The sequence below is a fragment of the Malania oleifera genome, chromosome 8, assembly GCF_029873635.1.
Source record: "Malania oleifera isolate guangnan ecotype guangnan chromosome 8, ASM2987363v1, whole genome shotgun sequence".
In the NCBI taxonomy this organism is placed as follows: Eukaryota; Viridiplantae; Streptophyta; class Magnoliopsida; order Santalales; family Ximeniaceae; genus Malania; species Malania oleifera.
Genome location: NC_080424.1, coordinates 2,297,300 through 2,441,478, shown reverse-complemented (window position 1 = coordinate 2,441,478; position 144,179 = coordinate 2,297,300). Strand labels below are relative to the sequence as shown.

Sequence of the window (144,179 nt, the reverse complement as noted above, 5' to 3'; positions counted from 1 at the left end):
AGAATCAACGATAATGTGGCATTGTAAACTTGGCCACATGTCTAAACGTGATCTAAAAATTCTTTCAGAACGTGATCTTCTTCCCGAACTCAAATCAGTAAGTCTACCGTCCTGTGTGCATTGTGTTACAAGTAAGCAACATAGATTAAAATTTGAAATATCTACTACTAGAAGCTAACACATTCTAGACTTGATTCATTTTGATGTGTGAGAACCACCAGTTCCATCCTTAAAAGGAGCGCATTTTTTTGTATCATTTATTAATGACTACTCCAGAAGATTATGGGTGTAGCCAATCAAGAGGAAGTTAGATGTGTTTCTAGTGTTCAAAGAATTCAAAGCGCAGGTGGAACTATAGTGACCTGAAAAATAATAGTATTTTAATAATAAAAAGGGAGAAAAATGGAAACAGGAACAGAAGGAGGCAGTAGACTTCGTCAACAAACGCGGATCGAACTTTGGGAAAAATACCCCAATAAATTTACCGGGGCCTCGTCGACGAATACAAGGGATTCGTCAACGAGGGTACAACAGGACCTCATCAACGAGGGTGAGCTTCGTTGACAATAAAATACCGAGAGAATAATTTGGGCTACTCTAAATTTCGTCGACGGTTCGTTGACGAATTTACTTAAGAACTCGTCAACGAGGTGACGTGTCTCGTCGATGAATCTAACCCTATAAATAGTACAAACTCGGATTTTTATTCAATTTCAGTGCTTCTCTCTCTCTCCTCTCTCTCTCTCCTACGGTCCCTCTCGCTTCTCTCTTCGATTTTGGCCCCGCTAGTCGCTGGATTGACAATCTAAAGACACCACGACGTTCCTAGCAAAGTTCTTTTCAAGTTTGCTGGGGTGGATCGTCGGTGGGATCGAGTTAGATTTCATCCCAAATTCAGGGTAAGACCTTTTAGTCAATTTTTGGCCTTCTCACAGTTATAGGAAATGATGTAGGCAAAGAAATATTGATATTCTGTTCTGACAAATGTTGTTTTCAGGGTGTTGTGTAGGAGGCCCTGCGAGTGTTAGGCCAGTATACTATAAGGGTTTTTCAGTAATCAAGTAAGGGAAATATGCTATGTTAGGTAATTCTAAAATGATTTTCAGTACCAAATGTATACTTTTACCAGGTTATTATTCACAGTAGGACTTTATACAACTTATTAATTATAATATTATATATTAAATTACTGTGTGGCTTAAGAATATGGGTATAGTAAAGAAAAATGTTTTACAGTATTTTCAAGATATGATTTACAAAATATACAGCCAGTGGTTATGTTTTATAGTAATTACAGTACCATGATTATACAGTTTACAATATCATGATTATACAGTTTTAAGTACCATGACTTACAGATTACAATTCAATTCAGAGATACATGTCGCGACGTCCCGGGAGCGTGTGTGCCCCGGGCGGCGAAATAAAAATCATATTTTAATGTTCGAGGGAAATATGGAATGTCGGAGTCGCCACTAACCTTTAGTGCGGTTAGAACACGTGATTACTATCCCGTTAGGGGTAGAATCGGTCTATGTTACCAGAATTAGGTTCGGGAGTTCGGTTACGCGATGGGAAGGTACAAGCACCCCTTACGCGCCCGTTCTTACGAACGGCACTTAATTAATTTGAAATTATCCCTAAATTAATCTAATAAGTCTTTAAATTACTCCTTTTATGAATTTATAAATATATATGAAAAATAAATAAATAAATATAATATATACATATATATTCCATCAGAGCTTAGGGTACGTGATGCCCGAAGGCTCATACCCCCGCAATAAAATCATAGAGAATAAAATCAAAAGTATTTAAGAAAATATGCTCCCAAAAATTGTAAATAAAATTTTTATAGGAAAATACTAGTATGGGAGGTTTTAATATATGGTAATAAAGTAATAAGCAACTCACACTTACTAAAATATCATGAATGTCAAAATAAGTAATTAGATACCATATTACTATATATATATATATATATATATATATTAATATACTAAGGATACTATAATAAATCTCATCACATGTAAACATAATAGCAATACTATAATACTATCCCTATATATATCAAAATACTAAAAAAAATACCATATATGCTTAAATCCTAAAAATTCTAAAAATACCATAAACAATATGAATTAATCAAAACCCTAAGATATATACGCAATTATCATAGCAATAGGGAAGAACCCAAGGTATACGGTAGTAATGCAACAATGCTAATAATCCAAAAGATACCATATTAACAAAATCATAATGATAGTTCAAAACATACCATATTAACATGAAGTAACCGAAGCCCTAATATATTATAATAATAATACACTACTTGTAACAATAATACTACTATAATAATAACACAACCAATATGTATATATGTATATATATCATAGCACATGATTACCAATGATAAATGCTACTAGAATAATAAGGTGTATACATCTTAATATTAATAACAATATAAGTCCTATACAACTTTAATATGATCATAAACAATAATATCCAACAATAGGGAAGTAGTTAAACCCTAAAAAGAAATCAAAGTGTAACAATATGGAAACAATAAATACACATATATGGTAAAATCTTACAATATAAACCTTACCTCAATAAATACAACGAATAACGAACACACCCTAAAAATACATATTAAACATTAAATTATATGCCCCGTCAATATAACCCTTACCATGCAAATATTAACATTTTAATAAATACAACCATAGATTTGAATGCTAGATATACAACTCGAATATTATGTACTTAAATACACACAATAAATATTACCATACTTAGATACAAGGCGATAGAATATTTACCAGGGCAAAGAAACCCTTCAACAATAGAAACAAATCAATTAATATTTACAATATAAAAAAAAAATGAAACAAGGTGATAATAACGATATAAAACTAAATAAATAAATGAGTAAATAAACAAACAAACAAACAAAAAGACATCTTTACATATATGTGCTGGTGTGTGTTTCGGTGTGTGTGTGTGTGAGTGTAAGTGTGTGCATGTGGCCGATATGCAAATAAATTCATCGGAGGGGCGAGAGACTCACAGAGATGGGAGTACCACCGGAGTTGGGTGCCGGTGTAGCGATGGCTGGCAGGGAGTTGTGAGGATTTGCTGGAGGTTCTGCTGTAGGCTGGAGGATGGTGGCCGTGGAGTTGTGACGGTGGCAGCGGGGGGTTCTGCTGCAGGCTGGAGGACCTGCTGGGCGCTGCTGGTACTCGGGTTGGCTGGTGGTCTGTCGATGTTGCTGTTGTTTGCTGGATTGGAGCAGAGGAGGCCTGCTAGTGCTGGGAGTTCTCGGGTGCTGCTGTGCTGAGAGGCAGAGGAGGCCCTCAGGTGGTTTACAGAAGCCGGAGATGATGCTGTCGGGCTGTGGAACGGAGAGGCAGTCGGAGTGGTTGCTGATGAAGTTGGGGGAGCAGATGGTTGGGGCTCTGCGTGCTGCTGTGCGCTCGGGTTGTTGTGAGGGAAGAGCGAAGGAGATGATGGTGGGGTAGAGGCTATGGAGATCAAGGGAATGATGAGGATGATGGTGGGGTGATGCCGTGAGGCTGTGCGTGTGAACTAGAGTTTTTTTTTTTTTTTTCTGTGCTTTGCGCCTGTGCCCCCGGCTCCTCTCTATGCAGCGTGTGCCCCCTGCCTATAGGCGAAACGGGAGGATGAGAGGGCTAGGGTTTCCGCCCCCAGCCTCTCGCCCTCTTCTCCTTTTTTATCTTTTTATTTTTATGTTTCCCTTTTTTTTTTTGTATACCTTTATGGTAATAATATAGATAAGTATAATACTAATAGGGTATGAATGATATACTAATAATAATAATAATAATAGTAAAATAATAATTATAATAATACTACAAATAATAATGAATAATAAAAAATAATTATAGCAAGGTAAAAATAATAGCAATAATGAAAAAAAATACTAAAAGTAATAATGATAATGAAATAATAATAATAATAAAAAGTATATATATAGAAATAATAATAATAATAATAATAATAATAATAATAATAATAATAATAATAATAATAATAAAGTAAGATAATAAAAATAATTATAATAATAGTAAAAATAATAATAAAGATAATAGAAATAATAATAATAACACTAATAAAATAATAATGATAATAATAAAAATACTAAAAATAATAATGATAACAAAATAATAATAATAATAATAGTAATAACAAAAATAAATAATAATAATAAATAAAAATACTAATAATAATAATAATAATAATAATAATAATAATAATAAATAACAAAGGTGAAAATAAAAATAATAATGGTGATATAATAATAATGATATTGGGTTTGGGTAAAAATGGGGTGTCTACAGTTGCCCCTCTTTGTAGACTTGTTGTTTCAAAATAAAAGTAGGAACTCTTCTACGTTATTTATAGCAACAAGCCTGCAAAGCTAAAAGACGCCGATTTTAGACCGGGCCGGATGTAACAAAAGAGACCAAAATGATTCGTGAAAACCAATTTGCATTGAGCTTGAGAGCACATGAGGATAACTTGCACCGAATGTAGGAACCCGTGCTATAGTTCATAAGAGGTGACTCGCACCGGGTGTAGGAACCCGAGCTATGGTTCACAAAGGTGACTCGCACTGGGTGTAGGAACTCGAGCTATAGTTCATGAGAGGTGACTCGCACCAGGTGTAGGAACCCGAGCTATAGTTCACAAAGGATGACTTGCACCGGGTGTAGGAACCCGAGCTATAGCTCATGAAAAGAGATTCGCATCGGGTGTAGGAACCCGCGCTATAGTGCAAGGAGGGTGACTTGCATCAGGTGTAGGAACTTGAGCTATAGTTCACAAAGGGTGACTCGCACCGGGTGTAGGAACCCGAGTTATAGTTCATGAGAGGTGACTCGCACTGGGTGTAGGAACCCGAGCCATAGTTCACAAAGGGTGACTCGCACTGGGTGTAGGAACCCGTGCTATAGTTCACGGAAGATGACTCGCACCGGGTGTAGGAACCCGAGCTATAGTTCAAGGAAAGTGACTCGCACCGGGTGTAGGAACCCGAGCTATAGTTCATGGAAAGAGACTCACATCAGGTGTAGGAACCCGAGCTATAGTGCACGGAGGGTGACTCGCACTGGGTGTAGCAACCCGAGCTATAGTTCATAGAGGGTGACTCGCACCGGGTGTAGGAACCCGAGCTATAGTTCATGAAGGGTCAATAAGGTGGGACCGTGAATGGTCAATAAGGTGGGACTGCGAATGGTCAATAAGAGTGGGACTGCAAAGGGTCAATAAAATGGGATTGTGAAGGGTTAATAAGAGTTGGACCACGAAGGGTCAATAAGGTGGGACCGTGAAGGGTCAATAAGAGTGGGACCGCAAAGGGTTAGTAAGGTGGGACCTCGATGGGTCAACAAGATGGGACTGAGAAGGGTCAATAAGATGGGACCGTGATGGGTCAATAAGGTGGGACCATAAAGGGTCAATAAAGTGGGACTGTGAAGGATCAATAAGAGTTGGACCGCGAATGGTCAATAAGGTGGGACCGCGAAGGGTAAATAAAAGTGGGACCGCAAAAGGATTAATAAGGTGGGACCGCGATGGGTCAATAAGGTGGGAGCGCGATGGGTCAATAAGATGGGACCGCGAAGGGTCAATAAGATGGGACCGCGATGGGTCAATAAGGCAGGACCGCGATGGGTCAATAAGATGGGACCTAGAAGGGTCAATAAGATGGGACCGCGATGGGTCAATAAGGTGGGACCGCGAAGGGTCAATAAGAATGAGACCGCAATGGGTCAATAAGGTGACACCGCGATGGGTCAATAAAAGTGGGACCGTGAAGGGTCAATAAGATGATCAAAACAAATTGGATGAAACTACTCGCATGAATGAGATAATCAAGAAAACTTTGAGGTGATCCAACACCTCGGTTTCATCGTGAACAACACCAATTTTGGATGTGAGGGTCAATGCCCTAATTTTAAGGTAGATGACTTAATTCGAACTAGGGAAATGGCTACTTTGTATGGGGGATGATGAATCAGGTACGAAGTCTTAAGATTTTTTTGGAAAGTGTCCTCAAGCATAAGGCTCTAAGTCCTAAAAATTTGCTCCACTGAGGATGATCAATCGAGTGCAAGATCCCAAGACTCTTTGAAGAATAAGCTCATATGGGTTTTAAGTCCTAAAAAATTGCTTCACTAGGGATGATCAATTAGGTGCCAGGTCTCGAGATCTTTTGGACGGTCAGTTTTTTGGAAAATGGTTACCCTAGTGAGGGTGATCAATCGGGTGCGAGACCACAAGATTCTTCTAGAAAATGTCCTCAAGTGTAGGGTTCAGAATTATTCTACTGAGGATTATTGATCGGGAACAAAAACCCGAGGTTCTTTGGCTGTCCATAGATCACCCTCTTTAAGACTCAACAACCAATGCATCAATTGCTTCCTGGGGTCAACTGCCACAGTTTCAAAGTATGTCAATCTGTGCATGGGGGCCAGCTGCCCCAGTTTCAAAATATGTCTAGACAAGAATGGCTCAGTCAATGAGGCAAAAGAATTATTTAGAAGTTTATTCAACCAGGCAAGCATGATTGAATGGTGCTCTATTTCTATATGTATGCATGTTGCTACCTAAGATGCTAGAATGCAGTGAAATGTTGCTATGTGTGCATAGTGATGCGTGAATGCAAAGATGTATGCATGTTGCATGAGATGCCCTTCATATTTCCTTTCTTATGCAATGCAGGGATGTATGGTAATGCATGAATCTTTTCTCCTTCCAACGTGCTTGTAATCAACAACCCAATCTCTGATCTTGGGTGTGCCTGCTGATTCTGGCCATGTTTCAAATTCCAAAAGGCACTCAAAATCTGCCCTAGTGTTTACATGCCACTGGTTATGACCCTGTTTTTGACTTTGATTCTGTCCTGAAAGCTCTTGAATTTGCTCCAATGAATTAAAAAATTGCCTAGTTTCGATCCTCATCCACTGATCTTGGCTATGTTTTCATCATACACTCTGATATGACGACATCGAAATTAGTCCAAACAAAACTCAACCCAAAATCTGCCCCATTTACCATCGTTTGTTACTGATATTGGCTTCAAATTTGACTTTGACACGAAGGCACCCCAAATCAGCGTCACTAGAACTCAACACGGAGTTTGGATCATTTAAGTGCATCTGTAACTATTCTTGACCATTTTACCTATCTTTCACAAGGATCCTCTTTTGGCGAATGTGTCAGTGATTAAGCCATTTTGACCATCCGTCATCCTTTTAGTGCTTTTGAAGAATGGATTTTTTTTTTTTTTGGATCGAGGAATGAATGATGAATGATCATTTATTTAGAACACCAACTTGCTAAATCAAAAGGTTATATGCACAAAATAGATGTTTTATTGAGTTCACCTGCTATTTCAATGGAAAAAATTCATACCAGTATTCGAGAGCCCTAATGATGATGGTGCTAACTTTTCGAACTGAATAATTGATTTTCTTCTTTAACCAATTGCCCCAGTTTTATTGGGGGACTATTCTTCTACCTTGTTCTGCCATGAAACCATTGAGAACCTCTTGTTTAATGGTTGGCCCTAGTTCAGCCAAGTCTGACCAATGTTTTGATCTCAAGATGGTCTTTAAGACTCGGGACGAAACGTAGGCTGAGGGATACAGGTTTTCATAATAAAAGAGAAACTGAGGCTCAAAAATCCTATCCCATAATGATGTTTTATGCTCCCAATTTGAATTGAGGCACTTGCAAGATATTGACCGAACTTGTCATTTGGACAAGTTGTCTACGTACCCTTTCAGGATCAGGTCATTACGTAGTTCAGACAAAATATTGCGTCTGACAAATCATTTGATATAACAATGTATACCAATCTGGTCAGGACTTTCATTTGGACTGTAATGCAGGCTAGGGTTTGGGTTAAAGAAGAAAAGAGTTAAATAAGGCTCAAAATCGTTGATTTTATCAAGGGTAATTTGGTCAAAGATCACATGTGTAGTATGTCCCTTATTTTTCTTTCTTCTTCCTTTTCTTCTTCCTTCTCTTTTATCGCAACTTTTGCTTTTCCTTTTATGAAGGAATCATAACTTCATTTTCATTTGAATTCCATTTGGGACTGATCATTTTCTTAAAACTGCCCCAGTGTGGGGTGTGATCCTTTGACGAGTTAAGAATTGAATTTTTCAGGCTTAAAAAGGGCTTTGCAAGGGGTTTCTCCTTTGCCTTTCTTTTGGATAGTAGAAAAAATAGCCTACCATCCTTTTGGTAATGATTATTGTCTCAAATGACTTGTCAAATGCTAAGGCACCCAAACCCGAGTTAAATTTCTGGTGAACTGACTTTTAAGAAAAATTAGTTTAACAATCAAGCTCAAGTGGGTTAACAAATAGTAAATCAATATTGGGTTCTTTTTAGGGATAACTGATCGGCCAAAGATGGTCATCTATCATTCGATCAAAACTTGATTAGCGGACTGACATGAGATTCATGGAACCAACACATATTTTACTGAGGCTTTCAGAACTTCTTCGCAGTATTTGAACTCATTGTTTCATCTTCCTTTATTTTCGTCTCGTAGCTTGAATTTTTCATAACTAACACCTGCTTTTGGTTCATGAATACTAGTATTTTATTTTCCTTATCTTAGCAAGAAACACGAGTAAACAAAATTTTGGACATTGAACTCTCGATGCAAGTGATATACAAAAATGCATAATTTCATTTCTTTGATAGAAAAGGAAACTTCGGAGACAAAACCTTTAATAAATTGCAACAAAAGAAAGAAGAAAACAAAAGTAAATAAAAGCATCCCTGAAGGGGGCGAACAATCAAAAGCTTGCCACTTGTATTTCTCTGTTTTCAAGGTCAAAAAGTAAACCCATTTATTCATACTATATGCGGAATATCTCTGGTTCAAAACTTGTTGTACTTCTCTGACTAATCTGATCTTCAAAATATTCTTTTAATGTTGCTCAACAGGCTCCTCCACGTCAATTGCCAATAGACCCAAATCTCTTAAGGTTTGTACTTTATGCTTGAAATGCCAACATTTCTCGATTGAATGACCTATTGCCATAGAATGATACTCGCATCGAGCATTTGGGTCGTACCACCTTGGGAAAGGGGATTGTAGCAACAATCCTGGTATTGGTGCAACTATTTGAATTTTCACCAATTGCAGGAACAATTCTGCATAAGTCATCGGAATAGGTTGAACTTCTTTTTTCTTTCTTTCCATTAGGGGGCTCCCTCCCGTGTCTTGAACATTCAGCTGCCTTGAAATAGGCTTAGGTCCGAAGGAAACTGCTTGGGGTTGCGCACCTGAATGCACTATCTGATGGAATGTGGGCTTGTAAGCAAAATTCTTATTTGTCCACCAGGTTTTACCCTCTTGGTAATGATGCCCCTGAATCATCTGTGCTTCCTCGTCTTTCTTCCTCTTACTCGGGTCAGTTTCTGCATCATCACTTTTGGTTCTTCCAACTTTGATAGCCGTTTCAATTCTCTCTCCAGTAGAAACAATATCCATAAAGTCATGTGGCGTTGCCCCTAGGAGATGTCCGAAGTAGGGATCTTTCAATGCATTCACGAATAGGGAGATAACCTCCCTATGTTCCACTGGAGGGCCCACTTGGATGGACATGTCCCTCCATCTATATGCATATTCTCTGAATATTTCGTTAGGTTTTATTTGGATGCTTTGTAGGATCATGCGATCGGGTGCCATTTCTATCACGTGGCGGTACTGAGCTATGAAGGTATTTGCCAGATCTTTCCAAGTACGGATTCGAGCTCGATCCTACTAAATGTACCATCTGATAGCAGCTCTAGTCAAACTATCTTGAAAGCAATGCATCATCAACCTCTCATCATCGATATGTGTAGCCATTTTTTGGCAATACAGGTGCAGGTGGGTCCGAGGACAGTGAGTCCCATTGAATTTTTCAAAATCCGGCAACTTGAATTTTGGCGGCAGAGTGACCTTTGGCACTAGGTAAAGGTCATTAGGGTCAAAGGAGTCAAATGTATTATACCCTTCAATTGCTTTCAAGCGCTCCTCCAATATGTCACAACGACGCTCGGACTCAGATCTATTTATCCCCATATCAGGAGTTGCTAGGGGGGGGAGTCCCTGCCACTGGAAACCCCTGTGCTGGCACAGTTGGGATAAATGGAGGCATATTTGGCATTGGATCCCCCATGACGTCCGGTGGTGGGGCTGATGTTTGTCCATGATTTAGGGTGAACCCTGGAGGATGAATAGGGTCTATATCTGTTTCAGAATCATTTTGTACCGCTTTTCCTTTGTTCATCAACAATTCCATAATTTTGCTCATTTTTTCAATCAATTCTTCCTATCCTTGTTCTATGTCCAGGACCCTATTTTCTAACTGTTCGCTCATTTCTTTTGCCTTTCTTCGGGTATTGTACTGATGTGTAGTGGTCTCAATTATTGCTTTTTGCTATTCAAACAACTTCTTTCCTTGAGAGAGTTGTGGACCAAAACTTCCTTTTTAGAACTGAATGCATGATTATGTAATGCATGAATGTGTGAGTTATTTAATGCATGACCATGGGATGCAATAAATGTTTGTACATGGATGTAACTAGTGCAATTACACATACAAATAGAGATATGAACATGCATGTGACTTATCGTGCATGATTATGTGTGAAACTATGCATGAATGCTTGAATGCAATGTAACCTAAATAACTACTTTACCAGAATTCTAAAAACATCCCGCTAATGAAATATTTCAAGATTAACATGACCATGGATGGGCTACGATTTCAATTCAAATTTTCCCTTAACCATTCCTTTCCTAATTAACGGTCCATGTACCTCAGGTTCTATGAAGGGTCAAATTATGATCTGAGGTTGGGGTTGACCCAGGTTAGTCAACTCGTTGGATTCATTCAATGTGGACTTGTGGACTTTAGTGTGCACTTGGGCCTCAAGTATATTAAAATATGGGCTTCAATATATTTCATGATGGGATCAGACCCTAATTTTAAAAGGACTTGGGCTTGGATTGCTTAGAAAAATGTTGGCCTATATTTTTAGACAATAAGGCCAAAGCCCACTTTTGAAATCTGGGTTTTACCCTTTTTGAAGATCAGGCCTGGGCTGAATCTTTGCTTAGGAAGAGGTCAGGCCAATGTTGGTTTTTTCTTTAAAAAATTGGGACCGAGTTATTTGAAGAGGGTTGGGCTGACCCATATTTTAAAATGCTTTGGTCAAGTGTTTCATTTTTTGAAAGGATGGGCCATGGTCTCATTATTGGGCTTTTCCATAATACTGGCTAAGTAGTATGTAAATCTAAAATGGATGCAAAATGCACGGTATAATACAAGGTATCTCACAACATATATACAACATACTATATAGGAAGAAGGATGTCCCGACCCAGGGTATATATATATATAGGGTTTTTCATGGGTCTATCCTAGTTAAGGGAAAATTATGTACAAACATGTGTGGGTAGGCTCTAACCCTATTGATAAAAGGTCCCCAGTTTGGAATTTCATCCTCCCCCATTGGGGTCCGGATAAAACCCGCACTGAGCGGAGTGGTTCGCGGGTCCCATCAAGCTCTACCACGAAGGGACTGACGCTATTACACTCCTATTTAATCCTAACAAGGAAAGCTCGGGTATAGAGCGTGAAAGTGTGTGAATTCAATCTTAACCTAATCCCGTTACCCCCACATTTATTTACATGCTATTTAAAAATATGGAAACAAGATATCTACAATCAATATTTATTCAAAAGGTATGGAGACACAATATTCGCAATTAACATGTTTATTCAAAAAATTTGGAAACAAAAAATAAGGAAACAAAATATTTACGATTAGTATACAAAATATCTATAATTAATATGCTTATTTAGAATATTTGGAAACGGAATATCTACAATTAATATTCAAAAAATTAGGAAACAAAATATTTTTAATTAAGGTTTATTTACAAATTATGGAAGTAAAATATCTACAATTAATCAAAGTTATTTACAAATTACAATATTCACAAAATAAGGAGTAATTAAAAGATTTATTAAATTTGAACTTGGGATAATTTCTAATTAATTATTAGCTTGACTCTCTACGTGTCCCCAGCGGAGTCGCCAAGCTGTCGCAACGTCCCAGGAGCGCGTGTGCCTCGAGCGGCGAAATAAAAATCATATTTTAATGTTCAAGGGAAATATAGAATGTCAGAGTCACCACTAACCTTTAGTGCGGTTAGAACACGTGATTACTACCTTGTTAGGGGTAGAATCGGTCTATGTTACCAGAGTTAGGCTCGGGAGTTCGGTTACGTGAGGGGAAGGTACAAGCACCCCCTACGCGCCCGTTCTTACGAACGGTACCTAATTAATTTGAAATTATCCCTAAGTTAATCTAATAAGTCTTTAAATTACTCCTTTTTATGAATTTATAAATATACATGAAAAATAAATAAATAAATATAATATATACATATATATTCCCTCAGAGCTTAGGGTACGTGATACCCGAAGGCTAACACCCCCACAATAAAATCATAGGGAATAAAATCAAAAGTATTTAAGGAAATACGCTCCCCAAAATTGTAAATAAAATTTTTATAGGAAAATACTAGTATGGGAGGTTTTAATATATGGTAATAGAGTAATAAGCAACTCACACTTACTAAAATATCATGAATGTCAAAATAAGTAATTAGATACCATATTACTATATATATATATATATATATATTAATATACTAAGGATACTATAATAAATCTTATCACATGTAAACATAATAGCAATACTATAATACTATCCCTATATATATCAAAATACTAAAAAAAATACCATATATGCTTAAATCCTAAAAATTCTAAAAATACCATAAACAATATGAATTAATCAAAACCCTAAGATATATACACAATTATCATAGCAATAGGGAAGAACCCAAGGTATACGGTAGTAATGCAACAATGCTAATAATCCAAAAGATACCATATTAACAAAATCATAATAAAAGTTCAAAACATACCATATTAACATGAAGTAACCGAAGCCCTAATATATTATAATAATAATACACTACTTGTAACAATAATACTACTATAATAATAACACAACCAATATGTATATATGTATATATATCATAGCACATGATTACCAATGATAAATGCTACTAGAATAATAAGGTGTATACATCTTAATATTAATAACAATATAAGTACTATACAACTTTAATATGATCATAAACAATAATATCCAACAATAGGGAAGTAGTCAAACCCTAAAAAGAAATCAAAGTGTAACAATATGGAAACAATAAATACACATATATGGTAAAATCTTACAATATAAACCTTACCTCAATAAATACAACGAATAACGAACACACCCTAAAAATACATATTAAACATTAAATTATATGCCCCGTCAATATAACCCTTACCATGCAAATATTAACATTTTAATAAATACAACCATAGATTTGAATGCTAGATATACAACTCGAATATTATGTACTTAAATACACACAATAAATATTACCATACTTAGATACAAGGCGATAGAATATTTACCAAGGCAAAGAAACCCTTCAACAATAGAAACAAATCAATTAATATTTACAATATAAAAAAAAAAAAATGAAACAAGGTGATAATAACGATATAAAACTAAATAAATAAATGAGTAAATAAACATACATATATGTGCTGGTGTGTGTTTCGGTGTGTGTGTGTGTGAGTGTAAGTGTGTGCATGTGGCCGGTATGCAGATAAATTCATCGGAGGGGCGGGAGACTCACAGAGATGGGAGTACCACCGGAGTTGGGTGCCGGTGTAGCGATGGCTGGCAGGGAGTTGTGAGGATTTGCTGGAGGTTCTGCTGTAGGCTGGAGGATGGTGGCCGTGGAGTTGTGACGGTGGCAGCGGGGGGTTCTGCTGCAGGCTGGAGGACCTGCTGGGCGCTGCTGGTACTCGGGTTGGCTGGTGGTCTGTCGATGTTGCTGTTGTTTGCTAGATTGGAGCAGAGGAGGCCTGCTAGTGCTGGGAGTTCTCGGGCGCTGCTGTGCTGAGAGGTAGAGGAGGGCCTCAGGTGGTTTACAGAAGCCGGAGATGATGCTGTCGGGCTGTGAAACGGAGAGGCAGTCGGAGTGGTTGCTGATGAAGTTGGGGGAGCAGATGGTCGAGGCTCTGCGTGCTGCTGTGCGCTCGGGTTGCTGTGAGGGAAGAGCGAAGGAGATGATGGTGGGGGAGAGGCTATGGAGATCAAGGGAATGGTGAGGATGATGGTGGGGTGATGCCGTGAGGCTGTGCGTGTGAACTAGAGTTTTTTTTTTTTTTTTTTTCTGTGCTCTGCACCTGTGCCCCCGGCTCCTCTTTATGCAGCGTGTGCCCCCTGCCTATAGGCGAAACGGGAGGATGAGAGGGCTAGGGTTTCCGCCCCCAGCCTCTCGCCCTCTTCTCTTTTTTTATCTTTTTATTTTTATGTTTCCCCTTTTTTTTTTTTATTATACCTTTATGGTAATAATATAGATAAGTATAATACTAATAGGGTATGAATGATATACTACTAATAATAATAATAATAATAGTAAAATAATAATTATAATAATACTACAAATAATAATGAATAATAAAAAATAATTATAGCAAGGTAAAAATAATAGCAATAATGAAAAAAATACTAAAAGTAAAAATGATATTGAAATAATAATAATAAAAAGTATATATATAGAAATAATAATAATAATAATAATAATAATAATAATAATAAAGTAAGATAATAAAAATAATTAAAATAATAGTAAAAATAATAATAAAGATAATAGAAATAATAATAATAATAATAATAATAATAATAACACTAATAAAATAATAATGATAATAATAAAAATACTAAAAATAATAATGATAACAAAATAATAATAATAATGGTAATAATAATAAATAAATAAATAAATAAAAATACTAAGAAAAAAAAAATAATAATAAATAACAAAGGTGAAAATAAAAATAATAATGGTGATATAATAATAATGATATTGGGCTTGGGTAAAAATGGGGTGTTTACAATACAGATAATACAGTTACAGTTTATTTCATTGTCATGGTTTATACAGTTACTTTAGAATCATGGTAAACAACTAGTTGTATATAGAAATCTATTACATAGTATCAGACCCTGTTGGACAATACAGTTACAGAGCACGGTACCGTAGCTATATACAGTTTACAGAGTGCAACCACCTATTTAGATAATACGTGGTAGTAGGTCGATCATATAATGCCCTAGACGTGGATAGAGTCCCCATCAGATATGGGTTGAGGAGGGCAGATCAGACCGAGGGAGTATAACGATTTACCCTAGTCGGCTAGCCAGTGTAGATCCCACCTACGGGCCACACAACCCTGTCATGAGGGGTTAAATCATGACACACAGTTATCCATTAGGAAAGTTTTCAATTACTATTACATATATACATGTTTACAGAAACAGAGAATATACTTATGTACATTAGAAGTATTTTAAATGGTAACCTACAATACTGTTATGTTAAGCAACATGGAAAGGGTGGTGGTTTTTATTACTTGTACTGTATTTACATATCCAGTTATACATGATTATATAGAAACAGATTTTCATAATATTGTAGCTCATTTGTCACATACTAATAATAGCATATTTTATCTTACTGAGCGTTGGCTCATCCCAGTGTTAAATCATTTTTCAGGTAATCCAGGTAGGCGAGCATGCCAAGCTCGCAGATAGAGGGCCACAGTATTGCCCTGTCAGTAGATAGTGAGTATGTTTTGGAGTATTTTGTATAGCCCTAGCTTAGTTGAGGGTATTTTGGGGAACAATTGTACATATATATTTTGGGAAACCTGTTAGCACTCTAATATTGTATATAATTATATATGGTTATGTTTACTTGATTTCTTCTTCTCGCTGCTTAGGTTAATGATTGGGGTATGATATTAGAGCATGTTAAATATCATAATATAAAAAATAAAATAAAAAAACCATTTAAATAGGAGGTCGTTACAGGAACTTGAATCTGGAAAAAAGAATCAAGTGCTTAAGGACAGATAATGGAGGAGAATATAAAGATGGCAATTTTATTTCATATTGCAAGGAAGAGGGTATTCAAAGGCAGTTCACTGTTGTGCATACATCTCAGCAAAATGGCGTAATAGAGCGGATGAACATAATCATATTGGAAAGGACCAGAGCAATGTTGAAGACTGTAGATCTAGCCAAGTCATTCTGGGCTGAAGCAGTCAGAACCGCTTGTTATGTAATAAATCGGTCACCGTCAACTGCAATTGGTTTGAAGACACCGGTGAAGATATGGATTGGTAAGCCAACCCAATATTCTTCTCTTCACATATTTGGATGTCCTTCATATGTAATGTATAATGCCAGGAAAGAACTAAACTAAACTCAAAGTCTAGGAAAAGCATATTCTTGGGTTATGCTGACGGAGTCAAAGGGTATTGTCTGTGGGATCCCACTGCCCACAAGGTTGTAGTCAGTTGGGATGTGATATTTGCAGAAAATGAAATGCAAAATAAAGAAAACAACAGCACTTCAGAAACGACTACTATTTAGATAGAAGAAAATAAAGATCCTTTTGAAGCCGCACCAGAGCATGAGAAACAAGAATCAAATGAGGCCAATGATATAGAAGTTCGACATTTAGTACATTAAGCAAAGAAACCATCATGGCACTTAGATTATGTTATGGCAAACAATACTGCATATTATCTTCTAACAGAAGATGGAGAGTCATCAACTTTCCATGAGGCTATTAGTAGCATTGATGTTTCTTTGTGGATGACAACAATGCAAGAAGAAATTGAAGTCTTGTATATAAATAATACATGGGAGCTTGTTCCATTACCACATGGACGTAAAGCCATTGGAAATAAATGGGTCTACAAGATCAAACGAGATGGTAACAATCAGGTGGAACGATATCGTGCAAGACTGCTAGTGAAAGGGTATGCTAAAAAAGAATGTATTGATTTTAATGAGATATTTTCTTCAGTTGTTAGACTTACTACTATCAGAACTGCATTGACTATGTGTGCTGTGTTTGATTTATATCTAAAGCAGTTAGATGTGAAAACTGCTTTTCTTCATGGAGAACTTGAAGAAGAAATTTACATGCTCCAACCAAAAGGTTTTAAAGAAAAAGGAAAATAAAACTTGGTTTGCAGGTTAACCAAATCTTTGTACGACTTAAAGCAGGAGCCAAGATGTTGGTACAAGAGATTTAATTCCTTTATAATTAGTCTCAAATACAACAGACTCAATGCAGACCATTGTACATACTACAAGAGGTTTTGTAATAATGATTTCATTATTTTATTGTTGTATGTGGATGATATGTTAGTTGTAGGACCCACCAAAGAAAGAGTCCAAAAATTGAAGGCACAATTAACTAAGGAGTTTGATATGAAGGATTTGGGACTAGAAAACAAGATTTTAGGGATGCAAATTAACCGAGACAGAAAAGACAAGAAGATTTGGCTTTCTCAAAAGAATTATTTGAAGAAAGTCTTGCGACGCTTCAACATGCAAGATTGTAAGTCAATTCCTACTCCATTTCCTGTCAATTATAAATTATCCTTAAGTATATGTCCTAGCAATGAAGCAGAGAGGATGAAATTGTCTCGAGTGTTAGATGCATCAGCAGTGGGAAGCCTAATGTACACTATGATTTGTACAAGACCAAATATTGCTCAAGTAGTTGGTACGGTCAATCGGTTCGTGGCGAATCCTGATAGAAAGCATTGGAATGTTGTGAAGAGGGTCCTAAGATACATCAAAGGGACCTCAGATGCTGCATTATGTTACGAAGGATAAGAAATTATTTTCAAGGGATATGTTGATTCAGATTTTGTAGGTGATCTTGACAAAAGAAAATTCACTACAGGTTATGTGTTTACTCTTAGGAGGAGCAGTAAACTGGGTATCAAAGTTGCAGACTGTTGTGGCATTGTCTACGACTGAAGCTGAATATATGGCAGCTACACAGGCTTGTAAGGAGGCAATATGGATTAAAATACTATTGGAAGAACTCGGGTACAATCAAGAGAAAATTTCTCTATATTGTGACAATCAGAGTGCCTTACATATTGCAAGGAATTCGGCTTTTCATTCCAGGACAAAACACATCAGAGTACAGTATCACTTCATTCGAAAAGTTGTGGAAAAAGGAAGTGTGAACACGCAAAAGATTCACACCAAAGACAACCTAGCAGATGTTATGACAAAACCAATCAACACTGACAAGTTCATATAGTGTAGATCCTTTTATGGCCTAACAGAAACGTAAGTGGCATGGATTTGGCAAAACTAGAAAGGATGAAAGAAAAAAAAAGGAGAAAAAAAGGGGGGGTTGAAAATGACTTTAAGTGGGAGAATGTTGAATTGTAAAGTCATTTCTAACATTCAAAGTCCAACATAGGGGTTATACTATTCATATGGTGGCTGTACTATTTTTATGGTGGCTGCACTATTCATTTGGTGGCTGTACAAATCTACAAAAGTGGCTACACTATTCATTTGGTGGTTGCACAAGTCTACAAAGGTGGCTACACTATTCATTTGATGGCTTTGAAAATGAGGCTTATAAACCCCTATAAATAGGGAAGTGGTGGTGAAGGAAGATATCATCCCAAACATCTCCAACTCCACCTTTAGAGAGAGAAATCAAGTACTCTCCTGCAAAGTGTCTCTGTTGTAGCCTATGCTTCTAGTTTCTCCTAATTTGAGAGAAGTTGTATCATTATTTTTCATAGTAGATTCCTTCTACTCTTGCCTGTGGTTTTTCTCTCGATTTGTTTGGGGGTTTTCCACGTAAATCTTGGTGTCAATTCCTATTTTCTCATTTCTCATTTTAGTTGTGCGATACTGTTCCTACCCATTTAACTTCCTAAAAATCTTGTCTTGGTTGTAATACATCATTCTGGTTTTGACCTATGCTATGGATCCCATTTAAGCATTTTAGCATCTATGGTTTGTCCTCATTTTCCAAGTTATTTGTGACAGCTGTCATGATTTGGAACTGACTCCCCACCATATAGTCTACTTTTGTGTAAATGACTTATGTGTCAGGGAGTCGTATTTTATTCTTCTTTCTTTTAGAATTCATTCTTTTCAATCTATGACAACAATGAACACATGCAAAAGTGATTTTAATTTTTTACCCTACTATCTTTTCCTTTTATTTTTGGTAACAGCAAAAGTTTTTGCAGATCACTGGAAATTTGCTCATCTCATCCTTTTGCTACCAACACAAGTCTTCTGGCCTGTTCTACAGAGTGGAAGCTTGCTGTGATATTTGAGTTCTCTTAGGTCAATTCTCTACATTAAATTTTCACCACTAGGCTTGTAATTTTATTGATGGATTCTATGAGGATTGCAGGAACCTCTTCCTCCTCTTCTACCCCACGATGGACTTATGATGTCTTCTTGAGTTTTAGAGGTGAAGATACTCGCAACAACTTTGTTAGTCATCTCCACATTGGTCTACAGTAGAAAAAAATTTACACCTACAAAGATGATGAAAAACTTGAACGAGGAAAGGAAATTTCTCCATAGCTCCTGAAGGCTATTGAAAGTTCAAGGTTCTCAATCCTTGTTTTCTCAAAAAACTATGCTTCTTCAACGTGGTGCTTGGATGAACTTGTGAAGGTCCATGAATGCAAGAGGGTTATGGGACAAAGGGTTCTGCCAATATTCCACAAATGTTAACCCAACAAAAGTACAGAAACAGGGGGGGTGTTTTGGGAAAGCCTTTGCGAAACATGAAAATTTACACGGAAAAATAGAGAAGGTCCAGAGATGGAGAAAAACTCTAATGGAAATTGCTAATTTATTCGGATGGGACACACAAGCTAGGTAAATTGGAATTGCCCTTCTCTTGTTTTACTTTTGAGGTTGTCCTTAATCTCACACACCACCTCCCACACCCCCCTCGTGGGACCTGCCGCCCACGACGACCTCTATTTTTTTTAAATCATAGAAGAGTAGTTTTGATCGTGCTCCACATTGTAATTAATCAAAACCTAAGGTATAGTTGTTTCTTTGCCTCTTGTTATTTAAAAGTTAATTGTTTTTGTTAAGATTTGGTTAAAATGAATGACCTAACTTGAAGATAGATCTCTCCCTCTATTTATAATATAAATTAAACTCCTTCTATTGACAATAATACCATTACTAACTCTCACAAATTAACATACTAAACACACTTAATAATAGTAATGCTAAAAGACATATATAACCTCTAACACTCCCCCTCAAGAACAACAACAAAACCAAACCTTAAGTCCCACTACGTGGAGTCGGTTATATGAATCATTTTCAGCCAATTTATGCAATCATGGACCATTTCTTTTGATAGATTCATAGATATTAAATCCTCACTCACCATCTCTCTCCAAGTTATTTTAGGTCTACCCCTACCTCTTTTATTGCCTCCATAGTAACTAACTCACTCTTCCTCACTGGCAAGTTATGTGGACTACACTGTAAGTGTCCATACCATTTGAGTCATCCCTCCCCTATCTTATTTTTTATAGGAGCTAAACCCAATTTATCGTGAATGTGTTTATTCCTTAATTTATCTTTCAGTGTAATACCACTCATTTATTTAAGCATTCTTATCTCGGCAACTTTTACTTTTTGGATATTCTGTTTCTTTGTTACCCCACATTTTGATCCATATAACACAGCTAGTCTTATAGATGTTTTATAAAACTTCCATTTTAATTTTAAGGGTATTTTACGATTACAAAGTACAATTGAAGCACTTCTCCATTGTACCCAACCTACTTTAACTCTATGCATTACATCATCTTCAATTTCTCCTTCGACTTGCATAATAGATCCAAGGTATCAAAATCTACGAGTGCTATTTATTTTTTCATTATCAAGCTTAAGTTTGTCTCCAATATTCCTCCTACCATTACTGAAATTACATTTCATAAGCTCCTAGCTTGTTACAAATATATTTAACGTGAGCACCTCCCAACGCTTTGGTAAACAAATCAACCAGCTGCATGTATGACTTCACGTAAGCTATTGTAATGAGCTTTTGCTCAAGTTTCTTCCGAACAAAGGGCAATCAACTTCAATCTGCTTCATCTGCTCATGAAAGACCGAGTTGAAGGTAATATGAAGAGTAGCTTGATTATCACACATCACACTTCATAGGTAGTGTGAGCCGTAGCTATATATTCTAATTCAGCACTTGACCTTGCTACCACATTTGTTTCTTTCTTTTGCATGAAACCAAATTACCACCAACCAAGATTAGGAACACAGTGGCAGATCTCCAATCGGAAAGTGATCCAGCCCAATTTGCATCTATATATCCATCGTTATGAGTGCGACCTTGCCATAATATTAAAATACCTCTCTCAGGTGCACCTATCATAACATGCGATTTACTGCGTCCCAATGACTTTTGCATGGAGAATCTAGAAATTGATTCACAACATTTGTTGCAAAAGATATATTCAGCTGAGTAACTGTGAGATAATTCAAATTTCCAAGAAGTCTTCGGTATTGTCCAATATTAGGTAGAAAATCACCCATATTCGACATTAACTTGCTATAGGATCCATGGGTGTATCAACCAGTTTAGATCCCAACAAGCCAATTTTATCCAACATATCAAGAATATACTTCCTCTGTAACACAATAGTTCTGATACAAGATCTAAATACTTCTATACCCAAGAAGTATTTAAACAGTCCCAAATCTTTGGTTTGAAATTTAGTTTGTAGAAAAATTTTGAAAACTTTATCATCATCACTTGTAATGATAATATCATCCACATAGACAAAAAAAAGGATCCTATCCGATGAAGTATGATGATAAAACATAGAATGATCCATAGCACACCGTCGAAGTCCAAATTCTAGTACTACAACATTGAAACAACCAAACCATGCTCTAGGAGACTATTTTAAACAATATAAAGCTTTCTTAAGCCGAGACACTAAGCCTTACTCTCCCTGAGCAACAAACCCAGGTGGTTGCTCCATATAAACCTCCTCCTCAAGGTCACCATGCAAGAAGACATTTTTCACATCTAGCTGATTTAAAGGCTAGTGACAAGTAGTAGCCAAGGAGATGCACAAATGTATTGATGTAAGTTTGGAAGCTAGAGAAAAAGTATCCGAATAATCTAGACCATACACTTGAGTGTATCCCTTAGCAACAAGAAGAACATTTAGACGAGCCACAGGACCATTAGGGTTGACTTTCAGAGTGTAAACCTACGGACGACTAACCACAAACTTGTTAGGAGAAAGAGGTACCAAGTTCCAAGTACCATTATCTTGTAGAGCATTCATCTCTTCCACCATGGCATCCCTTTACCCCGAATGGGCTAAGGCTTCCAAAACAGATTTAGAGAGGTTAGTAGATGATAAAGCAGTGACAAAACAATAATAGGAGGGTGATAATGAGTCATGAAAAAAGAAAAAGGCGAGGGAAGCCCGATGAACAAAGCTCCCGTTTATGCGGGGTCCATGGAAGGAGGCAGATCACAATGGTCTATAGTACGCAGCCTTACCTTGAATTTTTACAAAAGACTTTTTCCACGCCTCAAAACATGTGACCTCCGGGTCAACAAACAACCTTACTGTTGCCTCTAAGCTCCCTTTCATAAGGATTCATAAGAAAAGTAGTTGGAAATGGGGTGTTGAGTATATGTGCGTGTACCTTTCTGAACAACAATAAGAGGATCAACATAATGGGAAGTATGATCACTAGACAAGGAAACCAAAGGCATGGTAGTAGATGCTAGAGGGGACTCTCTTCCTTAGAATCACTGTCGTGAATACACCTGCAAATTAGGATGATCAAGGCCATGAAAAGGACTTGAACTATATGGAGACTCAAATGGTTGGTTGGGCAAGGAAAATAGCGTAGAATCTAAAAGATTAGGCAAAGGAAGAGACTCATTGAGCTTAGAAGCACTTAGTGACTAGGTGTAGAAAGGTGTAGGCTCAAAGAAGGTAATATCAATAGAAACCAAGAAGCGATGCAACACATGATTGTAGCAACGATATCCTTTTTGAGTGCATAAGTAGCTCAAATAGACACATGTTATTGCACGCGGATCCAGCTTATCCTCCCTAGGAGTTAGTTGATGAACAAAGGACACACACCCAAATATATGTGGGGGAAGAGAAAATAAAGGTGAATTAGGAAGGAGAATGAAGTAGGGAATTTTACCACTGAGAATAGAGGATGGCATTCTGTTGACCAAATATCAAGCAGTAAGTACAGCATCACCCCAAAACACTTAAGGTACATGTATTTGATAAAGTAAAGTGCGAGTGATTTCAAAAATATGTCTATTTTTTTTGCTTTGCAACCCCATTTTGTTGATGAGTGTAGGCATAAGATGATTGATGAACAATACCACACTGAATCATATTAGTAGTGAATTGTGCACTGAAAAAATCTTTAGCATTATCACTTTGAAGTATTTGAACTAGAAAACCAAATTAAGTCTTTATTTTAGAACAAAAGGTGCAAAATACATGAAATAACTTAGAATGATGTTTTATTAAATATAACCAAGTCATTCTTGAATAATTATCTACAAAGTTTATGAAGTACGGGAAACCCAAATTTGACACAACCCTACTAGGAACCCAAGCATTTGAATGAACTAACATAAAAGGACTTGCAACCCGTTTATTGTCCCGGGAAGCGAAAGAAACACGATGGTGCTTTTCGAACTGACAAGACTCACAATTGAGACTTGAAACAAATTTCCAAGTAGGAACAAAACATTTTAACTTTTCCAATGAAGGATAACTGAGGCGACAATGAATTCTGAAAGGTGTGGCAGTAATAGTGCATGCAGAAGGAGATTGCGACTCAAAGTGATAGAGTCCACTAGCTTCACGCCCTTTGCCAATCTTCTTCCTTGTCTTCAAATCAGGGAAGAATGTCACTAAACAATTCATGGATTTAGTAATTTTTCTAGTTCACATAAAATTGAAAGGAAATTTGAGAATATATAAAACCAAAGGAAGAGAAATAGAACAAGTGGGATTTACAGTCCCAATTCCCTTGATTGCAGCAGTGGATCAATCTGCAAGAGTAGCAAAAGTGGTGAAAAAGCTACGTATACCTGTGATATGATCACAAGTAGGGGTCCAGCCCACGATTTTGGAAAATCTAAGTATACCATGATTTTGGAAAATTTAAGTAGGGGTCCAGCCCACGCCCCCTTCACCATTCTCTCCTTTTTCTTTAGCTTGCCTCATCCATCATTGTCCATTTTCTTTTTTTTCTTTTTTCTTTTCATGGCTGCCGTTGCAGGTGTAACCACAAGGTCCAACATCCTCAATTCAATATCGTAACCTATCCTTCAAAAAATTAAGATTCCATTAGACTTAAAAATAATAAATTTTCTTTTGTCTTCTATTTTTTCTCCATCAAACATTGAAAGGATAGTTTGATGCATAAAACTTCTGAGGAGGAATAGATCACGATGGATATATAATATATATATTTTAATATAATTAAATATTAAGAAAAATAAAATATTAATAATGTGAACACTAAAATTTTTGCATTAAAAAGAAAGTTTTATAAGATGACTATATGACCAAATAATGTAATAACCTCAAAAAGGGATATAGAAGATTAGTGGAATGATTTTCAAAAAATAATTAATTAATTAATCAGAATTATAAAAAAAAGAGAAAAAGAAAAATAATAATAATTAAAATTTATATTTATATTTATTAATAAAATATATTATTATTAATATTAATTTTATATATATATATATATATATATATATATATATATTAAAGAAGGGCAGCACTTCCATTTATTTATTGATGACCCCTCACTTTTGGCGGAGGAATACCGTGGTTACAAGACAATCAATGGGAGATAACGAAAGACAAACGTTAAAAATCTCCTAAAGAACAACACCAACATCCAGCCAAAACCTGGTTATAAGTCCAAACAAAACGAAACCAATCAGGACCTACAAAACAAACCTCACACAACAAAAACAAAAGATAAACAGAAAAAAGCATAAGCAAAAACCAAAAGAAAATCAGCTAAACATACCTTATATAAGTCGTACCCATCTTCTCCAATTTATACAAACCATTACTAACTCTAGGGAGTTGACTAATATTTGTAAGCAAACTATTCCTCCCCATAGCACCTTGTCGAGCCAAGGCATCCGCCACTTTGTTCCCTTCTCTATACGAATGATTTATCGAAAAATCCACTCCTTCCAATAAACCAATAAGCTGCTCCCAAAAATCCCACAAATATCACAATGAGCACTTCCTAGCTCTAATCCAATTAAATACAATATTTGAGTCACATTCAATATCGATATAGGTATGACCCAAATGTTTGCAAATTTTTATTCCCTCCAACACAGCTCTCAATTCGGCTTCATTATTTGAATAAGAACCAAAATATTTTGAAAAACCAAACACAAAAGAACCTGTATGGTCCCTAAGGATGCCACCACCACCCGCCAGCCCTGGGTTCCCCAGGCTGCTCCCATCCAAATTTAGTTTCAACCTCCCTTGCCTTGATTTTAGCCATCTTACACTTTGCATAGTTTTAATTCTTCTATTCACAATTTGCACTTCCAGATTCTGCAATACCCGAAAATCAGCATCCTTTAACTAAACCATTTCTGTCATGTTCCTACTCAAAACCCCCACCCAATACTTAATGGAAAGCTACACATCAGTACTACTCTCTAATTTTCCTTCCATTCTAGTCACACATCTCCTTCTCCACAGCCTCCAAACTACTAAACAAGGAATCAAACCCATCAATGAACCCAGTTGAGAGAACCTAGAAGCCCAATTAAACCACATTTTGACTCTTTCTTTCCAACTTTGTTGCTTAAGGAAAGGAACACCTACCTCTACCAAAACCTTCCTCCAAACCTCAGAAGTAAGGTCTCTCTTATTTAACACATGCTCCAAATCTTCTGATTGCCTCATCTCATAGCAATTACACGCCGAAACCAGAGAAACCCCCACCCTTCTCACCTTTTCATCAACACTCAGGCACTCAAAGGCAGTCTTCCACATACAAATAGAAATTTTATTTGGTAACCATTTGTTCCAAACGCACTTAGCCCAATCAAATTTTGGAGCTCTAACTCTGATAACAACCTATGCGGATTTTGTATTAAAGCAACCAACCTTTTTCGGGAGCCATAACAGAATGTCTGAAGAATTTATAAGATTTCCCACCTTTTCCATCACTTCATCCGCTTTATTATTATTATTATTATTATTATTATTATTATCTATCCTCTTGAACCTTCAGGAGGATACCAAAAAAAAAAAAAAAGAGATAGAGATGCATAAAGGCATCTTTGCTCAGTCCCCCATTGGTTTACTCTCTTTCTCTCTCTTTCTCTCTCTCTCTCTCTCTCTCTCTCTCTCTCTCTCTCTCTCTCTCTCTCTCTCTCTCTCCTCTATTTCTCTCCCTCTCTCCTTAGTTACATGGCGGATTTTCGTCCGATCGAAAATCAGAAGATACCGTTGTATTTCATTCTCTGCTGCCGTCATTTTTATTGGGACGGATCAGTGGTAGGAGTGGCGTAAACGTATCTCCTGGGATAAGCCAATTTCCTCTTTTTTTTTTCTTTAATTTCATGCAAATTATAAGCGTGATTGACAAACGGACACTACCACGAGAATCTAGGGATGATTCTCTGCAAGTCTAGTGAAATGGAATTCTCGTGGGGTCGTCGTGGGTAAAACCCTAAATTTGGGGTACGGGCGTTATTAAAGGGCTTATTTTTAATTAATTAGGATTTATTTAAAAATGCTAAAATGTTGAGCATCTGGACTTGAAGTAGAATTTTTCAGAATTTAGGGCCTGAGTGAGTGCTGCGGGTGTAATTTTGGAACCCGCAGACATAATTCAGAAAATTAAGTGGGGGTGTTAAATATTAGTTTAAATGTTAATTTGAGGTACATGGGGCCTACAAAAGGCTAGATGGGTAGTATTTTGGAAAAATTAATTAATTAATCTAGGGAAAATGCAAATGACATGAGTTGAATTTCGAGTGCTAAGGGCGTAGGATTTGGGTCCTAACGAGATTCTTAGTAAGTTAGGTAAGTGGAATAGATTATAACAGTATTTTTAGAATTACCGTTTGAATTAATATATGAAAATGAGTATATTGTATTTTGCCTGAAAATTATTATGATGTGGCATTTGAGTAATATTAATTTGTGATGTTTTGGAGTCTAAAATAATATATTATGAATATTAGATGAAACTGTACGGCACATGACATGTGTTGAAAAATGTGAAATATAACGATAGATATTTTTGAGAAAATATTGAAATAAGAATGATTGATGTGATTAGTAGAAAATAATGAAATGTGGTATTTATATGTGAGTGGAAATTATTTGCATAAGAAATGAGTTTGTACAAACTATTGATATGAGTATTTTGGAAAAATGTAAAAAATACGTGAAATATGGTATATGTTATTACAAGATGATGAAATGTGGACAGAAAATGATGAGAATATTTATATTGAGCTGAATTGTGATATACTAGAATATGATTGATGAAATGCCAATACCGCATAAGGATTGCGAGTATGTGGTAGTGAACCCTAATAGATGGTTTTGATATTGAGCACGGTACCGTTGCTAGTGGTGTTAGTGCAACCACACGGACTCTTGGAGCGTGTGGCGTGACAGTCGATTATGTCATTTTGTAGGGTTGTTGGGCCCCCTGAGTCCGGATCAGGGCTATAGACCGGACAGTCGTATTATATACGTGATATGTGATATGATATTTGATCTAACCGCGTCGGCCAATCGCGGTTAGATCCAGCCTTCGGGCCGCACAACCTTGACCATGGGGGAAAGCATGGCGTGGATAGAAAGATCCTTAGGGTGGCCATGAGTTACTGACGTGATGTTGGTATTTGATACTAAGGATACTCATGAGCTGGAAAGTAAAATGGAAACGAAAAATGAAAGAACGATTCAAATGAGGAATAGCTTCCCAAGAGGGGGGTGAATTGGATTCTTTTTAAATTTTAATGATTTTTAAAACTTTCTGATTTTAATAACTTAGAAAACATAATATATAATAACAGTAACCACACTTAAGAAAACTGAAATTTAAAATTATAATTCAATTAATGGAATCAATCAATCAAAAATTATTTAGGCTTTTGTTGCTTTCCCTGTAGCCTTTTATCATACACTTTACTTGATTAAGATTTCCGCAGATTAATCAACGTACTCCCCGTTTGGGTTTCCGTAAACAATTAATCAAAACGTACTTTTTATTTATCAAGTACCTCCGTAACCTTCTCAATTTAGATCCTGCAACCTGCACTTAAAAATCGTATAACAATAGCAAGTAAAGTATGTAAAATAAAAACAGAGAGAAAGAGACAAGAATTTTTACGAGGTTTGGTTTCAACACAGCTTACATCCTTGCCTTTGGAAAAAATACCAAAGGATTCTACTATATCAATTCCGTTACCCGGTGGAACAATACCAATTTACAACACACTCCTTCGATTAGGCTAGAGCCCGCCTCTCCAAATAATAACCTCTTATTCGACTCAACGATTCAACAACTCTGAATCGCTTAGAAAAGATAATAAGGAAATTTGTGTACAAAAGAGAACTCTCACAATAGAGTAAATTAGTACAACGATCAGCTCACTTTATACCTCAAAGTAATTCAAATATAAGAAATTTCAAGCTCAATACTTAGTATGAATTACCAATAATTTTCCAAAGAAAAAGAAAGATTCTGATTGTTGGAAAAACTTAGCTTCAAAATGTAAATCAATTTTAGATCAGAGATTTATCCTTGAAAGAATTTTAGATCCTTTGAAAACAAAATTTTGAATACTTGAAGATTGGTCGATCTTTTTTGAAAACTTACTTTGATCTAAAAGCCTTTGAACATTTATGGATCAGAAAATTTGTTGAAAATCACTAGATGTGGAAACTTTAGAAGATTGCTCAATTTTAAAACTATTTTCGATATCTCATCAATGTTCTCTCTACACTTTCTTCTTATTTTAAAATTTTGAGATTAAGACTATTTATAGAGGCTTTAGAAATCATCCATTACTCTCAAAGATTTCTAAAATTTATTTCCAAATATTTTGAAATAAATATATTCAAAAAATCTTCTCGTTAAAAAATTTATTGCCAACATTCGAGTGGCAGTCACTTGCCACAACTTGGCAGTCGCCTGTCACAAAACAACTCTCAACACATAATGCAGGCAGTCGCCTGCCAGAACCAAGGCAGACGCCTAGTTTGTTCACATAGGCCCCTGTCAGTTTAGGCAGTCGCCTGTCTAACTACTGACTTTTTAAAAACCTTCTATTTAATTTAGCAGTCGCCTGCCTCATCATGGAAGTCGCCTAGCCCTTCATTATTTCAAAAAATTTTCTTTTTCTTAAACCCTTTCTTTTTATTGATTTGAAAATTATTCTTTAGGGTATATGTATAAAAACATATTTTTGACTTTTTATGAGCTTCAAATCACCTTATACTTGAGATTTACTTTGAAGTACTTACATTTTAGAATAACCTTAAAAGTATAATTCGTTTAGTCTTCAAACTTGTTCTTCCATCATCTTTGTAGTTGCAATCTTTCTTTTGTGCTTTTCACAATATAACTTTATTCTTCATGCTCTTTGTAATCCATTGAACTTTCTTATGCACTTGAGCTTTGTTATTTTCCTGAAACTTTTACTTGAAACATATTAAACATATCATTTGATTTGTTATCATCAAAATAAGAATTGTAAGCCTTATTAAGCCAACAACGATAGGCTAAAATGAGAAATGAAAAGAATACTGGAAATTGAGAAATAAAGAATGATAAAATTGAGAAATAGAACCGTGTGAGTTAAGAATATAAATATTTGAGGCGAAGTGAAACTCTCTTCCTGAGGGTTTACTGAGTAAGGTGAGTGCCCTGATAGGTATCAGATGTGGTCATACGTGGCTGCATAACGTGTTAGGGTAGAGGGAAGCTACCTCTATAGGCGGGTAATCTTCCCTATTTTCAAGAACTTCACGATAAATATGTGTTGGAAATTATTAAATTTAAGAAATGGTTTTAAAGCTTATGAAAGCTTGTGTTGTATATCTATATGATTATGAGAATGTATATATCAGTGTATTTTCTTAGATGAAACGATGGTTTGAAAAGTAAAGTGTATTATAACTGAACTTATATGGCCACATATTGTAAATAATTTATTCTTTCTTACTGAAATGTGTCTCACCCAAATTATCTAAATTTTAAAGGGAACAGGAATAGGCCTGGTGATAGAGTTCCGTGATCATTGGAAGCTAGAATCCTGACACATAGGGTGTCACACCCCAAACCGAGAAATGGGACCTAGGGGTGAATTTAAATAACCTAACCTGTCTCTGTATCAATTTAAACATACATGATACAACATAAAAGAAGGGTCCGACCCCGTGGGGTACACGGATGCCCTATATACATACATACAAACATCCATACTCATCGACATACGCAGCGGAATATAGTCTTTTATACATAACCAGTATCTTATCAGAGTCTACACAAGCTAGGATATACATTCCCATAATACAAATATACCCCAGGTATCTACAAAAACCATCCCGACAATCCGGATACCAAAACTCATACCTAAAAGGTACTAGCAGTAGCTACGACACCCCTTCTCCCAAACGCTAGGATGCTACTTACCACTACCTGAAGGCCCTAAAAAATATTGTACGTACATTCAGGGTGAGACACCTCTCAGTAAGGAAGAAAACAATTTATATTAATGTGTAACATACCAGTATCATTTTACATACTTCATAACACTATACATACGATACAGTTTGAAACAATTTGTACAGTTTCATACAAATACATACAGTTCCAGTATTTTCATAAAATCATTCCAGTTCATACGATACCCAACATACATACATACATACATACATACATACATACATACATACATACGGTCAGTGTCGTCACACTAGTTCGCAATTACACCAGGTCACCTCATCTCGCAGCGATTACATTGCTACATACGTAACTACGCTGCGACAATCAAGGCCCAATGGTGAATCCATTGCTTCATACGCAACTAGACAAAGGTCACCTAGTCTCACAGCGATTACATTGTCATATGCAACTACGAAGATCTACGACTCAGGCCCAATAGTGAATCCATTGCTACATATGCAACTACACAAGGTCGCCTAGTGTCACCACGATTACATTGCCATATACACAACTATGCTGCGACGACCTAGGCCCAATAGTGAATCCATTGCAACATACGATGTAGCATATAGCTAACACCACTTCGGTGACCAACCAGAATTAGACTGGTGATATTTCATACCCTCGGATATAGAGCCGGTCACTTTCGGTGTAGGGTAATTATCCGCCCCTAGTCGATTTCACAAAACTTGGAATTACTTTGAAACTCACGTCCCTATACATTTCAGCATACGGTAATTAGCCGCCACATAGCTGTTTTACAAATATCTGAAACAAGTATATACATTCATACATACCACACTTATTTGGTTTATGGCAAATCATATCAATTACAATTTCAAGTATACAATTTTTACAAATATGGATTACGATCACCTCAATAATACAATTTAAACACAACCAAAAGTTTTCCAAACAAAATAGAGATGATACCCGAAATCCCCAATTTTCCCAAAAAAATGTAACCCGAAAATCTCGTAGTTTTACCTGATAGATTTCCCCAAATAAGTAACCAAAACATATATATGATCGTAGCCTACAGACTTACCGATCCTAACTTCAAAAATGGACTGATATAAATAGAATATCCTTACCTTAACCCGAAATCCAACTACGAACTCTACGGTCCTCAAAACTACGAACCGAGACTCCGAAATCTACAAACCACGGTACAAAATATACTTACAATCCGTACTACTATACATATACTGAATCAGAAATGAAAACCGAGCCTAACCTCGATTTTGGCCCGAAACCCAAAATCTTTCGAAACAAGATTCCGATCAAGTAGAAACGTAGAGAATCCTTCACTGATCCTCGCAGTAACTTTGGATTTGTGAATCCGGCGACAAACGGTGAAGGAATCAAAGAGAGAGAGAGAGAGAGAGAGAGAGAGAGTTTTCCAAACTTAGCCATGAAGTACCCCTAAAAGATCTTTTATAAGCCTTTGACCCGGAGGATTTCGTCGACGAAGTGGTGTCCTCGTCGACGAGGTCTTTAGAGATTTCGTCGATGAGGTAGCAATTTTGTCAATGAACCCTGATATTTAAATTTTCCTGAACCCTTCAGCTTTTTCTCGTCGACGAGAATAACAAAGTCATCGTTGACGAAATTCGGCTTCGTCGACAAACCTGCTCCTTTACCAAAATTCCCCTCTCTTTATATATATATTAACCCATTATCACAGTTCAGGTTCTTACAATCTCCTCTCCTTACAAAAATTTCGTCCTCAAAATTTGCAATCTCTCTTTACAATCACATTCATACTACTACATACATACCTACTCTGAGGTGAAATGGTGACTATCCACACGCAGTCCCTCTACGATACATACATACTCACTCTAGAGGATACGACGGTCATTTGTATGCAGTCTCGTTACGATACATACATACATGCTCTAGAGAATACGAAGGCCATTTATACACAGCCCCATCACAATACATACACCGTCTCGGGAGCTCACAATACTATAGGACTCTCTCTGAGACTAACCATTAAATACAATACGATAACAGAGGATTGCATATACATACTTATACCACCCTGCTATCCGAATACTACTCAAACAACTGTGGATACTTCCGGCGTATTTCCGCCTCTAGTTCCCAAGAAGCTTCCTCAATCTCGTGGTTCCACCACAATACCTTCACTAACGGTATCTCTTTGATACGAAGCTTCTGAACTTTATGGTCCAGAACCTGAATAGGTATCTCCTCATACACTAAAGTATCCTCAAGTCTCAAGGACTCATAACTGATAACATGCGATGGATCCAACACGTATCTCCTCAACATGGATACATGAAATACATCGTGAACCCTCGAGAGTGCTGGGGGTAATGCAACTCTGTAGGCTACTGGACCCATTCGCTCAAGTACTTCGAATGGTCTGATATACCTCGGGCTCAACTTGCCCTTCCTTCTGAATCTCATCACTCCCTTCATCGGAGCGATTCTAAGGAATACGTTACCCCCCACCTCGAACTCCAACTCACGGTGGCGAACATCCACATAACTCTTCTTCCGACTGTGAGTCGATCTAATCCTCTCCCTGATCAAACCTAACTTCTCATACGCCTGTTGCACGAGTTCAGGTCCTAAAACCTAACGTTCACCAACTTCATCCCAATACAAAGGAGATCGAAACCTCCGACCATACAAAGCCTCGAACGGTGCCATCCCTATACTAGCCTAGGAGCTATTGTTATAGGCAAACTCCAATAGTGGCAGAAACCGAATCCAACTACCACCGAAGTTCAATACTCAAGGCCATAACATATTATCCAAGACTTGTATTGTTCTCTCCAACTGTCCATCAGTCTGGGGGTGGAATGTTGTACTAAAAGTAAGCTTCATCCCCAATGCTTCCTGTAAGCTCTTCCAAAATCGAGAAGTAAACCTCGGATCCCGATATGAAATAATGGACACCGGTACTCCGTGCATTCGCAAAATCTCATGCACGTACATATCAGCTAGTCTACTTAGAGGGTAGCTAACCTTCATTGGTACAAAGTGAGCAGATTTCGTCAACCTATCCACAATTACCCAAATAGCATTCTGCCCGTGAAGCGCTGTCGGTAATCCAGTAACAAAGTCCATGGAAATGTGTTCACATTTCCACACCGGAATAGGCAAAGGCTGCAATGGCCCTACCAGCCTCTGATGTTCAGCTTTCACCTACTAACACGTCAGACACTGCTCCACAAACCGGACAATATCTCTCTTCATACCACTCCACCAGAAGGACTCGCGCAAATCTCGATATATCTTTGTACCACCCGGATGTACCATATACAAAGAACGGTGTGCTTCCTCCAGAATCATCCTTCTGATCTCCTTGTCCTTTGAAACACATAGTCTGGTCCCCAATCTCAACACACCTCTCTTAGAGATGTTAAAACCCAAAACTAAACCCTACTGCACTTTCTCCACAATCTCCGCTAACTCTGCATCATTAGCATGCACGACTTTGATACGTTCAAATAAGGTTGGTTGGATCACCAAGCTAGCAATGAAAGCTTGATGATCACCAGACACCAACTCTATATCAAGGCTTTCCAGATCTTGTCTGACATGATGCTGAGCTACAACTACAGATACTGTTGCATGTTCTAACTTCCGAGTCAACGCATCTGCTACCACATTAGCCTTTCTTGGGTGATAAATGATCATGCAATCATAGTACTTAATCAACTCTAGCCACCACCTTTGCCTCATATTCAACTCCTTCTACATGAAAAAGTACCTGAGGCTTTTGTGGTCAGTGAAAATCTCACATTGAACACCATACAGGTAGTGTCGCTAGATCTTTAGAGCATATACTACAGCAGCCAATTCCAGATCATGCGTAGGGTAATTCTTCTCATACTCTTTCAGTTGTTGAGAAGCATAAGCTACCACTTTACCCTGTTGCATAAGTACACATCCCAAGCCCTTCAAGGACGCATCGCTATAAATCACAAAACTATCATCCCCTGAAGGAATGGTCAATATTGGAGCAGTAACCAGTCGGTGTTTCAACTCAAGAAAACATTGCTCGCAATCACCAGTCCAATCAAACTTCACCCCTTTCTTAGTCAATCGTGTCAAAGGTCCAGATAATTTAGAGAAGCCCACTACGAACCGACGATAGTAACCCGCAAGTCCCAGAAAACTCCAAACCTCCTACACATTCTTCGGTCTAGCCCAGTCGACCACAACTTTGATCTTGCTAGGATCAACAGAGATACCGCCCTCAGACACCACATAGCCGAAGAACGCAACCTGATTCAACCAGAACTCACATTTCTTCAGGTTAGCATGCAGTTTCTTCTCCCGCAAAATCTGTAACACTAACCTCAAATGTTCCACATGCTCTTCCGTACTCCTCGAGTATACCAAAATATCATCAATAAATACCACTACAAATCGATCTAAGTACTCATGGAAAACCCTGTTCCTCAAATCCATGAACACTGCTGACACATTGGTCAGCCCAAACGGCATAACCAAGAATTCTTAGTGGCCGTATCTGGTTCGAAAAGCAGTCTTCGCTACATCCTCAGATCTAACCTTCACCTGATGATACCCCGACCATAGGTCAATCTTTGAAAAGACCTGAGTTCCCTGCAGCTGGTAAAATAGATCATCTATACGAGGCAAAGGGTACGGTTCTTCACCGTCACTTTATTGATCTCATGGTAGTCTATGCACATACACATCGACCCATCGTTCTTCTTCACAAATAATACTGGAGCTCCCTAGGGTGAAACACTTAGTCAAATAAAACCTTGGTCCAGTAATTCCTGCAATTGCTCCTTCAACTCTCGAAGTTCTGCTGGAGCCATCCTGTACGGAGCTTTAGAGATTGGTGCCTTGCCAGGCAGCAACTCTATCACAAACTCTACCTCATGATCCATAGGTAAACTGGGTAATTCATCAGGAAACACATCCGAAAAATCGTTGACCACCCGAATATCCTCGAGTCTCAACTCATCCCGTGGCGGTTCCTTCACACAAGGTAGGTACACCTAACAACCATCCAAGAGTAACCTCCTCGCATGTAAAGCTAATAGAATTTGTGGCATAGAATGCACACACGATCTAGAAAACTCAAACTCCTGCTTCCCAGGAGGTCTGAACACTACCACCTTCTTCCGACAATCAATCACCGCATAGCTAAAAAACAACCAATCCATTCCCCGTATGACATCAAAACCTGACATGTCGTATACTACAAGATTTTCTGGTAACAGTCTCTCTTGAATCACAACCGGGTAGTTTCCTAACATCTTACTACAAATCGTTATACTCCCAATCGACGTAGTTACAACCAAACATTCCTCCAAAAGTTGGGTTTCAATCCCACACAATTTCACAAATCTAGCAGATATGAACGAATGGGTTGCCCTCGAATCAAATAACACAACAGCTTTATTCGAAAGAAATAACATGGTACCTGTCACCACGTTCCTAGCGTGTTCCGCATCTGCTGGAGTAAGTGAATATACTCTCGCCAGAACTGTGGTTGCCTAGTAATTCACCCAAGGCACCAGGTTACTTCCACTGCTCTGACTCAGTGCAAGCATAATCCTCCTCGGTTCCTGACAACTCTTCGCCATGTGACCTGACTTGCCACAGTTGAAGCAAATACCCTAGAATGGCTAACACTCACCCTCATGCCATTTACGACACTTAGCACACGATGCTGAGGATGGATCCCCCTGAAAGTTCAGCCGCTCGATGTTCTGCCGATAACTAAAGTCGTAGTTCTTCTTCTCCTTCTTCTTCCATGGACCCTACCGAGGACCACTTTAAGGACTAGAAGGTAGTGGACTCTTCCCTTGAACCTGCACTACCTCATCTCCCCGAAGGTCGGTCTCAACTATGGTGGCTTTATCCACTAGGACAAAGAACTCACGGATCTGCAGCATCCCAACAAAACAGCGGATGTCTTTCCTCAGACCCCGCTCGAACTTTCGAGCCTTCTCGTGCTCATTTGGAACCAAGTACGGTGCGAATTGAGACAACTCGATAAATCTAGCAGCATACTTCTGCACCGTCAAAGTACCCTGTGTCAGGCCTGAAAACTCATTGGCCTTTGCATCCTGAGTGGAAACCGGAAAGTATTTCTCAAAAAATACCTCCTTGAAACGGCCCCACATCATACTAGATGGACCAACTCTCTGCTGCTCTAGCAGGCTCACTGCCATCCACCATCGCCCTATCTCCTCAGTCAACTGGAAGGTAACGTACAAGACCTTCTGCTTCTCAGTGCAGTGGAGGACTTCCAAAATCCTCTCGGTCTTCTCAACCTAATCCTCCGTCACTATCGGATCAGATCCTCCCGTGAATGTCGGAGGGCGCATGTGTGTGGACCTCTCAATGGTACACCCCGCATTAGTAGGAGAGCTCTCACGTCTCCTAACACTCCGCCTAATCTCTTGGATCACTTGTCTTGCTAAACCACGAGATACAAAAGGAGACTCGTCGCTCGCCGTCTCCTCGGAGCCACTCTCCAAGTTATTATCCTTGGGCTCCATATTGAAAACAGAATAGGAATCGGTTAGAATTCCTATATCGGACACAGTTAACATAATCATAGACCTAATCATGTCAACTATTACTCTCAAAAGTCTAAGCCTGTTCCGTCACACTGACACAAAAGTCGTCAATGATTTACCCTGCCTTTACTAGAATCGTCATTCCAAGAAAAACACAGAATACCGCCGACACATCCTGATCTAGCAACAGAACAACCCTCGACCAACACTACCCATTTCCTACATCCTAGACTCTGGTATGTACACATCAATACTCCTAACCAAGTCTACAAGACCTAAGAACCTGGTCAACTCTGATACCAAGTTGTCACGCCCCAAATCTAGAAATAGGACCCAGGGGTGAATTTAAATAACCTAACCTGTCTCTGTATTAATTTAAACATACATGATACAACATAAAACGAGGGTCCGACCCCGTGGGATACACGGATGCCCTATATACATAGATACAAACATCCATACTCATCGACATACGCAGCGAAATACAGTCTTTTATACATAACCAGTAACATACCAGAATCTACACAAGCTAGGATATACATTCCCATAATACAAATATACCCCAGGTATCTACAAAAACCATCTCGATAACCCGGATACCAAAACTCGTACCTAAAAGGTACTAGTAGTAGCTACGACACCCCTTCTCCCAGACGCTAGGATGCTACTCACCACTACCTGAAGGCCCTGAAAAATATTGTATGTTTATTCGGGGTGAGACACCTCTTAGTAAGGAAGAAAATAGTTTATATTAGTGTGTAGCATATCAGTGTCATTTTACATACTTCATAACACTATATATGCGATACAGTTTGAAACAATTCGTACAGTTTCATACAAATACATACAGTTCCAGTATTTTTAGAAAACCATTCCAGTTCATACGATACCCAACATACATACATACATACATACATACATACATACGGTCAGCGTCGTCACACTAGTTCGCAACTACACCAGGTCACCTGGTCTCATAGCGATTACATTGCTACATACGCAACTACACTGCGACAATCAAGGCCCAATGGTGAATCCATTGCTTCATACGCAACTACACATAGGTCACCTAATCTCACAGCGATTACATTGTCATATGTAACTACAAAGATCTACCACTCAAGCCCAATAGTGAATCCATTACTACATACGCAACTACACAAGGTCACCTAGTCTCACCACGATTACATTGCCATATACACAACTACGCTGTGACGACCTAGGCCCAATAGTGAATCCATAGCAACATACGATGTATCATATAGCTCACACCACTTCGGTGACTAACCGAAATTAGACTAGTGATATTTCACACCCTCGGATATAGAGCCAGTCATTCTCGGCGTATAGTAATTAGCCGCCCCTAGCCGATTTCATAAAACCTGGAATCACTTTGGAACTCATGTCCCTATACATTTCAGTGTACGGTAATTAGCCGCCACATAACTGTTTTACAAATATCTGAAACAAATACATACATTCATACATACCATACTTATTTGGTTTATGGCAAATCATATCAATTACAATTTCAAGTATACAGTTTTTGCAAATATGGATTATGGTCACCTCAATAATACAATTTAAACACAACCAGTAGTTTTCCAAACAAAATAGAGATGATACTCGAAATCCCTAATTTTCTCGAAAAACTGTAACCCAAAAATCCCATAGTTTAACCTGATATATTTTCCTAAATAAGTAGCCAAAACATACATACGATCGTAGCCTACAAGCTTATCGATCCTGATTTCAAAAATGGATTGATATAAACAGAATCCCTTTACCTTAACCCAAAATCCAACTACGAACTCTACGGTCCTCAAAACTACGAATATAGACTCTAAAATCTACAAACCACAGTACAAAGCATACTTACAATCTGTACTACTATGCATATACAAAATCAGAAATGAAAACCGAGTCTTACCTCGATTTTGGCCCGAAACCCAAAATCCTTCGAAACGAGATTCCGATCCAGTAGAAACGTAGAGAATCTTTCATTGATCCTCGCAGTAACTTTGGATTTGTGAATCCGATGACAAATGGTGAAGGAATCAAAGAGAGAGAGAGAGAGAGAGAGAGAGAGAGAGAGAGAGAGCTTCGAATCTTAGAGAGAGAGAGAGAGAGAGAGAGAGAGAGAGAGAGAGAGAGAGACAAAGAGAATTTTCCAAACTTAGCCAAGAAGTAACCCCCAAAAGATCTTTTATAAGCCTTTGACCAGGATGATTTCGTCGACGAAGTGGTGTTCTCGTCGACGAGGCAACAATTTCGTCGACGAACCTTGATATTTAAATTTTCTTGAACCCTTCAACTTTTTCTCATCGACGAGGCTCTGAATTTCGTCGACAAGAATAACAAAGGTCTCATCAATGAAATTCGGCTTCGTTGACGAACCTGCTCTTTTACCAAAATTTCCCTCTCTTTATATATATTAACCCATTATCACAGTTCAGGTTCTTACACAGGGTGACTTTCTGGACTAGGGGAGGTGTAATTCCCCTAGAGTTGAGTTGTTTTTGAGTCTATTATGTTGATGTATATAGATGTATGTTGATACTCTGGGTATTGTATTTTGACTGTTATGTATATACTGCCTTTCGTTGCTAGGTTTTATAAATGGAATAACTTTTTACCTAGTACCAAATGTGGGTTGGGTCATATGAATGGTAATAGGGTTGTTGATGTGGCCGATTTATGGATGTTATTGATGACGAATGAATAGTTTTTTATTACTGATTTAAAAAAAATTGGTACAAAAATCAAGGCGTCACAAATATGTTATAAGGATCTGAATATTGGGTGATGAAGAAATATAATATCTAAAAAGTAAAAGTTGTCAGCATGAGAATGTTTAGATGGATGAGTCGTATACTACTGAAAGATATATTAAGGAATAAACATATTTGTGGTAAGTAAGGTGTAACTTCCATAAAAGATAAGATAAGTGAGGGATGACTCAGATGGTTTGAACCTTTGCAGCATACATCACATAGTGCGCTAGCAAGTAAGAGTGAGTTAATTACTATGGGAGACAATAGAAGGGATAAGGTAAATTTAAAATAACTTAGAATGAGATAACGAATAAGGATTTAATAGTCCTAAATTTGTAAAAAAAAAAAATGATTCATGATTGCATAAATTGGCAAAACATAATTCATATAACTGACTTACCTAGTGAACTTAAGATTTGGTTTTATTGTTGTTGTCGTTGTTGTTACATTGAAATTTTTGCATATTAATTTTTTACATATTTATTTTTTTCTCATTTTTTTTTTTTAAAAAAAAGTAAAAGCCTTTATATATTTTTTATTTTTAAAATATTTTGAAATTCCAAGTAACCTCTTAAGAGTTACATCACTTTTGAAATTTTTTATTTTAATTTTATATTTTCATAGATTATAACAATTCTACTTCATTTTCTAATTTTTAAATACTTATATAAAAGCTAAAAAAAATAACTTTATTATACAAATGGTAGAAAGTGAAAAACAAGGAAAGTAATATTTTAGTATTAGAAGCATTTAATTCAAGGATGTGCCAAATGGACATGTAATATTTCAAATCATATGCTTCTATAACCTTTGCATTAGCTTTCACTGCATCATCATGCGTTCTAATTTTGCAAATATATTTAATTTTTTCTATTTGTCTAAGATATGTCTAACTTTTGTTTGGGAGCACTAAAAAAAAAAAAAAGTGTTTATGAGACTTTATCTTTTAAAACAAGCACTTACAAGAATAAGTGTTGTTTGGCTTGAAAAAAGTAAGTACTTACTTTTTGAAATCATTATTTTTTTTAAAGTAAGTTTAGAGAAGTCATTTATGATAACTTTTGGACTATTTCTACCATAAAAGGAGGAAAAAGTTAAGAACATAGATTGATACTTATAATTCTCTTTTCGTCTCAAAAGTCTTTCATATCTTTTTTAATTTTCTAGACTCATTCACTATCATAGTCATTAGAGAGATTCATCAGAGGCCTTAACATGTCAAGAGCCTATTTTTACCTTGCTGAGCTTAGAGATGGTGATGAATCTTTATCAACTCTCTATCTCCTCAACCTATGAAGCGCTAATCCACTTACCGACATCAACAACTAATAATAAAATTCATATATGAAAGATACATATTTTTTAACACTTATTCTAATACAATGAAACACCACTTATAATTTTATGTACTTTTTGAGTTCAACATTTATTTTTAGTACATATTAAATTTAACCTTTTTTTTTTTCCAAAAAAAAAAAAATATAATAGTAACTTAGGAATATAGTCTGTATTTTCTTACCTGCATATCATGCATATAAGAAATATGGTAAGCTCAATAAGACCATAGTACGACTTTAGGTCCCAACACTCTCACATATATCATACTACATACAAGAGTGTTAAAATGAACTTAAACTGAATATTATTAGGGACATTGAGAGAGCTCGGGCGACCGAACTACAAGAGTTCAAAACTCCTCAAGCGACCGAACTGTTGATAAGTCAACAGTTGACTTAGGCTCTCGGGCGATCGAACATATTTGTGCACATTGTCCTCGGGCACTCAAACCTTTCGAAAGGGACATTCCACCAACTCAGGTGATTAAACAATATACTTCAAACTGAGTCTCGGGCGACCAAACACACGAGTTCGGACCACCAAACCTATGACCGGGCACCCAAAAGTACGAATAAATGTTTCTGACTTTTGTTCAGGTTTCTGAAGTGTGAAATGGGCGACTGAACTTATTTAAATAACTTTTATTACTGTGTTTGTTTGGGCGACTGAGCCACGGTTCAGCCACTAGAATCTTGACGGGTTAAAATTATTTTAACCGCGGTAAAATTGGGTTAAGTTGGGTTAATGGTATTTTAACTATTTGAAACTTTTTTAATAATTCCCAACAAGTCTCAAATGGTCATATTTTTTACCTTATCTATAAATATATGTTCATTTGTAAAGATTATACGTGATTAGCAAGTTGATTAGACAAAAAATCCACTCTTTTCAAAATACACTCTTTGTCCAAATATTCTCAAATCTTCACTTCCTTGATATATTTTGAGTTTGTGAAAACATATTAAGAGTGCTTGTGATTGCTACACCTTACTAAAAACTCCTATTTGATTGATTGAGTGTGATATTATTTTTAGGGAGTTTAGTTTAGGTTTATCTCACAGATTTTAATATTATAAATCTTGTGTTGGGATAAACTAGCAAGCTTAGGATATTTGCATTATTATTACAAGTGTCCAATAGTTTGGATTTTTGTTGTGCAAAGATTTTTCAAACAAGTAAAATATTTTCAAACTAGTATTGTGTTTATCTCATTGAGGGAAATCTTTTTGAACTAGTTTGATTATCTGATTCATATATTTGGAATATTGATTTGCTATTGAACTGTACTTTGCTTAGATTCCAAGATATTGCTTGTGTTGAACACTCTTGAGCATCTCACTGATTATACCATATTAAGTATTGATAGCACAATTATTTGCACTAAGCGTACACTACATCCATATTATTGATGTATATGTAACTGCGCATATCGGGTACATATCTGCTTTACATGAAAGCATAGTCACTGTACTATTTGATTGAGATACATTGTATTCCAGGCGTGGCCTGAGGGGGCGGTAATCCAGTTCGATAAGGATTGTGTAAAGGTTGAGGTCAGTCCTATGCTAATTGACCTGATTGTTTAGGTGTCGTTCTACCCGTTTAAATGAGCATTATAGTGGTAATCCTTATTCTTAGCTAAGGCGGGAACGTAGACAATTTGAAAAATCTCGATAACATTACTGGGTGTCACTTCCTTTACTACTTTCTAGTGCATGCTTAGTTGATTAAATTGTGCTATTTAATTTCTGCTACATATTATAGTTGATTTATTTTACTTGCACTAGATTGACTTTAGGGTTGTGAATATATTGATGTTAGGATACTGACCTAGGACATTAATTTTAAAAATACCAATTCACCCCCTCTTAGGATCATGGTAAAGCTAACAATTATAATAGATAATATGTCATAATACATAGTAAAATAATATTTAGTTATTTTTAAATTCATTTTAAATAAAAATATGATTATTTTTATAATTATAAATTTAAATTATAATTACGTTAATTTTATTATTAAAATTTTAATATTTTTAAAATTCATTTAATTTTAATTTTAATTTTAATTTATAGATGATTTTTTATTCATTTTAGAATTTAACTACATTTTATTAATAATTAATAGATTATAATGCATGGTAAAAGAATGTATAGTTACTTTTTTAAAATAATTATGTTAAATTTCATTTTTAATTAAAATTTAAATATTTTAAGTGGCAAGTGTTATAAGCATTTTTTTTTAAATACTCCAAAATAGGGCTTAGCCATTTGTTAAAAAAAAATTAAAAATTAAATTTTATGATTTTCAGTTGTTTTGACAACTTATTGCTAGAAATTTTAATATCCATAAATATTTTTTTTTCGAATTTAATCATTGATTTTATACACTTTTAAATTAAAGTTAAAATTAAAACAAAATGATCATATAAATTAAATATAATTGAAATAGAAGTATATATATAGATTTAAAAAAAAATAAAGCCAATTATAAACTATTTTTACTATGTTTCATTTGTCATGTCGACAATTAAGTTAAACAATAATAATTTTATTTTTTTATAGCATTTTTTTAATGTGTATAATTTGTGATTTTATTATTTTAATCATATTTTTATAATATGATTTATAAGTAGATTATAAAAGTTTTAATATATCTTATGGTTTGCTTGGTGAATAATTAAAAATGTGTCAATGAATGGGCTATAATGTTTTCAATCTTCTTGTTTGTTGACATTTGGAGAGGTCCGAAGAGCTTGCCAAGTAGGAGTTATGAGTCATAAAATAAAATAAAAAATAATATTATAATATAAATAATTAAATTTAATATGTATGTTTTCATATATTTTCTAATGGGGAATCATTAGAAAGGTGATTTTAAAATTTTTTTATATATATATTATCTTCTTTTCACTATTATTAAGAAAAATATATATTTTTATTATTAATATACTAATATTATTGTGATGTTGCCCAATTTGAAAAATTAAGAACAACTTTTATAATATATTTATATTCTAGGACAACTTTATATATATATATATATATATATATATATATATATTTCAAAGTATCATATTTACTCTCAAATTTAGATCCATTGTACTAAGAAATATAATTTATTTACCCTCATTTTTTATTTTCTAATTCCAATTCTGCACAGTGAAGAAATAGATGATAAAAATGCATCTTTTTATGTTGTCAATTTTTCTGTTTTTGTTACCGATTTTTAGGGATCATTTGAAAGCACTTATGCATAAGTATTTTTCTAGAAAAAAAAAACACTGAATTCAATAATTGTTAAATTGGAAAAGTATTGAAAGTTATAAATGGTGTTTGGTTGTATTTAATTTAGGTAGTATTTGGATACTTATTTTTATTATAAGGTACTATAAAATTATTTTATAGGACAACTATAAGATCAGTTTTGTTATATGGATTGAAATATTGGGCAACGAAAAAATATAATATCCAAAAAATAAAAAGTTGTTGATAAAAATGCTCATATGGATGAGTGGTATAACATTTGAAAGATAAATTAAAGAATGAACATATTCGTGGTAAGTTAGGTGTAGCTCCTATAGAAGATAAGATAAGAGAGAGACGACTCAGATGGTATGAACACTTGCAACGTAGGTCACATGGTACACTTGTGAGTAAGAGCAACTTAGTTACCGTGGGGGGTAGTAGAAGGGGTAGGAGTAGACCTAAAATAACTTGAGAAGAAATAATGAGTAAGAATTTAATATTTCTGAATCTATCAAAAGAAATTGTTCATAATGGCATAAATTGGGGGAATGCTTGGTTTTATTGTTGTTGTTGTTGTATTATAAGATTATTTTCAAACATATTTTAGATTACAAATGTTAATATTTTTAATTAATAATTTAAATAATAATTATTTTAATTATTTATAATTAAACTTTAAATTTTTTATTAAAAAATATAAAATTATTATTTTAACTAACAACAATAATTATTACTAATATATATTTATAACATAATGCTGTCATATTAAATTATAATTAAAAATAATGTTATAAATTAAATTTAATATTTTTATTTATTCAATATAAATTTAAATTAATAAATAGTTCTTGCTCAATTTAAAATAAAATTATAATAAGTAATTTGTCGTAATAAATAGTAAAATAATATATAGTTATTTTTAATTCCAGAAAAATATTCACAAACTAGTTTCAAATTATTTATGTTATGAAGTGATAATTTTCTTTCCTACTTTTGGACAAATGAAATACAAAATTGTATTGATTTTCTTTCAAAATCTCAATCTAGAAATACATGCTCCAAAATACTAAGGATGTGTTTGGAAGAATTTTGATTTGGATGAATTTAAACAAAACCCAATACACAAATCCAAATCCAAGTCCTCTCCCAAACATAGGGTTGCAAAACAATCTTGAATTTTTGCTTCAACTAGTTTGTAAATTTGGATACGGGATTATTTTAGTTGTTGAGTTTATAATATTTATCTAAACAGATGAGAATTTTTCAATTTTAATCCTTCAAAGTTTAAACTGCATAGAAAACAGTATTATTTTTTAGAGAGGAACTCCAGCAACACCATCACTGATTCTACATACTACTCGTGCATTTCTTTACTCATTTGGGCAATTAGCCTTCTGTAACATCAATTCTTCTAGCTGTAGATATTGTAAATTGAAGAAAAGAACCATTCTGTTATATCTGATGAACAGTGCTTGCTTTCAAGCCTATGTTAACTTCAACACTTTTAAACTGTATGAGAAAAGAAAATCACTATTGGCTCCCTCAATACGACACATTTTGTAGAAAGGTGCTGTTCCCGACCACATTCATATACAGGTATTTTATGTTATTTAAATACAAGGGTATTTTTGAAGCAGTTCCTGCTAATTTCTCAGAGCAGAAGAAGTTCAATATCGTACTTGGAAGCAAAAGATTCAAAGATTTCAAAAATACGGGTATTTTTGGTTTTTGTGCAACTTTTGCTCCTACTTTGTCTGTGAACAGATCTTCGCCTCGACCTAAATCAAAATTTAGATAAGTCAAACAAGAAGCAAAATAGCCATGAGTTAATTGATCTCCTTTTATCTTCAAGTTTCAACTTTCATTTGTGTCTGCACATTGCAAAGTATACTGATTGGGCCCATTCTCCACCATCTTTAAAGAAAGCAAATCAAAAAAGGTCTCCAAGTCATCCTTTTGCCATTCACCCTTCCAAGAAAGAAAGTTGAACAAAAACCTACTTAGCCGAACAATAGAGGCAGTCCGAGATGCTTCACTATGAGTCTCATCAGAGGTTGACATGTTTTCATCCTTTTCTTCTACGTATTCCTTGGACACTAGACGGGCTGCACACTTCTTTATCACAAACCCGGAATCTGGGTTGGAACTAAAATCAACATTAATTTTGGTAAAATCATCCCTCCAGACGTACGTACGCAAATCCCAGATAACATCTAATTCTAAATAACCAAGCCATAAGTGCTCCTCACTGGATTTGAATTCTGGATGGTTCTCGTATCCAATGCAATAATCATAGGTAAGGCCATAGCCATCAACATATCTCGGTCCCCATGCAACGTCTGAAACCGAAGGACAGCTTCCTTCATGGGATTTGAAAACAACACACATAGCAACTCCCACTATATCATCATACCAATTTGGAGGCAATTGAATAGACACTGAATCCCCCATGTTCTGATGGCTGAATGACTTTGGAATCTCTTTTCCAGGAAGAACAGTGTCGAAATATGGTGGCGAATTAGAAGCCTACACCAAGAGAGAGCCATATTGAGAGAGAGAGAGAGAGAGAGAGAGAGAGAGAGAGAGAGAGAGAGAGACCTGAAGTTGATTCTTCACCAATATCTCAAACAAATCATCAATGCATTGATTCTCCAGCAATTTTGAACAATTTGAGAATCCAGCATGCCAATACTTCAATGCATGTGTATTTGGTAATTTTTCCAGTGATGTGCAACCATCTGCAACTAAAGTATCAATACTTGACGGAAGCTCTGGCAATGCTTGGAGCCTTTTGCAACCCTCCAAATATAGGAAACGCAACTCAGAAAGCTGACTGATGCTTGAAGGAATGGTAATGAAATTATTATGACCGAGGTTTAACTGCCTTAAAGATGACAAGCAGCCTATATCATTCGGGATTGTCAACAGATTGCAATCACTGACATCTAGAAAACATAAAGAGGATAGCTTTGACAATGGGGACAATTCTAGACTGGTGAACATATGATCTCTACTTGGCAATAAAATAGAGAAAAGTCGATGACGCCATGATTTTGACATCTTTGGACTAACTCCGTGAAAAGATACGAATGCTAGGCTCTTCAATTGTATGATAGAGGGCGGCAGCTGGTTTATGGCTGTCCTATCAGCATATAGTCCCACTAAACATTCTAAACTCCCCAAGTCCTCTGGCAATTTGGCAAGTTTTGAGCAGCCTGAGAGAGTGAGTGTTACAAGAGATCGTAGCATACATATGCTGCTTGGGAGAAACTCAAGGTTTTTGCACTCTTCAAGATCTAGTGAAACGAGGCTGCTGAGATATTTAATGGAAGGTGGTAGCTCTTTGATGGAAGTCCCCTGCAAAGAAAGCTCCCATAAATGTCGCATATTACTTAAAACCTTGGGAAATTTCTGGAGTTTCGAACAGCCTGAGAGAATGAGACTTTCAAGAGATTCCAAGCCAATTGCACTCATAAGATATCTAAGATTTTTGCAGTCCTTTAAATTCAAAAGAATAAGCCTCTTGAGAGTTCCAATGGATGGATGAATCTTAATCAAATTTATACAACCTTCAAGAATTAGCCTCTCAAGGTTTGGGACGCCAGTAAAGTTTGGGGTCTTTGTCAGATTCTGTGAGTGACTGAGCTTCATGAATTTCAAATTCTTCAATACCTATTTTTTTTTTAAAAAGGCAGAGAATGAGTTACTAAGCTTCATGAAATTTTTAGTTATTAAAAAAATTAAAGAGAGAGAGAGAGAGAGAGAGAGAGAACTTCTTATTATGATGTGTTCAAGTAAAGAAACATAAAGACATACCATGGTCCCTTTCCACAGTTGTTTGATGTGGCTATAGGACATATTAAGCTCAACAATGTTCTCTGGATGAAATTTTGCAGGAAAAGATTTCAAAGGAAATCCATACCAGTAGAGACACCTTAATTCGTTGGAAATAAACTCAAAGCCTCCAGAAATGTGCAATTTACAATCTTTGAATAACTCAAACTTATTCAACACTGCATCAGTTCTGAATCTCAACTCTTTCCCGGAAAGATATTCAAATCCTCCAGGTTGGTCCATAAAACAGATTTTGAGCAATCTTAGATTGTGCATGGTTGCAAAGGCTTGAGCACTAAAATTTACCTCTTTTAGTCCATGAAGGTCTAGGACTATGGCTTGAACTTCTTCAGTCCCCTATAACAAAGACACAAGTGAGAAACATAAATGTTTAAACCCTTAAATGGATTCCTATAAATGTGTTCCATGTCATATGATAAACAGTGTCTAGGCTTATAATTTATCAATTCCCAAATGTCAAGAGAAAGCTCGAGTATATGGGTCTTACTGATTTTTTTGACAGTACGTGACAAACGTCTTCGTGAGACCATAACCTGCTGCGTCTGCCAGGCTCTTCAGGGGACTGTTGACGAACAATATCCCTTCCCATTTCTTGCAATAAGTCATGCATTAAAACCTTGTTTTCTTGGATTGTTATAAATGACTTCTCAACAAGGACACTAATATCAACAGGGAAGAAATCACAACTCTCTAGTATTTTAATTACGTACTCCTTGTCATCTCCTTTAAAGAAACATGCAATATCAAGAAATAAATTCTTCTGCCGATCATCCAGTGCATCATAACTTATTCTAAGAATCTTTTGAATTTCTTCATTGGGATATTTTTTCAGTTTATTCAACACACTTTTCCATTCATCAACACCTCTGCCACAAAGAAAAGAACCCAAAATTTTAAGTGCTAATGGAAGGCCGTTCGCATAACTTATTAGTGAGTCTACGACTTCAAAATATTCTTCCTTGGGGTATTTCTGCCCAAAAGCCTTCCAGCAAAAGAGTTCGACAGCTTCTACGCGGTCGAATTGTTTAGCCTTGTATATTTTTGCCACATTATGGGCAATTAGCAATTGTTCATCTCTAGTTGTGATGATGATTCGACTTCCAGGGCCAAACCAATCATGCTTCCCAGCAAGTGCTTCTAACTGCTCCAAGTTATCCACGTTGTCGAGGACAATAAGAACCTTTCTGAAATGAAGCCTGTCCCTTATGACATTTGTTCCCATACTGGGAGTATCTATATTTACATTACCTTCCATCAAGATTTTGGAAAGAAGTTTTTCTTGCAAAAAAACTAAATCATGTTCCCTGACATTTGCGAGGAAGCAACATCCTTCAAATAGAACAGAGATTTGATCATAAACAACTTCTGCAATGGTTGTCTTACCTATACCACCCATGCCCCATATTCCTACAAAGCGAACATCATTGACCCCAGTGCATAACAATGAATTCATTTCTTTTATGCGAGAATCAATACCAAATAGAACCTGAGCATTTCTTGTGGACAAATACTTCAGTTCATTTAGTATGAAGTGGGCAACTCCATCAATAAGCATGGAATCAGACCTGATGAAGACATAGAACAATAGACTTGGTAAGCTGACATAATCCACAAATAGTTAAATACAATTTTTTTTCCCTATTTATTCCTTCTGCCTTTAATTAACCATAAATCAACAACGATAACATGAAGTTCATTCAATTACAAAACTCTTCTTGTGTGTTGTGTAAGCATGTAACCCTGCAATCTTAGATATCTTATTTAATCCTAACTATATTTTTTAAGGTACTTCATATGATATTGAGGTTCTTATAGTTTCTTTTTCTATTTAAAGCAAATTTTATTTCCTCAAGTTTCAAAAACATATCTTTTGGTTAGTATTAGTTGCTCTTGAGATTTATTAATTTCTTCAATGCTGGATTATTGGTTTACTCATTTTCATTTGTAACTTCTTTAAATTTTAAAAATTTTAAAATTTGCAAATTCTCTTTGGTCAAAAACTCTTTTTTTCTATTTCCTTTTGAACTTCAAGAGTTTCTACTTTCCTATTTCATAATAAACTCTTGTAAATACTGCAAATTCTACCTAAAATGTTGTCTTGAAACAATTTAACATTGCTCATTGTAGATCTAGGGTAGTGTAAGATACTTGCCTATATAATGTGGACAAACAATTAGAAGCAAAATTAGATATAAGATGCAGTGCAGTGCAGTGCAAGGGTTTTTTTCCAGAAAAAATAAAGACAAAGAAAATATCAATAGCAGTGAGATTCTACATAATAAAAATATAGGAAAGTAAATGTCCTTTTCAATGTAAAGCACAAAAAGAAGTAGAAAAACAAATTGGAGGAAAAGTACAATAAAACTTCAGTATTAGGTCAGCAGATAACAGATACAATGAAAAATTTGCTAGAAATAAAATAATTACCCTATCCTATCCCTTATCTTTTATTCTTGGCCATCATTCTTTTGTTTTCTATTTTGAATTTTGAAAGATATAACAGATTTTAGTCATATTAAGGTTTCCACAGCAATGGTCTTGGAGACTAAAAAACAATTTTGAGGCCGTATACTTTTGAAATTAGATATTGGGCACAAATAAAAGGAGTTTTGAAAAATAAATGCAAGATAATTAAAACAAGAAAAAGGGGTTTCCATGGGAAGAGTTCTTAGTCATTAATTTGTACTATGCCAATCACTTGGATAGGACACAAAACATTTTTAAAGCATAGCATTTGAGACTACTGCAAAAGAAGTATAAAAAACAAAGAAAGAAAAGCGAAAAAGGCAATTCTTTTTCACAATCAGCATTCAACAATTCCAAAGCATCTAGCTTAATTCAGCTTTGAAAATAACCAACTTCAGAGATTAACATACTAGGAGGCAATTTTAGTTTACATCAAATTCTCAAAGAAGTAATTCTCTGGCTCCAACCTAAATTGTATTTGCAACATTAAATTTTAAGATTCAAATTTGAATCTACATAAATTTAATACAATTTTATATGAAATTTTATTGAACTGTATGTAAAATTCAAATTTGATTCCAGACAAGGGGTTGATAAATTCTTTTTTCTAAAGAAAAATGAAAAAAAATAAAAAAATCTCAGATAATTGTACCTTTAGACTCAATCTTTTAGATGCCGCCATGGCTAAATAAGAAGATACAAGAGCAGAAGAGCAGTTTAACTAAAAAATACCTGCCCTGTGAATCCCACCCAGACAAATTGGCAGCTTCGATCAGAGCTTCCCTCCATCTCTGCACCTTCTCCTTTCTCTCCTCGAAATCTTCTTCGTGTTTGGCAAAGGCTTCTGCGAATTTCCCTGTTTGCTTACGTACTTCCGAGGGAGTCACATTGTAGAAAATGGGGACAACTGTTTGCCCCATCAGGTTCTTGCATTCCATGATCTTCGCAAGTTCATCCAAGCACCAAGTCGAAGAAGCGTAGTTTTCTGAGAAAATGATGATCGAAAACCTCGAACGCTCGATGGCCTTCACGAGCTCCGGCGAAATTTCTCTCCCCCTTTTGAGCTTTTCATCGTCCCTGTAGGTGTGAATCCCTTTCCGATGCAAAGCCGAGTAGAGATGGCTAACGAAGCTTCTGCGGGTATCTTCGCCCCTAAAGCTCAAGAACACATCGTATATACACCGCAGGTTGGAAGAAGAAGAAGACGCCGACGAAGAACCTCTTCGGTTGCTGGTGGAAGCCATTGGACAATGGAAATTCTGCAGACACAGAGGGAGTGTGAGTGAGGGAAGAAGATCTTATCAGAGAACACAAAACAACAATACAACCAAGCTAATGTATCGATCTTCCTACGCGTTGGTGGAAAGTAGAAACGTGAAGCGAGTGGTTAGATAATTTCTGGGTAACCAGCGGGAATCTTCGCCATTCCTGATTTCTCTTCTTTCAGCCTCAGAGAAAATAGCAGAGTTCGAAACTGAAGCTTCCTGGAGACAAACAAGCGAGAAGAATATTCCCCATCCGTTGACCCCAAAGCAAACCAATACGTATTACGACCTCCCTGAGGCGGAGAGTGTGGATTCTACGCAATACGCCATACGACCGGTCCGTATACAAAAATAAGAAAGGGAAAAAGTAAAAAGAGTTTGTTCGTGGGCACTACGCGACCCTCTAGCACAGCTTTCGAGACGGAGAGAAAGCAAAGATGATGATAAGCTTCTGGCGTAGTGAGGAAGACGATCAATGGATCGAAGAAGTTCGTGAACTCATAACGAATGAAATGAGTTTGGAGTGAATTTGTGAGTCTAAGCTGTCATCTTTCAACTGTTTATTTTTCGTATTGATGTGTTTTTTATGTCTGCAACATGTTTGATGAAATGTTTGAGAGTTCAAAGCATTTGTGAAACTTCAACTGTAGATGCTTCTGCACTGTAGGGCAAAAGTTTTTTTTTTGGGTGGGAAGGTTCAAAAAAGGTATAACTGCCTTCGGGAGTTAATTCAGCTTTTGAATTTGTATTGTGTGGCTTTGTACAAAACAGTGTCATTATTTATTATATTGTGTTTTGATTAAATCCACCCAAATCCAATTCAAAGCTTAAAATTAGTGAGTTGTGTTTGTTTGAGATGTTAGTTGGAAGTTGGGGATCCAGGAAAAAACCACCTTATTTTAGGCTTAATTTTTTTTTTTTTGGTTCTTTTAACGCCTTACCCATACTTAGTTATAACTTTCCATTCAATGTAATATTTTATGCTCTCATTTTTTAAATCTTTTTAAGATCAATATTTTTTCAACCAATAATTTTGTTTTGGGTTCATCATGTTTTTAAAGTAGTTGCATCTACTTATTGGTTTATTAAATAATTTGATATTCTTTTATCTAACTAACAATGTTGCATCATAATACCAAACAAATTTGCTAAAAAAATAATGGAAGAATCAGTTCTGTCAGTGTATATGGATTTCATTATAAATTGGCATACAACATTTTTTTATGATCACTTTTTCCATGATAAATCTTCATTTTTAATTTGAAATAAAGATTGCTACTAGGTGAGGATAAGAATGATAGCTTTAAATTTTATTTAATATTGAACTTTAGTTTAATTGTGCAACATTTTGTTCAACCTTTTATGTCTAAATTAGTTGCGTTTGCATGTAAGCTAAATATTTAACAGATTTGTATGTTTACTTTTTATTGATTTAAGATTTTTAATATGTTTACCATTTTAGTTATTGCACATTATATGCCATACTTATACTGTCCTTTATGCATTATTATCTATTAACAATTTCCAAAGTTTCATTAATTGCCCCCTAGTTGCTTGTAAAACATGATTCAATGTGGGAACCATTAACTATCTGTTCCATGTTTTTCAAAGCTTAATTGTATCTAGCCATCTATGCAGATCCTTGTTTCCATTTGCCTTTGTGAAATGGTACCACATACGCTGCATCGCTAGACATGCTCGACAACAACTAATAAATAGCCTCTCATCTTGTCCTGGTTGTAATACATCCTTCTGGTTTTGGCCTATGCTATGGATCCCATTTGAGCATTTCAGCATCTATGGTCTGTCCTCATTTGCCAAGTTATTTGTGACAGCTGCCATGATTGGGAACTGACTCCCCACCATATAGTCTTCTTTTGCATAAATGACTTCTGTGTTAGGGAGTTGTATTTTATTTTTCTTTCTTTTAGAATTCATTCTTTTCAATCTATGACAACAATGAACACATGTAAAAGTGATTTTAATTTTTTACCCTACCATCTTTTCCTTTTATTTTTGGTAACAGCAGAAGTTTTTGCAGATCACTGGAAATTCGCTCATCTCATCCTTTTGCAACCAACACAAGTCTTCTAGCCTGCTCTACAGAGTGGAAGCTTGCTGTGATGTTTGAGTTCTCTAAGGCCAATTCTCTACATTAAATTTTCACCACCAGGCTTGTAATTTTATTGATGGATTCTATGAGGATTGCAGGAACCTCCTCCTCCTCTTCTACCCCACGATGGACTTATGATGTCTTCTTGAGTTTTAGAGGTGAAGATACCCGCAACAACTTTGTTAGTCATCTCTACACTGGTTTACAGCAGAAAGGAATTTACACCTACAAAGATGATGAAAAACTTGAACGGGGAAAGGAAATTTCTCCAGAGCTCCTGAAGGCTATTGAAAGTTCAAGGTTCTCAATCATCGTTTTCTCAAAAAACTATGCTTCTTCAACGTGGTGCTTGGATGAACTTGTGAAGATCCACGAATGCAAGAAGGTTATGGGACAAAGGGTTCTGCCAATATTCCACAATGTTAACCCAACAGAAGTACAGAAACAGGGGGGTTGTTTTGGGAAAGCCTTTGCGAAACATGAAAATTTAAAGGGAAAAATAGAGAAGGTCCAGAGATGGAGAACAACTCTAATGGAAATTGCTAATTTATCCGGATGGGACACACAGGATAGGTAAATTGGAATTGCCCTTCTGTTGTTTTACTTTTGAGGTTGTCCTTAATCTCACACACCCCCTCCCAGGCCCCCTTCGTGGCACCTGCCCCCAACGACGACCTTTATTTTTTTTAAATTATAGAAGAGAGAGTAGTCTTGATTGTGCTCCACATTGTAATTAATCAAAGCCTAATGTCTAGCTGTTTCTTTGCCTCTTGTTATTTAAAAGTTAATTGTTTTTGTTAAGATTTGGTTAAAATGAATGACCTAACTTGAAGATAGATCTCTCCCTCTGTTTATAATATAAATTAAACTCATTCTAATGACAATAATACCCTTACTAACTCTCACTAATTAACATACTAAACACACTCAATAATAGTAATGCTAAAAGACATATGCAACCTCTAACACTCCCCCTCAAGAACAACAACAAAACCATGCCTTAAGTACCACTAGGTGGGGTCGGTTATATGAATCATTTTCCGCCAATTTATGCGATCATGGACCATTTCTTTTGATAGATTTAGGGATATTAAATCCTCACTCACTATCTCCCTCAAAGTTATTTTAGATCTATCCCTACCCCTTCTATTGCCCCCCACAGTAACTTACTCACTGGCGCACTATGTGGACTACATTGTAAGTGTCCATACCATATGAGTCGTCCCTCCCTTATCTTATCTTTTATAGGAGCTAAACCCAACTTACCGTGAATATGTTTCTTCCTTAATTTATCTTTCAGTGTTATACCATTCATCCATTTAAGCATTCTCATCTTGGCAACTTTTACTTTTTGGATATTTTGTTTCTTTGTCGCCCCACATTCTGATCCATATAATATAGCTGGTCTTATAGATGTTCTATAAAACTTCAATTTTAATTTTAAGGGTATTCTACAATTACAAAGTACACTTGAAGCGCTTCTCCATTTTACCTAATATGCTTTTACTCTATGCATTACATTATCTTCAATTTCTCCTTCAGCTTGTATAATAGAACCAAGGTATCAAAATCTACAAGTGCTATTTATTTCTTCATTATCAAGTTTAACTTTGTCTCTGATATTCCTCCTTCCATTACTAAAATTACATCTCATAAGCTCCTAGCTTGTTACAAATGTATTTAACACGAGCACCTCTCAACGTTTTGATAAACAAATCAACAAGCTGCGTGTATGACTTCACATAGGCGATTGTAATGAGCTTTTGCACAAGTTTCTCCCGAACAAAGGGCAATCAACTTCAATGTGCTTCATTTGCTCATGAAAGACCGGGTTGAAGGTAATATGAAGTGCAACTTGATTATCACACATCACACTTCATAGGTAGTGTGAGCCATAGCTATATATTCTGGTTCAGCACTTGACCTTGCTACCGCATTTGTTTCTTTCTTTCGCATGAAACCAAATTACCACCAACCAAGATACAGAACCCGGTGGTAGATTTCCAATCGGAAGGTGATCCAACCCAATCTGCATCTATATATCCATGGATATAAGTGTGACCTTGTCACAATGTAAAATGACCTCTCTCAGGCGCACCTTTGAGATATCATAAGATGCGAATTACTGCGTCCCAATGACTTTTCCATGGAGAATCTAGAAATTGACTCACAACACTTGTTGCAAAAGATATATTCAGTTGAGTAACTGTGAGATAATTCAACTTTCCAACAAGTCTCCGATATTGTCCAATATTAGGTAGAAAATCACCCATATTTGACATTAACTTGCTATAGGATCCATGGGTGTATAAACCGGTTTAGATCCCAACAAGCCAATTTTATCCAACAGATCAAGAATATACTTCCTTTGTGACACAATAGTTCCGATACGAGATCTAGATACTTCTATACCCAAGAAGTATTTAAACGGTCCCAAATCTTTGGTTTGAAATTTAGCCTGTAGAAAATTTTTGAAACACTTAATACCTATATCATCATCACTTGTAATGATAATATCATCCACATAGACAACAAAAAGAAGGATCCTATCTGATGAAGTCTGATGATAAAACATAGAATGATCCATAGCACACCGCCGAAGACCAAATTCTAGTACTACAACATTGAAACAACCAAACCATGCTCTGGGAGACTGTTTTAAACCATATAAAGCTTTCTTGGGCCGACACACTAAGCCTAACTCCCCTTGAGCAACAAACCCAGGTGGTTGCTCCATATAAACCTCCTCCTTAAGGTCACTATGCAAGAAGACATTTTTCACATCTAGCTGATTTAAAGGCTAGTGACAAGTAGTAGCCAAGGAGATGCACAAATGTTTTGATGTAAGTTTGGCAACTATAGAAAAAGTATCAGAATAATCTAGACCATACACCTGAGTGTATCCCTTAGCAACAAGACGGACATTTAGACAAGCCACAGGACCATCAGGGTTGACTTTCAGAGTGTAAACCCAGGGACAACTAACCACAAACTTGTTAGGAGGAAGAGGTACCAAGTTCCAAGTACCATTGTCATGTAAAGCATTCATCTCTTCCACCATAGCATCCCTTTACCCTGAATGGGCTAAGGCTTCCGAAACAGATTTAGAGAGGGTAGTAGAAGATAGAGCAGTGACAAAACAATAATAAAAGGGTGATAATAAGTAATGAAAAAAAAAAAGAAAAAAAGAAAAAAAGGAGAGAGGGCAGCTCGGTGAACAAAGCTCCCGTTTATGCGGGGTCCAGGGAAGGAGGTGGATCACAATGGTCTATAGTACGCAGCCTTACCTTGCATTTTTGCAAAAGGCTGTTTCCACGCCTCGAAACCTATGACCTCCGGGTCATACAGTGACAACCTTACTGTTGCGTCTAAGCTCCCCTTCATAAGGATTCATAAGAAACGTAGTTGGAAATGGGGTGTTGAGTATATGTGCGTGTACCTTTCTGAACAACAATAAGAGGATCAACATAATGGGAAGTATGATCACTAGACGAGGAAACCAAACGCATGGTAGTAGAAGCTAGAGGGGACTCTTCCTTGGAATCACTGTCGTGATTACACCTGCAAATTAGGATGATCAAGGCCATGAAAAGGACTTGAACTATATGGAGACTCAAATGGTTGGTTGGGCAAGGACAACAACGTAGAATCTGAAAGATTAGGCAAAGGAAGAGACTCATTGAGCTTAGAAGCACTTAGTGACTAGGTGTAGTAAGGTGTAGACTCAAAGAAGGTAATATCGATAGAAACCAAGAAGCGATGCAACACATGATTGTAGCAATGATATCCTTTTTGAGTACATAAGTAGCCCAAAAAGACACATTTTATTGCGCGAGGATCCAACTTATCCTCGCTAGGAGTTAGTTGATGAACAAAGGACACACACCCAAATATATGAGGAGGAAGAAAAAATAAAGGTGAATTAGGAAGGAGAATGAAGTAGGGAATTTTACCACTAAGAATAGAGGATGACATTTTGTTGACCAAATAACAAGCAGTAAATACAACATCGCTCCAAAACACTTTAGGTACATGCATTTGATAAAGTAAATTGCGAGTGATTTCAAGAATATGTCTATTTTTCCGCTTTGCAACCCCATTTTGTGGGCATAGGATGATTGATGAACAATACCACACTGAATCATATTAGTAGTGAATTGTGCATTGAAAAAATCTTTAGCATTATCACTTTGAAGTATTTGAACTGGAAAATCAAATTAAGTCTTTATTTCAGAACAAAAGGTGCAAAATACATGAAATAACTCAGAATGATCTTTTATTAAATATAGCCAAGTCATTCTTGAATAATTATTCACAAAGTTTACGAAGTACGGGAAACCCAACTTTGACACAAACCTACTAGGAACCCAAGCGTCTGAATGAACTAACATAAAAGGACTTGCAACCCCTTTATTGCCCTGGGAAGCGAAAGAAACATGGTGGTGCTTTTCAAACTGACAAGACTCACAATTGAGACTCGACACAGATTTCCAAGTAGGAACAAGACATTTTAACTTTTCCAATGAAGGATAATGGAGCTGACAATGAATTTGGAAAGTTGTGGCAGTAATAGTGCAGGAAGAAGGAGATTGCGGCTCAAAGTGATAGAGTCTGCCAGCTTGACGCCCTTTGCCAGTCTTCTTCCTTGTCTTCAAATCCTGAATAACCACAAAATCAGGGAAGAATGTCACTAAACAATTCGTGGATTTAGTAATTTTTCTAGTGGACATAAAATTGAAAGGAAATTTGGGAATATATAAAACCAAAGGAAGAGAAATAGAAGAAGTGGGATTTACAGTCCCAATTCCCTTGAATGCAGCAGTGGATCAATCTGCAAGAGTAGCACAAGGTAAATTTGCCGGGCATTGAAGAGTGGTGAAAAAGCTACGTGTACCTATGATATGATCAGTGGTACTGGAGTTTATTACCCAAGTACTAGGACGAGAAGCACTGGATGACAAGCATACTGTGTGATTACCTATTTGGGCAAAAGATGCAATGGGAAGAGAAGCTTGTTGTGATGCTTGATATTGCTGGAACTTGGAATACTCTTCCTCTGACATAGAGATAGTACGTTGGCCCCCACTTGGCCCCAAAGGTGAGGAGTCGGTGGTGGCTGCATTGGCTACTCTCAAAGGGGTGAAGTCAATGGTGGCTGCATTGGCAACACGTGAAGGTCTGCTGTGAAGATCCCAACACTTTTCAATAGTATAATTATTCCATCCAAAATGAGTGCACTTGTGAGGAGTACCTCTGCCTCGTCCATCTTTACCACTGTGACTACTCGAACTACTGTGATAACTTTTGCGATTGTTTGGAAGAGAACTAGAATCATTCTTTGTAGCAAAGGCTGTCCTCTCAGAGCCAGATGCAAGAGCAAGAGAATGTGTGCTGAAGGAAGCACGAAGGACACAAGGATAAGCATCAGAAAATGATGGTAGCTCGGCACTGCTGAGTATTTGGGACCGAATTGCCTAAACTTGGGTCTTAAGCCTGCTAGAACACAAAGAATTGTCATCTGCTCCCTCTGCTTCTGCATCTGACGAACATTGGCAGTTATAGGTTGCATGATGTTAAGCTCCTCATGAATACGCTTCATTTCTCCACAATAATCCACAATGCTCCTATCTCCTTGCTGTAACTGAAATCACTCGTGGGATAAATCATACATAAGTGTAATGTTACTGGAGCATAGAAGTTTGACACAATCCCAAATGTCCTTGCACGTATCTAGATGCATACACGTTTGTGCAATCTGTGGCTCCATCGAATTCCATAAAACGGAAACGATCGAGGCATCTTCTTGAACTCACATGTCTTTTCACATCTCATTAGAAGAATCAGATTGGAGCAAGTGGTCAGATTTCCCTAATCCTGCTAAATAAATTCAAACAGCTTTAGACCATTGAACATGGTTCTTTTCATCCAACTTTCGAGTCATTATTTGCGGCAGCAATGTAGGAAACAAATTTTTGGGATTCATAGATTTTATCCCAGCACTCAAAAATCAGAAATTACACCAAAAACAAGAAGAACTCTCAAAACTAATCGAGACAATCACAAACTATGTGAAGCCTTGACACAACGAAGGATGAGGTGAACAACTCACCAACGGATATAGCAGTGCCACAGCACTCACAAATCAGCAACCACACCACAAACAAGAAGAACAATCAATAATCGGAACGATCACAAACCATGTGAAGCACTGAGCAACCACAGACGAGGTGAACAACTCACCAATGGATATAGCACTTGCCACAGCATCACAACTGAACGTACGAATGCTGCAACAGCTCCAAAAAACCCGCAAGGAAGTTTTCACAAACCCTGAATAGAAATTAACAGAATACCACGAGTGCATGGTCCATAAAGGTTGAATTTTTGAGCAAAAAACTGGCCTAACAGCTTGATGACATTGTCTAGAGAAGGAATCAGAGCACGGCAGAAGAAAAAAAGAAAAGAAAAAGAAAGAAGTGGTCAGAACTTCACTCACGTGCTGGTGCATGGGTTCGGCCCTGCTAGCATTTGTCTGGTGTGTGGGGGTGAGTGGAGTGCCCTCTAGCGATGTGATGCTGTGGGGTGGGTTGTTTTTTGGGGGGGGGGGGGGGGGGGGGGGGGGGGGGAGGGGGTGAGTCTGACTATGGATGTATGGTTGGTTTTGTGATTTAATATGGGATGGAGGTGGGTCTAGGAAGAACAACTGCAGGAATGGTGTTTTCTGGCGACGACTGAGGGAAATAGTGTTTAGGTAGGATCTTGCTTTGATACCATGTTAAGATTTGATTAAAATGAATGATCCAACTATAAGGTAGGTCTCTCCCTCTATTTATAACACAAATTAAATACATTCTAATGAAAATAATATTCTTACCAACTCTCATTAATTAACATACTAAACACACTCAATAATAATAATACTAAAAGACATATATTATCTCTAATAGTTCTCAAAATGACTTAAGGTTGCGACCTGTACCTAGACTACTAATTTTTGAGAAACTGTAAAATGTCAGAAAATGTTCTAAAAATTAGCTCCAATTTTATTCATAAAATGAACTATAACTTATGAAGTAATGATTTTAAGTAATATAATGTTGCTTTTGATCTTTATGAGTTTTTCATTCTTTTGCTCAAATATTCCATCCATGGATCAGTCACCACCTTGTCTGGATTAATTCTTCCATTCAGCTGAGTAACATGAGATATCAGGGCACACGATATGGCTCTTATGCAAAGAACTCATATTCTAAGTGCTACTTTTATATTTAAAGGTAGAATTCGTTGGTTAAACAGCCTTTAATTTCAAATTTCGCTTTTGATTTATAAACTTGTCATATTTGCATATGCCTAACTATAGCAAAACCAAATTATGATGGTGTAACAGCACTCAAGGATCAATTGCAGAACTCACTTTTTTTTTTGTTTTTTTTTTTTTGTTTTGGATTTTATTAGATTTAGAGTTTTAATAAATTGATTAATGATTTGTATATTTTGGATATGCATTTTCTTTTTTGGAAATCTAGCTCTCCGATTACGCGATAAACTTCTTTTCGTTTTTTTTTTTGGTGCTTGGGTGGCACCCCTTTGATGCCTGTTAATAACTTCACCATTTTTGCTGATTAAAAACAAATTCCGAACCATTTAATTAGGAGGTAGTCATCTCCTTTCATAATTCTATGTACTTGGACATTAGCTTTCACCATCTATCTTGAGGAGAGTAGGAGGCCTATCTTTTCATTCAAAGGCTCTTCTATTTCTCAGTTCAAACGACCCAAAAATGGTGAAGGGGATAAATGCCAAAGCCTCTTCTTTTCCAGATAATCTTAGACTCTGTGTATATCCAAAATATACAAACCATTAAACCAACTTGTTAAAGCTCTAGGCCATCAAACTTTGTGGAGGTTAAGAGACCTATCTTTTCCTTCAAAGGCTCTTTCATTTCTCTCCTTGCAACGATCCAGAAAATGGGGAGGTAGATAATCACCAAAGCCTTTTCTTCCTGCACCTGAATTAGACCTCTCTTCAAGCCTAGAGCTCACTCTGCACAGTCCCAGGTGTAGCCAATGGTTGTAAAAGCTTAGAAAGTGCCAAGTTCCACACGTTTTCTTCCAAGAGCGATGCAGTAGTGCAGTAATATGTGATTAAAAGACTCAACTGCTGTTTTGGCTCAAAAACATCTACCAGGATTTTCCATTTTTTGTTTTTGGCGATTACTGGTAGTTAAAACTTTGCCTGGAGAAGCTTCCCACAATAAAAAGCAACTTTGGTTGTTGCCACTAATTGGCAAACAGCCTTTCATGAGAAATTTAGTGTGGACAGCATTGTTCCAACTGGCTTAGCCAAAAAAAAAAAAAATGTCGACAACTCCTTATAGAATGTGCTGATGTTGTAAGAACCATTTGCTTGTCTTCCACTCAGGTTTATCTTGATATCATGCACACCTTTATTCTTCATTGGTAAAAAAAAAAAATCAACATAGGTTCCTCCCAGGTTCCAATGCTTACTATCTCTCTCAAAAGCGATGCTCCAGGTCACTCCATTGTCTGAAAGAGCATTTTTCTGGCTCAATGAAGTGTTTTTGTTATGGGCTGTGGTAAAGAAGAAATTCATTCCTGTCTCACTGCATATTGGTTAAAGAGATGGCTAGTGAAGGAAAAAAAAAAAGCCCATTGTGGAGCACTAAAATGATGCAAGAAAAACTACTTTACTCCAAAAAAATGTAGAGGGAAATAGCAATATCCTAAAAAATTCTACCATTTCTCTCCAACCTAACACACCAAATAATTGCAAAAATTGTATGCCTCCAAGGAGACTTCCTACCTTACTTCTCAAAAGCACTAAAATGAACGCTACAAAGTTCATCCAAAGAACAACAAACCCAATCGTCACCAAAAGCTCTTAACATATTCCATATACTCCATGAAAAAAGGATAGTCTAAGATCAAACATAAACAAGTCAAGTCTCCCACTATTATAACAAAGGGCACATATTTGGTGATATTGCCCTTTTTATCGATTTCCAAACACCAATTTCATACAAATTCTTTAATTCCTTAGAGGCCCACCCATTATGATTGGTGCCATATTTTGCCAAAATGACCTTTCTCCAAAGATGCTTGCTCTTAAGCAGGAACCTCGGAAGCTATTTACAGAGGATAGATTTTTTAATTAAGTTAAGAGAGTTAAGCTCCAATCCACCCAATTTATTCGGTTGCTTGATCTCCCTAGTTAACCAAATGATATATGAATTCTTCCTTCATGGAGCTCCATATGAATCCTTTTTGAATGTCTTAAAGCCTTTTGGTAGAAGGAGCAACATCAAGAACATTGGGACATTTGAGAGTACACTCTTATTAAGGGTGCTTATGACCTTTGAGAGCTATTGAACTTCCAACCAATAAGCTTTTTCTGGAACCATGCAATAGGCTCCAAACACCCCTGTCTTTGAATATAACTCATTTGGACATCACTAATAGCTCAACAGGAGAGGCTCCCTTTTCCCCAGTTGTGTGTGTTCTAAAGTGGAGGGTCAAATGCACATTTTTCTTTGCATTGGTCATTATACCAACATATTTAGGTCATGTGTTTTGGCATTTTTGGGGAGCATTAGGTGTTGGTAACTTTAGAAAAATAAATAAAGCGGGTAAAGAAACAGTAAAGAAGGACACCAAAATTTTACGTGGAAAACCCTTTGATGAGAAGGTAAAGACCACGGGGTGCACCGAGAAAAAAATTCCACTATGATAAAGGGGCTTACAAAAATAGCAGTCCCAAATTTTGCTCAAAATTTGAGACACCCAACAAAACCAAGAGATACAAGAAAATTTCTGGATAAATCCCAAACCCAAAAATTTCCCTCACAATTTTACACCACTCTCACAAGGTATGGAACAACTCTCACGAACAGACCCCTTATAGTGCTCAAAGAAAAATATGCAACTTCCTTGTGTTGCTGCTCTCTTGAGATCTTTTCTTTCTTGGTGTAATTGGCTTGAGCACAATGCCTCTATTTATAGAGACCTTTTGCCTGCAATTCACATAGGTTGTTGAACAACACCCTCACGCTGGCCATGCGCCAGCAACCATTGTTGAAAAACCAGGCTAATCATGCTGCCTTTGTTGACCAAAAAAAAAACTGCCTAACCATCTGCCCCTTTTATTGTCAAAGCACTACCCAACATTAATGGAGAGGGTAGGTTTGTCTCCCATGATGGAGATGGCCTGAACCCCAACAAATCTCCCCCTCCAGGTCCATCAACTAAAAGAGGACGTCACATGGACTCCTAGCAGAAGCTCATACTAGCCAGCGTTACGCATAATTCAAACTTGTCCCGGGGTATTATTTTTGTCATCATATTTGAAGGGTTCCTATTTGTGGAAATCTTTTTAATCTGTAAGGATTTTTCTTCCACCTTTTCGCGTATCCAATGATACCTCACGTCACTGTGCTTCGTTCTTGAATGGTACATGGAGTTCTTGCTCAGATCTATTGCACTCTGACTATCACAATAGATAACATATTCACTTTGCTTTATTCCCAACTCTTGGAGAAATTTTTTTAGCCATATCATCTCCTTTCTAAGTTCTATGGCAGCAATATACTCTACTTCTGTCGTAGACAAAGTGACACACTTCTGTAGTCTGGATTGCCATTATATAGCTTCCCCTGCAAAAGTAAACAAGTATCCAGACGTGGGTCTTATGTGATCAAGATCACTTGCCAGATCAGAATTAGTAAAGCTTTCTAAAAATGAATTAGAACCTCCAAAACATAAGCACAATTTTGAACTTCCCTTCAAGTGCATCAGGATCCACTTCACTACTTCCTAGTGTTATTTTCCTGGATTATCAAAAAATCTTCTTACAATGCCCACTGCGTAAGCAATATCTATTCTAGTGCAGACCATTGCATACATCAAACTTCCGACCGCTGAGGAGTATGGAACAACTTCCATTTCTTCTCATTTCTTCTCTAGTAGTAGGACATGTCTTCTTGCTTAACTTCATAGGACTAGCAAGAGCGGTACTAACGGGCTTAGCATTCTTCATGTTGAATCGCTTAAGCACCCGTTCAACATACTTTTCCTGTGACAGCCACAACTTTCTTTTCTTCCTGTCACGAACAATTTTCATCCCCAAAATTTATTGTGCTGATCCGAGATCTTTCATGTCAAATGCTTTGGACATCTCTCCCTTTAATTTTCTAATCAATTGAGCATCCTATCCTACAATCAGCATATCATCAACATACAACAATAATATTATGAAGTTGTTAGCAGAGAATCTCTTAAAGTAAACACATGGATTTGTCAGAGTTCTCTTATAGCCATGATCATTCATGAATGAGTCAAATTTCTTGTACCATTGCCTTGACGTCTACTTTAATCCATAGAGACTCTTCTTCAATTTACATACCATGTGTTGTTTTCTTTTTACCTCAAAACCTTCAGGTTGCTCCATATAAATTTCTTCCTCCAAATCACAATGAAGGTAAGGAGTCTTTACATCTAATTGCTCAAGCTCAAGATCCATGCTAGCTGCTAAACTGAGAATACCTCGAATAGATGTCATTTTAACCATAGGAGAGAAAATTTCATCAAAATCAATACCTTTCTTTTGTCGAAAGCCTTTTACCACTAACCAAGCTTTGTGTTTCTCTAGCTTGTCATTATTATCTCTTTTGAGCTTGAAAACCCATTTACACTTCAAGCCCTTCTTGTCTTTAGGAAGGTTAACTAACTCGTATGTGTCATTTTTCTGCAAAGAGTTCATTTCTTCTTTCATGGCTTGTAACCAACAATTTTTATTAGGATGAGTTAGTACTTCCTGCAAATTCTCTGGCTACCCCTCATAAAAAATGAGGATGTACTTAGAAGTAGGATATCTTGTTGATTGTTTTCTTTCTCTTTCCGATCGCCTTAGTTGCGATTGAGCGATCTCTACAGGGGTGGGTTGCTCCCCCTGCTCATCATTGCCTGATGTGTCATTGTCACTTTGTCTTTGCATATCTTCTTCACTTGTGTCATTATTAGAAAGAGAAGGACGTGTTAAATAGTCAGTTACAATATCATCTTTATACTCATCATTGTGTGTTCCAAACTCAGTTTCACGGAACACCACATCTCTGCTTCTGATGATCTTCTTCTTTTTTGGGTCCCATAATCTGTAGCCAAATTCTTCATCGCCATACCCGATGAATATGCATGGCACTGTCTTATCATCAAGCTTGGTTTTCTTTTCCTTGGGTACGTGCATAAATGCTTTACACCCGAACACCTTCATATGAGAATACGAGATGTCTTTTCCTGACCAACTTTCCTCTGGGATGCCAAAATCCAAAGCTGCCGACGGAATTCTGTTAATGACATAAGAGGTCGTGCGAACTGCTTCATCCCAAAATGACTTAGGTAGTTTAGCCATTTTAAGCATGCATCTGACCCTCTCTACAATGGTGCGATTCATTCTCTCCGCCACACCATTATGTTGTGGGGTACCATGAACTGTCTTCTTATGCCGAATTCCATGGTGTGAACAATAACTTTGAAATTCTCTTGAAGTATACTCCCCTCCATTGTCTGTTCGGAGGCATTTGAGCTTTCTACCTATTTCTCTTTCCACCATGGCATGGAATTTTTGGAAAAACTAGAACACCTGGTCTTTTGATTTCAGAAAATAAACCCACAACTTTCGTGAAGCATGATCAATAAATGTAACAAAATATTTGTGACCTCCCTAAGTCTTTGTCTCAAAGTCACCACAAACATCAGAATATATCATATCTAATATCTGAGCCTTTTTATTAGAAGACTTATGAAACGAGACTCTGTGTTATTTGCTATATAAACAATAATCATAGGGATTTATAGTTTTACCTTCAAAACTTTGAATCAACGATTTCTTCACCATAATTTGCAACCCTTTCTCGCTGATATGGGCTAACCTCCTGTGCCACAGGTTTGGTGAGGCATTATCCTCAGCTGCATTCAATCCTTGCTTACATGGCTCAACGTTTGTTTTGTAGAGTGTGCAACAAGCTTTTCCTTTTGCAATTACCAACGATCCCTTGGTAAGTTTCCACTTGGGGCTGCCGAAGTGACTTTCATAGCCTTCTTGATCTAAGGCAATTCCTAAAATTAAATTCATTCTTAAATTAGGAACATGGCATACCTCCTTCAGTGTTAACATGCAACCTACATTTGTCTTTATACAGATGTCACCGATCCCTACGATCTTTGAGTAGCTGGTATTGCCCATTCATACCGTGCCAAAGTCTCCAGATTTGTAAGTATTGTAGAATTCTTTCGTAGGAGTAGCATGATAGGACGCCGCTGTGTCAACTACCCACTCTGATTCTGGGCTCGCCACATGCAAACACTCTTCCTTGTCTGTGGAGTAGAGCACCACAATTTCCTTGTGTTCTGCTGCAGCAGTGGTATTTCTGTCATTGTCCTACCCCTGGTTGCTATTTTCTCCTTGTTCTTTCTTTGGGTTCTGGCAATACCTTTTTATGTGACCTAATTGGCCACAGTTGTAACATCTGATTTTACTTATGGACTTAGATCTATATGATTTGGACTTATCGCGACCTTTGGACTTGTTGCGACTATTGAAACTCCTATTTTTACTCCTTCCTCTGTCCTCAGTGACAAGAGCTTGTCCGTGACTATCTGGCTTTTTCATTCTCATGTTTAACAAAAGCGCAGATGTCACATCGTTCAATTTGATGGTATCTCCTCCATGTAAAATTGTTGTCGCCAAATTATCGTTAGAAGATGGCAAGGAGTTTAGCAATAGCACAACTTTATCTTCCTTGTCTACTTTAACACCGAGGTTTCCTAGCTACGCAATTAAACCATTAAATACATTCAAATATGACAAAAAATTTGTACCTTCGCTCAGCTGGAGTGCATACAACTGTTTCTTTAGGTACAATTTATTTGTCATGGTTTTTGACATGTACAGCGGCTCCAATCTAGTCCAAATTTCACTAGCGCTTTCTACATCATTTACATTGTTGGGGACTTCATTTGATAGGTGCAGTCGAATTGCACTCGCAACTTTCTCATCCATAGCTACCAAGTCACCATCTAACATGGATTTCGGTTTCTTTTCTTTACTGTCTAGTGCCTTTTTTATGCCTTGCTGGATGAGCAAGTCCTTCATCCGCCTTTGCCATGTAGAGAAATTATCATCACCGGTAAATTTCTCCACATCGTATTTTACCGTCATCATTTCTGAAAATTACCGTGAATAGTAACTCACGTGAATAGTACTCTTGAATAGTAAACCACTACTTTGGCTCTAATACCACTTGTTGGGACCCACGGTACCCACTAGGAAAATTTGGTAACTTCAGAAAAATAAATAAAACGGGTAAATAAACAGTAAATAAGGACACCACAATTTTACATGGAAAACCTTTCAATGAGAAGGTAAAAACCACAGGGCGCATCGAGCAAAAAATTCCACTATGATAAAGGGGCTTACAAAAATAACAGTCCCAAATTTTGCCCAAAATTCGAGACACCCAACAAACAAGAGGTACAAGAAAATTTCTGAATAAATCCCAAACCCAAAAATTACCCTCACAATTTTACACCACACTCACTAGGTATGGAACACCTCTCACAAACAGACCCTTAATAATGCTCAGAGAAAAATATGCAGCTTCCTTATGTTGCTGCTCTCTTGAGATCTCTTCTCTCTTGGTGTAATTGGCCTGAGCACAATGCCTCTATTTATAAAGACCTTCTGCCCACAATTCACATGGGTTGTTGAACAACACCCTCACGCTGGCCATGTTCTAGCAACCAATGTTGAAAGACCAGGCTAATCATGTTGCCTTTGTTGACAAAAAAAAAACCGCCCGACCATCTGCCCCTTTTATTGACAAAGCACCACCCAACATTAATGGAGTGGGTAGGCTTGTCTCCCATGATGGAGATGGCTTGGACCCCAACACTCTTCTTCTTTAAGAGTTTGTTTTCCCTTTAAGAAGTTTTAAGGTTTTGGTGGTGGGAAGGAAGGGTAGATTCTTTGATGACATGCTACTTTTGCAGTGGTGGGGTGTATTTGGCATTTTGGCTAGAGTAGGACTCTAGAACCTTCAATAGGAAGGTTATGTCTTTTGATTTTGTTTGGAGTAGGGTTCTTTCTGGCATCACTTTAGTGCCCTGCTTTTGGCTTGTTAGAAGAGTGCATCTCTGCGTCCTGTTGAAATACAAAGAGATTAGAGAGCTTTATTGCAATATCAGTGTTTCTATTTTCTTTCTATTGTTTTGTGTATTGTAGGAGGATGACTAAATCCTGCTACAATATCGGTCTTCTTAAATTTTTTTTTTTTCCCTTTTCCTTCTCAATTACGCTTCTGGTTCTGCCCAATTTATTTCTCTCCTTCTGCACTTCTTTAACTATCATTTTTGTTCCTGATGTCTATCCCACTATCTCTTCTGCTTGCATCATCTTCTTTCCTTCTCCTATCTTATTTCTTTTTCTCTTCTTTCTTTGTTTCCATTTCTCAATTCTCTTTTTATTTCTGGTTTTGAAGGAGCATGCTACCTATTTGATTCAATCCTCCCCCAACAGGCTGTATTTGAGAGTAAGAATTTCAAGTCTTGATTTCAAGGCTTGTGCTAGATCGTCAGGCAACATCTCAAGAATAATCTCCCCGAACTTCCCCAATCCTAACTTGTTCGTGGAAGCTTATTCTTCATTTCAAGTTTCTTGATTTTTTTGGGTTCTTCTTGAATGCTTTGCATTTTTGAATTTTTTTTGAAATTCTTAAGCCATAAGCACAAAAGCAAGAAGATTTTGGGGGACTTTTTAGCTCTCTCTCTTTCTCTCTCTCTCTCTCTCTCTCTAATCGGTTCAGCACTCCGTTAGCAAGCATCTGCAGCAACGATTCCTCAAATTCAATTGCCAAATCTTGAATTTTGATTGAAGAATTCTTGCAATCCCTCGTCGCTTTCCATATTTTTTGATCGATTGATTTTGGCATGGAACTTTTTTCCTATAAAACAACAACAGAACCACGCCTCAAGTCTCACTAGGTGGGGTCGACTGCATGAATCCTTTTCTGCCAATTTATACTATCATGGGCAATTCCTTTCGACAAATTCAGGGCTATTAAATCCTTACTCACTATCCCATTCCAAGTTATTTTAGGTCTACCCCTATCCCTTCTACTGCCCCTCACAATAACTCACTCTTCCTCACTAGTGCACTATATGACCTATGTTGCAAGTGTCCAAATCATCTGACATGAAACGTTTGTCTTGTTGTGTTAAATTTTTCAGCGTCAAAGGGTACTTCCTGCTGTATTTCACAGCAGCTGTCATCGGCATTATATTGGGGCATCCAACTTTGCTTGAAATTGACCCAAAGGGTTTTGTACTTTAGCCCAACAACTTGTTTGCTTGGGATCCAGGTTTTGAATTGTATTCTTGGGAAGGTTATCTAGGAGTTTCAATTGAAGCATTTATTTTATTCATTGTGATGAGGTTTTGTTTTAGCTTCTGTTTTGGCAACCAGTGAGATCTTCTCTCTCTCTCTCTCTCTCTCTCTCTCTCCATCTCTTTTATTTTTATTTTTTTCCCCAAATTGTTCTTAATTGCTGGTTAGTAGAGTAAGTTGTGTTTTTTGATTTGTAGGCTTAACATATGCATTTAATTTCTATTTTTTTTGGATCTCAAGACAAAAACCTTTTGCAACTCTTGGATTATACAAAAATTTTTCAGAAGTACTATTGTACAAATTTTTGATTTTAGTTTTGCTTTGTTTCACAACCCGAAATTGCATGCTTTAGATTTTAAGTTCATTGTTATTGTATGTGTGGTTTTTAGGGCTGGTTCTAGTGTGTGCTTTAGAAAATTGTGAATTGAATGTAGGATAGGATTTTAGTAGACTTTTTTTTTAGTTAAGATAGCTTAGGGTAGATAGTGTGGGTTTTTTAGTTTTTTTTTTTTGAACTAAGTTTGCATAAAAAGAACATGAGATTATTGACTCTTGTACTTCGCTTGTGTAACACGAATTATCTTTTTAAACACAGCCGGTCCTAAGCTTGGATAAAGGAGCAGGGTTGCATTAGGCAGTTGACAACTAACTTGTAAGATATTTATAACATGAATCCTTACCAAATATTCACTGAGGCGTCCCTACAAGCAACACTTTGCACTTATACCGCTCGGGTGCGACAAGAATTGGACAATAGTGGAGTAGATAGGGGTCAATCTAGATGGGAGAGGGTAAGAAGTTAGCAAATGAAACCAGGATTGGATAGTAACTTGGAATATAGGGACACTTACGACAAAGGCATTAAGATAGTGGATAGAATGATTAGATGGAAAATTAACTTAATTTTCCTTTAAGAGATGAAATGGGTAGGAAGAAAGCTAAAATAGGGGATAGGATCATAAAAATTGTAATAACTCTAGTCCTAGAGATAGTAAATGTCATTAGTGCGTATGCTTCCCAACTAGGCTTAGCAAAAAACCTAGAAAAGACAATTTTGGGAAGATATGGATAGCATTATACACAAGATACCAATGTCTGAAAAGACACTTAGGAACTATTTGAATGGCATTGGAAAAGACAGTATTGGTTATGAGAGGATACATGAAGGCCATGGATATGGAGATAACTATGAGGCTAGTGATATAATTTTAGATTTTTCCTTGTCCTATGATTTGCTTACACTGATTACCTACTTTATAAAAGGAAAATAACATTATTAACTGTTAAAGCTTAATATATATTGTTGGCCCACAACCTGATAGCTTAAGTTTTTAGGTAAAGCGGTAATCTAACATAGTATCTAACATCGTATCAGAGCTGGTTATCAGGGGCTCTTTTGGAACATCCCCTTTGTTAGAAATGTGGAACATTGGGATCTCCACCATCTCACAGACTACTTCAGCTATCTTTATGACTTTCAACATTAAAATAGCACAAATCAGCCTGTTTGGACCATAGATAGGAAGGTGAACCTCACTGTTAGATCCTTTTATGAGAAACTCTGTCCTTTGGAATCTAACAGTATTAGTTTTCCTTGGACACAGGAAGACAATTGCCCCCACAAAAGTTCCCTTCCTTGCTTGGGAGCATGGTCTTAAATTTCCACGAAATTGTCGAAATTTCCATCGAAATTTTCGATTTCCGTCACCCTCGAAATCAAAATGACAGTAGATTTCCATTTTGCATAATTTCCATCGAAATCTCAACGAATCATCCTAAATTTATCAAAATCTTGAAATTTGTCGAAATTTTAACTATACAATGAAATTTTATCCAAATTCAAATGAGAGATTTAAGAGTGAAGTGAAATTTCTCTTTTAATTTATTTTATCGAAACAAAAGATTATTACAAGTTCTTTTGAAATTATATGAAAAAATAAACTTACAGTAACATTTTATTCAGCCATTCATGTCTACATTATCATTATATGTATAAGAAATAATATTTAAATTATTTATGAATTTTATTTGTATTAACTAAATATGTTTGATGTGCATTATATTACAAATATGTTTGATACACATACTATTTTACAACTTTTCCACCTCATACAAAACAAAGATGTATCTAATTTGTAATATATTAGTCCTAAAACTTATATTATTATGTTTTTTAACCATTTCTAAAGTTTCACAAAGAATTCCATGCTTTACTACTAATTTTCGTTATTTTTTCAAATCGAAATCAAAATTTCCGTTGAAATTTACGTACTTTTGGAGCTTTGAAATTTGAGTTGAAATCGAAATTTAAGACCTTGCTTGGGAGGCACCTCATTGTAAGATCCTAACTTTGGACAACTTGTAGGGAAGGGGGCTACCCATCACCAGTAGATGCCCCCTTTGTGTGGCTGATGCTGAATCAGTTGAGCATATCCTCTTGCATAGCCCTTGGACTAGGAAGATGTGGAATTTGGCTCTGAATTTGATTGGACAACTCTGTCTGTCATTCCCCTTGCAAGATTCTGGAATCTTTGATGAGAAACAAGAGATGTGTAGTAATTCAACCTCAGCGCTTCAGACAAGCAAAGAGCAGTGGTTAAAGGCAGTTACTAGTTACTAGCTGGCAAAATGGAAATGTTGTATATGATTTTAATGTAATCTTTGATCTTTGTGACACCCTTCAAGGTGGTTGATTTTTTGTAACTTGGGTCGGCATCCACCTGATGCCTTTTTCAATAAATTCTCTTTATTTATCAAAAATATATCAAATTTTGTATATTTATATTTTCTGAACTTTCATGAAGAGCCACGCTTTACTACTAATTTCTATAATTTAAAAAAAAAAAAAATTGTAAACAAAATTGACATCAACATTGAAGTTTCTATAGTTGAAGCCTTGAATTTTAGTTGAATCAAAATTTATGACCTTGGGCAGCTGGGCTAAAAGTACTTTATTCTGGTTATGGGATAAAGTTGTTTTTCTTGCTTCTTTTTGGGCAACATATTTGGGGGAATTTTGTTGTCTGACCTCCCAATGGATTCAAAAGTAATACTTTTGTAATTATTTTTTTGTTGATTGGGATGTCTTGTACTCCATCTTGTATTTTTGTTTCTTTCGTGATGAATGGAGGAAAATCTTCTTACCTTTGTTTTGCTTTTGAGTTGCAGTGGCTTGTTTTGAACTACTGGTTAACTATTGTTCATTCATTTCATTAGGTCCGAGTCGATCGTCATCAAGGAAATTATCAATGCTATATTGAACGAACTAATTAGTACATCCCCAAGTGATGCTGAGAATCTATTTGGGATTAAATCTCGTGTAGATCACATGAATTCTTTGTTATGTACTGGGCAAAATGGCATTCATTTTGTAGGTATCTATGGCATGGGTGGCATAGGCAAGACTACTATTGCCAAAGTTGTTTATGACCAAATTTCAGATGAATTTGAAGGTTCTTGCTTTCTTTCAAATGTCAGAGAAGGTTCAAAAGAACATGGTCTTGTTCATCTTCAGGAAAAACTTCTTTCCAGAATCCTAATGGAAGAGAATGTTGATATTGATACTCCTAGTACAGGAACCCATGCTATAAAGGAAAGACTTTGTTCCAAAACAGTTCTTATTGTTCTTGATGACGTAGACACTTTGGAACAGTTAGAAGCATTGGCTGGAAGGCACAATTGGTTTGGTTCTGGAAGTAGAGTAATCATAACTACGAGAGACGAACAGTTGCTAATTGCACATGGAGTGGCAAAAAGGTATAAAGCAAAGGAACTGGATCCTGATGCTGCCATTCAACTCTTTTGCTCTAAAGCTTTTAGGGAAAAATATCCTCGAGAACAATATGCAGAACTCACAAAAGCAGTAATTCAATATGCTCAAGGCCTTCCATTAGCTCTCAAAATTTTAGGTTCTTTTCTTCGTGGCAGAAGCATTTTAGGATGGGAAAGTGTGTTGAAAAAACTGAAAGAAAGTCCTAATGGAGAAATTCATGAAATACTTCAAATAAGTTACGAAGGATTGGACAATACAGAGAAGGATTTATTCCTAGATATTGCATGTTTTTTTAAAGGTGATGACAAAGAGTATATTACAAATCTACTAGATAGTTGCAATTTGTACCCAGGTATTGGGTTGAGTGTTCTTGCTCAGAAGTCTCTTATAACTATTTTAGACAACAATGTTTTAATGCATGATTTGTTGCAAGAAATGGGAAGGGAAATTGTTCGACAGGAATCTCACGAAGATCCTGGAAAGCGTAGCAGATTGTGGTCTCAGGAGGATGTTTCTCGCATATTAATGAACAAATCGGTAAGACCATCTACATGATAATCTCCTCAAATTTAAGGTTTGGTTGAAACTTGAAACTACATGCTCTTAGGTCATGTTTGACAAAGAAAAATCTGCAAATTTCCAGGATTCTAATAGGCTTTGTTGTGCTTGTAACTCAATGTTCGCTCTGTTAGGGGTCTGACGTAATTGAAGGCATAGTCCTGGAATTGTCTGGATTGGAAGAGTTGAACTTCAGCGCAAAAGCCTTTGCAGTGATGAAAAAATTGAAACTTCTCAAAGTTTGTGATGTGCACTGTCCCGAAGGCTTTAAATACTTCACTAGAAAAGAGTTAATATTTAGACGTGATTTTGTGGGGATTAATGAGCTTGAGATACATAGAGATTGTAAAGTCCAACTTTCTGGAGCCTTTGAATTTCTTTCTAGTGAATTAAGATGTTTCTATTGGTATGCTTTTCCCTTGAAATCTTTGCCTCCTGAATTTCATCCAGAGAACCTTGTCGAACTTAACTTGTGCCACAGTCGTATTGAACGACTTTGGGATCATTCCAAGGTATGATTTTTGTTTATATTCATTCTTTTTCCTTGAATAATTTGAAAATTCTGTACATGGAAGATAATCTGTTCTAATTTAATTTTATTATTATTATTTTTTAATTTTGACAGCTTCTTGGAAAATTGAAATTCCTTAAACTTAGTCATTCCCAACACCTGACCAAAACTCCAAGCTTTGAAGGGGCCCCCAACCTCGAAAGATTAATTCTTCAAGGCTGTAAAAGATTGGTGGAGGTTCATCCATCCATTGGAGTTCTCAACAAGCTCATTTTGTTGGATCTAAGAGACTGCAAGAACCTTGGGAGTCTTCCAAGTAGCATTTGTATGTTACAATCTCTTGAAAGACTCTATCTTTCTGGTTGCTCAAAACTTGACAGGTTGCCACAAAAATTGGGTAATATAAAATCTTTAGTAGAGCTGTGTGCAGACAGAACTGCTATTAGGCAGGCACCTCTCTCCATTGCACTTTTGAAGAACCTCGAAGTTTTTTTTATTGGTGGATTTAAGCAGACGGTGCGTGAATCATGGAGTTCACACTTCTTGTCCATGTTTTTCCCAAGTAAATGTCAAAATTCAATTAGTTTGCTGTTGCCGCCTTTGTCAGGTTTCTCCTCATTGACAAAATTAGATCTCAGTGACAGCAACTTGTTGGAAATACCCAATGACATTGGCTGCTTATGGTCTTTGTGTGAGTTAAATCTCAGTGGAAACAATTTTGCTATCATACCTTCAAGCATCAGTCAACTTTTCAAGTTATGGAAGCTTTACTTGGAGGGCTGTGCAAGACTCCGAGAATTGCCTCAACTTCCATCACATATTGATCTTTTAGTTGCAGATGGTTGCACATCATTAGAAAGACTGTCAAATCCGTTCACGCTTAAATCTTGGCATATAAGATTCTCAAATTGCTTGAAATTGGTTGAGAATCAAGATAATGACAACTTGGCAGACATATTACTACAGAGTCAGCTTCAGGTCTCTCTCTCTCTTTCTCTCTCTCTCTCTCTCTCTCTCTCTCTCTGCGTTGTGCGTGCTTATGTGTGTCTAAAATCTTGTTTTCTTTGTGCAGACTCCCAATACATGGTTTGATTCTGAAATTGTCCTTCCTGGAAGTAATATTCCAAAATGGTTCAGTCATCAGAATATTGGGGACTCGGTATCTATCCAGCTAGTTGGAAATTCTTGTGATATCATAATAGGAGTTGCTATCTGTGCCATTTTTAAGTCTGGAGATTCAACCTGTCCCAGCATTGCATCATGCTTTTACGGATGGAACGACTCTTTTGATGAATTTGAATGTAGCATCTATTGTAGCCCCCAGCCAGATTTTAGATCAAATAAGGAGCATGTGTGGATTGGTCATCAGAAGTTTACAGAATTTGGTGAACTTTTTGAAAATTCTAAGAATGTTGATTTGTTTAAATTTGAAGTTAATTTTAAGGATTCCTCAGATTCTGACTTTGTGTTAGAGAAGTGTGGCTTTCGTCTACTATACGAGGAAGATTTGGAAGAAAACAATAAGGATATTATCCAATACATCAGTCCATCTGAGAACTTGAATGCGGTAGAAATACAGGAAGAAGATCTTGCACTCAAAAGAAACTATGAAGCGATGAATGCTAGTGGAAGTGGCTGCTCTGATGAAGATCCTCTCCCCAAAAGATTGAGAGGACAATTGGATTCAACGGCTAAGCTTAAGGGAAAGTCTTGCCAAACTCAAATTTGGGATTTTATGAAGGATTCTTCCTCTTATTCTTCTCCTCAATATCATGTTTTTCTGAGTTTCAGAGGTGAAGATACTGGCAACAACTTCACCGATCATCTCCATGCTGCTTTGCATCAAAAGGGCATCAAAACCTTTATTGACAACAAACAAAGGAGAGGTGAAGAAATTTCATCTGCATTTCTTCAAGCAATTGAAGATTCAAGCTTCTCGATTGTTGTTTTCTCGGAAAACTATGCTTCTTCCTCATGGTGTTTGGATGAACTTGTGAAGATCCTTGACTGCAAGAAAGCAATGAATCAAGTGGTTCTGCCGATCTTCCACAATGTGGATCCATCTGAAGTTAGGAAACAAACGGGGAGTTATGCTAAAGCCTTTGCTAAGCATGAAGAAGTTTTCAGGGATAAAATGGAGAAGGTGCAAATGTGGAGGGTAGCTTTGGCAGAAGCTGCTTCAATATCTGGTTGGGATTCGCGAGATAGGTAATTATAATAAAATGTTTTTTTTTCTAGCATTGCATACAAGATTTATTGTAGTTCGTTTAAATTCATCTTCAGGTTCTTGATTTGAATTGTTTTTCCAAAGGTATTTGTCCACATTTAAATTTGAATTCTTAGAGATGTTTCTAAGGTGGCACCCACACTGATCCCATTTTGGAAAATTGAGATAATTTTGTGTTCCTTGCCATAAAATTATTGGAAACAAATTGACACTATGAAATCTAAAACAAATTGAATATCCAAGCTCATATAAAGCAATTCTATGTTCTCAACTTTTTTTTTAGAATTAATTTTAGTGGTTTAATTCTATGAACATCAATCAATCTTTTTTTGTTAACTGAAATCAATAAAAATATTTATGAAAGAAAAGACATGGGCTGGAAGGTGGGAATTAGGCATGGGTTTGGATTTAAATCGAAGTTTAGTAGGGTTAAGGTTTATGTGAAATTGAGAGATGATCATGGGGACCAAGTCAAAAGACTATGTTGAAAAGAGAAGTAATGAGGGCGCCATGTGCAATAGGATGGGTGGGGAATGGGATTGCAACTGATGTTTGTGTGACTTTGTGTTAGTGATGTTAAATTTCTCATACCCTCTTTCACTGCTTTTCACATGTAAGTTTGGAAGTATTATTTTATTGTCTAACAAATACACTACATATTCTACAAAGATTAGTCTTAGGGGTGAAATTTTTGAGATAGGATGGTGAAAGGTACTAATAATGTTAACACCCAAAGGAAATGACAACAGTTGTTAAAATAACTAATAGACAGTTACTTGGTTAGATAATGAAAGGGGATGCGTGGTTTAGATAATGAAAGGGGATCTCTCTTTACATGATCAATGTTTAGCAATCTTGAATTCATAAATATATTAGCCTGTTCTAATAGTCATGCTATTTGCTTCTTTTCCTCATTCATCATCATCATTCATCACTAACATGTTGTGAAACCAGCATTCTAAGCTACATTGATTGTCTATAGGTTTTTTTTTTTTTTTTGAAAAATAAATTCTGAAGCTCTAATATTAACATACGTTTTGTAGTTTAAATTTTTCATCTTTACAAAAAACCATATCCTCCTCAACGTAATGTAGTTTAAGTTTTCAGCTTTATACACATATACATGGCTTTTAAACCTGGACCAGACAGGCTTATCTGATCGGGTTCGACTGGAACAGGTTACCTATTCAGTCTGGTTGAGAGTTAAGAATTGAAAATGACTTGAACCAGTAGGAAGCTGGGTTAGCTTAACCGTTGTTACACAGTTACAATTAAGAAAAAGAAATTGCTGAGACAGAGGTTGTGGGATTTGATCCTTGCACCTCAAAGATAGAGAGGAGTGAACATACCAGTGCACGAAGTGATGTTTTGTTTAGAATCTAGAGCAAACATGCATACATACACACACACACACATATGTACATGCACACACATGTATATATATATATATATACATTATATATTATACACAGATGAAACTAGCATGTAGAACCTAAATAAAAAAAAATTTATTGAACCAAAAAGCACTACACTCCCTACCTTAAGATATTTTTAAAAAATATTATTGTAATGTAGTAATAATATTTTTCAGTAATATTTTAAAAAAATAGGAAAGTTATACAAAATTTATTTTAATTGTCATTAATACAACAACAATAACAAAAACCAAGCCTTAGTCCCACTAAGTGGGTCGGCTATATGAATCCTTTTCCACCAATTTATGCGATCATGGACCATTTCTTTTGATAGATTCAAGGATATTAAATCCTTACTCACTATCTCCTCTCAAGTTATTTTTAGGTCTACCCCTACCCCTTCTACTGTCCCCCATAGTAATTAAGTTACTCTTCATCACAGGTGCACTATAAGGCCTACGTTGCAAGTGTCCATACCATCTAAGTCGTCCCTCCCTTATCTTATCTTCTATAGGAGCTACACCTAACTTACCACGAATATATTCATTCTTTAATTTATCTTTCAATGTTATACCACTCATCCATCTAAGCATCCTCATCTCGACAACTTTTACTTTTTGGATATTATGTTTTTTCATTGCCCAACATTCTAATTCATATAGCATAGCTGGTCTTATAAAAAAAAGTCTGTAATAAATCATAACCACGTATTTGCCAATTAGAACAATAAACATCACTAGCATTTTACATATTATTTTTGTTATAATACTGGTTCAACCACTAGTTTTTATTATAATATTTTTCAATTTTATTTTCAAAAAATAGGATAGTTGTACAAAATTCATTTTGATGTTCATTAATAATTAATAAAAAAAACAAAAAAAAAAGTCAATAATAAATCATAACCACATATTTGTCAATTAGAATAATAAACATCGCTAGCATTATACATATTTTTTTAATTATAATACTGGTTCAACCACTAGTTCAACACATCGATTTGACCAACTTGGTGACTTATATTGGATTGGTTATGATTCGGGTTTCAAGCGCATTTGAGTACATACATATGCAGTATATATATCCATACACCTACATATGCCCATACAAATGCATATATTCACATTCACATACACATGTACATACCCACATGTAAATGCACGCACACACACAAACACGCAAGCATTCACAAAGTATACTTATATATTCACATACTAGTTATGATATAATATAATTATTTATCTATGATATTATTTATTATTAGATTGTATTAGTTTTTATATTGTGCAATAGCATGATTAACAAATTAGATTGATTTCAATTCTGATGTTTGCAATGTCAATTGGATTGAATACCTCTCTCTGTGAGGGTTCTCGTATTGTATAGCAAATAGAAACGTTAGTTACAAGGCTAAAAATCAGCAATTACAGCCATCTAGGAGACTAATTAAGGCAATTACAATCGACCTATTAATTATAGAATATCAACTACAATTAGCCTACTAATCACAGAATATCTACAACAATAATATAAAATCATGCCATAATTAGAAAGACTAATTATGGCACCGTATCTGACTGACATCCCCACTCAAATTGATGCTGACCAATCAAGAAGCATCAATTTTCCCATAAAGAACTGATGGCGCTGTCGTGTCATAGCCTTCGTGAAGACGTCAGCTATCTGGAGGTGTGTAGAAACATGAGGCAGAGATATAATCCAAGTGTCCAAGGGTTCTCGAATAGAATGACAGTCTACTTCAATGTGCTTTGTACGCTCACGATAAATCGGATTAGCAACTATTTGAATGACACTAGTATTATCAGCGTGAAGTGGAGTAGAATCAGATTAAAAAAAACCAAGCTTAGCCTGAGATTGAGAAAAACCAAGCTCAGCTAAAAGCCTACGAAACCAGACAATCTCAGAACGTGTAGCAGACATTGCTCGGTATTCGGATTCAGTAGAGGATTTAGAAACACGAGCTTGTTTCTTACTTTTCCAAGAGATCAAGGAATCACCAAGAAACATGCCCCAACCCGTGACAGACCACCAAGTATCAGGACATCCGGCCCAATCCGCATCACTATAAGCGACAAGGCAAAGCAGAGAGCCAATTGGAAAGAACAACCTACAGCCAGGTGACCCTTGAACATGGTTTTAAATAAAGGCCGCGACTGTTACGTAACGCCGTTACGTAAAGGTTTTTTGGGTTACCGATACCGTTACACACCGCGAAATCGGTGGGAAGAAAAATCACGGCCGTAGTGGCCATTACGGACCGCGACCATTACATAAAGGCTGCTATGGCCGTTACGTAACCGCTACAGAACTGTTACACCAAAAAAATATTTTATTTTTTACTTTTTCTTCTCACTTTTTCTCTCTTTTTCATATATCATTCTCAATATACCAAGTGGCAAGAGGGGGGAAAGATTATAATGAGGATGACAATGATACAAAATTTACTTTTTCTTTAAATACTCACAATAGATGCATTAATTAACAATTTCAAAATATTAACTTGTTAGGAATTTTTTTTTTTTTAATAATATTAGTAATGTGATATTTATGTTCTTTATTTTTCAACTTCAACCTTCTTTCTTTTCTAGCTATTTTATATTTATATTATTCGTATGTCTTATGTGTCTAATAGATTAATGGAGTGTATAATGTATTTTATTTTATTAATTCATTTAGCACACATAAGAATTTATCACAGATAAGAACAATGAGAAGTATAAATACGTGCACACACGTAATTTTCTATCAATGATGGTTTAAAACAAATGTAAACTTGTTGCCCTTACCAAATAACTTAGTTACTCGAACTAAAGGGTCCAAAATACACTAAAACCCTTTCTAAGAATGGCCAAAAGCTTAAAACATGCAAGTACACTAATATGCACAAGGTTCTGCGTGCTTCAAAAAAATTCACGGCCGTTACACCCGCTTCCCGTTATGTAACATCCGCTACTCCTGCTTCCCATTACACCTATTACCGTTACGTTATGCTACCCGCTAACGCGATTTAAACCCATGCCCTTGAAGATATCGAATAATACGGTGAACAACAGCTAAATGAAGGTGGCGGGGAGTTTGCATAAACTGACTAACCTGCTGGATAGCAAAGGAAATATCAGGCCAAGTAATAGTCAAATAGTTTAAGCTCCTTACCAACTCTTGGAACACAGTGGGATCAGAAAGAAGATCACCCTCCTCACTTTGATATTTCACATTGACCTCCATAGGAGTATCCACCGAAGGCGAATCCTGAAGATCGGCTAGCCTAATCAAATACTGGGTATATTTGTAGTGGTTCAAGAATATACCTGAAGAATCCATGTGCACTTCCAAACCCAAAAAATACGTAAGAGGACCAAGATCTTTCATATGAAAAGAAGCTTGAAGATTTTTCTTTAGATGATCAATCAAGTTGGAGTTGGTGCTAGTAATGACAATATCATCCACATATACAAGTAAGAGAACGAGACTAGTTGGAGTCTTGCATAGAAAAAAGAAGAAGAAGAGTGATATTGGCTTTGAACAAAGGAGAGTCAAAGCAAAGTAGACTTGAATTTTTCAAACCATGTTCGGGGAGTCTGTTTTAAGCCATAAAGAGATCGCTTTAACTTACATACCACAAAATACGGAGAAGAAAACAAACCCAGAGAAGGTTTTTGAGATTTACATCCATCTGGTGAAGTGGCCAGCCTTGGGAGGCGGCAATTGAAAGAATCGTATGCACTGTAGTCACCTTCGCCACATGAGCAAATGTCTCCTCATACTCATAGTCCACCCCATATTGTTGCCTGTTCCCAAGTGCAACTAAGTGTGCCTTGTACCTGTCTAGAGTCCCATCAGAGTGGAGCTTAATCGAGAAAACCCATTTACAACCAATGACTTTAACAGTAGAGGGGCAAGGAACAATATCCTAGGTATGATTGTCCTAGAGAGCCTGAAGTTCCTCATTCATCGCTTTTTGCCAACATTCATGTTTAACAGCCTCTAAAAAGCATGTAGGAACGGAAATAGACGACAAAGTAGTGTTAAAAGAAGTGTGGTAATCATCATACCTATCAGGAGGACTTGATACCTGGGTAGATCGTCGAGGGCTAGGTTCAGGAGGCATGGGAGAACTAATCGGACCTGTCTCGGATGTCATGTCAATCTCAGGAGAAGTTGTCAAAACAGTTTCAGATGAAGGGTCAGTCTCAGAAAGAGGCAAAGTTGGTCGACGTTGAGTATACACAAGTACGGGTATGAACCGGTCAAGAAGAGATGGCAATTCATCAAAACACGGTAGAATACTAATCTCGGGCAACAACTTGACATGTGTAGGAATGAAACATTGATTCTCAAAGAAAACATCATTACGAGATATGCAAAATTTGTTAGCACAAGAATCATAGCAAACATAACCTTTGTGGGAAATACTATAACCCATAAAGGCACATTTAACAGTCTGAGTAGAAAGTTTGTGACGTTCATGATGAGGTAAATGAACAAAGCAAACACATCCAAAAATATGCAGATTAAGATAGTTAGGATGCTGATGGTACAAACGGTAATAAGGAGAATCAAAATTCAAGACCTGAGAAGGTAGACTATTAATTAAGTAAATTGCAATAGATAATGTCTTAACGCATAATTTAGACGGGACAGATGATCCAAGCAATAAGGTGCGAATGACATCCAAAAGGTGTCGGTTCTTTCGTTCCGCTACCCTATTTTGCTGAGTATGAGGACAAAAACGCTGAGAGATAATTACTTTGTGATGTAAGAAATCATGAAACTCATGGGACATGTACACTCCACCAGAATCAGACCTCAACATCTTAATACATGTAGAAAATTGGTTCTCAATATATTTGACAAAGTTCTGAAAAACAGATAGGACCTCAGATTTGACCCGAAGAAAATAAACCCAAGTATACTGACTGAAATCATCTATGAATGTCACAAAATATTTATATCAAGCATGTGAAATTATAGGAGAAATGCCCCACACATCACTGTGCACAAGATCAAATCATTTTGCAGCATGACTACCATGAGTAGGAAACGATAGAGTCATACGTTTACCAAGTTTGCATACAAAACAATCAAATGATAAGTGTTTAGAAACATGTTTTTTATTGCCAAACAAACCAGAATTTAACATACAAGACAACACAACAGAGTTTGGATGACCCAAACGTTTATGCCATACTTCTCTCGGAGTATTAACTGTCATAACCAAAGATAAACTACTAGGAACAGAAAACTGCAGTGGAAAGAGTCTGCTAGCTTTAGACCCCTTCGTGAGTATCTTCCCCGACATTTGATCCTGCACAAGACAACCATCATGAGAAAAATGGACATCACAATTTTTCTCAACTAACTGGCCAACCGAAATAAGATTACTGTCTGCCAACCAAAATAAGATTATTAGACTGTACAGGAGATACATAAACATCTTTGAATGAAGGACTAATATCTCCTATTTCATTAATAGCTAAATGACTCCCATTAGGTACCTGAATTTGCGACGAACCATGATATAGACGAACATTGCACAACGCATCAGATGGTTTGGTCAAATTTTTGGATGCAGCATAATCAATAAGCCAAGACTTATGCAAAGTATTACCTTGAAGCCCCAAGGCATAAAAAGCTGACATAATAATTTGCTGGACCATTTTAGGGGTAAGACTAGAGGATCAAGCGACAGACAAAGAAGCTGAGGACATCCTTGGAGCAGAAGAAGTGTTCACTGTAGCCTGATAAGCAGTGGCATGACGATTTAGAGGCCGAGTGGGACATTCTCTGATAAAGTGGCCTTGTTTCTTGCAATAGTTGCACACTTTCTTTGCACAGTTGACGGAAATATGAATATTCTCCTTGCAGTCAAAACAGTGGACCTTGTGCATATCCTTACTCTTCCATTTACCTTACGCTGCATAGGCAACGGGATTCAGGTTAACATCCTGCTAGAACTTAGCCTATGTAAGAAGGCGCTACTCCTCGCGAAGTAATTCTCCAAAACAAACATCCAAAGATGGTGAAGGATCTCGGTTCATTAAATTTGAGCGAGTAGCCACAAATTTAGGGCACAATTTAATCAGAAATTGATCTCTCTTGCTCTGCTCATGAACAAATTGAACAACAGAGATAGATGCAGCAAGTACCTTTGCATAAACCACATCAGAAAAATCTCCCCAAAAATTCTGAAAACCAGAAAAATACTCCTGAATGGAGAGATTGCCTTAAGTGTAACTAGCTATCTCATATTCTAATTGAAATCGACATGCAGCATTATCCTGGTGATAAACCTTCAACAAGTACTCCCAAATAGTCTTTGCAGTGTTATAGGCCCTTAAATTGAGCACAATAAGAGGATCAACCGACTCTAAAATCAAGGACATCACACGTGCATCTTTGACCTTCCACTTGATCAACTCTTTAGGCTCCGTAGGAGTTGGATCACTACCATCAATCTAACCCCACAATTCTTTCCCTGTAACAAATAAATGAAATTGGAATTCCTAGGTAGAGTAATGCACCCCAAAGGAATCACTAGAAGACATGATGAACCCCCCCCCCCCCACAAAAAAAAATGAATCACAAAAAATAAAACCCAATTCATGTGTCAACAACCTTCGGTGGGACCTCTAAAAACTTGAATCGGCAAAGATATGCACCAGAAACTCTCCACAGATCAACACCACCAAAGATATGTGAAGAAACAGAACATTGACAGCCACCAGAAACACCACTGATCGACAACCACCAAAGATTCTGAAGCAAACAGAATCAATCGCCCAATCCCAACCCAACAGAAACTGCTAAATAGCAGTTTAACACCCACCGAAAACCTAACAAAAATTGGAGACAGTTAGAAGCTGTTGACGACCTAGAAATTGCTGCTACCCATAGAAAAGAACTGAAAAAACATAATTAGAACAACCCTAATTGAGATAGGGCTCTGATACCATGTCAATTGGATTGAATACCTCTTTGTGTGAGGGTTCTCGTATTACATAGCAAATAGAAATGTCAGTCACAAGGCTAAAAATCAGCAATTATAGCCATCTAGGAGACTAATTAAGGCAATTACAATCAACCTATTAATTACAGAATATCAACTACAATCAGCTACTTATCATAGAATATCTACAACAATGTTATAAAGTCATGTCATAATTAGAGAGACTAATTATGGCACCGTATCTGACTGACATGCAAACAGCACACTACAGTTCCGATTATGAGTACATGTCAAACCAAATGCAAGGGGGGAATTTTTCATTCTATTTAGATTCCATTTTATTTTGATTTCAGTCTCTCTTCATATTCCACGAGAATGCCACCTTAATTATGTTAAAAAACAATATTAGCTCATCGGTTTGTGAAAAAATGAAAACTCCATAAGAAAATATTGACAAAAAGAATAAGGAATTAGAACACCAAACTCTTAACACCAAGAGTACGGGAATACCATAAGAGTGATATATGTTCCTTACAGATCTACTGTTATCTGCCCTTTTTTTTGGGGGGGAGGGGGGGGGGGGGGGGGGGAATGGATTGGATTTGGGCCAGGCTATTTATTGTGGTTGATTTTGATTTTACTGCCAAAATTTTGGGGTTTTGGTAAGAGGAAATGAAGGAGTGTGTTTTGCAGTGTGCATGAATAAGATGAATCAAAGAGTCTTTTAATCATTGTATCCTTTGATGTACATAGCAACACTTATTTTGAGTGATCTACAAAGGGATTGGATAAAGGCTCTTATGTAATTTTACATTTTCATGTGTTTGGATTACTTCTTGTTGTCCCTTTCTATTTTCTTCTTGTTCTCTCTTCATAAATCTCTTTTTTCTTTTAAAAATGGTGTACTCCTCAACCCCATAGTTTTAAAAATCAGTGCCTAACTGTCATAATAACCTTTATGTAATGGTATTTGTCACTTTCAAGACCATTATATGGCGTTATGTTGGAGGCCCTTGCAACCATAACCACAGATAGAGTTTGTTACAATACCGTTAACTTTCATTACTTACTGTTACAGGTTGGTAAAGGGCGTTACATTATTTGATTGGCTGTGAATTATTAAAATATGTTTTTATTTATTTCTTTATTTATTTTTTCTTTGCAATTTTTTTTTTCACTTTTTCCTTATATTAGTTTGAAACTCAGTTTTTAGTTGGTTTATTTTAGTTAATAATTGTTTTTTTTTTTTTTGTGTTTATTTCCTTTGATATGTATTATATTTGCTTAATAATTATTTTTTTTTCAAATAAGCCTAACTTTTTCTATCATTAAAATCACGTGTTAGCAAATTGTAAGTTCTTTCAATTTTATTTGTGTTTTATTTTTTCACACCTTATTTGGTGAAAAGAAAAAAAAAAAAAACTAACTATGGTATGCTTCTTCTTTTTTTATTTTTTTATTTTTTATTTTTTCTTGTTTGAGACATGAAAATTCTATATTTATTTCTTTATATTTATGATTTTTCACTTAAAAGCAATAAAGCAGTGAAAAGTAGCAACCAAAGCAACCAAGATAACATCCATGCTTGTAGTGTATGCAATATTTAAATTGATTAAAATTCACTAAACATTGTTTAAAATATTAGTATTTAGGTTATGGGATCAAAACATGTGAATCTATGGGTTTTTACAAAAAAAAAAATGTAAAAAATGAATTCATGGACACGGTGTTCGTTACCCATTATGTGATGTCTACGATGGCTGCAACTGTTACACCGCGACCATACCATTATGTGGACCATTGCCGTTTTCTAAGTCCATGCCTCTACCTATCCATCATTAAAATTTCTCAAGGAATGAAGGTTCCAAGAAAAAGAACTCCCATACAAATGATAGAAGTTGGGGCAGTATGAATGGCATAAAAGCCATGCTGAGAAAAAATGCTCTTTCCTATTTAGCACCATTGCCACACTTATATCTAGCCTAGGGAATACTTAGCCAAGGGAAGAAAAGAAGGATAAAAACTTCTAAGATGGGAGATTTCATAAGTGGTATTATCTATAGCTTTAGCACCTATTCATTCCCTGCAAACCAATATTCTAGTCCTAGTCATCTTGTCCCAAGGCTCAAGCTCCAAAAGAAAGTGCAATAACTATTTCCCTCCCAAAGTTATGCTTTTAAACACCACGTTACACATGTTTGAGCCATATCGACTTATATGCTTTCCTTCCAATTAAATAAAGATAATTCTTCTTCATCCTTTAGAAATGTTGTAACTTGTAAATGTTAGGTGGCCTATAATCATGAATAGGTGGGGGTTTAGTTTTTAGGGTTTAAAGAGGGTGTGGAAAAAGATGCATGTGTATAAAGCAGAAGATGATTAGAAGGGAATATGGTTTGAGAGATTGAGGCTTGAGTGAGACAATTCCACCTAACCCTATAAATAATAGGGCAATAGGCACTGATCTGCTCATTGACAAAAGATGTGGATCTCTTATGAGGTTTTGAAAATTCCCATACACTCCTTGGACATTTGATTTATATGGCTAGTTCGCACATTTTTTTTGAGTGGGAGAAGAGGGGGAGGGGTGGTTACACATTTGACTAGAAATGTACAAAAAATATTTTTATACTTTTTCTCCTTTTTTTTTTTTTTTACATTGGGGATGAATTTCTCGCTGTTATGCCATTTCATGTATGTCAAGGAAAAATAGTCAATATTTTGATATATTATTAGGCTAGTTGATGGTAAATTAATGGAGGGGTTATAAGTGCTCCAAAAATCAAATGTTGAGGGAGGTTTGTGGGATTTCAAGCAAAGTTTTTTTTTTTTTTTTTAAAACCAAATTCTAGAAGAGGTCAGTGTCTTTTATTCTTGAAGGAGGGTTTTGTTGATGAAAAAGTAAAAGCTAAAAAAAATGGGTGATGGTTGTGCTATAATAAATATGAAAATCTCAATGAGTTCTTTTGGATATCTGCCCTAGTGGAAGTTAGTAAGGCTCAGCGCCTCACCCTTAAAAGAATGCAAAAATTTGCAGAGAATTCTAATTAATCAAGAGTGAGGGTTGGTGTCAAAATTCTAAACGAACTCCAAAGGGAACTCATTGCTTGATAGACTAGCTGTGGATAGCTTTAAAATCCTTGTTGAACAATAAACCAATTCCTTGAGTCCCAATGGATAGCTTAGTTATGAGGAGAGTAAGATAAGTGCCTTGAGAAGTTTAAGTCCTTGGTTTGCTGAGCCTGTTACTGTTGAGTGGAGGTACTATGGTGCCTTGAGTAACCAGCTAATTAGCACCCAAGCCCTCTAGTATTAGAAAGAAAAATCTTAAGCCCTCACCTTGGCTTAAGCTTTAAGGTTGTGTAGTGCATTAATATTCAGAGCTTCATTGACAATCCAAAGTTCAATATTGGGCAGCCCTTTTTTATAATTAAATATTTTAAAATTTTTAGCAGAATTACATAGGATAAATGTGGGCCAATGCTGTCTTTCAATCTCAATATGCCTGTGTGAGGGAGCATGCTGCAAATAAAAATTATTCTAGGCCTTCAGCTACAGTATCAAGTTTTTTGGGTTGTCATGTGTCAATATCAAGCAAAATAAAATAGTACTTCCTCATTTAGTTTAGTCAATCTCACTTGATCTTATGAGCTTACATTAATTTATCTATATTTCAGTGACAATTAAGAAAATTAAATCAATCGTGTTACAGTAATACTTACTTTTTATAGCTTGCTTGACTCAATATATTTATTTTCTTTCGAATTTATCAGGTCTGAATCCGTCTTTATTGAGAAAATTGTCAAATTTATATCGAATAGATTGATTCGTACATCTTCAAGCGACATTGAGGGCCTAGTTGGAATTGACTCACGCCTAAAAGAGATGCATTCATTGTTATGTGTGGGTTTGGATGATGTTCGCTTTGTAGGAATCTGCGGCACAGGTGGCATTGGCAAGACAACCATTGCCGAAGCTGTTTATAATCAAATTCGTGATAAATTTGAAGGTTGCTGCTTTCTTAAAAATGTGAAAGAAGCTTCAAAAAAGTATGGTCTTATCCATTTACAACAGCAGCTTCTTTCTAAAATTTTAATGGAAGGAAACCTACACATTGATAATCTTAGCATGGGCATCAAACTCATAAAAACTAGGCTTTGCTGTCGAAAGGTTCTCATTGTTCTAGATGGCGTGGATAATTTGGAACAATTAGATTCTTTATCTGGAAGTCAAGATTGGTTTGGTTTTGGGAGTAGAATCATTGTAACAACCAGGGATAAGCAGTTGCTCGCTGTGCATGAAGTGGAGAAAATATATAAAACCAGGAAATTAGACGAGGATGAAGCTGTCCAACTCTTTTGCAAGAAGGCTTTTGGGAAAATATGCCCTCCAGAAGACTATGCGGATCTCTCAAATGCAGTAGTAAATTATGCAATGGGCCTTCCCTTAGCCCTTAAAGTTTTGGGTTCCTTTTTATGTGGCAGAAGCATTGGTGAATGGGAAAGTGCATTGAAGAAACTGAAAGGAAATCCTACAAATAAAATCCAAGAAATTCTTAATGTGAATTCTGATAAACTGGAAAATATGGAGTGACGGGCACAAGCAGAGTCTGCCATTTATTGATGAACAATAATGTAAGAATCATCCCTAATTTCCTCTTCATAATTTAGTTGAAGGCATAATCCCTGTCTGAAATAAAAGATCTATGGTTTAGCAATAAAGCCTTGCCACAGCAAAGAAAGATGTGGCTATTTAAAATTGACTTGACACTATCTTGAAGAATATGATTATTTTACTAGAAAAGGGCTATGCTTGAGCGTTGATGCTAATGCAGGTGAAAGGATACTGGATGAGTTTAACACAGAACATTGTGCAGCTATCAGGAGTCTTGGGATTTCTTTCTTATGAGTTAAGGTGTTTTGATTGGCATGGATTCCTTTTTGAAATCTTGAACATCCAAGTTTAAATTGATTAACGATGTTGAAGAACTATTGTTTTAATGTAATTTGCTATTTCTAAAATTCTTGTATTTACTAAACTTTATATGCTTTTTAATTTTATTGATAGCATTTTAAGCTGTCATTGCAATTTTAAGGTTTATTTGTTGACTCCATTTTGGAAATGGTACTCTCTTTATGGATGTGGTTAAATTTTAACCGTTGCTTATGGGTAATGACTGGCTTTTTAATATTCTTAGGACGTGCTCTGTCCATTGATTACTCCAAAGCCCATGAAACAATATTAACTTTATTGGTCTTTTTAAGAGCTACTATAATATTTTGAGAACACAGTTGTGTCTGTAATTTGTAAAATTACAGATATTACCTCATTTGTTGCTTCAAAGACATGGTACAAAATACAACAAAAGCAAAGCTCCACTAGTTGAAGTCAGTTACATGAATCTTTTTCCATTAATTTATATGATCATGGAAATCTTTTTCCAACAAATTCAGGGTTACCAAACCTTTACTCTGTTGTAAATAGAATTGTAATTGCACAGTCAAATAACAATGCAACAATCAATGAAAACCAAATACGGAACACAGTCACGCAGTTTATATGAAAGCAAATAAAATTGACACAAGAAACTACGTGGTTCGGCAATGCCTACATCCACGGGAGCAATCGATGAAGTACTTTACTATCTCGATGTAAAAAGACACGTTACAATGATCTTCTTACTTCTTTTATAATGCAAATATACCCAGAATAGTGTATATGTAAAGTTCCTCGAGGTTTCCCTCCAAACCCCAACCAACTTAACGTCCAATGTTCAAAATTCAAAAATCTGTGCTGGGTTCCTAGGCCAAACTGTCGACGGTTTCATATATAATGTAAATTGTTTGAATTCTGGTGCCAAATCGTCGATGGTTTGTCAGCACTTGTGATTTTTCACTATGTCTTCTTCCTTGTATATGCATCCTATTAAGTATATGAGCTACATAACACAACAATCTCTGCCTTGGGGAGTATACGCCCTTTAGGAGAACTCGAAAACATAGCTCGTTGCTCCACCTGAAGCTTAGGACATTGGGTTGGGGACCGTCTCCCTTCTAGTACTTGGAGACATGAAGTAAGTCCAAGCAATGCTTGAACTTTTTAATAGTAATCGGTTTCATCAAGATGTTCGATGTGTTCTCAAATGTGTGAACTTTCTCAAGTACAAGTTCACCTGAAGAGATCAATTCTCATACCCTGTGGAACCTTACATCAATATGCTTGGTTTTAGCATGGTACACTTGATTCTTCGCCAAGTAGATGACACTTTGACTGTCAAAACACAACACAACTCCACCTTATTGTATACCTAACTCCTTGACTTGATCGGTAAGCCATAAAGCTTCCTTTGCAGTTTCGCCAATTGTTATATATTCAGACTTAGTTGTTGACAATGCCACCAGGAATTGTACCAGGGACCTCCAGCAAATGGGTCCTCCTACAAGGGTGAATACATAACCTGTTGTAGACCTTTTGTCATCCATATCACTTACATAATCAGCATCAACAAACCCCATAACTAATGGACTACTCTATTACTTGTTGAACATTATGTCATAATTAGAAGTACCCTTAAGAATCTGAAAATTCATTTGACAGCTTCCCAATGTTGTCTACTCAGATTAAAGAGAAACTTACTCACCATTTTCACTGCATGTGCCAAGTCTGGTCTTGTACACACCATAACGTATATTAAACTCTCCATAGAACCAGCATAGGGGACCTTTGACATGTCTCAGATTTCATCATCTATCTTTAGGCAATTAGCAGTAGACAATTTAAAGTGATTCACTAAAGGTGTACATACCGATTTAGCATTAGCTATGCTGGACCTTTCCAACACCTTCTCCACATAACCACCATAAGATAACCACAATTTCCCTGCAATTCTGTCTCGGCGAATCTTCATCCTAAGTATCTTCTTGACAGTGTCAAGATCCTTCATGTCAAACTCTTTATTGAAATTAGGAATAACTTTCCAAGAGAGAGGGGGGGGGGTGAATTGGATTCTAAATATTTGTTTTAATTCCTTTTTAAGTTACCTTAAACTTCTTTTATTTTTTTTAACCAATTCTTGACTTGTTTGTTTAATTCTTTAATTAATCAAGAACTTAGTTCTTTTATTCAATCAATAATACAATTAAACAACCAATCAATTAAACACAATCAAACATTCAATTTTCAACCACACTTTGAAAGTGGAAACAATCAAACAATTAATCACAATTTCCAAACCAATACACCCAATTTGATTGCCAAATATAAATTCACTTCAGCACAATAAGATTGATGTAAAATTCAAGATTTAGCACTTTTGGAATACAAACACTATCCAATCAATCTCAAGCTTTATACTATTTAATCACAATATATCTTTTGTTGTCAGTCCTGTATATGAAATTGTAAGCCTTGTAGTTGAATTATAATTTATACTTTGCTGATATAGATTTGCTTCTTTAATATGTTTTTCAACAACACATTCACACTCTTCTAAATATTTAGAATTCAGATAAACTCTTAGTTAATTTCTCCTTAGGATGTTTAACCAAGTAACGTACTCCCGTATGGTTTCTGCAACCCAAATCAAAATTAAACTTTAAGTTTATTTGATTTCCAAATATGCGTAGTTTATATGATTTTCAAATTTAAACCATCCACGCAATTTAAATATGTACTGAAAATAAAAAGTAAAGAAAGAGAGAGTGAGAGGGAGATTTTTATGAGGTTTGGCTTATACTCAGCCTACGTCCTCGCCTTTGGTAAACCACCAAAGGATTCACTAAACCTGTTCCTTTAACGGGTGAAACAAACCTTTACAACACTCCTTGGGTAAGGCTAAAGCCCACCTTCTCCAAATGATATCCCCTTGTCCGGTCACTCCTTACATAGGCTAGAGCCTGCCTCTCTAAGCAATATCCCCTTGCTTAGCCAACGATCCAAGCAACCATTAGAATCGTCAATCTACGAGATACAAATCAAATATTTGTGTACAAGAACTTACTCACACAAAGAGCTGATTAGTACAACAATTTAGAAACTAATATACTTTAAAGTAAATAACAATATGGAATTTAACTTGAAGCTCAATGAAGTATATCACCAATTGAATTCTTTCAATAAATGAAAGATTTCAGAATTGTAGCACAAACTTGGTGAGTAAAATAAACAAGAACTCAGTAAGCTTTGTGCAAGTTGAGAGCAAGAGAGAGCCTTGAAAATTTGAGAGCAATTTGAGAGAGATGCTGAATTTTAATTCTTGGTGTGTGATTCAATAATTTTTGAGACTTATTTATAGACTTTAAAATGTAAGTAACTTGGTCCCCAAGTGTGTTGAAATATCTCTCAAGTTTTCATAAATTTTGAGCCACAAACAACCCCATTTAAAAATTTAATTGATATGAGAAAAATCAAAACAATCGCGTGGCAGTCGCCTGCTATGTTATTTTTAAAGGAACAGCAGGGGCAGTAGCCTGGTAGTCGCCTGCCAGAACTAAGCCAGTCGCCTGGCATAGCCACCTAAGTGCCTAGCATATTCAGGCAGTCGCCTGGCATGCACACATGTTGCTGTCAACTTCGAGCACCCTTATGTTTTTCGGTAATAACTTTTTCTGTATAACTCAAAATTTGATGATCTTGGTGTCAAATGAAAGCTAATAGAAAATCATACAACTTTCATGTTGAATACTTTTTAAAATAAAGAGCTTTTAATAGAGAAAAATACACCTTAATGCAGATGTAAAAAAATTAACAGCATTTTGAAAATCCTCTTTTTGGTGCTTTTCATTCCAAAAATGATTCTAACCTTTTTGAAACAGTTTTTGACCTTATAAAATATATTCCAAGTATGTTCAAAGGTATCTAGGTCTAATACATTAACCTAAGAGCTTCATGTATCCATATTGAAATTATTTGAAGTACTTACATGAAATTTCTTAGACTCTTTCAAATTTTTAATCCTTGAATTCCTTGAGGTCTTTATGCTTGCTTCATCTTTCTTTAAGCTTTCCATGTTGATCACTTGGACTTTCATTTTTGAAACTTTTTTTTTTTTAATATCAATGCTCTTATGATCTTCAAGATTTATCTTTAAATCCATTTTTGAATCCATGCTTCAAGTTTCATATAATCATCCTTATTTGAATTACAAGCTTTCATGAATTCTTTAACCTTACATTCATCATTATGTCCTGAAAATACATCACTTAAACAAAGCATATTAAGTTTTACTTGTTTGTTAGCATCAAAACAAGATGTTAAGCCTTATAAGGCCAACAATCTCTCCTTTTCATGAATTCTTTAACCTTGCATTCATCATTGTGTCCTGAAAATACATCACTTAAACAAAGCATATTAAGTTCTACTTGTTTGTTAGCATCAAAACAAGATGTTAAGTCTTGTAAGGCCAACAATCTTTCCCTTTTTGATGATGACAAACAAGAAGCAAAAATTGGAGTAAGCGTTAAAAAGACTCCCCCTTTCAATAAGCATCATCTTAACAATATTTGTAAGATCAATATCAATTTCAAAACCTCTTTTATAATCATGCTCATCACTTCATTCAAATTCAAGTTTATCAATCAACATCAAGTACTTCTCCTCCTTTTGATATATTATGTTCATGCTCAATTTTTGCAATCTCATGCTCAATTTTTGTTTAAAACTTCTCCCCCTTTTGACATCCATCAAAAAGGAAAAAAAAAAATGATTAAGTTCAAGTAAAATCACATATTGAGCATATCATCAAACATGCATATCAAACATATGAACACACTCAATTTATAGTTTTTCAATATAGCATGTGTAGTGTGTTATAACAGTCATATCTTTACTAACAGTTTTTTCTTTCTTTGATATTATTGTTGATTTTATGATACCAATTTGATATATATTTAAAATTCATAATACCAATTGAGAATTTATACCAAGTGAAAATTCTCTAAATTGATAAATAGGGAAACAATCATAATATAAGCAACATGACATAACACTCCCTCTGAATTCAATACATTCAGTTTTGTTATCAATTTTGCTTTCATCATCCCATGTTTCAAAACATTGATCCACATCATGTATCAAATATCAATATCATGTCAATATCATTAATGTCATACCATGCTCACAATTATACTTGTCATGCTCAAAAGCAAATTTAACTTTTAGATTGTGATACCAAGCGAGCTTTTTAAAATTGTGATGATACCAAAGAATTTATAGATACCAAAGTCATTATCACATTATACACAACTCATGGATACCAATAAAAAACAGTAAGTCTATCCATGTAATTCATCAATAGCATGCATGATCAAAAATTAATCTCATATCAAAATTCATGCTTATACTCAATAATCTCATGCTTAAATTTTCGACATAATGAGCCATAAATTTTCAATATAAGTCAAGCATATCATATAGCATATCATATAGGCATGTAAGCATATAGCATCTCATATAGTCATTCATTCTCAAACTTATCTTAAACTCATCTTTAAGTTTTTCTATTTTAATTAGTTTGTTTGTTGATCATGAATTAAGTTACTTTCTCAATTTTTCAAGGGAATGACTTAATCCATGGAGTTTTTCACTTATGAACTAGTCTTTCATCTTGGTACCCATACTTTCTTAGGTCCTGTTGGTTTAACAAGGGATGATTCCTTAATTCTCCATACTTGTTTAATTTTTACATCTTTTCTCTTAAATGAACATTCAAACTTATATGCCCCTTTTTCTTACATTGATAGCATATAGTGTTGGTGTAAGCATTAAATGATGTGCTTGAATTATCTTTGGAGGCTTTTGAGAAATAACCTATGTAAAGACTTTTTTTCTTTTTATTTTCAATTCCATTAAATCCAATGTCTTCTTTGCTTAGAGACATTCTTTGGGAGCCTACCATTTTGTCAAAGTTTGTTTTCCCTTTTGTAAAGTTGTAAATAATTTTATCATTATCTTTGATTTGATTCTTGAGATCATTTAACTCTATGTCTTTCTTGTTATCAATCTTCTTTAATGATTTCTCTAATTCTAGAGATAATTTTCTGATTCTATTATCTAATTCAGAAATATACATATCTTTCTCAAATACGGTAGAGGATAAGGGTCGAAGGTCTTCTATCATTTGGTCATTCTTGCTTTCTAGTTTGTCAATTTTCAAGTTGTTTTCTTTTTCAGCAAGATTTTTGGATTCTATTTCTTTCATTGCTAATTCATACTTATGTTCTAATTGCTTGAGTTTTGAGTCTTTATCTCTTTTAACATTCTTTAGGAATTCTAACTCTTTTATTAAACTTTCATTCTTATTCTTCGATGAGGTGTTTTGTTTATTTGCTTTCATAAGCGTCTTATGTACTTTGAATAGATCATTTTGAAGTTCATCATAAGATGACATACCCTCATCACTTGATTCATCACTACAAGAATTATTTGAAGATTTAGTTGAGGAGCTTTCTTTGTTATCCCATGCCATAAAGTACGTGTAGGCAACCTCTTTGTCACCTATTTCATTCTCCGAACTACTTGTATTATCCTAGGTAGTGACTTTCATGGCCTTCTTGTTTTTCTTTTTAGATTCTTTCTTTAATAGTGGACATTCCGATTTTAAATGTCTAGCTTTATTGCAATTGTAGCATTTAGGAGTTTTATTCTTTGATTTCTTTTTGCTGATATCTTTTTCTTCTGATTCGAAGTCTTGATTTTTTCTTTTGAATTTGTTTCTCCTTCTTAGTATCCTTGCTAGTTTTTTTAGATATAAAGGCTTCTTTATCTTCATCCATTTCACTACTTGAGTTTTCTTCTAAGGCTTTAAAGGCTATTGTTTCTTGGGCTTTGGTTTTCCCACTCTTTTCATTCATTGCCATTTCATATGTGAGAAGAGAACCTACAAGCTCATCTAAGGAAGAGGTTTTTAGATTTCTTCATTCCATTATAGCAGTGACTTTTGGTTCCCATTTAGGTGGCAGCCCTCTAAGAATTTTCCTTATCATCTCATAAATAGTGTAGGTTTTTCCTAGTGCATTTAGGGAATTGATTATGTGAGTGAATCTAGTAAACATATTTGTAATTGATTCATCCGGATTCATCTTAAAGGCTTCATACTCGCTTGTGAGCATATCAACCCTATTATCCCTAACATCCGTTGTTCCTTCATAAGTAACTTTTAGCTTATCCCATATTTCCTTAACTGATTTACAAGCCATTACTTGATTAAATTCATTAACATCCAAGGCACAATATACAACATTTATAGCACTTGAATTTGTTTGGAGCATTTTATAATCTTGATCGGTCATATCTTTCTTCTCTTTTGGGATTTGTTTTCCATCTACTATCTTAGTGAGAATTTGATCTCCATCTATAACAACTTCCCATACTTTCCAATTCATCGTTTGGAGATATATTTGCATTCTCTTTTTCCAGAAAGTATAGATCAAACCACAAAAGATTGGTGGCCTAATTGAAGATTGTCCCTCTCCAAAGGGAGCTATGCCTAAGTTAGCCATTTAGATCTTTTTATAGCTTCTAGTTAAGAGTTGCTATAACCCCTCTTTGATACCAACTGAAATTAAGAATAGCTTCCTAAGAGGGGAGGTGAATTGGATTCTAAATATTTCTTTTAATTCCTTTTTAAGTTACCTTAAACTTCTTTTATTTTTTTTAACCAATTCTTGACTTGTTTGTTTAATTCTTTAATCAATCAAGAACTTAGTTCTTTTATTCAATCAATAACACAATTAAACAACCAATCAATTAAACACAATCAAACATTCAATCTTCAACCATACTTTGAAAGTGAAAACAATCAAACAATTAATCACAATTTCCAAACCAATACACTCAATTTGATTGTCAAATATAAATTCACTTCAGCACAATAAGATTGATGTAAAATTCAAGATTTAGCACTTTTGGAATACAAACACTATCCAATCAATCTCAAGCTTTATACCATTTAATCACAATATATCTTTTGTTGTTAGCCCTGTATATGAAATTGTAAGCCCTGTAGTTGAATTATAATTTATATTTTGCTGATATAGATTTGCTTCTTCAATATGTTTTTCAACAACACATTCACACTCTTCTAAATATTTAGAATTCAGATAAACTCTTAGTTAATTTATCCTTAGGATGTTTAACCAAGTAACGTACTCCCGTATGGTTTGCGTAAGATATGGTTTAACCAACGTACTCCCTTTCATTTTCCGCAATACAAATCAAAATTAAACTTTAAGTTTACTTGATTTCCAAATATGCGTAGTTTATATGATTTTCAAATTTAAATCATCCACGCAATTTAAATATGTATTGAAAATAAAAAGTAGAGAAAGAGAGAGTGAGAGGGAGATTTTTATGAGATTCGGCTTATACCCAGCTTACGTCCTCGCCTTTGGTAAACCACTAAAGGATTCACTAAACCTGTTCCTTTAATGGGTGGAACAAACCTTTACAACACTCCTTGGGTAAGGTTAGAGCTCGTCTTCTCCAAATGATACCCCTCGTCCGGTCACTCCTTACATAGGCTAGAGCCCGCCTCTCTAAGCAATATCCCCTTGCTTAGCCAATGATCCAAGCAACCCTTAGAATCGTCAATCTACGAGATACAAATCAAATATTTGTGTACAAGAACTTGCTCACACAAAGAGCTGATAAGTACAACAATTTAGAAACTAATATATTTCAAAGTAAATAATAATATGAAATTTAACTTGAAGCTCAATGAAGTATATCACCAATTTAATTCTTTCAATGGATGAAAGATTTCAGAATTGTAGCACAAACTTGGTGAGTAAAATCAACAAGAACTCAGTAAGCTTCGTGCAAGTTGAGAGCAAGAGAGAACCTTAAGAATTTGAGAGCAATTTGAGAGAGATGTTGAATTTTAATTCTTGGTGTGTGATTCAATAATCTTTGAGGCTTATTTATAGACTTTAAAAGGTAAGTAACTTGGTCTCCAAGTGTGTTGAAATATCTCTCAAGTTTTCATAAATTTTGAGCCACAAACAACCCCATTTAAAAATTTGACCGTTATGAGAAAAATCAAAACAGCCACGTGGCAGTCGCCTGCCATGTTATTTTAAAAGGAAGAGCAGGGGTAGTCGCCTACCAGAACTAAGCCAGTCGCCTGGCATAACCACCCAGGCGCCTAGCATGTTCAGGCAGTCGCTTGGCATGCACACATGCTGTTGTCAACTTCGAGTACCCTTTTGTTTTTCGATACTAACTTTTTCTGTATAACTCCGAATTTGATGATCTTGGTGTCAAATGAAATTTAAGAGAAAATCCTACAACTTTAATGTTTAACACTTTTTAAAATAAAGAGCTTTTAATAGAGAAAAATACACCTCAATGTAGATGTAGAAAAATTAACAGCATTTTGAAAATCCTCTTTTTGGTGCTTTTTATTCCAAAAATAATTCTAACCTTTTTGAAACAGTTTTTGACCTTATAAAAATATTTTCCAAGTAGGTTCAAGGGTATCTAGGTCCAAGACATTAATCTAAGAGTTTCATGTATCCATATTGAAATTATTTGAAGTACTTACATGAAATTTCCTAGACTCTTTCAAATTTTCAATCTTTGAATTCCTTGAGGTCTTTATGCTTGCTTCATCTTTCTTTGAGCTTTCCATGTTGATCACTTGGGCTTTCATTTATTTAATATCAATGCTCTCATGATCTTCAAGCTTTATCTTTAAATCCATTTTTGAATCCATGCTTCAAGTTTCATATAATCATCCTTATTTGAATTATAAGTTTTCATGAATTCTTTAACCTTGCATTCATCATTGTGTCCTGAAAATACATCACTTAAACAAAGCATGTTAAGTTCTACTTGTTTGTTAGCATCAAAATAAGATGTTAAGCCTTGTAAGGCCAACATTTATGCAATAGATCCTTTAACTAATTTACCTTAGTTAAGTCCTTTGTAGCTATTAACATGTCATTAACATACAACAATAAGAAAAACCATCGTCAAGATCTTTTACATACATGCAACAATCATACTCACACCTTCTGTAGCCTATCGGGATCATATAAGAATCAAACCATTTGTACCATTGCCTCGAAGACTATTTCAACTCATATAGAGACTTCTTCAACTTGCAAACTAAGTGCTCTTTCCTGGGTTGACTGAATCCCTCTGGCTGTACCATATAGATCTACTCCTCCAAGTCAACATGGAGAAATGTCATCTTCACATCCATTTACTCCAAATGTAGGTCACAATGAGCTACTAATCCAACATCACCCTGATGAAAGTGTGTCTGACCATAGGTGAGAAGATCTCATCATAATCTACTAATTTCTTCTATGAGTACCACCATGCCTTTAATTTCTCTCATTCCTTTTTTGAAATTGCTTCCTTCTCCCCATATACCCATTTGCAGCTTGTCGCTCTCTCCCCATAAGAAGCTCCACCAAATCCCAAGTCTGATTCTTATGTAGCGACTCCATTTCCTCAATCATAGCACTTATCTACCTACTTTTCTCTTGATTGTGCACTGCCTCTTGAAAAATAGCCGGATCCTTACAATTGGTAATGAAAGCATAAGATACCAAATCATCAAATCCATACCTAGGCGCTGGTTTGATAGTGCTTCTAGATCTCCAAATAGGAACACTATCGACTTTTTGGTTTCCTAAGCTAGAACTCCCCGCAATCAGGGGACCAAGATCATTGTCATTGCCTTCTAACTTCACCTGCACAACATGCTCATCTCTACTCCAGTTTTTGGCTTCTGTTTCTCTTCATCAAATTCTTGAGTATGCTTCACCATAAATTTCTTATCGAAAACTACATTCCTACTGATCACCACCTTGTTTTCCATTGGATCCCTCAGCTTGAACCCCTTCACACCCTTTTGATACCCCAAAAAGATGCAGCGTCTAGATTTTGCGTCAAGTTTTGATCTCTCCTCACTAGACACGTGTATGTAGGCTGAACAATCGAATAACTTCAATCTAGAGTAGTCTACCGCATTTCTCGTCTATACCTCCTCTGCCACTTTCCCCTTTAGTGATGTCCTTAGCGATTGGTTTACCAAGAAATAAGTCATACTAACTGCCTTGACCCAGAAGTTCTTCGCTAGCTCTGCATTTAACTTGAGACACTTAGCTCTCTTAGTTAGAGTTCGATTCATCCTTTTAGCCACACCATTTTGCTGAGGTGTCCGGTGAACAGTGAAATGTCTCCTGATGCCCTAATGCGCACAAAACTCCATGAACCTAGCATCAGCGTACTCGGTCCCATTGTTTGACTTGAGGCATTTAATTCTCGTCCTTGTTTGGTTTTCCACTTCAGATTTCCATAACTTGCAAACGTATTTGACTTGTGCCGCATGAAGTATACCCAAACCTTCCATAAGTAGTCGTTAATGAAACTCACAAAATAAACATGTCCTCCCTGTGATGCTACTCTAATCGATCCCCAAACATCATAATATATGTAATCAAGAATATCTTTTGTCTTATGTATAGTTGATTTGAACTGCACCCTAATTTTCTTACCGAGAACACAAAACTTGTAGAAATTCAGCTTGCATGTTTTCATACCATTAAAGAGCTCCATTTTGTGAAGTTCTTTCATATCATGCTCACCGATATGCCCTAGACGCATAAGCCACAATACAGTTTCATCAAATCTAGAATCTACGAAAAAGGAAATGGTGTTCCTAGCCTAATATATGTAAGCTTGTTTGTGAGGATGGTTTGGGTATTAGGGATTTTGAGGAAGTAAAAAATCATTGCATATGAAGTTTGTATGGAGATTGTTAACTACAAATAATTTGTGGACTCAATTCTTTAAAGCCAAGTATTTGAATAATAGACACCACTTGAGAGAAATGAAGCGAGATAAAGGAACTCGATTTTGGAGATTGATTGCTCGTGTGATACCTGAAGTATTAGAGCATGTTCATGTTCAAATTAAAGAAGGGTCAACCTCTTTCTGGTTTGATCCATGGTTAGCCTCCGGTCCCCTTTGTGCTAAGGTTTAGGAAATCAGAAACCATAAGCTACGAACACGAGATTGTTGGGATAAAGATGGGTGGAATGTTGATTTATTAGTGGATCTGTTGGATGAAGAATAGACTGAGGAAGTAATGAACTCTACTATTTCTTGCAAGGAGGATCCAAATACAGTAATTTGGGAACCTTCAACAGATGGAAAATTTACCATGGCAAGTTCTTGGGAAATTATAAGGGAGCGTAAAGAGGAATTCTTAGTTTCAAAATGGATTTGGTATCCTATGTTTCCAAAATGGGTGTCAATTTGTATGTGAAAGTCTTGGTTCGTTTGTCTTATGATTGATACTCGTATTCAAGAAGTAGGTGTTTAGATGACCTCTCGGTGTGATTGTTGTTCAAATGCCAAGATTGAATCTCTAAACCATGTGTTTTGCACGGGATCTTTTGCTTAGGAGGTATGTAAACAAGTAGTAGTGGCGTTGGGTGTTAGTTGTATGGCAAAGAATGCATGGAAAGTCAGAGTTATTTTTTGGTTTAGTTGTGCAAGACGGGCCTCACAGTTAGGCATTTTGGTAGGTCTCATACATAGTCTCATCATTTGGATACTTTATACTTATCGATGTAGAGCCAGGATGGAATCAATTCATGATTCGGTGAGTGTGAGACTTGATATTAAATATTGGCTGAGATCCATTTCAGAAAAGTTAACTAAATGTGCACCTACTTCTTGCACGGATATTGCAGTCCTTCGTGCTTTGGATATTCGAGTAAAAAATGTGAGGGTTCATCTTCCTTATGTAGTCAGATGGTGTAAACTTGGGATAGGTTGGGTTAAGTAAAATGTGGATGGAAGCTGTAGAGGTAACCCAAGTAATTGTGGTGGTGGAGGCGTGATAAGAGATGAAAGAGATTTATTTAAAGCAGTTTTTTCCTCATTACTAGATCATGGAACCAATAATATGGCTGAATTGAAAGCGATTATTATAAGGATTAATCTGTGCAAAGATCTCGGATTTGATCAAGTGGAGATTGCCTATGACTATGCTTTGTTGGTTCAGTGGATTAATTCTAAGAAGTGTTCAGCTTGGAACTTATGGGAATTGTGCGAAGAACTTGTGTTAGCATTAAGAGGCATACATTACAAAGTGAAACATGTTTACAGGGAGACGAATCAAAGTGCTGATTTCTTTGCCAAGTAGGGTGAATCTGGTACATCTCGATCATATAGTTGCTAGGATGATCTTCCACAGTAAGTCAGGGGAATGATTTGATTGGATTTGTTGGGATTTCCTTCCTTGCGCTTGTGATGTTTTGTGCTGGTGTTTGTAAAGGTTGTAGTAGTTGGTTTATTTCTCGAGATCTTACAGAGTTTTTTTTTGTTTTCCACTTATAGTTGTTTAGCTCTTATTTATTTGTTTGGTTGTTGGTCATTGGTTATTGGTTTTGAATAAGTTGATAAGTCAGTTTTAGATTCTTGGGGTTTGATTTTGTTGTCCCCAAGTCTCAAGGTTGGAACCATGGTATTCTTTCGCCATAAGTAAGGGTTTTCTAGTAAAGATAGGAGGTGTCGCCCCCTTTTTCCAAAAAAAAAAAAAAATGTAGCCCTCCAGCAATGATAAATGTTTTCATCTAACTTTTTCCATTTCATCACCTTTAGATTGCCTTTGCACGCCTTCGTAACTCCACTTTTGGACTTGTAACTGAATCCATTACAGTCCAAAGTGCCTCATGAAATTAGAATCTTCTATAAGTCCTGAATATGTCTTACATCACATTGAGTTCTTACAGCACTATCAAACATTTTCATTGTAACATTTCCTATGCCAATGATTTGACATGATACATCATTGCCCATAAGTGTTGAACTTGAATTAACTAACCTGTAAGTTCTGAATCACTTTTTGTTCGGAGTCATGTGATAAGATGTAACGACCCAAAAATCTTATACAAATTTTTTTTTCATTTAATTAAACTTTATCATATATTGAAGCATAATTTACTCTGATACCCTTGGATTATCTACTATAACATCTCAAACCTAAAATAAGCATTGAGGAAACCTTGTTCATTTTGCACAACTACGCAGCGGAAAACATAAAGTTATACATCCATATTTTCAATACTAGAATTCCATAATTCCTCAAAATATAAATACACAAAAACACATCTCCCAGTAATATCTACCAAGACACTGGAAAACTACCCAAAAACACATCTTCCTGAAAACACTTACTCCTCAACTAAGGCAGTGCAACAACCCCTCTATCGGCAAACTTGATCTGCTCGTCTAGTTGGATCACCTGAAAAATGTTAAATCACTGGGATGAGACAACGCTTAGTAAAAGGAAATATGCTATTACTAGTGTGTGGCAATTGAATTCCATAAACACTATACTGATAAATATATGAAACTGTAAAAGCTGGTAAAACAACATACAATACAACTTACATCTATCATAATTTAAAATACAATTGTCATATCTGAGTTTTCCACTTTTTCATACTTCTAGTATCATACTATATCTGCTGATATTCTGTAAAACTGTATACATATATATAACTGTGATATTTACTCTGTAAAACTGTACGTTATGATTTAGTAGGCGGGAGTTAACTCTGGTTGGCCTACCAAGATAAGTCAACCGTAACTCTACCAATCCTCAGTCCGGTCATTTGCAATCACTTCGAGGCACGGTAGTGGTATCTACCTTGTCAAACCGGCCACCTCAACCCAATCTCTGGGGAGTCTGCAATCTCTCCAGGCACGGTTAACGAAAATCTTCCACACTCTATATAAGATGTGTGGTTGCACTCTAATTTTAATAGCAACGGTACCGTGCTCTGCTGATATTTGAGCTGATTCATCAGGGTCTGATACTATAAAATACTATTTTCTATATAAACATCTTACTGTTTCATCATGATTCCAAAGTAACCATAACATCGAAAACTGTTCTAAAAATACTTTAATATCTGAACTATATTAGCTATAATATCTGATCAGTAATATCTTAACTGTATAAACTGTAATATCATAGTGTTATGATTTTAAAATTCTGAGTATCATGGAAATCTGTAAATGCTATAAAATATCTGTCTGTACAATATTTGTCTGTAAAATATATATGTCTGTATAATATATCTATTTGTATAATATCTTTCTATAAAATATATCTGACTGTAAATACACTGTAATTCATAATTTTGTAAAGTATGGTAAAACATATTTATGCATAAATATTATAAATCATAGTAATATGAAAACTGTAGGATTTATGTATTGATATGATAACGTTTCATGCCACACAACTGAATAAATAGATATTTCATATTCTAAAAACTGTAACTTCTAATATACAAATAATTTACATACTGGATAATAATTTGGAAAAACATATAATTTACTGATAAACATTCCAAAATTCCTAGCATAACATATTTCCCTTACCTATCTGACTAGGAGGCTTGCCTCCAACTCAACTCTCACGCCCTCAGCGTACCAACCTCTAAATCCTATAATTACATTTATACAAATTTCCTAGAAAACCATCATACTCACATTTCTTGAATCTACCTATTCATGATTTCCTAAACTATAATTTACCTGGGTTCTTGGAAAAATATCTGCTGGGGTCCTTAACCCATGTCTGCAGGGTCTCAAAACACCCTAACCTTGAAATCATGACACCCTAATTTTCACTTCACAAAACACTAGTATATTATCATATAACACAAAATCTGGCCTCAGTTAAACCTAATAATACTGGAAGTACCAAATAATCTACTTACCCTGAAATTGGGATGATGTCCAAACTTCTCAAATCAACATTCTGCTCCAGTTAGGTTGTAGAGAATCTCCACAGGATCACCGTGGTAGCTTCTGATCGTCGAATCGGGGAGAAATGGAGTGAAAATCATAGAGAGAAGGGGAGAGAACCTAACTAGAGAGAGAAAGAAAACCGGAAAATGAATTTCTCACTCTAAAAATGAATTTTCGGCTATATATAGGTGGCTAACCATGTGGCCTCGTCGACAAGCCATGACACCTCGTCGACGAGTTTAAGAAGGAGGGTCGTCGACGAACACATAACCCTTGCCGACGAGTCTTATGCCTTGAAATCAGTCCTCTCGGTAAGTTCTTATCAACAAGATACGTGTCCCCGTCAACGTGCCCAAGAAGACTGCTCGTCGACGAATGCTCTGCGCTCATCGACGAGACCCTGCTAAGTCTCCCTTTGAAATTTCTTTTTCTCTCCTTCCTTTTATTATTTAATTGCAATAATTATTCGAGTCTCTTCATAAGAACATGCCGAGTTTAGGATCCAAGAGTCTGTTAGGTGATCTGACCCTGAAGAAACTAAAAGTATGTCACCATCACCGCAATCTAAATTTCCTTCTTGAACTACATTTGCTGATCTTAAAGTACCTTCTTGCTTTTCAACATTTCCTTTCTTCCATTCTAGAAACTCCAATTTGATGTGCCCCTTTTTACCGCACTTATAGCACCGGATATCTTTTTTCTTCTTAGATTGAGATCAAGATTTTTGACTCGATCCAATTCTGAATTTTTCTCTCCCACGATCATGGTTACCAGTCACCACAAGTCCTTCACTGTGTAAAATTTCATTGCAGACTTTCATTCTTTGATGAAACCCTAACAACGCGCTTGTCACCTCTTCCAAATTCACGATTTCTTTACCATAAGTAAAAGTCGTGACTAGGCTCTCATATGTGTGAGATGCTGGTAGGGAATTCAGTAGCATCAATTGTCGCGACGTCCCGTAAGCGCGTGTGCCCCGGGCGGCGAAATTAAAATCAATTTTAATTTTTAAGGAAAATATGGAATGTCGGAGTCGCCACTAACCTTTAGTGTGGTTAGAACACGTCCTACGCGCCCGTTCTTACGAACGGGCCCTAATTAATTTGAAATTATCCCTAAGTTAATTTAATAAGTCTTTAAATTACTCTTTTTCATGAGTTTATAAATACATAGGAAAAATAAATAAATAAATAAATAAATAAATAAATATATACATATATTCCCTCAGAGCTTAAGGTACGTGAAGCCCAAAGGCTCATACCCCCGCATTAAAATCATAGGGATTGAAAATCAAGAAAATAGATTTATAAAATACACTCTTAGGATTTTTTTTTTGAAATTTATAAGATTTTTCTAAGTATGAACAATAATACTCCAGGAGGTTTTGGATAATAAACATAATAATTTAAACATATAATAAAGATAAAATAATAATAATAATAATAAACTAAAATATTAGAATACCACAATTCATGCTAGTCAATGTACATAACACAAACTAAAATGTTAATATTAAAATACTACATGCGCGTTATGAACTAAAATACTCAAACATACCTTTATACATATAATAATAATAATAATAATAACAACAACAACAACAACAATAATAATAATAATAATAATAATAATAATAATAATAATAATAATAATAATTAATATCTATAAATACTATAATAAATAACAAATTACCATAATACTATGTATACTAATTATATAATATAATAGCATGATACCAAAACACCAAATATACATTATTAACTAAAATGCCAAACTTACCATAATAAATAATACCTTGTATATTAACATACTAAAAATATAATAATAATATATAATATTACCTAAAATGCTATATTACTAAATGTACACGGTCACCTAAAATACTAAATTAAATGCATAATGTTACTTAAAATACTAAGTTGCTAAATATCAATATCACTTATTCAAATAAATATTATAGCATTAAAAATTCCACAACAATATTATGAACACGAAAAAATAATAATACAATCATATACAAGAAATAAATAAATAATAAACAATAATGAACATAAATATATACGCAATAACAATATAAAGTAAATTAAATAAAACACTACTCAAAACCCTAATAACGTGAAATAGCCAAAACCCTAAAATAAAACAATAACCCAAAACCCTAAATGGTCGTATTATGAAAATAATGTAAATAATCAAGAATCCTAGATGTGCATAAATATTACAATCCTAAATAATAAACAAAATCCCTAAATATCGTATGAAAAATAAACATGATAAATATCCTAAATACACCAAAAACCTAAATAGTATCTACACAACAACATGATATACGAACCCCTTAGATATATATAACAATAATAAAAAATTCTATGATAATATACCCACCATAATATATAATATACCACAAATATGTAACAATGACAAAACTATATATCATAAATACATAATAACAATAAGGAACTAAAATGATAAACTATATACATGATAGGACAACAATAATGAGAGCAAACCGGGTAATATTTATAATAATTATCACAAAAAAAAAATTTAAACAAACATCACCGCGATTAAATAAGATCGTGAACACAATATTTAAAAAATTTATCATATATATAATAGAAAGCCTAAATGCGAATATTTACTTACTATGATAAATAACATATTAATATAAACACCTATACAATGAAGTCTTAATCTTTAAGTATTAAAACAAGTCAAAATAAGAAAAGAAACAGAGAAACAAATAAATTCGTTAATTAACAAATAAACAAATGGACATCAAATATATATAGAACCTGCATAAATATTATTACACAAGATGAAAAATAAATAAATAAAAAAATCCTACAAAAAATAAATTAAAGTTAGTATATATATATATATAACATCAATTAAATGTATGATAAAAAATAAATAAAAAAAAAAGAAATTAAACTTCACATATACACGTGCGCGTGTGTGGCTTGCATGAAATACACTCACCGAGGGGGCTGCCGGGGGATTTGCAGAGGCTGTGCGTGGTCAGAGGTGGGGCTGGCCGGAGAAGGGGTTGTGCTCGGCCGTTGGTTCTGGTTGATGGTGTCTCAGGTCTGCTGGAACTGAAGGGTGGCTGTGGCTGTGCTCGGTTGTGGTTGCAGTGGCTGTTGGATGTGGCCGCGGAGTTAGGACGGTGGCAGCAGGGGCTGTTCGCTGGTGTTGCCGGTATGGTGGCTGGCGTGAGGGAGAACTGCATGGGATGAGAGGATGGACGAGCAGGTGGCCGTGAGGGATGGTGGCTGGTTGAAGCAAGAAGAAGAAGAAGTTGAAGAAGAAGAAGACGATGAAGAAGTTGAAGAGCAGCGGCTGGAATTGCCGCTGCTGTCGTGAACCAGAGAGAGGCGAAACAAAATTTTCTTTTTTTCTCTTTGAGCTCTGCCCCCCGTGTGTGTTGTGCGCCCCCCCTTTTTAAAAGAAAAACTTTGAGAACCCTAATAAAAACTTCCTTTTGTGATTTTTATTTTTTATTATTTTTTTTATGCTTTTATTCTTATGGTAATAATGAAAAAGGAAATAATATTATTAATAATAATCATAATAATATAAATATCAATAAGGTAATAATAATAATAATACTACTAAATAGTAAATAGTAATAAATAATTATAGTAAAAATAAAAATAATAAAGATAAAATAATAATAATGATAATAATAAATAAATAATAGTGATAATAATAAATTACTTATAATAATATAGGAAAATAAATAATAATAATAATAATAATAATAATAATAAAGTATCAATTTTGAATAAAATAATAATAATAATAAGGTAATAATAATAATTATAGTAAATTAATAATAACAATAATAATAAATAAATAAAATAATTATAATAAAGTAATAATAAAAATACTAATAATAATAATAAAATAATAATAAAAAGGGAACCCCTTGTTCTATTTGGTTAGGGCAAAAATAGGGTGTCTACAGCTGCCCCTCTTTGTAGGCTTAGTTGCTTCAATGTAACGGTAGGAACTCTCCTACGTTTTTTGTAGTAACAAGCCTGCAAAGATAAAAGACACCTATTTTAGCCAGGTCATGCAACTGTCTGGGCTTTTCAATCAGGTGTTGTTTGCTTTTGCCAATCAGGGATAATTTGCATTGAATGTAAGAATCCAAACGCCAAAGTATGTGAGAATGACTTGCACTGGGTTTAAGAACCCGAGCGCCAAAGTACAATGATACTAACTTGCACTGGGTTCGAGAACCCGAGCGCCAAAGTATATGAGAATGACTTGCACTGAGTTTGAGAACCCGACATGAGAATGACTTGCACTGGGTTTGAGAACCCGAGCGCCAAAGTACGTGAGACTAACTTGCACTGGGTTTGAGAACCCAAGCGCCAAAGTATATGAGAATGACTTGCACTGGGTTTGAGAACCCGAGTGCCAAAGTACATAAGACTAACTTGCACTAGGTTTGAGAACCCGAGCGCCAAAGTATATGAGAATGACTTGCACTGGGTTTGAGAACCCGAGCGCCAAAGTACATGAGACTAACTTGCACTAGGTTTGAGAAACCGAGCGCCAAAGTATATGAGAATGACTTGCACTGGGTTTGAGAACCCAAGCGCCAAAGTACAATGATGGCTTGCTTCGAATGTAAGAATCCGAGCCGTAGGGATACGATGATCCAGTCATGGGACACAATGATAGCTTGCTTCGAATGTAAGAATCCGAGCCGTAGGGATACGATGATCCAGCCATGGGACACAATAATGGCTTGCTTCGAATGTAAGAATCCGAGCCGTAGGGACACGACGATCCAACCATGGGACACAATGATGACTTGTTTCGAATGTAAGAATTCGAGCTATAAGGATACGATGATCCAACCATGGGACACAATGATGACTTGCTTCGAATGTAAGAATCCGAGCTGTAGGGATACGATGATCCAGCCATGGGACACAATGATGGCTTGCTTCGAATGTAAGAATCCGAGCCGTAGGGACACGATGATCCAGCCATGGGACACAATGATGGCTTGCTTCGAATGTAAGAATCCGAGCCGTAGCGGATACGATGATCCGAGCCACCTCAACCAGTAACAAGGTGTGAAAGCAAAGCTTGGAAAGTTGTTACTCTATTTGGAAAATGCACTTGGGGTAAAGGCCGAATGTCAATGAATGAATCCCCTTGTCTTTGGGATCTATTGCCCTAGTTCAAAATAAATCAATGTGTATCTGGGGTCAACTTGCCCCAGTTTTCCAAGTAAATCAATGTGCGCTTGGGGTCAGTTACCCCAGCTCATAATTAAACACAACAGAAATCTCTCCATCAAGGATGTCAAATAATCATTCAAAAGCTCAAGAAAAGCGTGAAGGGTACTCTATTGCTGCTTGTGATGCTAGAATGCAATGATATGTTGCTATATGTATGCATGTTGCTAACTTATAATGCAGTGATACGTGGCTATTAATATGCATGTTACCAACTTGTGATCATATGTATGCATTTTTTATTTTTATGTTTTTATTTTTTTGGGTAATGTACGAAATGCACAATGGTGATGCATGAGATGTATTGGTAATACATAGAATGTAGGTAATGCATACAATGCATGGCGATGCATAAAATGTATGGTAATGCGTGAAATGCAGGACAATGCATAAGATGCATGGTAATACATGAAATGCATGATAATGCATGAGATGTGTGGTAATGTGTGAAATATAGGGTAATGCATGAAATGCATGGCGATGCATAAGATGTATGGTAATGCATGAAATGCATGGCAATGCATAAGATGTATGGTAATGCATAAGATGTATGACAATGAGTGAAATGTAAGGCAATGCATAAAATGTATGGTAATACGTGAAATGCATGTCAATGCATAAGATGTATGGTAATACATGAAATGTAGGTAATGCATGCAATGGTTGATAATGCATGAAATGTAGATAATGCATGAAATGCATGATAATGCATGAGATGAATGGTAATGCATGGAATGCATGACAATATATGAAATCTAGGTAATGCATGAAATATATGACAATGCATGAAATTTGGGGTAATGCATGACAATGCATGAATCTTTTCTCCCAATGCACTCGTGATCAATGTCCTCATCTTTGGTCTCCACATGAAACTAGCCATATTTGAATGGATCTGTAACTGATCTTGGCTTAATCTTCTTTATTCATCCAGTCATGAAAGTGATTGACTCAGCTCAAAAATCACAAAATCTGCCCCAGTTGAATGGACCTACAGCTGATCTTGACTCTGATTTCCTATTCCAATCCGATAAGAAAGTGCTTGAATGGGACCTACTGAGACTCAACTCGGAATTTGCCCCAGTTAAATTCATCTGCCACCGATCTTGACTCTATTATTAGATTCATTTTGAACTTGACATAACATTTGCCCCAGTTTCACTGCTCTTTCTCCACAAGGATCTTCTTTATAGAAATTTCTGGTGATTCTGAAACTCTTTGACTATCCATCCTCTTTTAATGCTCTAAAGAATAAGAAGGGTTCCTTTTTTTTTTTTTTTGATTTTAAGGAAAGAGACATGATTATGCAACTATGACATCAACTTGCTAAATCAAAAGGCCATCCGCACAAAATAAATGTTTTATCATGTTTCAATGCTATCATAGGGAAAAATTCATACCAGTATTCAAAAGTCATGTAACGTTAATTTCCCAACCTAGATGACTGTCCTTCTCATCAACTGCCCCAGTTTCATCAACCCATGCTTTGATCTCAAGATGGTCTTTAAGACTCGGGACGAAACGTAGGCTTAGGGATGTAGGATTTCAGAATAAAAGGAAAACTAAGGCTCAACAATACCACCCCAAAGAATGTTTTATGCCCCCAGTTCGAGTTGAGGCGCTATTGCAAGATGTTGACCGAACTTGTTATTTAAACAAGCTGCCTACGTACCTTTTCAGGATCAGGTCATTACGTAGTTCTGACTCAATATTGAGTCTGACAAATCATTTAAGACAACAATGTATACCAATCTGGTCATAACTTTCATTTGGACCGTAATGTAGGCTAAGGATATGGGTTAAAAAATAAAGGAGTTACATAAGGCCCAAAATCATCAATTTCATCAAGGGTAATTTGGTCAAAGATCACATATGTAGTAAGTCCCTTATTCTCTTTCTTCTTCCTCCTGCTTTTTTTTTTCTTTCCTTTTTAATCTTCTTTTCCTTCTTTTACTGCAACTTTCACTTTTCCTTTTATAAAGGAATCTTGTCTTCATTTTCATTTGAACTTCAATTGGGACCAATCTTTTAAGAACTGCCCCAGTGTGGGGTGTGATCCTTCAATAGGTTAATCAAGGAATGAATTTTTCAGGCTCAAAAGGGTTGTCAAGGGATTTATTCTTTTACTTTCTTTTGGGTAGCAGAACAATGGCCTGCCATCCTTTTGGTAATGACTATTGTCTCAAATGATTTGCCAAACGCTAAGGGACCCAAACCCAGGTTGGATTTTTGATGATCTGACTTTTAAGAAAAAGCTGGTTTAACATTCAGGCTCAATTTGGTTAACAAATGGTAAATCATTGTTTGGGTTCTTTTTAGGGATAACTGGTCGGCCAAAAAGGGCCATCCATCATTTGATCAAAACATGAGTGATTAATTGATAGGAAATTATCATAACAGCGCAGCCACTTCGTTGAATTCCTTGGAAAGTTAAAAAACTTCTTCATAACGTCTGAATTCAATGGTTGTTTCATCCTTTAACATCTCTTTCTAGCTCATGAACACTGGCAATATTACCTTCCTTATTCCGGCATGAAACATAAGCAAACAAAATTTGGCAACTAGACTTATGATGCAAGTGAGATAACGAAATGCATAATTCATTTTATTGAATATCGAAAATATTCCGAGGCACTGGCGTCCACGGATTACAAAAAGCAAATAACAATGGAAAACAAAAGAACATTAACTGAAAAGGATTAGATAGTCAAAAGTTCGGTACTCCATCATTTTATCCTCAGTGGATAACAACTGAAACCATTGATTTGGGAACCTCCTGGATATGTTAACCACTTCCTTCCTCGCGTTTGGGCAAAGGATTCCCCTGGACTCTCGGTTGCTTGTCGTCGAATGCTAACCATCCAGCATCTCTTAATGATTGCACCTTATGCTTGAAGGCCCAACATCTGTCAATAGTATGGCCGGGAGAGTTAGCATGGTACTCACAACGAACCCCAGGATCATACCACTGTGGAGGAGGGTTCGCAACGGGCGTCCCAGGGATTGCAGATACCATCCCCTTTTCCCGCAGCTGAGTAAATAATTCGGCATATGTCATGGGAATGGGGTCCACCCTTCGGAAGTTTCTAGTCACATTCCTATCTTGTGCTTGCTGATTCGGTGGACGAGAGTGAACAATCTGGGGCCTTGTGCCTGTATGCGCCGTTTGATTTACCATGGGCTCAAAACCAAAGTTTCTCTTGGGCCATTGGTTCCCATCTCTGGTATACTGATTCTTCCAATTAAACTGCCCCTGTATCATTTGTGCCTCTTCCTCCTTCTTCCTATTAGTCCACCTTTTGCCTAAACCAGTTTCCAAGCCATTATCCTTGACTAGGCCTGCCTTGATATCACCTTCAATTCTTCCTCCCGCAGCCACAATATCCATAAAATCGTGGGGAGTTGCTCCCCGAAGGTGCGTGCGGTAGGGGTATTTTAATGTACTTACGAACAAGGAGATAGCCTCTCGGTCACTCACCGGGGGGTCCACTTGGATTGACATATCTCTCCACCTGTAAGCATATTCTCTGAATGTTTCGGTGGATTTCTTCTCCATTTCTTGTAGCATCATCCGATTAGGTGCCATTTCTGTCACATGGTGGTAGTGAGTAACAAAGGCATTGGCCAAGTCCTTCCAAGTGCGGACCCGAGCCTTATCTTGCTGAATGTACCAACGGATAGCGGACCCAGTCAAACTGCTTTGAAAGCAATGCATCATTAGTTTTTTATTGTCTGAGTACGCGGCCATTGCTTGGCAGTACATCACTAAATGTGTTCGAGGGCACCGGGTCCCGTCAAACTTTTCAAAGTCTGGCATTTTGAACTTTGGCGGCAGGGTGACTTTAGGCACCAAGCAAAGGTCATTTGGATTAACTGAATCGAAAGTATTAGAACCTTCCATTGCTTTTAAGCGCTCTTCTAATACGTCACAGCAACGCTCAGCCTCAGATTTGTTGATCCCCATATCATAAGGTACTAATGGAGGAGTTCCTACTACTGGGAACCCCTGTGCTAGCATAGTAGGGATGAAAGGAGGCATATTTGGCGGTGGACCCCCCATGACACCAGGTGGTGGAATTGATGTTTGTCCATGATCTGGGGTGAACCCTGGGGGATGAGCGGGGTCCACATCCACTTCGGGATCAACATGCACTGCCTTTCCCTTGTTCATCAGTAACTCCAGAACCTTACTTATCTTGTCATTTATTTCTTCTTGTCCTTGTTCTAGACCCAGGACTCTATTTTCCAATTGTTCACTCATTTCTCTCGCTCTTCGCCTGGTATTGTACTGATACGTGGTAGTCTCAATTATTGCTTTATGTTACTCAAACCACCTCTTTGATTAGGAACTGAAAACCAAAAAATTTCTTCTTAGAATAATGAATGCACAATTATACATGAGTGAATGTGCTTTGATGCATGATTAGGGTATGCAATAGGTGTTTATGCATGGATGCAACTAGTGCACTTTATATATACAAACAAAGATATGGGTGTGCGTGAGACCCATCATGCATGACTATGTATGAAATGAAGTGCATGCATACGATGCAACCTAAATGACAACTTAGCCAATATTCTAGAAAAATTCCACTAATGAGAGATTTCAAGATTAACATGACCATTGATGGGCCATGATTCAAATCTTCCCTTAACCATTCATTTCCTAATTAACGGTCCATGTACCTCAGGTTCTATGAAGGGTCAAATTATGTTCTTAGGTTGGGGTTGACCCAGACTAGTCAACTCGTTGGATTCATTCAATGTGGACTTGTGGACTTTAGTGTGCACTTGAGCTTCAAGTATTTTAAAATATGGGCTTTGACCTATTTCAAGACGGGTTAAGGCCCTAGTTGAAAAGGAATTGGACTTGGATTACTTGAAAAAATGTTGGCCCGAATTTTTAAGTGATAGGGCTGAAGCCCATTTTTGGAAATCTGGGTTTGACCCTTTTTGGAAATCATGTCTGGGCCGAGTTTTTACTTAGGAAAATGTTGGGCCTAAGTTTGTTTTTAAAGAATTGAGCCCGAGTTATTTGAAAAGGGTTGGGCCGACCCATATTTCATGATGGGCTAAGGCCCTAGTTGAAAAGGAATTGGGCTTGGATTACTTGAAAATATGTTGGTTCGAATTTTTAGGCAATGGGGTTGAAGCCCTTTTTTGAAATCTGGGTTTGACCCTTTTTTGAAAATAAGGCATGAGCCAAGTTTTCGCTTAGAAGAAGGTTGGGCCCAAGTTTGTTTTTAAAGAATTGGGCCCGAGTTATTTGAAAAGGGTTGGGCCGACCCATATTTTAAAATGCTTGGGCCAAGTGCTTCATTTTTGAAAGGATGGGCCATGGTCTCATTATTGGACTTTTTCAGAATACTGGTTAAGTAATATGTAAGTCTAAAATGGATGCAGAATGCATGGTATAATACATGGTATCTCACAACATATATACAATAGATGGTATGGGGATAAGGATGTCCCAACCTAGGGTAGGTATGTACATACAGGGTTCGACATGACACTATCCTAGTTAAGGAAAACTATATACAAGTATGTGTGGGTAGGCTCTAACCTTATTGACAAAAGGTCCCCAGTTTGGAATTCCATCCTCCCCCATTGGGGTCTGAATAAAACCTGTATAGAGTGGAGTGGTTTGCGGGTCCCATCAAGCTCTGCCATGAAGGGATTGACGTTATTACACTCCTATCTAATCCTAGTAAGGAAAGCTCGGGTATAGAGCGTGAAAGTGTGTGCATTCAAATTTTAACCTAATCCCACTATCCCCACATTTATTCACATGCTATTAAAATAAGGAAATAAGATATCTACAATTAATATATTTATTCAAAAAATATGGAAACACAATATCTACAATCAATATGTTTATTCAAAAGATATGGAAACACAATATCTACAATCAATATGTTTATTCAAAAGATATGAAAACACAATATCTACAATTAATATGTTTATTCAAAAAATTTGGAAACAAAAAATAAGGAAACAAAATATTTACGATTAGTATACAAAATATCTATAATTAATACGCTTATTAAAAATATTTACCATTAATATGCTTATTCATAATATTTGGAAACAAAATATCTACAATGAATATTCAAAAAATTATGAAACAAAATATTTTTAATTAATTAAGGTTATTTACAAATTATGAAAATAAAATATCTACAATTAATCAAAGTTATTTACACATTACAACATTCACAAAATAAGGAGTAATTAAAAGATTTATTAAATTTGAACGTGGGATAATTTCTAATTAATTAATGGCTCGACTCTCTAATATCCCCAGCGGAGTCGCCAAGCTGTCGCGACGTCCCGTGAGCGCGTGTGCCCCGGGCGGCGAAATTAAAATTAATTTTAATTTTTAAGGAAAATATGGAATGTCGGAGTCGCCACTAACCTTTAGTGTGGTTAGAACACCTGATAACTACCCCATTAGGAGTAAAATAGGTCTACATTACCAGAGTTAGGCTCGGGAGTTCGGTTACGCGAGGGGAAGGTACGAGCACCCCCTACGCGCCCGTTCTTACGAACGGCACCTAATTAATTTGAAATTATCCCTAAGTTAATTTAATAAGTCTTTAAATTACTCCTTTTCATGAGTTTATAAATACATAGGGAAAATAAATAAATAAATAAATATATACATATATTCCCTCAGAGCTTAAGGTACGTGAAGCCCAAAGGCTCATACCCCCGCAATAAAATCATAGGGATTGAAAATCAAGAAAATAGATTTATAAAATACACTCTTAGGATTTTTTTTTTTTGAAATTTATAAGATTTTTCTAAGTATGAACAATAATACTCCAGGAGGTTTTGGATAATAAACATAATAATTTAAACATATAATAAAGATAAAAAAATAATAATAATAATAAACTAAAATATTAGAATACCACAATTCATGCTAGTCAATGTACATAACACAAACTAAAATGTTAATATTAAAATACTACATGCGCGTTATGAACTAAAATGCTCAAACATACCTTTATACATATAATAATAATAATAATAATAATTAATATCTACAAATACTATAATAAATAACAAATTACCATAATACTATGTATACTAATTATATAATATAATAGCATGATACCAAAACACCAAATATACATTATTAACTAAAATGCCAAACTTACCATAATAAATAATACCTTGTATATTAACATACTAAAAATATAATAATAATATATAATATTACCCAAAATGCTATATTACTAAATGTACACGGTCACCTAAAATACTAAATTAAATGTATAATGTTACTTAAAATACTAAGTTGCTAAATATAAATATCACTTATTCAAATAAATATTATAGCATTAAAAATTCCACAACAATATTATGAACACGAAAAAATAATAATACAATCATATACAAGAAATAAATAAATAATAAACAATAATGAACATAAATATATACGCAATAACAATATAAAGTAAATTAAATAAAACACTACTCAAAACCCTAATAACGTGAAATAACCAAAACCCTAAAATAAAACAATAACCCAAAACCCTAAATGGTCGTATTATGAAAATAATGTAAATAATCAAGAATCCTAGATGTGCATAAATATTACAATCCTAAATAATAAACAAAATCCCTAAATATCGTATGAAAAATAAACATGATAAATATCCTAAATACACCAAAAACCTAAATAGTATCTACACAACAACATGATATACGAACCCCTTAGATATATATAACAATAATAAAAAATTCTATGATAATATACCCACCATAATATATAATATACCACAAATATGTAGCAATGACAAAACTATATATCATAAATACATAATAACAATAAGGAACTAAAATGATAAACTATATACATGATAGGACAACAATAATGAGAGCAAACCGGGTAATATTTATAATAATTATCACAAAAAAAAAATTTAAACAAACATCACCGCGATTAAATAAGATCGTGAACACAATATTTAAAAAATTTATCATATATATAATAGAAAGCCTAAATGCGAATATTTACTTACTACGATAAATAACATATTAATATAAACACCTATACAATGAAGTCTTAAGCTTTAAGTATTAAAACAAGTCAAAATAAGAAAAGAAACAGAGAAATAAATAAATTCGTTAATTAACAAATAAACAAATGGACATCAAATATATATAGAACCTGCATAAATATTATTACACAAGATGAAAAATAAATAAATAAAAAAATCCTGCAAAAAATAAATTAAAGTTAGTATATATATATATATATAACATCAATTAAATGTATGATAAAAAATAAATAAATAAAAAAAGAAATTAAATTTCACATATACACGTGCGCGTGTGTGGCTTGCATGAAATACACTCACCGAGGGGGCTGCCGGGGGATTTGCAGAGGCTGTGCGTGGTCAGAGGTGGGGCTGGCCGGAGAAGGGGCTGTGCTTGGCCGTTGCTTCTGGTTGATGGTGTCTCAGGTTTGCTGGAACTGAAGGGTGGCTGTGGCTGTGCTCGGTTGTGGTTGCAGTGGCTGTTGGATGTGGCCGAGGAGTTAGGACGGTGGCAGCAGGGGTTGTTCGCTGGTGTTGCCGGTATGGTGGCTGGCGTGAGGGAGAACTGCATGGGATGAGAGGATGGACGAGCAGGTGGCCGTGAGGGATGGTGGCTGGTTGGAGCAAGAAGAAGAAGAAGTTGAAGAAGAAGAAGACGATGAAGAAGTTGAAGAGCAGCGGCTGGAATTGCCGCTGCTGTCGTGAACCAGAGAGAAGCCGAACAGAATTTTCTTTTTTTTTCTTTGTGCTCTGCCCCCCGTGTGTGTTGTGCGCCCCCCCCCCTTTTTAAAAGAAAAACTTTGAGAACCCTAATAAAAACTTCCTTTTGTGATTTTTATTTTTTATTATTTTTTTTATGCTTTTATTCTTATGGTAATAATGGAAAAGGAAATAATATTATTAATAATAATCATAATAATATAAATATCAATAAGGTAATAATAATAATAATACTACTAAATAGTAAATAGTAATAAATAATTATAGTAAAAATAAAAATAATAAAGATAAAATAATAATAATAATGATAATAATAAATAAATAATAGTGATAATAATAAATTACTTATAATAATATAGGAAAATAAATAATAATAATAATAATAATAATAATAAATAATAATAAACAAATGACAATAATAATAATAATAATAATAATAATAATAATAATAATAATAATAATAATAATAATAATAAAGTATCAATTTTGAATAAAATAATAATAAGGTAATAATAATAATTATAGTAAATTAATAATAACAATAATAATAAATAAATAAAATAATTATAAGAAAGTAATAATAAAAATACTAATAATAATTATAAAATAATAATAAAAAGGGAACCCCTTGTTCTATTTGGTTAGGGCAAAAATAGGGTGTCTACAAACATCTTATCATCTTCTTCGAATTTCACATCAACCCACATTAAATCACTTTTGATTTGATTAAATACGTTGATGTGTTGGTTCAAATCTGAACCCTCCACCATTTTAATCGAATAAAGTCGTTGCTTAAGAAAGAGTTTATTCATAAGAGATTTAGACATGTACTGGCTTTCAAGCTTTTGCCAAACAGCTGAAGAAGAATCTTTCTCCATGATGTGATATGACACTTCATTGGCCAAACACAATCTTATTGTAGAAACAACCTTTTCCTCCAATTCTTTCCAATTAGCCTCATCCATGCCTTCTGGTTGAACACCATACAAGGCCTTCACCATCCCTTGCCGCACAAGCAAATTCTTCACCCTTCTTTGCCATAAACCGAAGTTACTGGTTCCATCAAATTTGACAACATCAATTTCGCAGACGAAGTACCCAAAGCCATAACAACAATTGCTCTGATACCAATTTGTTGTAAATAGAATCATAATTGCATAGCGGAATAACAATGCAGCAATCAATGAAAACCAAATATTGAACACACCCACGCAGTTTATAAGAAAGCAAATAAAATCAATACAAGAAATTGTATGGTTCGACAATGCCTACATCCACGGGAGCAATCGACAAAGTACTTTACTATCTTGGTGTCAAAAGACACTTTATAATATCTTCTTACTTCTCTTACAATGCAAATACACCTAGAATAATGTATATATATAAAGTTCCCCAGAGGTTTCCCTCCAAACTCCAACCAACTTAACATCCAATTTTCAAAATTCAAAAATCTGCATTGGGTTCGCGAGCCAAACTATTGACGGTTTCAGACAGAATGTAAATTGTCTGAATTTTGGTGCTAAACCATCGACGGTCTAGCCAAATCATTGACGGTTTCCTTGCTGCTCCTCAGCACTTGTGATTTTTCACTATGCCTTCTTCCTTGTACATGCATCCCATCAAGTATATGAGCCACATAACACAACATACTTACTATCTCATTCCAAGTTATTTTAGGTCTATCCCTACCATTTTTATTGCCCATTACAGAAATTAACTCACTTTTCCTCACTGATACACTATGTGACCTACGGTGTAAGTGTCCAAACCATTTGAGTCGTTCATCCCTCATCTTATCTTCTACATAAGCTACTCCTAGTTTACTGCGAATATGTTCATTTCTTAATTTATCTTTCAATGTTGTACTATTCATCTATCTAAACATTCTCATCTTGATAACTTTTATCTTTTAGATATGCTATTTCTTAGTCCCCCAACACTATGATTCATATAGCATACTTGGTCTTTATAGTTGTCCTACAAAACTTCCCTTTTAATTTTAAAGATATTCTACGATTACAAAGTATAGGTAAAACATTTTTTTCATTTTACCCAACTAGCTTTAACTTTTTGCATTACATCCTCTTCAATTTCTCTTTCAATTTGAATAATAGATTTAAGGTATCGAAATCTATAAGTGTAATTTATTTCTTTATGATCAAGTTTAACTTTGTCTCCAATATTTCTCCTACTATTGTTGAAATTACATTTCATATATTCTGTCTTTTTTTTTTTTTTACTTATCCTAAAACCTCTAAATTTTAAAGTTTTTCCCTATAATTCTAACTTAACCTTTACTCCACCCCTAATTTCGTCAATCAATATAATATCATCTGCAAATAACATACACAATGAAACTTCATTTTAGATATTCCTAATGAGTTGATCCATCACTAAAGCAAAAAAATAAGAGCTCAAATCATATCCTTGATGTATACTTATTGTGATTGGAAATTCTCTAGTCTCTTCACATATAGTCCTAACACTAGTCATTACTCCATCTTACATACACTTTTTATTTTATTTATAAAATTCACCATAAAACTTCTTTAGGTATCCTATCATACGTTTTCTCTAAGTAAATAAATATCGTATGTAAGTTTGTATTCTTTTTAGTAAAATTTTTCATTAATCTTCTTAAAAGATATATTACTTCTATAGTAGATTTCCTAGGTATAAAACTAAATTTATTTTCTAAGACCTTTGTTTCTAGTCTTAACCTTTCTTCGACTACCTTCTCCCACAGTTTCATCATATGACTCATATGTTTAATTGTATGATAATTATTATAATTTTGAATATCTCCTTTATTTTTGTGTATATGTATCAAAGTGTTTTCCTCCATTCATCTGACATTTTCTTTATTTTATAATTGTATTAAATTAATTCCAAAAAAGCTGTCTGAGAAGCGGATTTTACCATTTGCACACCCGTGTGGTGCACCTATTATATCGCATTTAATGTATGCAGATGATGTTGTTGTTTTTGCTAATGCTGGAAAAAAATTTGTTAGTCAATTAATGGAGGTGATTAAGGAGTATGAAAACTGGACTGGCCAAATGGTGAATAAAAATAAATCAGCTATTTTTTTCTCAAACAAGTTGGGTGTCCAGAGGAAAGGAGAAATTCTTCAAGAGACTGGTTTTATTGAGGGTAAATTTCCTTTTACGTATTTGGGTGTGCCAATAGTGGATGGTAAATTGAAAGACTGTCATTTTGACCCTTTAATCCAAAAAATCAGTAAGAGAGTTGAGGGCTGGAAAAGTAGACTATTGTCTCAAGGAGGTCGTCTTGTTTTGTTGAGACATGTGCTTTCAAGTATGTCATTGCATCTGTTAGCTGTTCTAAATGTACCGAAACTGGTGATAAAAAAGATTCAAGGTATGTTTGCTTCTTTTTTCTGGTGATTTAAGGATGGAAAAGAAAAAATGAAATGGAGGGCTTGGAAGAAATTGTGTGTTCCTGTGGAGGAAGGGGGCATTGGAGTAAGGGACATTTCGGAAGTGCAACGGTCGTTATTCATGAAGTTTGGTTGGCATTTATTAACGCAGAATTCTTTATGGGCTAGATTTTTTAAAGCTAAATATGTGAAAGGAGGACATATTGCTCTTTGCAGATCGCATGGATCAGATTCTTCCTTTTGGAGGAAAGTTCTGCAGGGTATGCCTGATCTGTTAAGTAAATCTAAGTGGAAGGTTAGAGAAGGAGATGTAAAATTGTGGTATGATAAGTTTCTAGATTCGGGACCTTTGTATGCAAATTGTCCAAATGATGCACAATCTCATATCAAATTAAAAGATTTGGTTATCAACAATGCGTGGGATGTGGAAAATTTGCAGAGGATTCTAGGGTATAAATAAAGCGAATAAAGTGATGGAAAAGGTGGGAAATCTTAGAAATTTTTCGGACATGCTGATATGGCTCCCGGAAAAGGATGGCTGCTTTAATACAAAATCCGCATGGGATGTTATCAGAGTAAGAGCTCCAAAATTTGATTGGGCTAAGTGGGTTTGGAACAAATGGTTACCGAAGAAAATTTTTTATTTGTATGTGGAAGGCTACTTTTGAGTGCCTAAGTGTTGATGAAAAGGTGAGAAGGGTGGGGGTTTCTCTGGTTTCGGCATGTAATTGTTGTGAGATGAGGCAATCAGAAGATTTGGAGCATGTGTTAAATAAGGGGGACCTTGCTTCTGAGGTTTGGAGGAAGGTTTCGGTGGAGGTAGGTGTTCCTTTCCTTAGGCAACAAAGTTGGAAAGAAAGAGTCCAAATGTGGTTTAATAGGGCTTCTAGGTTCTCTCAATTGGGTTCATTGATGGGTTTGATTCCTTATTTAGTAGTTTGGAGGCTGTGGAGAAGGAGATGTGTGACTAGAATGGGAAGAAAATTAAAGAGTAGTACTGATATGTGGCTCTCCATTAAGTATTGAGTGGGGGTTTTGAGTAGGAACATGACAGAAATGGTTCAGTTAAAGGATGCTGATTTTCAGGTTTTGCAGAATCTGGAAGTGCAAATTGTGAATAAAAGAATTAAAACTATGCAAAGTGTAAGATGGTTAAAACCGAGGCAAGGGAGATTGAAACTAAATTTGGATGGGAGCAGCCTGGGGAACCCAGGGCAGGCGGGTGGTGGTGGCATCCTTAGAGACCATACAGGTTCTTTTGTATTTGGTTTTTCAAAATATTTTGGTTCTTGTTCAAATAATGAAGCTGAATTGAGAGCTGTGTTGGAAGGAATAAATATTTGCAAACAGTTGGGTCATACCTGTATCGATATTGAATGTGATTTGAATATTGTAGTTAATTGGATTAGAGTCAGGAAGTGCTCATTGTGGTATTTGTGGGATTTTTGGGAGAAGCTTATTGGTTTATTGGAAGGAGTGGATTTTTCGATAAATCATTCGTATAGAGAAGGGAACAAAGTAGCAGATGCCTTGGCTCGACAAGGTGCTATGGGGAGGAATAGTTTGTTTACAAATAGTAGTCAACTCCCTAAAGTTAGCAATGGTTTGTATAAATTGGAGAAGATGGGTATAGCTTATATGAGGTATGTTTAGCTGATATTCTTTTGGTTTTTGCTCATGCTTTTTGCTATTTTTCTTTTGTTTGTTATGTTGTGTGAATTTTGTTTTGTAGGTCCTAGTTTGTTTTGTTTTGTTTGGACTTGTAACCCGGTTTTGGCTGGATGTTGGTGTTGTTCTTTGGGAGATTTTTAACATTTGTCTTTTGTTATCTCTCATTGATTGTCTTGTAACCACGATATTTTTCCGCCAAAAGTGAGGGGTTATCAATAAATAAATGGAGGTACCGCCCTTCTTTAAAAAAAAAAAAAAAAGGATAAATTAGTAAACCATATTATTTCATTATCACTTAAGTATTTCCAAACTTCAATTGAGATGTTATCTGGTCCCTATAAATTTTTCATTTTTCATCTTTTTAAGTGCAAACATAACATTGTTAACTCTAATCTTGCAAATAAACTTCATGTTTTCAGTATTTTCCTCATTAGTTAATTTTGAGTTTAAGCCTTATATTTAGTTTTCATTAAATAACTTACTAAAATAACTTTATCATCTTTCTCTTGTATCTTCTTCCTTAACTCAGGCAATATCATTCTCACTTTTTATACATTTTACATTATTTAAGTCCTTACTCTTTCTTTCTCTAACACTATTAAGTTTAAATATCTCTTTCCTCTACTTTTGTATCTGATCCATCATACAAATTATTAAATGATCTATGTTTAATTTCACTAATGACATTTTTTTTATATCTTTTCTCAACTCTTTATTCTTTTCAAAGTTATCCGTGTTTCTACATTTTTGTCATATTTTATACCAAATTCTTTTTCTCTTTACAACTTTTTGGGCATTTTATTTTTATAACTATCTAAACTATCCATAATTAGAAATATTTTTATAATTTTTTTAAAGTTTAAAATTACACATTGTGCAATATTATATGTTCTAGCATCAGAATACAACTTGAAACTGCACACATCATGTTCTCTCTAAACTCCTAATGGCCTTGGAGCAATATGCACATAGATGTGTAAATATTTAAACATGCAGGCGAGAATTTAATATTTTTAATAAATTTAAATATTTATGTAGAGCCCAACAGAGCTCACCTTCTCAAGTTCAATCATGCACCTACACACATAAAGTTGTTTATGTACAAAATAAATTAATTATAAAAATACAATATTAAAAATAAATAAATATAAAATTATTTTCAAATAGAAAAAAAAAATGGCAAAATATATATTAAATAAGTTCATAGGAGTTTATGCCATTTTCTAGAACACAGGTGGGTGTTAGATTTTACCCTTTTGTTTTTTGTGCATAATTTTTAGTTAACTTATTCCCATGACTTCTAAAATTTGCAAAATGCATGTAGCCATATTATCAATTTTAATATTTTGGCTCTAATTAAACATCTCGAATGAGTTATGCTTGGGATTCACATTTCAGAAAAGGCTTATAATAAATAATTTTTTAGGTTTTAAGACTCACAAATTATAGAATGTCACATTATTTATTTGATGCACAAAATTAAAAATTATGCCATTGTACGAATTCTTATAACATGGGTAGTTAATAATTATTTTTTAAGCAAAAAAATTATTAACCCAACTGAAAAAATTAATTCAAGACAAAAATAGAAGAAAAAGATGTGTCAACCGACCAGTCTCCTTCTTTCCTATTCTTATGTGCATGTATGAAGGTTTTTGACACCATCTGTAGACAACCGGCTGGTCTCCTAGGGTGATTGACCAATTTGGTGCAAATTTAAAATTTGAATTCTTTTCTTCTCATTGATTGATCATTTTGGTTGTATAAAAAGCAATTTTCTGATCAATCCTACATATTTCAATCTGTGTTCATTAACATACCATTTTTGTTTTATTACATATTTGAAAATGTAAGCTGACCTAATTAACAAATATTGCATGAAATTTTAAATGTAGTAATGCATGCATGCATGCATGCGATCGACTGCTTCTCTAGGGATAGTTAAATGACTAGCTAGATTTTAGAAGATTCATTTTTTATGTGCTTTCCTCTTGATTACTTGAAATGTTGCCATGTTTATATTTTGTATGATGAGTTTAGTCAAGTACTCTAGTTATAATTGGTGTCAATTTTATGAATTTTCTCTTTAAAAAGTCAAAAATCATTATTTTTCAAATTTAATAATTTTTCAACTTCAAAGAGCAAAATCTTATCTTTTTTTTTTTTTTTTTTTAAATTATCTTTTTAATGAACTATTATATGACTGTCGGATAAATTAAAGTATTTTTTTAAAAAAATAAATCTGGAGATGTCAAGTTAGATTTTATGATTTTCCTACTAAAAAAATCAAAACCTTGTTTTTTAGAAAATTTTACCTATTTAATGAACTATCCATGATGCAACTATTGGATAGATTAAATTTTTTTTTTTAATGGAACGGTGGAAAGACATCAGCACGTAAGAAGGAGTTCGAGGGTTCAATTCAAGGTAGATACACTCACGGAGGCAGCGATACCTGTGGATGGTGAGAATTTACTCTATGAGCCAGCGGGGACCGTGGATGGTGAGAGTTCGCTCTGTGAGTCAGTGGGGACCATGGATGGTGAGAGTTCTTTGTGAGTCAGCGGGGACCGTGGATGGTAATGGAGATGTATTCCGGAGGTCGGGTTGACCGAACGTCCAACTAATGCACGGAAGCCGTGTCTGCATTGCGGACTTTACCTGATTAGCGAGACCTAGGGAGAGGACGCTAATCCATAGGTTTGATGCCGCACTAGGGGGACCAAAAGACTTGTTGGTGGTTGGAGTTCCTATGTAATAAAAAAAATATATATATATATATATATATATATTATTTTTTCTAAAAGGCAAAAATCAAAGATTTCGAATTGAGTTTTATGGTTTCCTTCTAAAGAAACCAAAGCATTCAAAGTTAAAATGTTTTCTCAAATAAACCCAAAATTATTTTTAAATTAAAGTTTGAAAATATTTTTGGAAACTACCGAGAATATGCAGGTTATCTACTATAGATTCAACCATACCAAAAAAATAAAAAATAAAAATAAAAATAGAAGTTTATTTTCTTTCTTTTCTTTATTTTCAAAATTTGAATGTATGCTTATTTTAGAGAGCTACAAAATGGTGGAGTCTCTATGAGGTCATGTCCTCTATATGGACCCAATTAAAACCTTTTTAAAAAGGGAAAGGTTTTGGAAATTTTTTGTCAAAAACCAAAAAAAATAAAAAAAAAAAAAGGAATAGAAGAACAGCAGGCTATCAATCAGCTTTTATTGGCAATTGACTAACCATTGTTGCAACTTGTATTATATGTTTTAAATCATCATTTTATTTTAGAAAATTACTTTCCAAAAAGGATGACACGCACATATAAAAGGTAAGTACTGTAACCATTTATAGAAGGGATGCTATAGGATGCTATTTTTCAAAATTTTATTAAAAATAAATTTTAAAATTTTATTTTTTTAAAATTAAAATAAATTAACGATCCTATTTTCTAAAACAAAAGAAGGCAAGTTAGATAATCAATGTTTGGTAATCCATCTTATTTGATTTTTAAACGATCATCAAACATCTTGGCAACTAAACGAACCATTTGAGCCCAGTACCGACATGGGTCCTACATGAAATTCATGCTGCTTTATAATCTTTGCCAAATTTTCACTTAGTACATCAATAATTGACCGCTTGGCTAGAATACTTTGTCTTTCTCTTAGCATGCAAGGCATATCATTTTCTTATTCAAATCCTAAAAAATGTGAGAAAGGATTATGTGAGATGGAAAATGAATTACCTCTCATTTTGTAATACAAAATATAGAGATAGTGCTAGCCCTCTAAGTAATAACAAAAGAGAAAAAAAGAAAAAAGAAAAACCTATATAAGAATATTAATGACAATCTTGAAAAAGATTATTTGCCTCATAAAACTACTTATACTAAAAAAATCTAAAATTCAGATTGCATTTTTAGACAATTAAAAAAATAATAGGGCGATTAAAATAAGCTTTGAAACTATGAAATAAAAATCATTTCTAAAATACTGCAAGGTTCAGATATGAGTGAGCATAATTCAGTCAAAACTGAGTAAACCAAATTAATTGATTAAATTTGGTCGATTTAGTTTGGTTAAAAATTTATTCGGTTTGATTTTTATTTCATTAAATTTTAGTTTTCAGTTTTTGAGTTTAATATATTTGGTTAACCAAAAAATTTAAATTAATAATTAATAATTATATATATTATATATATACTAAAATTATATATATATATATAAATTTTATAAATATTTACATATTATTTACATTTTTTATATATTAAAATATTAAATTGGTTAACCGATTCAACCGAAATTTTGTTCGGTTGGTTTTGATTTCAATTAATATGGAATTTCAATTTAGTTCAGTTAACAACATTCTTTAACCGAAATATTTTGATTAATTTGGTTAATTAACTAAATTAACCATACCTTAGGTTCCAATATTGCACATGTCCACATGAACCAAATGAGGGAAATAAATAGAAAATAATTAAGTTTTCTTTTCTATTTTCTCCATTTAAATGAGAGAAGTAGAATTGAGGAACTTAAAATTTTCTTTTCTCTTCTCTCCATTTCTTTCCTACCAAACAAACGATAAATACAAATGCAATTAACACAACAATATACTCCAACTTCATGCTGATAATAAGGATATATATCTATATATATATATATATATATATATAGATAACATACACACAAACCATATATCTACATATGTATTACATTTATGTGGGTCTGTATATATGAATGGCAGCTGCATGCTGCATATATGGATATGGGTTAATTAATTATTAATTCATACCTAATTTTCAGGAAGGGACACGTACAACACAAACCAAGTTAAATAAGAATAATAATAATAATATCTAGCTGATCATATATCAACCTACCAATCGATTAAGTACTCTGCATGCGTAGTATATAAGCATATGTCAGCCATTCGCATCATATAAGTTAGGTTTCTTCTCTCGTCTGATGACAACGACTTCTCATTGGGGATCCAATGTGAAAAGTAGGCTTTCTGATGGACCAGTTCGATTGAAAGGCCAACATCCGAACTCATCGTCAGTTCAAACGATCGAGAAATTACAGCCACACAACCATCCTGCAAGCTGCCCAAGGAAACGAAGTTTGTGAAAAAGCCAGCACCATCCATATATAAACCATTTTCAACATGCCCACAAGAAATACGCGTGATCATCATATAACAAATCTGCTAGGTGAATTAATGTGTCCTTTGAAAGAGATTTGTGTGTTAGGAAAGTGTACATGGCATTTGATTGAGCATTGAACAATATTGGGTACTATATATGTCGTCCTGATTTCCAACTGCAAGCAGTGGACCGGTTTCAAATTGACTACTCATGAATGTGAATAAATGCATATATGCATGATCTTCATCGCAAGTGGGCTAGATTAATATGTATTGGTGCCAATTCTTTTCATTATATGAAAAGTTTTGATAACTGCAGGTGTACCTAAAATCTGTGAGCATATATAGAAGTGTCTAATGTTTTCAAAACATTACGTTGGGTAATTATTAATGCCTAATTTCTTGACATACACATTAATTTGCTTGAAATTCAGAGCAAATTAATGTTCTCTACAACATGCGTGACGACAAATTAAGCAGATGGATGAGCAAAACAAAAAAATTAAGAGAATACAATAAAACACTAAAGATTTATGTGATTGGATCTTAGTGTGTGCGCATCTATATATGTCCACCGTCAATAGATTGAGTAGAGAATTTTTGCCATGAATCAAAAGTGAAAACAACAAAGTAGATATAGTGATCGAAGAGTATAATCATATTGCACAAATGCTCAAACTGTAACTGGAATCCGCCCAACCTTTACCAACGAACGCGTGTATTATATATAATATATATTAAGGGAGGAGGAGACAAATTTTAATCATCTTTCATTCCAATTATTCATGAGATATCCTTTTTATGGCCAACTAGTGAAAGCTTGTATTGGGCATAGGCTCAACGGGAAGCAGTTGATTTCCCATCTCATACTAGCTTTCCCTCGCAGAATTCAAACTTGAGACTTTCAACATCGAAGTCCGAAACTTCAATAAGAGACCTAAAATACCCATTTAGGCAGAGTCTAGGAATTAAGATGTGAATTGTTTAGTACTGCTCATTGCAGGCATGGGTATAATTCAGTAGCAGAGTTGTGTTTTCTAATTTCTATATAAAAGCACAACAGATGGAAGCTTAAGTTTACCCTGCAAAGGAAATTTTTAGTGCCAAAATATGACAAAATTTTTGCATGGATGACCCATGTCAAGGGCTAGCTTTAGCTCAACCCAATGCGTACATTAAAGGATAGCTCAGTGCACGAAGCTTTTGCGTATGTAGGGTCTGGAAAGGAACAGACCATAATGAGTCTATAGTAGACAACCTTACCTTGTATTTTTTGTAAGAGGCTATTTATACGTCTCGAACACGTGACCTTTTGATCACACAGTGACAACCTTGCCGTTGCAACAACCTTGCCCAATTGCATGCATGACACATACAAAATGAGAAAGGCAGAAGGTAGAGCAGGCACGTGCGCCAATCAAGTACAAGACCCCATGTTCTCAGGTCATGAACTGCTGCCCTAGCATCTCAGGCACCGCCCAATAGTTGCTGGTCCTATATACCAGTATTTAAAGGTACATTTTACTCCTTTACACTGTTTAATTTCTGTACTACAGACCAGTTAACATCTTGTTTCACCTTTCTCCTTTCTTTCTTTCTTTCTTCTGTCTGCTTCATGGAAAGATGATCACTTTCCAATCCATGAAAAGAAATCTTGGCTTTCTGAATTTAAACAAGTAATGTCTGTTTAGCCCTGCAGATCATAGCTTGACATGGACAACTGAGATCCGGCTGTCGTTGGACACATCTGTCAGCTTGCATTTATTGAATACGGCGGTGCTGCTAGAAAATTGGTCTATATAACCATCCATTTCTCAGCATTTTTAACTCACTGATTTGGAAGTAGCTCTCATTTCTTTTATCTGGAATTGTCAATTAAGTGCAGCTCACAAGTAGTCTTCCATTTCTCCATTCATTTATTCCACGTATCTTTCATTTTCTTTTATTAGTTTCCCCTGGCTAGACTACTCAGCGCTTGATTAACTTTGTTTTCACTTTATTTTCAGAATTCGTTCCAACACAGATGGAGGTACAGAGAGAAACCAATTTGGAGCAATTGAGGAACTTTGATAGAGCTATTGAGGCTGCATCCAGAGCACGTATCAAAGAAGCCATTGTTTTACCTGCGAGCCAATTGACCAGGAAAAGTTTTAGTGAGAATCAATCAGAAATTGTCAAGCAAGAGGCAGGAATTACAATTCGTAGAACGGGAAGCTTTGAGATAAAAATAGGATCACCAAGGATTAAAACTATTAGCAAGACAAAGTCATTGAACACCCAATTCTTAATCAATATAGATGAACTAACTAGTAATGTTGCCCAAAACCTTGATGAGGAAGACTCATTTGACACCGACAGCTTGCCTCGAGATGACGTCTCGCACATCCTGAGACTGCAGACTCCTAAGCATGGTAAGAAACTAATGGCAGCATCACAACAGGAAGTGTAGTCGATATGAGTTATTATAATTTGTTATCGTGATTGTTAGAATAGCACACCCCTTAAAAGTTCATCAGTTTGTTCTCAAATTTTGGTTTTTGGTTAAAGGGTTTTCTGCTACCAGTTTTAATCATCAAACTGCTTCATTCTTCATTTCATTTCCATGACTATTTTTGTTCTGTCCTCCCATGGGGTGCTGCAGACGACTTCCAGTTTAAATTTCTTCCGGTCTTCACAGCAAATAATGAGCTTTCTATGTAGAACATTATGAAAAATGGGGTTGATCCCAGCACTGTCACTATTATCTATTTAAGAAATCTTTTGATTGGTAAAATCTGATAGTAATCAAAATAATCCTTTTTCTTTTTCACCCAGAAGAGACTGCAACTGATCATTCTGTGCCTGGTCAAGAGGAGGATGCAGATTCAAGCAGTTGGAGGAAAATTCATATCGAACCTACTTTACCAATAAGTCTCAAAGTAATTATCAAACAGATTAAATTTTTATACAAGAGAGATGCAACATACCATTCTTGTTCTGTGCATGAAGCCCAGGAAAAAAAAAGTTATGGATTGGAATAATTTTCAATGCTTGTGCTGCAGTTCCAGGATGTGAGGTACAAGGTAGAAGTCAAGGGTATGAGAAACTCAGATGCAAAGAAGTTCATGCTGCATGGAATCACCGGTTCTGTAAATCCAGGAGAGGTTCTTGCCCTCATGGGACCGTCAGGAGGTGGGAAAACAACTCTACTTAATCTTCTCAGTGGAAGAGTTAAATTTAATAGTGGTGCAATCACTTACAATGACCAACCCTATAACAAGTCACTAAAGCGGAGGTACGAGATCCTGCGTATGCAGATTGTATGTTTCTAATTAGTGTTCATATTTTGTAGGATTTGCTTAAATGCATAACAAATGTATTGAATTGTTCTTTTTGTTTTCTTTTGGGTAAATCATGCATTGAATAGTAACTAGGGTGACGTATTATTGCGCATGACAGGATTGGTTTTGTGCTGCAAGATGACTTTGCATTTCCCCATCTCACAGTCAAGGAAACTTTAACATATGCTGCTTTGCTCCGCCTTCCCAGCACATTAACCCGAGAACAGAAAAAGGACAGAGCCAAGAATGTCATTAGTGATCTTGGCCTTGAAAGGTGATTCCTTGAGTTATACTTGCTTGAAAACCAGTACATGATAGCTGAAACTTGATGTTTGATCGTCCTCGATTGTTTTAGGAGTTTCAAAATATGGTGTTGGCAAGGATGTGATCAGACCTAACAAAACTACATTTATTGACCCTGAGAGGAAACTAGTAGTTTTCTCAGAATGAGTATACCACTGTTGTATACTCTCTTCTTTTTTTCTTTTTCTTTTCTTTCGTTAAAAAAAAAAGAAGAAGAGTATACAACTGTTAGAAAATGACCATGTAATTCCAAACGGATGCTTGATACTACTGCACCTTGCGGAGTATAGTATTTGTTGCAACTGGATAACTAACAGTTAAGACTTTTGTCTATTTCGCTCCAAAATTAAAAGCTGATATGTTTCACTCCCTTGTGAAGACACCGCTCATCTTTGTGCTTACCCGAAAAACTCATCAGCTGTCCGTAGATGAGGATTGAGGAAGAAGGCTTACCATTATTTACATGATTTCAGGTGCCAAAATACAATAATTGGTGGTGCATTCTTGAGAGGGATTTCTGGTGGTGAGAGAAAAAGGGTCTGCATTGGCAATGAGATCCTCCTCAATCCAGATCTTCTGTTTCTAGACGAACCGACATCTGGTTTGGATTCAACCACTGCGCTTCGAATTGTTCAGATGCTGCAAAACATTGCAGGGGTAATGAAACACTTCCATTATTTAACTAGTTCTGGGAAAAGTCCAAAATTAAACAGTTGTGTATTCTTACTTAGCAATATAACTTTTTCTTTTAACACAGGCTGGAAAGACTGTGGTGACTACGATTCATCAGCCATCAAGTAGGCTGTTCAGTAAGTTTGACAAGTTGATTCTCTTGGGTAAAGGAAGCTCCTTGTATTTTGGAAAAGCCTCAGAAGCAATGCCATATTTCTCTTCTATTGGTTGTTCTCCACTTATAGCAATGAACCCAGCTGAATTTCTCATCGACCTTGCAAATGGAAACATAAACGACAAGTCTGTTCCAATGGAATTGGGAGATAATGTCTTACCCAGATGTAAAAATTTTAAAATTAAAAATGAAGGGCCCTCCCCAGTGGATGTTCATGAGGTCTGTATCTATGTCTTGAAACTGATCAACTAGTTCTTTTTATGACAATCTTTATCTTTGATGTTTTGTTCTTCTCCTGCAGTATCTTGTTGGGGCTCATGAAGCAAGAGTAGCAAATGAGGAAAAAATGCAGCTCCTGAAACCCATGCTGAAGCAGGGTGTGCACAAGCTGCAGGGAAGATCAAATTCAAGGGAATGGGGAGCAAGCTGGTGGGAACAGGTTTCAATTCTTTTTAGAAGGGGGCTCAAGGTTAGGTGCCATGAATACTTGAGCGGTATTCGTATAATCCAAGTTATATCCACTGCTATAATTATTGGATTGCTTTGGTGGCATTCCGATGCTTCCTCTCCCAAGCGACTCCACGATCAGGCATGTGTGACTCACTTTGATTGGAACTATTTTGTTTTTCCATCCATTATAGAAATTCTTATTATTCCGATTTTGAAACACATGCAGGCAGCACTGCTTTTTTTCATTTCAGTATTTTGGGGTTTCTTGCCCCTTTTTACAGCCATTTTTACATTCCCCCAAGAAAGGGCTATACTAGCTAAAGAGCAATCGGTGGACATGTACAAGCTCAGTGCATATTTTATTGCCAGAAATGCAAGTGACCTTCTTTTGGATCTCATACTGCCTGTCATGTTCCTGGTGGTAGTATATTTCATGGTAGGCCTGAAACCAAGCTTCACCGCATTTTTTCTCTGTATGCTTACCATTTTTCTTAGCATCGCGGCAGCTCAGGTAACATATCTATCATATGTTTTTTCTTTAAAACTGTCATGCTAGAAGGACTAGTCCTTGCAATACTAACTAATACTTGTCCTCTGCATAGAAGTTCATTTTCTTTTTAATGCTTCTAAGTTTTAGAGTCCAAAAATTCCAGGGCCTAGGACTCGCCATAGGTGCAGCATTCATGGATGTGAAGAAAGCAACAACACTGGCATCTGTTACAGTGATGACATTCATGTTATCTGGCGGATTTTTTATCCAGGTATAACCACTTAACCCGGCCATTTAATTCCTCTAAGCAAACTCGGGGTTGCCTAGGCTTTAACGAAGCAGTAGGGTGCATATCTGTAAGAACTACTTGTAACAATGATCAACCTTGTTTACCTTGCAATGTATGGGTGCAGAATGTTCCGTCCTTCATGTCATGGATTCGCTATCTCTCTTTCAATCACCACACGTACCGACTGCTCCTAGAGATTCAGTATGGATGCTCAAGTTTTGGCTCCGCGGCAGGCTCTTGTGAGTCTGACTTCACCAAGGGACAGAGACATGGCTGGGGTGGAATGGAAGTGGGAGCCATGATGGTGATGATTCTTGGGTATCGAGCAATGGCCTACTTCTTCCTTAGGAGAATGAAAACAAGGGCAATGATATAGGCCACATGTTGCACTCATCATGTGCTATAATTTCATCAAGATGCCTCTTGTTTAACTAGCTAGGTGAATAAATATTACTGAGAGAAGAAGTTATTAGTTCTTTCATGTTGGTTTGCTTGGAACTGAAGAAGAGTCTTCGTTACTGTTTCATTTGCATATTTGAGTTCATCATCCGTGCAGCTTGAGATGGGATATATTGAACATGTTTAGGTGTCTATATATTTTATTATAGTAATTAAAAACCACTAACCCTACTTTTGAAGAGGGCTACTTGATTTCTATTGAATTTTAATGAGATGTAATATAAAATTATATTGAAATCAAATCAACTCAAATCTAGATGTAATGTCTAAAATCCATGGTCCAAAACATAGTGTAAATATAGAATGGAATTACCAAAGCTTTGGGAGAGAATGGAGTCGGGGATAAAGATCATTCACCCTATGTTTGTGAGAGACATTAGATTTGGAGAAAATATAATACAAAACTATATTGATTTTTGTCCAAATCCAAATTTAAATCTAAATTTAAATTTAAGGACTGAAATCCATTCTCCCAAACACAATATTATAGTTTTGTCTTCATGGAATTCTGTGAAGTTTGAAAATCTGTTACCATCTCTGTACTTGGGAGCATGAATTTTAGACTTTGGATTTAAATTTGGGCGAATTTGGATAAATTTTTGGTACAATTTTATATTACATCTTATCCAAATATAATACAAATATAAATTCAAGATCTCTCCCAACATAGGATCTCAATCTCTTTCTCACAAATACCCAAATTATTGTGAAACGTGCGACAATTATGATGAATAGTACAGAAAAACACAGAGATAGATTAAACAAAAAAAAAAAAAAAACACGGATTTAGCGTGGTACGGCAATATGCATGTAATGCCCCAAACCCCTCGTGGGCCCGGGGTGCTACTTTAGTGACATCTGTGTACCTGATACTATCTCATAACAATAAAAATGCAGCGGAAGTACTGAAACATTCTCCATATATACATTACTAGAGTTCTAAGTTCTTTCATACATAAAGGTTTCCCAAACATCCATATTACAATCCGACCCAAAACTGGACAACTAGTTCGGTCTAAACAACCATAATACATATCCATTAACTTACAACATAACTTACATACCCTGAAATCATACGAATCTTCCCAAAAAGATTATTCTAACTTTCACCCCCCTGACGCTGCTAAGCACGATACCTATTATTTCCTGAAAATATTATTTGTATATTGGGGTGAGACACTTCTCAGTAAGGGTGATCAAGTTAATATCAGTGTGTGGGCAGCATGCATTATTGTTTACAGAAAACATCCATTCTTTATATAACCGAAAATAACTGTCTTTACATCATACATACTTATACAGTTGAAAATACTCGTTTCATTTTCTTGACATAAACAGTTCATTAATCACATAACATCATTTATATAAATATACATATATGCATAAAAGACACCTCTTGGGACTAACCGCCATGTACAAACCCCCGTGGTCAGGGTTGTGCTACCCGAAGGCTGGACTAAGCCTAGGGTAATCAGCCCAGACAAAGTCAAACATACATCCACATCTAACACTGTCCACACAGGCATCTGCAATTGCTTGTATGCTCTGATTGCCCTACCATGTCCTGAAAGTCCAGGCTTCCAAGTAAGGTACACCCTCTACCGAGGCTAATCGGTTGAAACCACCCACACCACTCTCGCAGTATAGTGTGGGCGCACATGGCCACATGTATAATTCCTAGCAACAGTACCGTGCTCATAACATAATGGTCCTCAAGGTTCCTAAAGCATATTTTGTATTCATTGTAGACACCCTATTTTTACCCTAGTCAAATAGAATAAGGGGTCCTTTCTCATTGTATTATTATTATTATTATTTCCTTATTTTTATTATTATTATTCTATTATCACTATTATTTCATTATTATTATTATTATTATTATTATTATTATTATTATTATTATTATTATTACTATGATTTTTATTGTTGTTATTTATATTATTATTATTATTATTATTTTCACTATTATTATCATTATTAATTATTTTCCTATATTGATATAAGTAATATATTATTATTACTATTATTTTATTATTATTATTATTATTATTATTATTATTATTTATTTTCCTATATTGTTATAAGTAATTTATTATTATCACTATTATTTATTTATTTATTTATTTATTTATTTATTATTATTATTATTATTATTATTATTATTATTATTATTTCCTTATTTTTATTGTTATCATTATTATTCTTACCACAATTATTATTATTATTATTTATTATTTTTATTATCATTATTATTAATATTATTTTTTATTAGGGTTTTGGGGGATGGAAGCCTATTTATAGGCTGCATTCTCAACATCCAAAAGGGGGCGCACATCTCTCTTCTCTCCCTCTCCTTCTCACACAGTCGGGGGCCAAGTGAAACGAAAAAAAAAAAACCTAAGCTTGAACCCCCTCTCTTCCAGCCTCTCTTATTCTCGCTGTTTTTCCCAGCCTCCCTCTCTCGCTGAACTCTCTCCATCCCGAGCCCCCTCTGTCCTTCCCTCAACCTCTCAGCTCGCTCCCAAACTCACTCTGCTCTGTTGCCGACCACAGAAATACCCGGCCATCCTTCCTCCAATCCCTTCCACTTCAACAGCCACCGATGCTCTGACCAATAGCCTCACCAGCACCACACTCCCATCCACTCCACGGCCACCCGGCATAGAGCCACTGCGGTCTACTCCCTCATCAGTTCCGGCGGGCAGCAACAGAAAACAGAGCACACAGGAATCCTGTTGCCGTCAGTCCGTCGCTTGTTGCATAGCCGCTAGCCATCACCCAGCCGAGCTACAACACCCGCGCGATACCCCTCTGGAAAACACCCAGCCTCCCATAGCTCCGGCGACTCACCTCTGCCCAGGCAACACACGAGGCCACGTTCCCAAGATTTCGGCCATCATCTTCTGCTCCGGCCAGTCACCGTTCGCACCAGTCTCGGCAACACAACCGTGACAACCCATCGACACGAGCAACACCGGCGACCTTCCTCTGCAACTCCATCTCCGGCCACCCGGGAACTCCCTGTTCCAGCCATCCCTCTGTCAGTCCGGCGCCAAGCAGCAGCAGAAGCAGCAACTCCGGCTGTACCCCTCTCCGGTATGTAGGTTTTTATGATTTTTATAGTTAGTTTAATATTTAGTATTTATGATAAGTTTTGGTTGTATTATTTAGATAAGTTAATTGCCTTGTGGAATTTTTATAGTTGAGATTTATTTAGATATTTAAAGTTTAATTTCGTTTTATTCGTGGAATTGTTAATATCATTATTGCATACATAGTTAGAATAGGTATGGTAATTATTTACTTAAGGGTGTCTTTAATATCCATATGTTTATGGCTATTTAGGGTTTTCATCATTAATGTATGTCCAGTTTTAATTATTTAGGGTTTTCTTTATTATATATATTATGTATACTCATATTAATATTTTAGGATAGTTAGTATTAGTATTCTAATATTTTATTATATTTACATATAAAGGTATCAATCATTATGGCAAGTTTAGAGTTTTGGTATACGTTTTGCTACTATATTTAGTATGATACTGTATGGAACATTATGGTATAATTATTATTTAGTTTCACTTATTAAGGCATTTTTTTATAGATGGTATTACCCTGTATAGTATCTTGAGTGTTTTAATATATATATATATATATATATATATATATATGGTATTTTATTACCTATTTTGACAGTAGTAATATTTTAACAGATATGCTTATTATTATTATTATTATTATTATTATTATTATTATTATTATTATTATTATATGCATTGTGATAATTTAATATTTTAAGTTATTATCTTATTGATATATATTAAAACCTCTCATACTAGTATTTTCCTATAAAAATTTTATATACAATTTCACAATTTGGGAGTGTATTTTCTTAAATATTTTCTTGATTTTTATCCCTATGATTTTAATGCGGGGGTATGAGCCTTCAGACTTTACGTACCTTTAGCTCTAAGGGAATATATATATATATATATATATATATATATATATATATTACATTTATTTATTTATTTATTTATTTATTTTTCATGTATATTTATAAATTCATAAAAGGAGTAATTTAAAGACTTATTAGATTGACTTAGGGATAATTTCGAATTAGTTAGGTACCGTTCGTAAGAACGGGCGCGTAGGGGGTGTTCGTACCTTTCCCTCGCGTAACCGAACTCCCGACCCCAGGTCTGGTAATGTAGACCCATTCTACCTCTAACGAGGTAGTAATCATGTGTTCTAACCGCACTAAAGGTTAGTGATGACTCCAACATTCCATATTTTTCCTTGAAAACTACAATTGATTTTGATTTCGCCGCCCGGGGCACACTCGCTCCTGGGACGTCGCGACAGCTTGGCGACTCCGTTGGGGAGATTAGAGAGTCGAGCCAGTAATTAAATAGAAATTATCCCAAGTTCAAATTTAATGAATCTTTTAATTACTCCTTATTTTGTGAATATATTAATTCATAAATAACCTTGATTAATTGTAAATATTTTATTTCCGTAATTTACAAACAACCTTAATTAATTAAAAATATATTTTTTTTCCTAACTTTTTTTTAATATTAATTGTAGATATTTTGTTTCCAAATATTCTGAATAAGCATATTAATTGTAGATATTTTGAATAAGCATATTAATTATAGATATTTTGTATACTAATCGTAAATATTTTGTTTCCATATTTTTTTTAAAGCATATTAACTAAAAATATTTTGTTTCCAAATTTTTTGAATAAACATATTAATTGCATATATTGTGTTTCCGTATCTTTTGAATAAATATATTAAGTGTAGATATCTTGTTTTCATATTTTTAATAGCATGTGAATAAATGTGGGGATAACGAGATTAGGCTAAATCTGGAATCACACACTCTCACTAGCCCTCTACCCGGGCTTCACCCTTTAGGATTAGAAAGGAGCACAGTACCGTTAGCCCTCATGGGACAAGGTCCTTGGGGGCGCGCGAACCACTCCGCTCAGTTTGAACTTTGTCCAAGCCCATTGGGTGAAGATAGGGTTCAGATTGGGAACCTTTTTATCAATAGGGATTAGAGTCTACCCACACGTACTTGTCTATAGTCTTCCCTAATTAGGATAGAGTCATGAAGAACCCTGTATATACGTACCTACCCTGGGTTGGGACAGGAACCACATCCTACTCCATGTATAGTATGTTGTATATATGTTGTGAGATACTTTGTATTATATCATGCATTTTGCATTCATGTTAGACTTACATACTACTTAGCCAGTATTCTGAAAAAGCCCAATAATGAGACCATGACCCATCCTTTCAAAGAGTGAAGAACTTGGCCCAAGCATTCTATGGGTCGGCCCAACCCTTTCCAAATAACTTGGGCCCAATTCTTTAAAAACAAACTTGGGCCCAACCTTTTCCTAAGCAAAAGCTAGGCCCAGGCCTAATTTTCAAAAAGGGTCAAACCTAGATTTCAAAAGAGGGCTTCAACCCCATTGCCTAAAAATTTGGGCCAACATTTTTTCAAGTAATCCAAACCCAATTCCTTTTCAACTAGGGCCTTAGCTCATCATGAAATAGGTCAAAGCCCATAATTTAAAATATTTGAAGTCCAAGTGCACACTAAAGTTAACAAGTCCATATTGAATGAATCCAACAGGTTGACTAGCCTAGGTCAACCCCAACCTCAGAACATAATCTGACCCTTCATAGAACCTGAGGTACATGGACCGTTAATTAGCAAAGGAATGGTTAAGGGAAGAAATTGAATTGAAATCATGGCCCATCAATGGTCATTTTAATCTTGAAATGTTTCGTTAGTGGAATTTTTCTAGAATTCTGGAAAAATAGCTATTTAGGTTACTTTGCATTCATGCATTCATGCGTAATTTCACACATAGCAATACACGATGGGTTGCATACATGTTCATATCCCTATTTGTATGTATTTGTGCGCTAAGTTACATTCATGCATAAACACTTATTGCATCCCATGGTCATGCATTAAATACTCACACATTCATGCATTACATAATCATGCATTCGGTTCTAAAAAGAAAGTTTTGGTCCACAGCTCTCTCAAGGAAAGAAGCTGTCTGAATAATTGAAAGCAATATTGAGACCACTACGCACCCGTACAATACTAGGCAAAAGGCAAGGGAAATGAGTGAACAACTAGAAAATAAGGTCCTGGGAATAGAACAAGGACAAGAAGAATTGATTGAGAAAATGAGCAAAATTATGGAATTATTGATGAACAAAGAAAAAGCGGTACAGAATGATCCTGAGACAGATACGGACCCTATTCACCCTCCAGGGTTCACCCTAAATCATGGACAAACATCAGCTCCACCACCGGGCGTCATGGGGGATCCAATGCCAAATATACCTCCATTCATCCTAACTGTGCCAGCACAGGGGTTTCCAGTGGCAGGGACTTCCCCGTTAGCAACTCCTAATATGGGGATAAATAGATCTGAGTCTGAGCGTCGTTGTGACATATTGGAGGAGCGCTTGAAAGCAATTGAAGGGTATAATACATTTGACTCCGTTGATCCTAATGACCTTTGCCTCGTGCCAAAGGTCACTCTACCGCCAAAATTCAAGATGCCGGATTTCAAAAAATTTGATGGAACCCACTGTCCTCGA

The 144,179-nt window shown here is 35.6% G+C and overlaps 3 protein-coding genes across 4 annotated transcripts; 2 read left to right on the top strand and 1 right to left on the bottom strand.

The window, feature by feature from the left end:
• Positions 1-46,167: 46,167 nt before the first annotated feature.
• On the bottom strand, positions 46,168-52,568 carry LOC131161288 (TMV resistance protein N-like). Of its 2 annotated transcripts, XM_058116938.1 has the most exons (6): positions 52,411-52,568; positions 51,790-52,316; positions 49,079-50,156; positions 48,553-48,927; positions 47,335-48,408; positions 46,168-47,262 (listed from the first exon to the last, which is right to left on the bottom strand). In XM_058116938.1, the coding sequence occupies exons 2-6, from the start codon at positions 52,299-52,301 to the stop codon at positions 46,591-46,593; spliced, it is 3,711 nt and encodes a 1,236-aa protein (XP_057972921.1). In that variant the 5' UTR covers positions 52,302-52,316; positions 52,411-52,568; the 3' UTR covers positions 46,168-46,590. The 2 variants fall into 2 exon arrangements, with proteins under 2 accessions (XP_057972921.1, XP_057972922.1); XM_058116939.1 differs by having other exon boundaries at positions 48,877-48,927; positions 51,790-52,544.
• A 63-nt stretch (positions 52,569-52,631) lies between these two features.
• Positions 52,632-91,440, top strand: LOC131161287 (TMV resistance protein N-like). The gene is made up of 7 exons (XM_058116936.1): positions 52,632-52,853; positions 54,364-55,008; positions 74,107-75,199; positions 75,355-75,732; positions 75,846-76,709; positions 76,804-77,939; positions 90,114-91,440. The coding sequence occupies exons 2-7, from the start codon at positions 54,512-54,514 to the stop codon at positions 90,931-90,933; spliced, it is 4,788 nt and encodes a 1,595-aa protein (XP_057972919.1). The 5' UTR covers positions 52,632-52,853; positions 54,364-54,511; the 3' UTR covers positions 90,934-91,440.
• A 42,997-nt stretch (positions 91,441-134,437) lies between these two features.
• LOC131161965 (ABC transporter G family member 22-like) lies at positions 134,438-137,660 on the top strand. The gene is made up of 8 exons (XM_058118044.1): positions 134,438-134,649; positions 134,814-134,969; positions 135,472-135,655; positions 135,756-136,064; positions 136,147-136,438; positions 136,526-136,806; positions 136,949-137,056; positions 137,199-137,660. The coding sequence occupies exons 1-8, from the start codon at positions 134,453-134,455 to the stop codon at positions 137,448-137,450; spliced, it is 1,779 nt and encodes a 592-aa protein (XP_057974027.1). The 5' UTR covers positions 134,438-134,452; the 3' UTR covers positions 137,451-137,660.
• The last annotated feature ends 6,519 nt before the right edge of the window (positions 137,661-144,179 follow it).

Bases quoted from the DNA above. Each gene is read 5' to 3' on its own strand.
- LOC131161288 (XM_058116938.1), bottom strand. From the start codon at position 52,301: ATGGCTTCCACCAGCAACCGAAGAGGTTCTTCGTCGGCGTCTTCTTCT. The intron at 48,928-49,078 runs GTAAGACCCATA...TCTTTGTTATAG, and splicing joins ACGTACTGTCAAAAAAATCA to GGGACTGAAGAAGTTCAAGC. The intron at 47,263-47,334 runs GTCTCTCTCTCT...CTCTTGGTGTAG, and splicing joins TGGTGAAGAATCAACTTCAG to GCTTCTAATTCGCCACCATA.
- LOC131161287 (XM_058116936.1), top strand. From the start codon at position 54,512: ATGGATTCTATGAGGATTGCAGGAACCTCCTCCTCCTCTTCTACCCCA. The intron at 75,733-75,845 runs GTATGATTTTTG...TAATTTTGACAG, and splicing joins GACTTTGGGATCATTCCAAG to CTTCTTGGAAAATTGAAATT. The intron at 77,940-90,113 runs GTAATTATAATA...CGAATTTATCAG, and splicing joins GGTTGGGATTCGCGAGATAG to GTCTGAATCCGTCTTTATTG.
- LOC131161965 (XM_058118044.1), top strand. From the start codon at position 134,453: ATGAGAAACTCAGATGCAAAGAAGTTCATGCTGCATGGAATCACCGGT. The intron at 136,439-136,525 runs GTGTGACTCACT...ACATGCAGGCAG, and splicing joins GCGACTCCACGATCAGGCAT to CACTGCTTTTTTTCATTTCA. The intron at 136,807-136,948 runs GTAACATATCTA...CAAAAATTCCAG, and splicing joins TTAGCATCGCGGCAGCTCAG to GGCCTAGGACTCGCCATAGG.